The sequence below is a fragment of the Rutilus rutilus genome (genome assembly GCF_951802725.1).
Source record: "Rutilus rutilus genome assembly, chromosome: 6".
In the NCBI taxonomy this organism is placed as follows: domain Eukaryota; kingdom Metazoa; phylum Chordata; class Actinopteri; order Cypriniformes; family Leuciscidae; genus Rutilus; species Rutilus rutilus.
The window spans coordinates 46,202,480-46,346,658 of NC_140214.1; the positions used below are offsets into that span (position 1 = coordinate 46,202,480).

A 144,179-nucleotide genomic window follows, 5' to 3' on the forward strand; every position below is an offset into this window, starting at 1 on the left:
TCGAGCCGCAAGGCGGAGACGAACCACCCGCAACCGAGGGTGTCACCTGTGAGTCAGGCCTCTGCTGCTGGGTTGTAGCACGAAGTTTAGTGTTCCTTCCAGACATTGTAACTCTTTCAAACTAAATGCTAACAAGCACGGAATTCACTTGGGTATCTGTTTTAAAAGATTTGCACCAAAAAAAACGTTGATAAATAACGATTTGGTCGAATATCTGCGGGAGCCTCTAAACACACGTCCTACTCCATTGGTTGCTCAGCAGCGCCCCTCCCTCCTTTGGTTGATCTGGATATCCTAGGTATGACCAAAAGCCTCGAATTTATTGATCTTAAAGAGCGCGATGGATTATAGGGCGATAGAAGATCCGTTAAATAGACTGGAGCTAAGCCGTTTAGGGCTTTATAAGTCAGTAGCAATACCTTGTAAATAATACGGAACTTTATAGGTAACCAATGCAGTGATGATAAAATCTGTGTTATATGATCATATTTTCTTGATCTAGTAAGAACTCTAGCGGCTGCATTTTGGACTAACTGTAGCTTGTTTATTGAGGTTGCAGGACAACCAGCTAATAAAGCATTACAGTAATCTAGTCTCGAGGTCATGAATGCATGAACTAACTTTTCTGCATCAGAAACTGATAGGATATTACTTAGCTTAGCAATGTTTCTAAGGTGGAAAAAGGCTGTTTTTGTAACATATGAAATATGATTTTCAAAAGACAGGTTACAGTCGAGGATAATACCCAGGTCTTTTACTGTAGAGTATAAAGTAACAGGACATTCCAAGATATTAAAGTTGTATTGTAAGAGGTTTTGTGGGCGGTTTTTTGAACCGATAAGTATTACCTCTGTCTTGTCTGGATGTAATAAAAGAAAATTACGCGTCGTCCAATCTTTTATATCTTTAACACACTGGGCCCTATCTTGCACCCAGCGCAATTGACTTTGTACAGCGACGCATGTATCATTCCTACAATTGCGCCACTAACCAGGAAAAAATAGTTTAAAGTCAGTGGCGCGTTGCGCATGTTATTCATATGCTATTTTAAGGGCGCATGCTTGGCCATAATCAATGTAGCGTGTGCACAACGCGCATACACTTTGATTCTCTCATCTACACAGAAGCAGCAGTTTTCATTTTTTGCAAATCATACATTATTACGATAGATAGATAGATAGATAGATAGACAATTTATTATAAAAGCATACATATAGCTTACACATTTACCCAAATTATCATACGCCTTTTTAACCGAAGTTAATTTGGGTGGGTTTCTCCATCCCCAACGTCCCTGACGAGAGCGTTGCTCTCCTTGGCTGTGAACCGCTCCTGGCGCGCGCCTGGCAAATCCGCCGTTACAATAGGAATCCGCTTTAGAAAAAGCGCGTCTGCTCTTAAAGGGAATGTGAGATGACGCTCTGATTGGTTTATTTCACGTTACGCCCAAACCACACCTATGAGTAATGAAGCGACTTCAGACCAACCCATTTTAGATTTGCGCCTGGCGCAAGAGTCATTTATCCCACCGGGAAAATAGCAACAGCGCCAAGACCCGCCCACAAAGTTACTTGCACTTTGCGCTTTGACATTTGCGTTTCAGATCGTTAAAATAGGGCCCACTCTGTCAATTTGGATAATTTAGCGTTTTCATCCGGCCGTGATGAAATATAGATTTGAGTGTCATCAGCATAACAATGGAAACTAATTCCATGTTTCCTTATAATATTTCCAAGTGGCATCATGTATATTGAGAATAATAGAGGGCCCAACACAGATCCCTGCGGCACTCCATAGTTTACTGAAGTTATGATCGATTTTTCTCCATTTAAATAGACAAAATGGTAGCGGTCTGATAAGTATGATCTGAACCAGCTTAATGCTTGTCCTTGAACACCAGTATAATTTTGTAGTCGATCTAAGAGTATTGTATGATCTATAGTATCGAACGCAGCACTAAGATCAAGTAAAACTAGTATTGAGATACAGCCTTTGTCAGAAGCTGAGCCAGCGCAGGAGAGACTTGTGGCTAGCTAGGATTAATATAGTCTAAACTTTCAACTCCAACTCCCCACAAAGTCTGTTCCCATCATTTTACCACATGTTAGGGGGGATTGGGGGGATGTAAAAAAATTATTGCATCACAATAAGTGTATTGTGATTGTCAAAACATTTTAGTAACTAAACTGAATTTTATTAGGTTTAGTGACAACATGTTACAATGTTTACATGGTACCTTTTCTGGTACGCTACGCTTTTTTATTATTTCGATTCAATTCAATTATTGTGATTTGATTTAATATTGACTCATTTGGATAAATATTAGGTAGGCTACACAAGATAGTAGTGATGTTACGTATGACACTGAAGCTTCGATGTGCGTATCGCACATACGACACGATTTCTAGTGAAGCCCCGTATCAGGTGTGTATTGGTTTACTAGAGTCACGTGATCGACAACAAATGAAGCCTCACTTTCTGTCCAATCACGTGCGTGTTTCGCTTTGGGTGTCAGAAGGCTCGAACCCCAGATCTTATTTAACGAGTCATTGTTGACTCAGTCTGGTTGATGGGTTTGTGAGGAGAGAAAATTAATTTATTTAATGAAGAAATCAAACACAAACATGTAAGGCTTTTATTTGTACACATAACATTGAAACTATGGAGTGTGTTGTGGTTGCTTCTGCCAGAGCTTCTAACACAGGCATCTTGCTGCTTTATTTTAAATAAGCACCAGATGGTGCTGTTCTCACACTCTCGAAGCTTTGAATCTTTTCCCGGAACAGACAGGGGAAAGCCTCAGTGATTCATGAGGCTTTATTTCCCCATCCCTACAAGATAGGCATTAATTTTTCTCAAGAAAAAAACTCACCTGCTGTAAACATACAGAGAGAGATATAATGCGTTTTTTATTATAATAACAACTTTATAATAATAATAATTTAATAATTAATTACATTTATATAGCGCTTTTCTAGGTAGGCCTACTCAAAGCGCTTTTACATGAAAGGGGGGAATCTCCTCAACCACCACCAATGTGCAGCATCCACTTGGATGATGCGACGGCAGCCATATTGCGCCAGAACGCCCACCACACACCAGCTTACTGGTGGAGAGGAGACAGTGATGAAGCCAATCAGTGTATGGGGATGATTAGGAGGCCATGATGGACAGAGGCCAATGGGCAAATTTGGCCAGGATGCCGGGGTTACACCCCTACTCTTTTTCGAAGGACATCCTGGGATTTTTAATGACCACAGAGAGTCAGGACCTCGGTTTAACGTCTCATCCGAAGGATCATTATTTATTATTTAATCATTATTTAATGATATAAGTAAAAATATAATAAATATGTAATATAGTACACATATTTAGCTAAATACTCCCTATAGCTCTTTTTTTCTAGACAACTAACGTGCCATAGCCTATATTATGGTCATCAAATGGCTTTCCTAAGGTAAATGTTATGTGACATAATTGTTCTCCAGCTGTTTTATTGACCGTTTTGTTTGTTTGTTTGTTTGTTTGTTTGTTTGTTTGTTTGTTTGATTGATTGATCGATATTATGTATGAGGAATATCCATTTTGGTAAGTTGTACTGTATCTTTCAACATTGTTCATTCGTGTTTATTTACTAGCTAGAGATGATCGGTTCACGTGCCGCCAGGGATCTGTCGCGTCACATTTACAAGCGCCAAAACAGTATTTATTGTTTGAATTTCGTAATAAAAAAGTGACAGAACCTGAGAGCTGAGATTTGTTTTATATCATAAGTAACCTGCTCTGTCTAGTCTGTCGGTGTCCGTGTCCTCTTTGCTTAGCGATTTTTCTGTGCGTGAGAAAATGGATGTGTGGCGTGAGAGCGTGTGATAAGTGTCAATTGCGTGTGTCTCACGGTGAATGCGTGACAGAACGGCTGGCAATAAGGACGGATCTTTACTTAAGGCTATGGTCTATTTGATATGGGTCCACACCAATCAAGCTTATCTTCTCTTGATACCGACGAGATGAAGCCATTAGGCTACTGCTCCCCTCAACTCAAATCTGCGTGTGGCTAGGGGCAGGACAGATGTCAGCCGTTTCTCAATACCAAGTACGCAAAGTTCGGACTTGAGTCCTTGGTAGTTCGGACTGACAAGTTCGACTCAGGAGAACGAACTCCTGAGGACGGGAGGACGCGAGTCCCATAATTCTGCAAATGGAACAGCGGCGTACTTGATAGCGTCACTCAGCTCGCTCTGGCTACTCCGGTTATCTCTTTATAGGCTACAAATAAAACAAAATATGTTATAAACCACCACTTTTCCTCTTTTCATTTTCATTTAAAAAAGATCTTTAACATAATGGCCACACAAATGAGGTTCAGGCAAATTGATTATCTTCACTGCATATTTACAACAACACGAAATATAAAGCACAACCCTGACTCTTTTTGTTTTCATTTAAAAAATATGATGAATAAAAAACATTATAATATTGATCATTAAAACGAACATTTAGCAAAAAGAGACAGGGTTGTGTCATATATGTATATACAGTGAAGAGAATGTAGGCAACATGTAGGCTATTATAATAAAATATTTTATATGTTTTAAATATATAAAATAAAATGACATAACCATTTTTGCTAAATGTCAGTTTTAATGATCAATAATAGCCATTCTAAAAGTATAAGTAGCCTAAAAGGTATAAGAAGCTATACAATAATAAAGCCAACGATTCAGTCAAACATAAGTCAGCTCTCTAGGCTACATAAGTTAGTTAAATAGACTAACGTTAAATAAAGCTATAACTTCACTTTGCCCTCAGCTAAAACGTTTTGCCAGGGAACAAATAATACATTAATGAGACAAATAAAATAAATAAATCGCCTGTTGGATATACACAAGACGATTTAAATCTCATGTTATACCCATAGACTGTAAAAGGTTATACCACTAGACTAGAGACATCCGAGCCAACGGCAAGTCAGCAGCAGAAGCCGAGGAAAGGCTGTTCTCGGCGGGGTACGAGCGCCGAGCGTCCGATTTCCTGGTTCTCACAACTCCGAAAACGTCAGATCAAATTTTCAAATAGGCGCTATCTTTATAAATAAACCAAAGATTTGAGCTTTAAACAACTACATTCTCGCCTGAAATACTCTTAAAACTACATTTCGTGACACATTTATAGCAGTATTTTTAAATTACGCGGGGTTTCTCCTCTGCTATTGACGCTTGCTGGTTGGTGGTGTGAGATGCATTCTGGGATACCTGGCTTGTCAAGTCCGCACAAGTCACCTCTTGATGCATCCTCGGTAAAAGGGGCGGATCAAGAACACATCCGGGGATTCGAACTGGACTTGGCTAGATGTGAACTTTGAATTGGAATAGGACTAGGGCAGTGACTGATGACGTTTCACAAGTCCACAAGTACAGACAAGAACGCATATTGAGAAACGGCTGTCATGTCAACAATATGGCTGCGGTTAGCTACTTCCGGTGTTTGCGAATAAGGCCTATATCATATCATAGTCCGATTCATTTTTAGATTTGTTTTTTAAAATTATGATGGATTTGTAAAGAAATCTGATATTCTCTTCTGACTCGCCATAGTTAGCTGAGTTTGTTTTTTCGTTTGAATATTCTAATTTTAGCATAGTCACGTCATTTACGTCAGATCGACTTTTGAAATATATTTATTTCTCAATATCACAAAACCACATTTCTGCCGTGCAAAGGCAAAAGAGCGTAACTTCGTTTTTGGTCAAAAATGAGTCATTTACATGTTTGGCACATTCAAGACCTCCTTTATCATGTGGATGTGTATCTTGAATCAATTCTGTTGTTTTTTCGATAAAATAATGAGTTGTCTTAACAGTAACTTCTAAAAGCCCATGAGAAACCAAGGCAGAACACCGTAACACCAGTTACCGCTCTTTGGCTTTGTTTGGGAACGCTCAAACTGAGTTACCGTACTCTGCCTTTGTTCAGCCGCACGTCAATATGACATTACTGTGCCAGTGTTATATCAAATAATGCTACCTACCAGATTGTACGGTTATCTGCCTTTGTTTTACTGTCCATTAAAATTAAAATTACGGTGTAGCCTGTGTACTTTGTACCAGGGTCCCCGCGGATCCTTAAAAAGTCTTAAACGGTCTTAAATTAGATTTTTTTAAATTTAAGGCCATAAAAAGTCTTATATATATATATATATATATATATATATATATATATATATATATATATATATATAAATTTTTTTTTTTTTTTTTTTTAAATGTCTTATTTTTACTTATGAAAGGTCTTAAATTTTAGATGACACTTTGACTTAGACTTATCTAAATGCTTTCGAAATTAAAACTATCTAATTATCGTAGGGCTACGTATTATTTTTTTAATTCTATTTTTGTGGATTTGCTTGTTCACGTGACAATACGCGTCACTTACGGCAGTATATTAGCCTACATCTGTCTCCTGCACGCGAGAGGAGAGAAGAAAACTAGTAAATGTCAGTTCAGTTGTAAGTTCATTCTTTATGTGCTTAGGAGTGTAAGATATTGTCTATGAACTATGATGATATTGTAATCATTGTTTTAACAACAATTATTGGCACTGCGAGTGCGAGCTGACATCGCGTTTGTCTCTCATGCTTGCTTTCACTGTGTGATGTGTCAGTGCAGTTATAGATGTCCCCAAATGAGTTTTTGTCTTATATTTATATCATATTATGTTGTTATATTAGAATATCACATGAGCAAGAGTGCCGCTTTCCTTTGCACAATTGCAAATGTGCTATTTATTTTATACAACAGTTAAATTAACAATAAAGTTAACATTGTGAGTTACTTTTTGGACACAATATTGTCAATTTTCACTTTATATCGCCGACGAGAATTTCATAATGAAGCCGTGGTCCAACAGACAGCGATGATTTTTTTTTTTACTGAAATCCGCGTTTTGAACGAATCATTTTAACGATTCAATGAACAATCACTTGTTTTTCTGAATGAATCAGCTGTTTAAACAAATCGGTTGAATAAATTACTCCAACAACTCGCTTATTAAGACAGTGACTTGCCGCCACCTACTGCTGGTTTTAGTTTCATATTTAAAGTATCCTATAATTAAAACGTTAAAATTATAAATCATTTCATATTTAAATATTGAATAGCTTTATTTATGCAATTGTAAATGAAGTGTAAATATAGGAGGCTAATGTCAGTTTTGATGCCGCTTCTGTGTCACCTCTGCACTGCAAGGATGGATTTTAATTTAATGATTTATTTTGACATTGGTACTGTGTTATTCTAATATAATTTAATTTGAATGTTAGAATTTGACATAAAAGGTGATGCATGCCTCTAAATACGTTTAGAAACAATGTCCATATATAGGTGAAAATGCCCCTGGAAATCAATTTAAGGTGGCAAATATTAACAAAAAATGTTAATTTCAGTCTCTACTGTGAACTGACCACTGCATAGAATATAAAAAATATGAATATCTTCGTGGGTCTGCTGTCAACAACAGGCCTAAACCAGCCAGGATACCAGTACAAAAACACAATCAGTAAAATATCATCTAATTATTATCAACAAAACTTTGAAAATATCTTGACATATTTTTGTCAATATTGCGCACCCCTAATGTACGGTATTAATTTAGATTTCTTCAGGTCTTAAAAAGGTCTTTAAAAGCCTTAAATTTGACTTTAAAAATTGTGCAGATACCCTGTTGTACAGCTGCCATCAGTCCCTCTAACTTCTGATGTCCTCAGAGCTTTGTCCTGCACAAATGCGGTCAGAACATTTATTATGGTCTGAACCTGCTCCATCGACAAACGTGCGCTATCAATCGCGAAGGATTATGCAGAGTTGACAGAAAAATGTTACACATGCCGTAACCGATGAATACAACAAATAACTAAAGCCCCGCCTCACCCAGTTCGGGTACTGGACCTGGTTGAAACCCTCATGCATCTAGCTGGCAGAGTGCCAAGACTTCGCCGGCGCGTTTAGCCCCGCCCTGAACACGGTCGAGCCAACGCTGGACTAATATATCTATGGAGGTATTTTGTCATGTCAAATGTATTAATAATGCCATCAGAATGCAACCAAAGCACAGGATAGCAATAAGTAGATGGCTATAAATAAGTGTAAATCATACAAAATAAATGCCATGATCACTAGATTTTAGACAGGTATTACTATAATGATTTTGTTAATGCTGATCAGCCACCAAATATTAATAATGTGGAAGTTACTGCCTTTTGCCTTGGCATGACTTCTCACTTTTTGCTGACAATACAAAGGCAGAGTACAGTAACTTTACAATAGTGGTCAAAAGTCAAGTTTGAGCTCAAGATTGTTTTATGTATATAATTTTCATTACTAAAACATCTATTTGCCAGATTTCCAGTGTCCTACCTATAATTAATTTGGCGGGACAACTAAAAATCTTTAAAGTCATTTTTCTCAGTTCCACACTCTAGCGACTTAAGGTCTTTTGCCTTTGTAGGGCAGATTTGACATCATATAAAAACGAAATTATATTTTGAACAATTTTATGAATAAAGGTGGAAAATTAAAAACCTTTTGAAAAACAAAAACTTTATTTCAAGTCATATCATTTTAAATTCTCGTGCTGTCAGCAGCACCCTCAGCAGCCCTAGTTCCCGCGGCCATGGGTACATATTACATTTAATACACATATGTCAGAAATGTATTTTCTTTATCTCAGCTTTGCCCATTGCAATAGCTTTATTCATAAATATGTTTTGTCCAAGAGCATAAGTTTTGTCCAGAGAAGAAAAGGCCCTGTGCTGTACAGTAAGAAAGCCTTGCTTGCAAATTCTTTTGTATGTATGTAATCTCACATCTGTTTCACATTAAGAAGGACCCTCAGAGTTTGAGGGAGAGAGGGTCTCGTTTTCTTCCATGTATGATATAGAAAAGCCTTCGGACCACAAGGCTCAGAAGGAAAACTTTACCGGATATTTACCATTTATAGGATTGTTATATAAGTATATCTGATATGATATGATGTCATTTATAATCTTATTGGTTAAGATCGTGATACTCCCTATACATTTTCAGTATATATTCTTTGTTCAGAATATTGGGAGCTGAGCTGTTTTCCTGAGCTTCCCAGCGCTGGTTTCTTCTTCTGTTTTATTCATTCACTACCAAATAAAGGACGGAAAGAAAAGGCACTTCGTGTTGGAATAACTTTATTTCTCACAAATGGGAGCTCGTCCGATCTACTCCAGATGGTAAAGCAGATTTCTTTTATTAATAAGAACAGTTTATTACTATCTGCTGAGATAGATGAATTTTAAAAACGTGCCGTGAGTTGTGCCATATTTGGTATTGGATATCCTTGCATTAGCAAGAAGAACGGTAAAGTGACCTGATCAGTCCTTTTATCGTTATGGTCTACCTCGTGTTTAATTAAGGCGTGCTTTTAATTAAGACGGGAAGAACGACAAAAGAAAGTGATCTTTTATCGTTACTTTTTGGGTGTTCCTTGTGTTTTAATTAATACAAGAAGAGCGTGAGAAAAAAATTGATCACTTTTTCTGCGTTTTTGGTTTTACCTTACTTTTGTAAGAAGGAAATATTGTCGCGAGATATTTCAAAGTGCTCCGTTCCTTTTTTGTGGTTGTGAGTGAATGATACAGCACCTTACTTTATTTTTGATTTTTTCCTCTTCTATCCTTTTTATCTCTTTGTTTCTTTGGCCAAATGTACTAACAATTGTAACTGCAGACTTGTTTTCTTTTGTTCTCTATTTGACTGTTTTGAAATTTGTTTGCTTTGAATTTGAGGAGAAATTTTTGTGTGGCTTAAAATGGGCAATAAAATATCTCCTCCGTTAATTGATGAATCTCCAAAAGATTTCATGATCAGAAACGATCAGGCTTTTTATACTGAGCCCTACCTGTCGAACCTGGCAGGGTGGTCGACTGGCAAAACACAATTAGACCCATTTCCTCGAGAGGGTTCATTTAAAGACGCCGACATGCAAAGTGCCAAAAATATGATTTTTAACGGATGGGGGGACCCTTTCTGGCCCGGGGATTATATGGAGAAATCCTTTAAAACTTGGCAAACCATGAAAAAATACTGGGATCAAGGTCCAGTAAGAGTTAAGAGTACTGAAAATAATAGTTTATCATACCCTGAATTGGCTGTGCGGAACAGTGCAGTTTTTGCCGTCTCTGTCTCTCCGTCAGACACAGAGAAGAGTTCCCTGCACACGGAAAAAAAGTCTCTCCTGGAAGAGACACAGACGCCGCAACCCCTCCCTCCCAAATATGAGAGTATTCCAGCTCCCGCGGAACTGCCCGTTAAAAATAGATTATACCCAGATTTAAAGCAAGCGACTGCTTTTCCTTTTGTTGAAACTTCAGATGGATTTAAGGTTCATCCGTTGAACATTTCTGAAGTAATGGCTATCTGTAAAGAATTGCCAGATCCGTCCAAAACCCCGCATCATTATGTTTCTGTTTTGAAGCGTTTGACTGCCTATAGCCAGTTGACTGGGCGTGATTATAGATTTATACTAACTAAAACTCTTCCTGCTGACATTACGGAGGAAGAATTAATTGAAGCGGTTGATCTTTTGGATCCTGTTAATGATGTACCGCCGTCACGTCGTCTTGTGAAAACAGACCCTGAACCGATTGATCTCTCTAAATCCTTTCGTGGTTTGAGATTTAGAGAAGATGATGAGGAAAATGAATCCGAATCTGGTTGGCTATGGGCCAATCCGAGTAAACTTAAACTTTTTTTCAAACAATTAACTGCATTTTTGCTGAAGTTGTCATCTACTAAACAAGATATTTCGCATGCCGCTAATACAAAGCAAAAATCTGGCGAGACGCCAACAGTTTTTTTTTAATAGGTTCAAGCGTGCGTGGATTGAGGAATCAGCACTTCCGATCGATGATGACAATTGTCTGTTGTTTGTGAACACGTTTCTGAACAACATGCACAGCGAGACTGCACAATTAATTCGACTTACGACAAATAATCTTTTTACGATGTCAATTGATGACCTTGGCAAGCGTTTACGTGAACTTTCATGTGCCGGTGCTTTCGACTCTAAAGGAAAAATTCCGTTGATGTTGCAAGTTAATTCTGAGCAGGTTAGGGCTCCGACCCGTCCGTTCAATAACTCTAAAAAGCCTCTCACTTGCTTCTGCTGTGGCCGTCCTGGGCATATTGCCAAGTTTTGCAGAAGGAGAGTTGAGCTGCAGCAGTCTAATGGAAATCAGATGGTTAGGCGCTCTGATGGCTGCGGGCCAAGAGCCCCCTCCTTTCGCTCTGCTGAACAAGGGAGACCGTATTCAACTGAATGGAGAAAACAATGACTGAGCCTACACACGCAAGGATCTAACATTTCAATGATTACGTTGAATTATGGTAATAAGTCAAATGTTTTGCCATTCATTGAATTAAATGTTGATCATAAACCATATGTATTTCTCGTTGATTCAGGTGCCAGTGTATCATCATTGTCATCAAACTTTTATGAGGGCCTGATCACAGGAAAGACAATCAGTTCTATCGGAATTGACAACGTTCCAGTAAAATGTGAAATGTCGCCACCCTTACCGGTTACTTCTAAGGATGTACCATCATTGTTTAAAATGCATGACTTTGCAATCATACCGAATTCACCATTCTGCCTGTTGGGTAGAGATTTAATGCATAAACTTGGTATGAAATTGGATTTTGACGCTGACTCTCTGACACTTATGTTTCCTGCAGCTTTTTCCATCACAACCGACACAGGAAGTGCTCTTGTCGATGATTTGCCTGCAACTGTGCTGCCACAGGAAATTTCGGGCGTCAACCCTCAATTGTGGGCGGAACACAAGGATGACGTAGGGCTAATTGATGTCCGGCCCTACAGGGCAAATTTGATATCTGATAGACCTGTGTTTCAAAAGCAATACCCGCTTTCAAAGGACAAAGAGGAGGGAATTGCCCCCCTCATAGAACAGCTATTGGCTCAAGGCATCCTGGTTCGCACTCATTCACCTTATAATACACCAATTAATCCTATCAAAAAGGCAAATGGTTCTTGGCGTTTAACGCAAGACCTGAGAAAAATTAATGATTTGATAAAACCACTTGCACCAATTGTGCCAGATGTACAGACTATAATCAATTCTATTCCTTCAGAACATGCATTTTTTTCTGTTATTGATTTAAGTTCTGCCTTTTTCAGCATTCCGGTTGATCGTGACACTCAGCCATTGTTTGCGTTTTGTTTTCAGAATTGCCAATTTATGTGGACCCGCCTTCCTCAGGGGTTTAAGGATAGCCCGGCCGTTTTTGCCGCCGTAGTGCAAGCGACACTGAAAGATGCCAAACTCCCTCCAGAGACTTGTCTGCTCCAGTATGCGGATGACATCCTAGTTACTGGCGCCTCTGCGGAGATGTGTGCTGCTGCCTCCACAATTGTCTGCAATATTCTAGCTGAGGCTGGATTTAAGGCATCCAAAGAGAAACTTCAGTGGGTACAGAGAAAAGTCACCTACTTGGGCCATGAACTGTCACAAGGCCAAGTCCGCCTGTCTGTTGACAGGGTTACAGCCATCGCTGCATTCAAGCATCCATCCACACGGAAGCAAATGCAAAGCTTTCTGGGACTGGTCAATTACTGTCGGCTATGGGTCCCTAACTGCTCCATGTATGACAAAATTTTGCGAGAAGCTACGCTGGGTGATAAAGAGGACATTACATGGACTGCTGAAATGGATCAGGCATTCAGACATTTGAAATCCTCTCTCCTAAGGCCTCCTGCCCTCGGCCTACCATGTTACTCTCGCGAATTTCATCTCTATATACACGAAAGTGGAGGAACGGCCGCGGCAATCCTGGCCCAAGATCATGGCGGTACTTATCGTCCAATAGCCTATCTGTCTAAAACCCTTGATTTAGTGGCTAGGGGTCTCCCTGCCTGTTTGCGTGCAGTGGCTGCTACAGCGATCATGGTACAGGATGCTGAAAAGGTTGTTTTATCACATCCATTAACTGTACATACTTCTCATCAGGTTGGAGCTATTATGCATAATATTTCTACACAGCATATGACTGCTCAACGCCGTTCAGGCTATGAGGCTATATTGTTAGCTACTGCTAATTTAACTTTGAGAGTAACCTCTGTTGTTCATGGTCCCACTGTACATTTGCACAGGTTACTGACACAAGGTGAATTTCAGAGTGACGACCACGACTGCCTGACCAGGATCCAGACGTCGACTGCCTGTAGGCCAGATGTATCTACATCTGTCCTAGAGGAGGGACGGAATTGGTATATCGATGGATCCTGCTTTAAGCCAAATGACAGTACATACTTGTGTGGTTATGCTATTGTTGAATTGCCCGACAATGTAGTTGAAGCATATTCGCTGCCATATAAATCAGCACAAGTTGCAGAACTAATTGCTTTAACAAGAGCTTGCCAATTGGCAAAAGGTCAGTGCATTAACATATACACTGACTCCAAATATGCGTATGGTGTAGTTCATGATTTCGCTAAATTGTGGGAGGAAAGAAATTTCAAAACCTCCGATGGAAAACCAATTTCGCACCATAATATTGTGGCCGAGCTGATTAGTGCAGCACAGCAACCATTAAAGCTTGCTGTTATTAAGGTAGCTGGTCATAAGACAGGTGAATCTGATGAAGCCAAAGGAAACAGATTTGCAGACGAAGTAGCGAAATGGGCAGCAAAAGAAGCGATACGTAGCCCACATGTAAATGACCAAAGCACTGAAGTGCCAATGATGAATTCGTCATTGACTAATGATTTGGACATAAAGATACTACAAGCGAATCCTACTCAAGATGATTTGAATCATTGGGCAGCCCATGAAGTAAAACCAGATCAAGCTGGTATTTTGAGAGATAAACAAGGTAGAATCGCACTACCTGCATCCACCATTGTAATGTTGTGCAGGCATTATCATGGTGTATCGCATGTATCAAAAGAGAAAGTGATACAAAGTCTGAATCAATCATATTGCATAGCAAACGTTCGAAGGAATACTTTGTTGATATTGGATGCTTGCTTGGTGTGTGCGCGAACAAATCGGCACAAGGCAATCGCCCATGAGGCTTTACCGCATCCTGAACTTCCCTTTCAATATTTACAAATCGACTTCACACACATGCCTCCATGTGGAAATAATAAATATTTGCTAGTGATTATTGATCGATTTTCTAAGTGGCCAGAAGCTTTTCCGTGTGGCAAAGAAAATGCAAAGACGGTAGTAAAGGTTCTTGCAAAAGAAATTATACCGCGCTTCGGCATTCCAACCGTTATAGCAAGTGACAATGGAACTCCGTTTGCTTCTAAAGTGACACAATTATTAGCCAAAGAGCTTAATATCAATTGGCATTTTCACATTCCTTATCATCCGCAGAGCTCAGCGAACGTGGAACGTTTGAACAAAACGATAAAAGAACGTCTTAATAAAGCGTGTCTAGATACGGGCAGAAATTGGGTTGATTTGTTGCCTGCCGTGTTGACAGAAATGAGAATGTCTCCATCAGCCACCACAAAAATGTCTCCATTCGAAATTCTCATGGGTAGACCTTTCCCGACCCCTTGGGTCAGAGGTCGCGCTGGCAATCTTTCCACAGGTGACACGGAGGTGATCATCGCAGATTATGTGGATTCCCTTGTTAGAACTTTGAATGGCATAAATGGTGATGTTTCTCTGTCTCTCCCTCTTCCCTCAGAAAAGCCAACTCATCCTTTCGTTCCAGGACAACAGGTGCTGATAAAGTGTCTGAAGCCCACGAAACTTGGGGAGCCAAACTATCTGGGGCCTGCCACGGTGATCGCTGTGACGAGGACCGGTGTTCTGACTGACCTCCAGCCGCAGTGGATCCACGCTAGCAGAGTGAAGGCAGCTCCATCCCAGGGGAACGCATAAGCTTATGCGGAAGTGGACCTCCAGCACTGATCGAAAGGAGAACGAGGAAGAGAAGTAGACGAAGAACGAGATTGCTGATTAAAATTAGCAATAATTATCATCGCATCCATTAAGCCATGTCTGCTAAGTTGCTATTACACCTGTTCGTGCTGATAACCATGCTCATTTATACACAAGCCCTTGTTAGCAGTGGTAATGAAACTTGGCTAGCTCACGAAGACGAACCACATGCGTTTGCCTCCAATATGTGGTGGAGGTTAGCCAACTTCACTGCTAAGTCTACAGGAAAAAAGGGTGACTGTTATGTTTGCACGAAAATGCCACAAAGTGCTGCCGGACCTCATGTAAGTGTTAAATCACCAACGACTGAAGAAGACTTGTTTTGTCCTTTATTCATTAGTAATGTTGGAGTGCTAGCACCTCAAAATTCATCGATAAATTGGACTTGTCCTAATGACAGGAAAGTGACAGTTGCAGTACAAGTACATGTTAAAGTGGCAACTGTAGGCCCCATTCCAGACTCATTGTTCTGTATCGAAAGAAAAGTAGGAGCTGCAACATTGGGTACAATTCCTGAGAGTAAATGTAGTCAAATATATCGTCGCTGTGAAGTACGAAACATGCCCTGTTGTCTTAGCTGTTTGTCAGGAGAAGGAAAATTTGACTTAGAACTATGTACCAAAACATCTCCAAGCCCTATATCTACTTTGAGTGTTTATGGATCAGCAACTCCTGAGATTCAAGAATTGTGTGATGAGTATTGTGGACTTTACTCTGGAAAAAATTGTAATAGGTACGTTCCATCTGTAAGAGGAACAAGAGCTTTAAGAGATTGGTTCTGGTTATGCGGGCACATGGTTTACACCTCGTTACCTTTTAATTGGAGTGGACGATGTGCCCTGGTAACTTTAGAGGAATATTCCATGATTATTAGACCACACAAAAATGATGTGATGAACCAAAGAAGCACACGCTCCCTCTCTGACCGCAGTTCAGTTAGTAGTTTGGGAAGAGATAATCCAGTACCAAAAGAACATCGACTATGGACTGGTATGGAAAAATTCTTCGAAAGTATCTTTCCATCAATAGGAATTGGCAATCTTCAACTTGAAGTAGAAGTTACAAGATATGAGTTGATTTCTTTTATTAAAACTACAAGGGACACTCTGGCTGGTGTCCAAGAAGAACTTCGAGCCATACGCTTGACAGCCCTTCAGAACAGATTAGTGCTGGACCAAATTACTGCGGCCAGGGGTGGTGTGTGTGTTATTGTTGGTGTTTCTTGTTGCACTTTTATCCCGGCGAATGACGAAGATGGACACGTTATCGCTGAAGGAATAAATAATATGACAAAAATTGCTGATGAATTGCAGAGAAGAGAAGTGAGTGACAGAAGCGGCTTTGGTGATTGGTTAACGAGCTGGCGGCAAATGCTTGTCTCGGCATTAATTCCAATAGGAATTATACTGTTAATCCTTGCATTTATTGTTTGTTGTATTGTTCCATTCATTAGGATGTTGATTTATCGTGCTATGAATACTTTTGTATCTTCTCAATATGCTATGATGAATAGAACTGTAAAGCCTTAATGTTTGAATGAAGAATGTTTCAATGTATTATCTTACACACAATGGACATGCTGAGAATGTTGTGATATGATAATTCTGTTATATGATAATTATCTTATCAAAGGGGCCATTGTCAGAAATGTATTTTCTTTATCTCAGCTTTGCCCATTGCAATAGCTTTATTCATAAATATGTTTTGTCCAAGAGCATAAGTTTTGTCCAGAGAAGAAAAGGCCCTGTGCTGTACAGTAAGAAAGCCTTGCTTGCAAATTCTTTTGTATGTATGTAATCTCACATCTGTTTCACATTAAGAAGGACCCTCAGAGTTTGAGGGAGAGAGGGTCTCGTTTTCTTCCATGTATGATATAGAAAAGCCTTCGGACCACAAGGCTCAGAAGGAAAACTTTACCGGATATTTACCATTTATAGGATTGTTATATAAGTATATCTGATATGATATGATGTCATTTATAATCTTATTGGTTAAGATCGTGATACTCCCTATACATTTTCAGTATATATTCTTTGTTCAGAATATTGGGAGCTGAGCTGTTTTCCTGAGCTTCCCAGCGCTGGTTTCTTCTTCTGTTTTATTCATTCACTACCAAATAAAGGACGGAAAGAAAAGGCACTTCGTGTTGGAATAACTTTATTTCTCACAACATACAAATACTTCTACATCTATTTGATAATCAATAATAATCCATTCCTATATATATTATATTATATTATATATATTAATAATAAACACATAATCCATTCACACATAGTACACAACATATAATCTTTGCATTTAAATACACACACAAACACCTATAGAGTGCCGAAGTTATGACATCACTTTGTAGGCCAAAACGCAGAAGTGAGTTAGCATTTTAGCACTACCGGTTCCCTCGCCCTAAAGTCTATGGGTTTTTTGAATGGGTTTTTGCTAAATCACCTGAAATAAGGTCTGTGGTTAACAAAGCCTCTAAATATTTTCACGTTTTGATCTATGACATAAAACACACCAGTTATAACCTGCTTGTGATTATTTTTATTTTTTTTACTTTATTGTGTCTTAAAAACGGTGGTTGCTAACAAGTTGCTAAAAGGGACTACATCCTTTGGCGGGGACTTTAGACGTCATCATGACAAACATTAAATCTCTAACTAGCCCGCGTTTCAGCTTCACGTTCTTAGAAGTTTACCTTTCAGTTAATATACATAACGTTATTTTTGTTTTGTCCCGAGATGCAACCACAAGTCATCGAATGAAATCTCGTTTTACCGTTTTCTGTCCGATGTTACCCAGCGGAGACTCTGGGTTCGTGCCAGATGGAGTAAAAAAGGCTAGCAGTAGCAAGAATAAGATTACCAGGCTTGTGGATTACCAGGTAAACATATATAGAAAATGTTAACAAAATGATATGGTTTATTTAGGGAACATATATGGTTTAATTATAATATATTATAATAAGCATTTGCTATTGGACAATTCTCTTTAAATTCAACATATATAATTATATACAACTATTATGTTAAATGTTTGGAATTTAACTGTGTTATGCTTGTTCAGAGATTATTTGTATAGTTATCTTAAATACATAGAACACTATTATAACTCCTCTATCTCTCCCTAGTTTTACTTACCGAGACTCGATTAACCTTGTCCCTCATGCTGGCCCTTACAATACCGGCAAGTAAACCAGCATCTAAGCTGCACTGTTCTACATGTCCAGATTTATAGTGGTTCTCTCCTCGATCTATGGTTTTTCTATCGTCAAAGAAAAAGGACATAAGATTGGAAATTGATACGGCCATAGCTAACGTTAGTGCTTCTGAGATGGTAAAAGCGCGTTTTTTTCCTGGCGAATTAGCAAATGGTATGCAAACATACAATCAAACATAAAAACATATCAAACATACAGTGAAAGATAATCTTTAAAGTTTATTTGGGGCACAATAATCAGGCATAATAATCTTAATCACAAAGAAAATAATATTAAGGTTTATATAAACTAACAAAATAATAAACGAATAAATAAAACATTAACAAAAGATACAAAAAAAATCTCAGAGAGGCACGCATAAACAAAATTAGTTTCTAACATTTTTGGAAAAAACGAATGGGCAATATTTCTCATGAAAAAGTGGATAAGTGTTCATACCATAGACTGTAAAAATAGGTTCATACCATAGACTGTAAAAAATAGGTTCATACACAGCGCAGATCATAATGAGCGAGCGTGTTTTTAAAATAAAGTTTAAGAAGCTTGATGATGACGTTGATCCGCGACCATGGTGTGCTGTAGTCCTTTTATAGCCTACCGTTAGCATTTTATATCTGACGGCTTTATTTAGGCTTCAAAATGTATACATTTTGGATTAACTTGTAAAGATTATCTTGATAGACAAAACGTGTTAGGGTCACAACTCTTTGTTGAACACAGATCTTATTTTTTGCGATTTTCCAAAAGTCTATGGGGAAAATGCATTGCTTTTCGATCGAGGGAACCCATGCGCCGCTAACTTCCGGGTTGTCCTACAAAATGACGTCATAACTTCGGCAGCATCACAGTCCCGCCCACAGCCGGTTCCGGAAGTAAAAATTCAATACAATTTCTCCATTGACAGTTGTGATATAAGCCATAAAAACGTAACCATACATGAAGTGAAAGTGAAAGTGACACGTGACGGCCAAGTATGGTAACCCATACTTGGAATTTGACCTCTGCATTTAACCCATCCAAGTTAATGCACACACATTAGGAGCAGAGTAGTGAGTAGTTAACACACACACACTGCAAACGTGGATACACACACCCAGAGCAGCGGGCAGCCTTTTGTGTGGCGCCCGGGGAGCGATTAGGGGTTAGGTGCCTTGCTCAAGGGCACCTCAGTCATTTCCCACCGGTTCTGGAATCGAACCAGCAACCTTTGGGATACCAGTCCAACTCCCTAACCACTAGTCCTTGACATGGTAGACTTAAAACCAGCTACAGCTGTACTAAGCGATTGTATATGCTCATATAACCGCCAAAAGTTCATGGGGCACTAATCTTGTTTTGAGATAAATGCCTTTTATTCGCGATGTCTTGGAGAAGTACTTCATTACCCACAATCCTAAACAATCCCACAATCCCACAGTGATGCATCTGATTGGTGGAGCTCGTGTAAACCCCGCGAAAGTTCGTGAAGACTCAAGATAAATAGAAAAAAAAAAAAAAAACTGTGTTGCGTTGTTTTGCACGGTATCACTGATGTGACATTTGAACCGAGGAGTCTTCATATATGGTATGAGTCATATCAAGCATTTTATGATGCCACTGTCAAAACAATATTTAGCTTAGGCATACCCAGAGCCAAGGGCGTAACTTTGGGTCTACCATTGGGGGGGTTAAACTCGCGGCATATTTATTAATTAATTTATTAATTTATTTATTGAATCATTTTCTTGTCTAAAAGGTAACATGCTAATTTGCCGTTCCTGATTTAGGCTACTTAACGTAAATGCAGCTGTTCACTTGACTATTTATGCCATAATGACACAGTAGTTAAATTAAGTGTTTAAGCAGTAGCCAGCAGTGGCAGCTTCCACTTAATTGATTTTTTTGTGTGTTCAATATCTTATGAAAAAATAACTGTCACATTTTAATAACTTAACATCAAATAACAGCATTAAAAACTTTCAAATAAAGAAAATGAAAGTGCAATTATATTATCACTTTGCATGAAATAAGACTCAAGTAGATAAAAAAAAAAAAAAAGTGTTTGCATTGAGCCTCTGATAACATCAAATTCAGAAACTGAGAAAATACAAGTGTGGACTAGTTGTGCTTTGATTCATTTTGTCACTTCGCAAACTGCATGCAAAAAGAACAAAAAAAGCCGGAGGTGGTAAATTCCTAATAATGTATACGTATTTTAGGTATTTTAATAAGATACCTAAAATAGGCTACGTTGCGCATAGCCTAACGTTACAGCTCAACTAACGCGATCATTATAAAGGTGTTTGAACAACAAAACACATCCACTTGCACATATTTGACAATCGGAATATCATATATTTCCGGCTATAGCTAATTTGTGAAATTTTGAATAAAAAAGGAAATAAAAGCAGATCATCAGTCATTCAGCGCTATTGTGGCTGCAGTGTGACTAGCAATGAATGACGCGTCTCCATGGGAACCATAAAGTGATACCACGATCTAAATAACGGTTGCCTTTACATGACAGATTATTTAAAATATGATACTATCTTGCTGGCAAATGAAATTAATAAAGAAAACGAATAAAAGTATTCATTCTGAATATTTCATATTATTATTTTAATCTGAATGATGTGATGATATTGGGGGGGTTATATTAGCTGGATCTGATTTTTGAGGGGGTCATGACCCCCGTAACCCCCGTGCAAATTACGCGCATGCCCAGAGCCATAGAGAGCTCTTCATGCATTTACTGAACATTTGTGTAATAATTCATGGCAAGTTAATAAACTGAATATGATGCACTTTCTGGTTTGCTGACCTTCACTTTTTAATTTTCACAAGTGGGAAATGGGCTTTATGCACAGCTGCACTACTTCCTGAACTTCAGGCAGGTCCTTTGTTTCCTGTCTGACATTATTGGACAAACTGATTAATCCAGGTGGTCAGGCACACCTGGATTAATCAGTTTGTCCAATAATGTCAGACAGGAAACAAAGGACCTGCCTGAAGTTCAGGAAGTAGTGCAGCTGTGCATAAAGCCCATTGTTGAGGCATTTGTCAGCAACCTGCCCGTGGGCCGCTGAAACTGATGAGCAGAACGCCGCGCGGACTGTCAGATCTGCACCCGTGAGCCGCGGACCGCCAGCCATGCTTTCCAGTCTATTTATACAATTACTACTGAAAGAACTGCTATAAACGGCACAAGAAAAAGTTCGCGTGGCTGTCGTCAGATTTTAAAGTCGCTCTAAAGGCTCTTTCGCGGTTGTGGCTTCAGTCGACTTCAGTGAGGCGCGGTGGTTTATGGGATGAGTAGTTCCTTCGCTCGGAAATGAAAATATGTACACAGTCTTGTACCTTTGACTTTTTTTGGATTTCCTCGTCGTTTTTTCACTCGAAATGATATGTTGTATGCCTATGAGTTCAGCCGTAGCTGGTTATCCTCAGACATGCTCTAAAACTCTTTAGATACGGATTTTCGAAAACGTCAATGGGAGAAATGAAATTTACTTCCAGCACCAAAGCGTTCTCGGGCTGTGGGCGGGACTGTGATGCTCTATTCACACTAGACAATGGTTTCGTCAGCTTCCGGTTGCGATGCGCGGGTGCGACCCGCCGCTCGATCCGTCTTTCAATTCAATTCAATTCAAATTTATTTGTATAGCGCTTTTCACAATACATATTGTTTCAAAGCAGCTTTACAGAAAGTGCATTTCAGAAATGTACATAGAAAAATAAAGGTAGTTAATCATGTATTAATTTAGGGCATAACATCGCTGGCGTCGAGTCGTCTCTTCACGGGCGTCGAGTCCCACTGGAAGACTGACTACGCCCTCACAGACACACACACGAGGACGAAACGACAAGACAGTGCAGTGTAAGTGTGTGAAATGACCGGGAAATGGATATGTAAGGGAGAGTGGAGAGATGGATGAATGTCCATGTGCGATCAGCATCACGTGTGCACGCGCTCCTATGACAGCGACAATGAGAGGGAGGAACGAGACGTGGATGAATGAGGTGTGTGTGTGTGTGTGTGTGTGTGTGTGTGTGTGTGTGTGAGAGTGTTGCTTCTCCAGCGGTGGCAGCTAATGTGACTTTATCACAGCTGTATAAGTACTTTTGTCAATATGGCAAAGGTAGTTTACTACATCTAAGCTATTTTTAAAAATTTCATTTTTATATTGAAGCAACTTCATTGCAAGTCAGTGCTATCTCAGTGATCAATGAAACTGTCAGTCAAACAGATATCAGGCATAATTTGTCAGTTCAATTGTTTATTCACCAACTCTTCCAAACCAATTTGGCAACAATAAAACTATAAGAAAACCAGGGTTGCGTTCAGCCCGACAAAACGTTGCACAACGTTTTTTAAACTGAAACGGTGATGCGTTGAACACACTGTTCTGATGACGCAAGAGTTGCAACTATGGCAGCTGAGAAGGCCATTCTTTGTGTTCTTTGTAAAGAATTTTCGGAGCCTGATGAAGTCGGTATAAATATGTGTTTAATGCTACAAAATATGCCCGATGTTACAGTTACTGCACTTGCTGGCCAGAACAAAAGAGAACATCCCAATCGAGTGAAGGGATTGCTGAAACTGAAATGGAAGCACACATCTTACCTAATTCAGACTAAAACACATCTATTTAGCCTCACAGATACTTTATTTGAAGTTCATACTGTTTTAATACCCTGTATTTTCTTTCTCATTTTTAGGAAAAGCACTTAATTACCATTGTTTATTTCTATACCAAATGTCATACACTTGCAATGAAGTTAAAAATATAAACAACTACATCATTATGTTGATATCCTATATTTTTACAAAATTTACGACAAACATAATCTTCTAATATCCTCAGTTGTTGCGTATACCGAGCTGCATCGAACACATTTGTAAATTACTTTCCTTGAACCCATTGTGCGAGTTCACTTTAATACCGCGTGCTTTACATGTTGCTGCTGATTGGACTGCAGTTCTGACACACCCACCAAACAAGAGAAAACGTATCTCAAACCCCGTTGCGGTCCGTGTACGTTTTGATAGTTTGTTTTCCAATTTGAAATGAAATAAGCAGAAACGAGACAACGGCCCCTTTATTCGTTTTTTAAAAAAAACGAGATTTCGGCTTGATTTTTTTCGTTTTTTAGTTCCCATGCAAAAAACGAATAAATTACTTCAAAATTTGTTTTCCACATGTGGGCGGCCTGACACGCCCCCTTCCGCCGATTGGTCAAGCAAATCTGAGCATGTGTGTTCAACAAAATAATAGTCCTTTACTATGGCTACAGATTCTTAAACTGTACAGGGCAGGTCCTATTGGGCTTTCTTCTGTGCAACTTTACACGTTTCACAGAAATCTTTACATCAGAAATATTAATTATTAGTCTGCCACCAGCCTGTTTTATTTAGCTGTGCGGAGTTAAATCTGTGTGGTGAAGCTGCGCTTGACAGCGCCGAGCAGGAGAGGCTCACTGGCCAGTGTTTAGTCAGCAGTCAGAACTTTTCTTTTAGACACTCCGTTTTGCCACGGGATGGTGATTGAAAATACTGTAATGAATGTAATTGTGAAAAATGTCGTCCTGTGTTCCGTCTTTTAAACTTCTCCTCAAACGTGCATGCAGTTTAAATAAAGCAGTTACATCAATGAAATGATAGTAAAGTTAGTCCACGGCCACACCCCCATGCTAATGGTACCGCCCACGGCACAAATTACAAGACGAAAAATGGAAAAATAGAAAATCGGTTAGATTTCATTTATTCAAATGTTTGTTTCTGAAGTCACAATTTAGCAAAAGTAAAATTGAAAAAAGGGGAGAAAAGACAAATATCCATTGATAATGTAACTGGGAAAAAATAAAATAATGAATGTCTGGTTTCAATTTTGCATTTTTGCATTTGCGTTGTATGGTCTGAAAACTGAATTGTGAAGCGATACACGGACCGTTTTATATATGTAGCCTATAGCCTATTTAAGAGCACTGATTTTAGAAGTAGGTCCTACCTGTGTTTCATTGTCCCATTGAAAAATGCAATGAAAATATTTTATATAATATGGATAAAGTAAAATGTTTTAATGTAGTTTCAGCGCCGCCCACATGTGCGAACGAAATATCAAAGCCATAAACCGATTTGTAAACCACAAACGAAAAATTAGAAATCGAGCCGAAATCTCATTTTCCGTTTATTAAACTAAATAAAAAAAACATATAAATGAACCGTCTTTTCATTTTTCGTTATTCCAGTCCAAATAGGAAATGAAATGAAAGGAAATGTTCATTCGTTTTTTTATTTAATATTGAAAGTAGAAAACAGTGCCTTTTTTGTTTTTAATTCTTTCAAAAGTGTTCAGCTTGATTTTTCGCTTTTCTAAATTTCTGTCAGGAGTTATGAAATGAAAAAATGAGTCGATACCTTTAATATGAATTATGCACGTCAGCCGCTTTCATTCATAAAAAACTCCCGTGCTGTCGTCATGACAGCGATACACAAAACAACTTCCCTCAGGGCTTTTAGCTCAAAAATGTGCAGATTTGGAGAAATATTGATAGATTCTCATAGGTTTACATCAGATTTCTATTGACAGGAATAATATTTATTGAATTTATACCCAAATGCGTCGATGTAATCTTTATGAGCGTTTGGCACTCTCATTTACTGGGTTTTCAATTCATACCAATAGCCTGAGGGCGCTATAAGCACAATAATAACCCATATATGGGACATGAAGAAGAGCCATAATCATGTGACATTCCAGGACGTCACTGATATACACAAAGCTAACAAGAGATCGCGCTGTATCATGCAGATACAGATATTTTGAAGACAATAAACATGATTGCAATGATATTTGAGTTACCTGTGTTTTTCAAGCCATGCCAGGTATTTTCATAATAATAGATTATATGTATAATGTAATGCTAATCTATAGACCATCATTGTGCAGAATATGATCAAATAGTATATTTTCTGTCTGATTTTTTTTATCTGATGTCAAATTAGATCACAGAAGATTATTTAAAACACTTCACTTGCGTTTTAAAGTAAGTTTGAAGCACAAACATGGTTTTAATCTCATAAATTGTCATGTATTGATGGTGTGCTAAGCTAACATGCTAGCTAGCTCTAGGTGCTTCTATCTTGAAAAAAATGAACTAAATACAGAGTTTTAGACTTATCATCTTCAGATTTTAAACATAAAATGTTTAGACATGTGGCTTTAGCTGTAGTGCATTTCTAGATTGCTACAGGGTCAACTTCAATTTTATTTTCATGAAGATGTTTCATAAAAATAAATTTCTAATAACTTTACAAAACTTTAAAGCTATTTATAAAAAAAAATTTCATTATGACAATAATTAATTCTACATTTACAATAAACTGCCAGGTGTCAGCTTTCAAATGAGATCATACTTGTGCTTTTAGTGCAAAGGGTTCATGAACTGTATCTGTTTCAGTGTGGGTATGTCATTTCTGGGGATTTTTCAAAAGTGGGGTTGCAGCTTAACAGGTTAACTTTGTTCACATAATCTAAATGTTGACTTTCAAAAGTAGGCGCGCCAAGAAGGCTATTCGCTGTACTTTGGTTTATATATATATACTTGTTAACCTGTTAAGCTGCAACCCCACTTTTGAAAAATCCCCAGAAATGACATACTCAAACTGAAACAGATACAGTTCATGAACCCTTTGTACTAAAAGCACAAGTATGATCTCATTTGAAAGCTGACACCTGGCAGTTTATTGTAAATGTAGAATTAATTATTGTCATAATGAAACATTTTTTTATAAATAGCTTAAAAGTTTTGTAAAGTTATTAGAAATTTATTTTTATGAAACATCCTCATGAAAATAAAATTGAAGTTGGCACTGAGGCAATCTAGAAATGCACTACAGCTAAAGCCATTTGTCTGACCATGTTATATGTAAAATCTGGAGATGATAAGTCTAAAACTCTGTATTTAGTTAAATGTTTTTCAAGATCATGTCATGTGACTTTTTTAGAGTCTTATCAAAATATGCAACTGATGTTTAGTCATCTTCTTAGTCATCCATTCAGTCTATCGTCTCTATTTTTTTGTGGTGCAAACGAGCCCCATTCAGTCTCAGTCTCCCCATGCACACATTCACACCTCTCCAGCCTGGTTATGGCTCTAAATATGTATTTCTTTTGTCTGCATTATAGCTACTAACGACTGGCTATTCACATGCTATTCATAGGGTTTCAATCCCTAATTTCTTTTATCAAAGTTCTCATTTCAAATGCCCTTCTTGAATATATAAACATTTCAGTAAGCATTGCTATTTAGAAAAAAATCATAAAAGAATAACTGCTAACTTAGGTGGCAGGTGCACCTGGGCTAGCTAGCATGTTAGCTTAGCACACCATCAATACACAACCATTTATGAGATTAAAACCATGTTTGTGCTCCAAACTTCCTATAACGCAAGTCGAGTGTTTTAAATAATCTTCTGTGATCTAATTTGGCTTCAGATAAAAAAAAAAATCAGACAAAAAATATATTATTTTATAGTATTCTGCACAATGATAAAGTCTATATCGATTAGCATTACATTATAAATATAATCTATTATTATGAAAATACCTGGCATGGCTTGAAGAACACAGGCAAATCAAATATCATTGCAATCATGTTTATTGTCTTCAAAACGACTATATCTGCATGTTACAGCGATCTGTGTTAGCTGTGTGTATATCAGTGACGTCCTGGAATGTCACATGATCATGGCTCTTCTTCATGTTCCATATATGGACTAGTATTGTGCATATAGCGCCCTCAGGCTGCTGGTATGGATTGAAAACACAATAGATCAGAGTATGAAAGCGCTCATAATGATTACATCGACGCATTTTGGTATAAATTCAGTAAATATTATTCCTGTCTATAGAAATATGATGTAAATCTATGAGAATCTATCAATATTTCTCCAAATCTGCACATTTTTTAGCTAAAGCCCTGAGGCACGTTGTTTTGTGAATCGCTGTCATGACGACAGCACGGGAGTTTTTTTATGAATGAAAGCAGCTGACGGTCATAATTCATATTAAAGGTATCGACGCATTTTTCCATTTCATAACTCCTGACACAAATTAAGACATAACTGTCACTATAAGTTTCTCAGAATACAATAGTGGTCAAATACTGAAACTTGAGTCTTATATCTTTTTAATGATGTATAGTTTGTCAAGGTATAACATTAAATCTGATAGTAACTTTGAACTAAATAAATAAAAAAACGCTTCAGTGCGCCGACGCACTGGTGAAGCTTAACAGGTTAACCACAAATGCCTGTCTTGTACCATCTCTGAGATGTGCCACGTATTACATCATCACGTTGGAAAGGTCACGAGTCACGTCATCAAAAAATGTGTTTTGGGGTTTCATGACCCTTTAAAAATTATATGAAATGAATGTGTAAACATAAATACATCAGCGCTTTCAACCTTTGTATTGTTACAATGTTGGTAGTATATTTAAATGAACAATGTGTAGTCTTTCTCCATGTTACCTTTACCTTGATATCCCTGTTTATTTGTCAGCAAAAGTCTGCTGGATGAAGATGAACACGTTAGTTGATCATCATAGATCTGAGTCATTTTCTCTTTCTGTCTTCAGTCTGAGTGATTGCAGTATTACAGAGAAACAGAGTCTCATCCTGACTTCAGCTCTGAAATCAAACCCATCACACCTGAGAGAGCTGGACCTGAGCTGGAATACACTAGGAAACACAGGAGTGAAGCACGTATGTGCCGTACTGAAGGATCCACACTGTAAACTGGAGAGATTGAGGTCAGTCACATTCACATACAAGAATCAAAATGCTGAAGGCGAGACACGGCAGGCAAACACATCTTTTTTTTTTTTTACTGGTCAATTTTGAGATTTGTGTGTATTTTTCTTCAGTAACATGTCTTCTTTCAGACTGTGGTGGAAAAAGTCAGAAATACACATTTAGGTCTTTATTTTACTTGGGCATGTGCCGGTATAAAATTTTCATGCTGCGATTGATTGAGCTTTTATCACGGTATACGGTATTATCACCATATTTTAATTGCTCAAGAGAAACGGATGGATTGGGGGGGGGGGTGTAGAAAAAAAACAACTTGCATTACAATAGGTGTAATTGTGATTGTCAAAACATTTGGTAACTAAACAGAATTTTACACAATTTTCACGATTTCAATTCAATTCTTGGGATTTGATTTCAATCTTGATTCAGTATTGACTCTTTGGATAAATATTAGGTAGGCTACAGTAGATAGACTACATATGAATTTTTCTCAAGAAAAAATATATCTCACATAATGCTGTTAACATACAGAGAGCCCTGTCAGCTCCAAATTAAATATAATTTGGTTTTCATTATAATAACAATTATGACAAGTAAAAATATAGCCTAATACAAATGTAATATAGTGCACATATTTAGCAAAATACTCCTCTATAGCTATTTTTTTCTAGTCAACTAACGTGCTATGGTCATTAAATGGCTTTCCTGAGGTAAATGTAACGTTCTGTGACATAACTGTTCACCTGCAGTTTTATTGACCTCTTTCCGTGGTTGAAAAACACTGATTGATCGATATTATGTATGAGGCATATATACCTTTCGGTAAGTTGTACTGTATCTTTAAATAAAAAGTAACAGATGATCGGTTTACTTGAACTGAGGCGCTACAGCGATCGGTCACGTCACAGTTACAAGCACCAAAACGGTATTTATTGTCTGAATTTCGTAATAAAATGGACAGAACATGAGAGCTGAGAATTGTTTTCATATCATAACTAACCTGCTCTGTCTAGTCTGTTGGTGTCAGTTTCCTCCTTGCTCCGCGATTTTTCTCTGCGTGAGAAAATGGATGTGTGGCGCGAGAGCGTGTGAAAAGTGTAAATTGCGTGAGTCTCACGCTGAATGCGCAGAGTTGACAGGCTTGCTTTTAGAAGGGGGATAAATCGACGGCAGCGTTCCTCCTTCCGCCGTGCTTCTTCTCCATGTGAGGATTGTTTACACTAGACTAGAGTGCCACTGCGCCGCATGCACACAGTGCTAATACATGTGGGGATTGTTTACACTAGACTAGAGTGCCACTGCGCCACATGCACACAGTGCTAATACATGTGGGGATTGTTTACACTAGACTAGAGTGCCACTGCGCCGCATGCACACAGTGCTAATACATGTGAGGATTGTTTACATTAGACTAGAGTGCCACTGCGCCGCATGCACACAGTGCTAATACATGTGAGGATTGTTTACATTAGACTAGAGTGCCACTGCGCCGCATGCACAAAGTGCTAATACATGTGAGGATTGTTTACACTAGACTAGAGTGCCACTGCGCCACATGCACACAGTGCTAATACATGTGGGGATTGTTTACACTAGACTAGAGTGCCACTGCGCCGCATGCACACAGTGCTAATACATGTGAGGATTGTTTACATTAGACTAGAGTGCCACTGCGCCGCATGCACACAGTGCTAATACATGTGAGGATTGTTTACACTAGACTACAGTGCCACTGCGCCGCATGCACACAGTGCTAATACATGTGAGGATTGTTTACACTAGACTACAGTGCCACTGCGCCGCATGCACACAGTGCTAATACATGTGGGGATTGTTTACACTAGACTAGAGTGCCACTGCGCCGCATGCACACAGTGCTAATACATGTGGGGATTGTTTACATTAGACTAGAGTGCCACTGCGCCGCATGCACACAGTGCTAATACATGTGAGGATTGTTTACATTAGACTACAGTGCCACTGCGCCGCATGCACACAGTGCTAATACATGTGGGGATTGTTTACACTAGACTATAGTGCCACTGCGCCGCATGCACACAGTGCTAATACATGTGGGGATTGTTTACACTAGACTATAGTGCCACTGCGCCGCATGCACACAGCGCTAATACATGTGAGGATTGTTTACACTAGACTAGAGTGCCACTGCGCCGCATGCACACAGTGCTAATACATGTGAGGATTGTTTACATTAGACTAGAGTGCCACTGCGCCGCATGCACACAGTGCTAATACATGTGAGGATTGTTTACATTAGACTAGAGTGCCACTGCGCCGCATGCACACAGTGCTAATACATGTGGGGATTGTTTACACTAGACTAGAGTGCCACTGCGCCGCATGCACACAGTGCTAATACATGTGAGGATTGTTTACACTAGAGTGCCGCTGCGCCGCATGCACACAGTGCTAATACATGTGGGGATTGTTTACTCTAGACTAGAGTGCCACTGCGCCGCATGCACACAGTGCTAATACATGTGGGGATTGTTTACACTAGACTAGAGTGCCTCTGCGCCGCATGCACACAGTGCTAATACATGTGGGGATTGTTTACACTAGACTAGAGTGCCTCTGCGCCGCATGCACACAGTGCTAATACATGTGGGGATTGTTTACACTAGACTAGAGTGCCACTGCGCCGCATGCACACAGTGCTAATACATGTGGGGATTGTTTACACTAGACTAGAGTGCCTCTGCGCCGCATGCACACAGTGCTAATACATGTGGGGATTGTTTACACTAGACTAGAGTGCCACTGCGCCGCATGCACACAGTGCTAATACATGTGGGGATTGTTTACACTAGACTAGAGTGCCTCTGCGCCGCATGCACACAGTGCTAATACATGTGGGGATTGTTTACACTAGACTAGAGTGCCACTGCGCCGCATGCACACAGTGCTAATACATGTGGGGATTGTTTACACTAGACTAGAGTGCCTCTGTGCCGCATGCACACAGTGCTAATACATGTGGGGATTGTTTACACTAGACTATAGTGCCACTACACCGCATGCACACAGTGCTAATACATGTGGGGATTGTTTACACTAGACTAGAGTGCCACTGCGCCGCATGCACACAGTGCTAATACATGTGAGGATTGTTTACACTAGACTAGAGTGCCTCTGCGCCGCATGCACACAGTGCTAATACATGTGGGGATTGTTTACACTAGACTAGAGTGCCTCTGCGCCGCATGCACACAGTGCTAATACATGTGGGGATTGTTTACACTAGACTAGAGTGCCTCTGCGCCGCATGCACACAGTGCTAATACATGTGGGGATTGTTTACACTAGACTAGAGTGCCTCTGCGCCGCATGCACACAGTGCTAATACATGTGGGGATTGTTTACACTAGACTAGACTGCCTCTGCGCCGCATGCACAAAGTGCTAATACATGTGAGGATTGTTTACATTAGACTAGAGTGCCACTGCACCGCATGCACACAGTGCTAATACATGTGGGGATTGTTTACACTAGACTAGAGTGCCACTGCGCCGCATGCACACAGTGCTAATACATGTGGGGATTGTTTACACTAGACTAGAGTGCCACTGCACCGCATGCACACAGTGCTAATACATGTGGGGATTGTTTACATCAGAGTGCGCACGTGTTTCGCGCAGCATACGCAGAGTTTGTTTAAGCGGTTGATGGAAAATAAGCTAATGCGCGTTCTATAAATATAAATTCTGATCTATTATTTTTCACGGTATTTTGAAGTGCCCGCGATAACAATATCGTGCATATTCATTACCGCGATTTATCGCATTACCGAATACCGGCACATGTCTAATTTTACTACACTTTGTCTGTTTGCGTCTGTAGATTTCTCATAAATTCAACAAAAGTTGGTGTTCTTCATCATCACGCTGCTCCGCGATCGCTGCCTGCTCCGTCATCACACACACCGTTAGAAAGCTCTCTCTCTCCTGTACAATCCTGTCGGATCCAAATATGGTCATTTCCTTTTTATCAGCAACCAATCGTGAAAGTAAAAGGGCTGAATGCGCAATCTCATTGGCTGATGATAAATCTTTAAAGCCTGTTTTCTCAAAATGACTTTTCTCTCATTCTCCAAGTCCGAAATCTCCACTTCAGTCGCACCGATATACACCAAACTCTCCAGTCTTGTACCTAGTTATATTATGAAGACATTTACAGAGGGATTTGTAAATATATTATTCCTAGCCTGATTTATATAACATTTTATTCCAAAAAACATGGCTAAAATAATTTTTTAAGGCTATTGACAGGATATTCTGATTTACAGGATAAAAAAAGTAGATATCCATAAATCCCTCTGTAATTTTTTCACATCTAATATGTGAACACAATGAAAAAAATATTTTTAACCTGGCTTTATCCAATACTCAGATTTCGTTTTTTAAAAATATATGCAAATGAGTGCATATTTAATTAGATATGGCCTAATTTGCATATTTAAACCTTAAATTACAGAACACTTGTAATACATTTTTTCCTCATCTTAATGTAGGTAATCAACTGGGAAAGTTTCATGGCGATATCTCCTAGCTCCTACATTTACCCTATTCACCTGTAGTGTCTCGCCTTGAAATCACTTCAACAGTTTAAACTAAAACACTTTAACATTGTATTTGTGCAAACTTAGTATTTTGTGATCTGGTGAAATAAAGATGAAGATCTCTCTTCCTCTGTTTTATTTGCTTATGAAGATGATGTGACTTTACAGAATAAAGAGTTTTCTTTTCTTCTGTCTTATTTTCTTCTCTCTCTGCAAATGTAGTTTAATCCGCTGTAATATGACAGATGAAGGTTGTTCTGATGTGACTTCAGCTCTGAGATCAAACCCATCACACCTGAGAGAGCTGGACCTGAGCGGGAATAAACTAGGAGACTCTGGAGTGAAAAACCTCAGTGATCTACTGATGAACCCACAATTCAAGCTGGAGAAACTACAGTTAGTATCATTATACTGTACAGTAGTGTTGTCACGGTACCACAATTTCAGTATTCGGTACCAATACCAGTGAAAATCCACAGTTCTCGGTACCAGTACCAAAGCTTAATTTAGATTAAATGTACATATATTAAAGTGTATATCACGGTTACAAAGATGGAAACTGTAGTATTAAAAACACTTTACAATAAGATTCCATTTGTTAGATAACATTAGATAAAATGACCTAACAATAAACAATAGTGATAGACTGTCGCAATTATTCTCCTTGGGGTTAATATGAAAATACATTTTTAAAATCAAAAGTTAACATTATTTAATGCACAATTAATGAAGTGAACAAACATGACCAATCAAGTGTTTGTATTAAATAACATTCACAAACATTAACATTCACAGCCGCTTCTATTATGAGCGCGCTTGCCGCGCGCCTACGTCTGAAATATCGAATCTGCACGTGCAAGAAACGCGCTATGTGAACGGCCCCTTATGGCAACGTGACATTAGCCTAATCCAAAATATTTCCATGTGGCTCTTTCCTCCTTTCTTATCAACAAGTGGATTTACAGCTGCATCAGCAGCGCCGCCGGTCGCCATGACTCAGCGCTTTTATGAAGAGGACGCGCGACTGCACACGCTTCGGGCATGCACGCGCATCAAGTACCGAGTTTGAGAAAACCTGGTACCGTGACGTTTAAAAAATTTTTTACCGACTTGGTACCGAAGTACTGAGTCTTTGACAACAATACTGTACAGCAATTACAGTGTGACTGAAGTTTATTTATTTGAAGACAGCAGGGCTTATCTTTCATTGTTTATAGCAGTGCACTTCTGGGTTTCCCTATTGCTCACATTTATATGTGTTTTTATCTAGTTAGTAATTGTTTAATTTCCAGCATTTGATACAATGTACTGATTGTGTACATGCAGAAATCTGCCTTTTCAACAGAGAATAAAGAAGAGAGATGTCAAATAAATAGTTAAAATGAAAGAGAAGAAACAGTGTCTTCCAGCACACAGAACTAGTGTGACTGGGTTTCAGAACAGACTATTGGAAACTAAATGCTGCTGTAGCTCTTCAATAAGAGGATCTTCATAGATGTGAACTATTGTTATTTCTCTGTCTTCAGTCTGAGTGAATGCAGTATTACAGAGAAACAGAGTCTCATCCTGACTTCAGCTCTGAGATCAAACCCATCACACCTGAGAGAGCTGAACCTGATGGGGAATAAACTAGGAGACTCTGGAGTGAAAAACCTCAGTGATCTACTGATGAACCCACAACTCAAGCTGGAGAAACTACAGTTAGTATCATTATACTGTACAGCAATTACAGTGTGACTGAAGTTTATTTATTTGAAGACAGCAGGGCTTATGTTTCAGTGTTTATAGCAGTGCACTTTCTGGGTTTTTAAACTAAAACACTTTATTCTCAATATCTCACAGTGAGTCTGAGTTCACATTATATTTGTGTAAAATTCTTCACATTCATGATTTGTTTGTAAGATAATCTCTCTTCCTCTGTTTGTGTCTTTCTAGTCTATATCGCTGTGGCATTACAGATGTTTCTTCTTTAACTCAGTCTTTGACGAACTCAAAAGCACTGCAGTTTTTAAAAGAGCTTGATCTGAATGGCAATAAGATAGGAGACTCAGAGCAGCGACTCAGAGACGTGATACGAGACTCAAACTGTGTCCTGAGGTGAGGAAACATCACTGAGATATTAAAGAGATCTTCATTTACCTCTGATATGTGAACAAACCTTTCAAACATTCGTGAAAGGAAATTATCATTAAGCTTTATTGCAACAAAGGATTTGTGTGAGAACAAAAGGTGAAGTTATTGAAATGTTTAAACTAAAGGTTTGTGTTTGAACTCAAAATAACATTTGTATTTGCTCCCTGTGGTTTATTCCATACGCCGTACACTCATTAGTTTCTCCTTTACAGAGACTCAGTAGGAGTCGCACCGACACACACACATATGAACATGATTCATGCTTGCAAGATCATGTAGAGTCAGTCATTAATCTGATTACAGGAACTCAGTGTAACTTTTTACACAAAAACAGTAATTGAAATAATTAGCATTTTGTTCCCCTGAACACTGATTGTTTTCTCATCGGCCTCATCCAGGATGGACACGGATCCGCTTGTCTGGATGTTCAAGAGCAGCTGGATTTAATTAAAGGTGGAACAGGATGAATCATGGGACTGTATTATATCCTGCAACATCTCCACAGATCTGGGACTCACGCAAGGATCTTATTTGTGGACTTCAGCTCCGCTTTCAACTCCATCATCCTGGATATCCTCCTGAATAAACTGACCCAGCTCTCTGTACCACCTTCATCTGTCAGTGGATCTCCAGCTTCAGACAGACAGCAGCAAGTGAGGCTGGGAAACTCACATCTAGGACCTTCACCATCAGCACTGGTGCTCCTCAGGGTCGTGTGCTCTCCCCACTGCTCTTCTCACTGTACACCAACAACTGCACCTCTAAACACCCTCTGTCCAGCTCCTGAAGTTTACAGACGACACCACAGTCATCGGCCTCATCCCGGACGGAGAAGAGTCTGCTTACAGACTGGAGGTTAAAGAGCAGCTGCTGTCTGGTTCATCACAACAACCAGGAGCTGAACACACTCAAAACAGTGGAGATGATTGTGGACTTCAGCAGAAACACCCCAGCATTATTCCCACTCACCATCATGAACAGTGGAGTCATTCAGGGTCCTGGTCTCTACATCTCTCAGCTCCTGAAGTGGGACAATCATATTTGCTCTATTGCAGAAAAGGCCCAGCAGAGGTTGTGCTTTCTTCATCACCTGGAAGAGTTCAACCTGCCACAGGCACAGATGACACAGTTTACTCAGCTGTTATGGAGTGTGTTCTGTGCTCTTCTATAACTGTCTGGTTTGGGTCAGCCAGTAAATCAGACAGAAGAAGACTGTAAAGGACTGTTAGGACGGCTGAAAGGATCATTGGTGTGCATCTGCCCAACCTTCAGGACTTGTCCATCTCCAGAGTGAAGAAACGGGCAGGAACATCATCACAGACCATCTCACCCCGGACACGACCTGTTTGCTCTTCTGCTGATGTTACAGACCTCTGTGCACTAGAACATCTAGGCACAAAAACAGTTTTCCCCCACGCTTCAACAGCTTACACAGCAATTACCACCTGTTTTATCATTCATTCTCAGAGAGAGAGAGAGAGAGAGAGAGAGAGAGAGAGAGAGAGAGAGAGAGAGAGAGGAAATAATTAGATATTGTGTAAATACAAATGTAGATTTGCAGTTATCATTTTGTCTCAATATGTAGAATTTTTAGGTAAACTCATACCATATATTGTATTGACAACTCATCAATTAAATATTTACTGTCGTAATATTCTGCCTAATTTTATGTTTACAAAAACTATACAAAATTTAGGGCTGGATGATATGATGATGTCACAAAAAAGACTTGTATATATGTATTCAACTTAAATTTTTTTCTAAATAAAAATCAGTACATTTATTCTCTTTTTTTTTTTTGTCTATTTAAATTCCATTTACAAACTCACCACACACAATAAAGGTCAATAACTGTAATTTGTTGAAAGCTAATCTTTCTCTGAAAAAGATGACACCTTGCACATGAAGATAGCACATTAGTTTAAAATTTTACAGTCAAAAAATCTAAATATGTGAAAAACACCTATTTTAGCTTCAGGTTCTAAAGGGTTAAACAATTGGATTATATGTTTTAATTTTTGTTTTATAATAATTTTAAGATAATTGAACTTAATAGTTTTGGACCAAATTAAGAATGTTAAGCTGATTCAACTAAATGGCATTGAATTAACCTTATGTAATAAACTTAAGTCTACTGAAATAAACAATGTTAATTAAATGCAACATAACACAGTTACGTAGAACCTGTTGACATAAAAAGTTAAAATCCACCACATTTTCCAACAAAATTTTGATTAAACATTACAAGGTCAAAACATATGCACGGGTGAATTGTTCGCAATAGATCCATAACATGCATTTAGAAAGGACAGATAGGATGGAATTTCTTTTTGTGCAAACTTTAAGTTAACTTTTACCAAAGATTAAAATGTTAAAGTTCAGTCCCTGAAGCGGTTATTAAAGTGTTTATTAAATGTTGTGTAACACAGATATGGATATAATACCCAGTATTCGAAGGGGTTGTCCTCTGGAATTGGCCTGTCACAATCCACTCATTAGAGTCAGACTCATCTCTGCTTTGAAACTAAAAGTCAGTTTCGGACTCCTCACAGCGTTTGTTCATCAACTTAAGGTGGCGTTGGTCATGAAGTGTCTTGTTCCAGTAGGTTGATATGGATACGTTATCACCAGGCTTTGGCACACGGTCCCGCACGTCTGGTGTCGGGCCACCCCACTTGTAAAAGCACCAATTGTTTCCACCAACCCTATTCAGATCTCTCCAAATTTGATTATAAAATATAACCCAGTCTTTAGCAGAGAAATGTTTCAGGAGTTTTCGGAGCAGCCATTCTAAAGCAAGAGTTGAGGAATGTTTTCTGCATTTTAATTACTGTATCGTAACCCTTAATTAAACACCATATTCAGTAGGTAAGGGGCCTGTAGGTGCGAAACATCCAAGGACGTGACGCCTTCAATAGTCATAAAACACCCACACTTGGTGAGATTATTCAGCTAAAGGAATCATCAGACTACAACTTGAGTTTTTCTTGCGAACAATGCATTGTATTTTGCTGGTGAATCAGCGCAGGATGACACACTGTCTTTTGTTTCATACTGTAGATTGAAAAGATTAGAAAGATGTCTTCCTTCTTTGTTTTGTGGCATTTTAAAAATACTACATATTTTACAAGATAAAATATTTCAGAGATCCTTGTGCTGCAATCTTTATCTACATAAAGAGTTAAAATATAAAATATACATTTAAGCTCTATTTAAAAACTAGGATGGTATGATAATATAATGTAAATGTCTCCAGTGAAGATGATGGTTTAAACCATAATTTTATTGTAACCGCACTGGGTAGTACCTTAACATTAGCTCAAATGATCTATAGGGAATTTTAATACTTAATCATGAATATGATTAATATATTGCATATTACAGTTACATTAAATTATCGAAGTTGAAAATAGATCGATTGTAGGTATGAATAATCAATCACAACGAATTATAATTTGTTATTCATATATCAATAGCCTTATTTCAGATCGATTTCATGAGATAACCCTTTTCAGAGCGCTGAATAAGTAGTTGATGGAAATTAATGTACTTATCAAACAGTTGTTTGTCCAGCAAAACGGCCGTAAGATTAACTTATCAACTTCTCAATAAAGTTATCACTTCTTATAATTTCCGGAAGAATAGTTTCTGGCCGTGAAACTATTATCCTGTCCTTAAAAAATTTAGGTTACTGAAAAGTAACAAATCAGCTTTGTAGCTTAAGATCGAACATTTCATTGACTCGTAATATGGGCATTTAAGACAGATGCAATCAAGGATATATGGAATTTTAATAATTGAACTAATAATACATCGAACTACAATTCACACAGAATATATGTATGCATATACAGAACACGTAAACAAATACAAGACTAAATGAATCACGAAAATGAGAGAGAGAGAGAGAGAGAGATCGGAAAATGAGAGAGATGAGAGAGAGAGAAAGTGAAAGCAAAATGTGCGATCAGAGATCGCAGTATGGCAAAAATCACCGACCAGGTAACCTTTAAGAGAGACAACAAGAAACCACATCAATCACATCAAATCAATACTTGCGTATGGTTCTCTTTGTATTTGCTGAGGAAAGAAGACGCGTGTGTCGTTCTTTTTAGAGCTGGGCGTGTTCCATCGTGTCTTTGGGGCGAGCAGACTCGCGGGAAGATTTAAAGGTTCACCGAACGTTAAGTTACCAAAGAAACAATTCAGAGTTCATCTCCCTCAGGGAGGGAGAGGCGAATATGAAAATAAAACTTAGTAAAGAAAAGAAAAACGGAGATGAGCTCCCGAAGGAGCCATGGAACCGGAAGTTCTCTCAGACGGAGTGCTCGTGCGTGCGTCCTTAAGGAAGAGGAGAATTTCAACAGAGTTCTTTTCTTTGAGTTGAAGTTACCGGCTGCGTTCGCTTCACTGAACGTAGGAGTCCGAAGACGAAAATAAAGAAAATACTTAAAAAAAGAAAAGAGAAAACAGAGGAAAGCTCCCGAAGGAGCCATGGACCCAGAAAACCTCTCACAGGAAAAAGTGCTCACTGAGAAACTTTGGTGTCAGTCTCTTATGGAGAAGATGGGTTCACGCCTACTCTGCGTACGCGAACCAATCATCTTAGAGCATCTCGGGCGGGAAGATTTTTCCTTTGTCTTGTCAGAAGAACTTCTTTGCATAGTTTATGATGGTATAAAATTTCGTCATTTCTACCCAGAAAGATTGTACACATAGAACAATACATTTTACTGTAATCTCCTATGTATGAGTGGTTCAGTCAAGACGGTTAAACAGATACCAAGAATGAATTATAAAACAGCTAAGTATATAAAGTTACAATCACATGCACGAATAGAAGCATTTAAAAGTTCGTTCCTTCAAATAAACGTCATAAACGAAGTGAATATAACCTAGGAAACACACAGGAGTATATGAAAAATGACATGCTTATATTCTAAGTTTAATGTTCAAAGTTCGTGTATGTGTGTGTGTGTGTGTGTGTGTGTGTGTGTGTGTGTGTGTGTGTGTGTGTGTGTGTGTGTGTGTGTTGAATGTTGCGCTCCCCGTTATCTCTCTTGCAGAGGAGTTGGATGAGCTGCTGAAACTTTATGACGTCCTAGTCCGAGGTCGGGTTACAAGACAATATTGGGGAACATTCTTTCAATAAACACTTTGAATTCAAAACTACACATTAGAAAACCACACCTCTATTATAAGGCAAAACTAATCACACATGCATATAGGAATGTACATACATTGAAAAGGATATTTATATTCTAAGTTACACCCAAAGGTGTGTGTGTGTGTGTGTGTGTGTGTGTGTGTGTGTGTGTGTGTGTGTGTGTGTGTGTGTGTGTGTATGTATGTGTGTGGGGGATGACTCCTCAGCCTCCCGGGGGTGTTGTAAAGTGTTATCCTATAGCAGGGGGGTCAGGTTACAAGACCATGTTTCTATTTGAGAATATTAATTAGGAGAAACACTTCCAAGTTACAAATCAGAAAATCATAACTACGGCATGAAAGGGCTAACCAAACATGCAGGCCTTAATACATCATCTTAGTAATGACTTACATGATGAGAGTAAAGAAACGTTTGTGTGTGTGTGTGTAGTGTCACATAGAAAGGCTTGCGGAGCTCGCAAGAGAATGTTGATTTTAGGTTCTGATAATACTCCAGGGTGCCATAAAGTGTCGCGAAAGACCATTTGTTGCAGACTAGCTGGAGCCTAAGCATGATTTGTATTTGGGAGTCAGGAGGTTACAAGCTTTAGTAAGCTTTGCAGAGAATGTGTTTGGAAGAGATGTGCTTAGAAAACACAGAGAGTCCGAATTTGTTAATTCAGACCAAACGAACGAATGATTCAATAGCCCAGTCGTTACATCATTAAAGCAAGCAAATTCATCTGAATACTGTCGTATATGAACAAACAGAAGACGAGAAGACCTAGAGTTCACTAACATTACATAGGAAACAGATATCCAGGGGAAAGTGTAAAGAAAACACCACACAAAACATTACAATCACACCTGGCATTACAATAAGATGCTGATGTTAAGAATGAAGCTGTGGTAAACAGTTTCATAACAGTCTGTTTAAGAAAAATGAGAACAAAATCAAAGAAACATAACTCAATCTCCATACTGCTACAACTAATGGCTGTTTTTGTTTTTGGCCTGGCTTCATAGTCAAACTGTGTGGTTTATATGTGTACTCACAGTCATGTGACGATACCAGAGCCGCTATCACTGGTAATAGCAAACTAATGTGACAGTGACATTCTGTAGATTATCTCTTCACATTTGGTAACAATTGAGCTGTGAGCTGATGCTAATCAATATTTATAATCGTGAGAAATTAAGATATGTTAAACAATTTTGGTATTCTGTTGATGAGGGACAAAAACTGTTTTTCTTAAAGAAACACAAATTGTGAAGACAAGCATGACAGATTGTCTGTCTGTGACACCTTGACTCGTAATGCGTAGATTAATTGATAGGTTAGTTTAAAGTGTAACAGTCGTATATGTAACAGAAAAACATCAAGCCTCACTCTTCATGTTGGGCTGTTATGTGTCTTGTGACCGCTTCGACAGACCAGAAGGATGACCTGAGAGAATATCACAGTTTAAACAGTACTGTAGAAGTGTTGTGTAATTTTCTAATGCTGCATTTGTTCATTAATTCCTACGCCTGTTTGACCGTGCTCAAGGAGTCGTCTTCGTCTAAACACTGTACAGAGAAACACGATGTAAGCGGTGTCATCCGCTAGTGGGGGAAAAATCATTTACAATCAAAGATTACAAACTTTTACAATAGATCGGAAGAGAGTGTTTCTGTATTATGTATTCATTACACTTTTGTAGTAAATTGAGCACTCGTGATTGTTGCATAAAGCTTATGAATGCATTTTATCCATAGCCTTTACAAGGGACAGGTGACTTTAGTCCTCAGTGTGATTGCATTACAATAATGAGGTACAGTCCCTCTAACAAATCTGACACAATCTATTTACATATTGTAAAATGCATATTACAACTTATGGGAGGATCTGGGAGTGTATTGTTTCTGTCAACTTAAACTATTTGTATCGTTGTTGTTTGTTTAATTAATTATTTCTTCTTTTTTTTTTTTTTGCATAAAGAACTACTTCTTCAGCTCCTGGATGTTAAACACCACGAGGGAAATGATTTGAAATGTAGGTTTGTCAAAAGAAAAATCATCTGTTATCATGGTTTAGTTGTATTTTAAAACACATGATTCATGGTCATGGACAAAATACTGCTTGAATATTTTTGTATAAATAAGATCTAAAACAACTAAGTTCAGTTTTTGCTTTAAAATGTTAAAGTTTTGAACAGATGCTGTTAAGTGAAAATAATACCTCAGGTTAAATTTAAGCAAAATCATTTCTACCATACAGAAGTCTTCTAGGAAGATAAACAGAAGATACGATTTTAATAAAACGTTTAAGATTATGCTTTTAAATGAGTTTAGTAATGAATGAAACTCTGGAAGTATATGCTCTGGAGCGCAGACTAACTTTACACATGCTTTGTCACTGTGTCCCGAGGCTCATCTGGTCTGTAACTCCTGCGTCTCTGTGAGCGTCTGAAGCTTCAGTTCACACTCGAGTTTATCCCTGGAGGATCTGGGGCTTTTCTGTTTATGACAACTGAAACTATTTGCTTTTTGGATTGTTTTTTATCGTCGCATAAAAAACTTCTTCTTCAGCGCTCTGAAAATGTATAAGGTGTTTTTATATTTATTCATTTATTTTAGCCAACTTATTTAATAACTTATTTAACAGTTTATTTACTGACTAAAACTGTTTAAATAAATGTTTGTGACATTTGTTATTATTCATTGTGTTATACATTTTATTTATAACCATTTAATTTAAAATATAGATACGTTTATTCTTATTGAACCCTTGTGTGTGTGTGTGTGTGTGTGTGTGTGTGTGTGTGTGTGTGTGTGTGTGTGTGCGTGTGTGTGTGTGTGTGTGTGTGTGTGTGTGTGTGTGTGTGTGGTTCAGATATTTTTGACCTGAGCAAATGTGTCCCATGAGCAAAACACCTTATAAATTATATTTATTTATATTTTTGTAAAAAAAATGTAAAAAACAGACAGTTTTCTGTGAGGGTTGTGTTTATAGTGTACGGGACAGGATATACAGTTACAGTACATGATCATTATGTCTATGGAACCCCCATAAACATGCTGGTCTCTACCCTACGCCACTGCTGCGACTGTCACACCATTTAGGGTAAAAACACACTCCTCTGTCTCTCTAAGAAACACTAAAGAGAATTTAGATTTCTACTTATTGCATTTTTGTAAATCATTTCATACATGGTTTGTTCATTTCTGTTTATGGAGATTTTTTCCTGCTCTCTGAAAAATGTAAGGTGCTTTTTATATTTTAATTTAGCTAAAACTATAATAATTTGTTCAGAAAATGTTTGTATGATATTATATATTTTGTTTATAATCATTTCATTTGAAATATATTTTATATTATATTTTACTCAACCGTTTGAAATATTGTGTTTCATATATCACCTTACGTTGATTTATTTAGAATATGTAGAACATATATTCGTATTGGTTTTAATGCACAACAGCCTGATAATCGTTCTGACTTGGAGAAAAACAAACTTTATCAACTGTAACTTTGACTCGCTAGTAAATAGCCAAAAATGTAAACAGTCAAAATGTAAAGATTTAATGTTTTATCTCTGCTTGTTAATCAAATTGCATATATTACGTGATCTGTCATGTAATTGATTTAATCTATTAGTGAAAATGATGTCTTTACTATATTTCAAAGTAAACCATATGAAAATGAATAAAACAGCATTGATCCATTTACTCATCACTATACTATTTACAAATAAAGTATTAAATGATAGAATAAGATCAATATTGTTCTTCTGCCTGGGAGACTGATCTTCAGAGGTTATCAGAGTTGAGGTGTCTCTTTCACACATTCACCATCCAGACAGGACGGGTGAGTGTTGCTCCACAGGTAGGAAGGACGATTAGCTTATCATAACAATCAAAGGATAAGAGAATATCAAATTGAACTTCCTAGCCATTTTGTTTTAACCCTTACTGTTTCCTGAAGACACAGGTATAAACATCTAATTCTCTTGATCTTGCAGTCCTGGTCAGTGTAGAGGTGTCAAAATGGCTACATTTTGGATGATTGTGTGACAGGTGTCTGTGTTGGTTTACGGTCGTTCGCGTTTATGATCACTCAATAATAAAACTTTAGAAGTGACTATCCTGCCCTTTAATTGTTTGATGTTTCCTGAAACAAATTGTAAAGTGATGCTTTGGTCAAACAGAGAGGAAGGGGAGGGCTGATGCCCCTGCCATGATGGACTCAATCTTCATTTTCAGTTTAGCAGTAGCACAGCACTCATCTCTGCTCAGAAATTCATGGATCTGTGAATTTAATTGTATAGAGACAAAAAAAAAAAGACCGTCTCATATCATCTCAGGTAAGTACTGAGATACTTAATAAAATGTTATCTTATTTAAAATAATATGAACTATTATTCAATATTTTATATGTTTTATTTATCTGTGTAAATCCCTATTCGCACAGGATAAGTATTACCTGGTGACCTCTAGTAATTTGTAATAATTGTGGAGGTTGTCTGTGATCTTAATCCCGTGCGAATCGACCATGTCTGTAATTTGTTATGTAAAAATTCCCCCGCAAATGACCGATCATATTTCGCCGAACACCGAGGTCCTGTGATAATATTAGTCCTGTGCGAATCAGCATCTCTGTGATTTGGCGGGGTCGTACTTTTTCAAGGTTTTTTTTTTCCTGTGTGCTTTTTTATCCATCTTTCATGAAGAATAAAGGCTGCGTTGGAGTGTTTTGATAGTATTTTGGGTGCTGGGTCATATCACTATAGGCTACACCATACAACTATACAATTTGCAGAAAGAGAAAGCTGGAAACCATCAGAAGAGCAAAAACAAAAAGAATGATTAGATGGAGATGGATGACATGTATATCAGCATGCGGTGAGGAACATTCTTCTGTTTATGATATATCATACAGCTAGACCTATAATAACGACAAGACATTTCCAAGCAATAGCCTATTGACATCATATCCGGGAGATAAGTCAGTAAATTAGAGTAAAATCACAGGCTTCGTTTATCCCATGCGAATGCACCACACGAAATTCAGATGTGGAGGGGTAATATCTAAATCACTCGAGGTCCCCAGAATAGGGCTTAAGACAGTACATTGTGGCGTCCACATGATGACCCTATATCGCTGATGTACTCGATTAAAATGCTTTTACTTGATCATTTAACATCTTATTTCAAATAATATGAACTATTATTCACTATTTTATATGTATTATTTATCTGTTTGAGGCAGTATTTCGTTGTGTCCACAAGATGACCCTATATCGCTGATGTATTAGATTAAAATACTGGAGACAACAGCAAAAGAAAACAGGCAAGGCATCAACAAAATACAAAATTAACAATAAAAAAAAAAAAAAAAAAAATTATATTAAATAAATAAGGCTTTGTTCTCAAATAAATAATGTGTTACAGGATCAAAAACATTTCTGCAGCATAACAAATAGCTTCTACAGTTTGTTTGGAATCTTTAACAAGGTTCAAGGAGGAAAATAACATACGAAGTTCATTTTTAAAACAGTTTACATTTGGCAATTGTTTTTTCCATTTATTTTTGTGAATGTGGTATTTACCCATAATGATGATAAGGTTAATCAAAAGTGAAGTGTCTCCCGTCAGTTTAGAATTATAAATAAGAATATCTTCGATTGAAAATTGTTCAAGTTCCCTAATTTTATTATTCAACCAGCTATGGACATCTTGCCAAAAATTCCTACTAACTGAGCAAAGGAAGAATAAATGTTCTGTTCGTTCTGGATTTTCATGACAAAAGTCACAAGGGTCAACTTCAAAGCCAAATCTACCCCTCAGTGTTTCCGCAGATGGATAGTAGTTGTTAAGAATTTTAAATTGCATTTCTTTTACTTTGGGTGCAATTGGCCATTTTATAAATTTCCAATGTTTTCCTACAATTGTTGGATTATCTAATATTTTAAGTTTGATCTTCCTGTCATAATCATGATGTAAATATCCTTTGAAAGCTTTATTTTGTCCGTAATGTTTAATTCTCCTATCGTTAAGTTTGGAAGTTTAATTTGGACCTTAGAAAAAATAATTGTATTTTTTATCAGTTGTATCAAATTCACTGGGATAGATTTACAGATTTTCCTATATTCTTTAAGAGAACATTGAATATTATTAAATTTGTTTTTAAAATCTTGTAACTGTAAGATTTCACCATTTATATCTAAAATGTCATGTACAAAGATAATGCCTTGATCAAACCAAAGTTGGTTGAACAAAGACTTTTTGTTTGAAACAATTACTCTATTATTCCATAAGGTGGCACAATGAGGGGTAAAGTTATGGGTAAATACCATCTTCCAATGATACAAAACTTGTTTATGAAAGTCAGATAATTTAAAAGGTATTTTAGAAATTTCAAAGTCACATTTAAAAAAAAAGTTTAACCCACCGAACCTCTTGAAAATACTTTTTGGAATGTGAAACCATATTGAATCCGGCTTCAATAAAAACTCCTTCAACCACTTTATTTTAAATGTTCCTAACATTGCCTCAAAATCCACTGTTTTGATACCCCCCCCTATTATATTCTTTAACCAACTGAGATTTTTTAACATAGTAGGTCTTATTTCTCCAGATAAATTTATATATAATGGAATACATTTTTTTCACATTTTTTGGAGCAATGTAAAGAGATTGGCATGGATAGATCAGTTTGGATATACCCTCAGCCTTGGACAATAGGTTACGCCCAAAAATGGAAAGATCTCTACTAAGCCTAAGTTTAAGGATCCTTGTATTTGATCAATTTTTTCTTTCATATTAATTTCCTCTCTTTGTTTTTCATCTTTAACCATCTTAACTCCAAGATATTTAACTTATTTTTTAACAGGAATTGACATTATTTCTGTATCTATACAGTCATATAACGCAAGTAATTCACACTTTTTCATATTTAAACGAAGCCCTGAAGCTTTGGAAAAAATAGAAATTATTTGCAATGCATTACTAACCATAGATTTATCCCTAAGGAAGAAGACAGTGTTGTCTGCAAACTGACTGAGGCGAAATTCGTAATCAAAAAAATGTATACCCTGAAAATTTTGATGATTTAATATCAGATATGCTAGTAGCTGTGTACATAAGATGAACAACTTGGGACTAATTGGACATCCTTGTCTTATTCCGCAAGTTATATTTATTCTAGGTGTTAGTCCTGGGTTTAAGGAGACATAACTGTAAATATCAGTATATAACATTTTGATCACTGAACAAATTTTTTTGTCAAATCCAAAGTTTTCTAATGTAGAAAATAAAAAATCGTGTTCTAAAGAATCGAAAACTTTAAAATAATCTATAAATAAAATCAGGCTTTCCGATTCCAAAATAGACCGATAGTCCATCATGTCCAATATTAATCTCACATTATTATGTATACTTCTGCCTTTTATAAATGCAGATTGAGTTTCATCTACTATTTTATCAATTACTGTTTTCAATCTCTCTGCATATATTAACGCTAATAACTTATAATCGTTGTATCTTTTTTTGGTTTGGGAAGTAGGGTTATTATACCAGTTCTCATTGTTGGAGTAAGACATCCTTCTTGTATACACTCGATAAATGCATTTAATAACAATTCTTTAATATCTTCCCAAAAAAACTTAAAAAATTCCGAGGTCAACCCATCAATTCCAGGTGACTTTCCATTTTTCATTTTTTTCAGGGCATTTTCTATTTCCTGCAGATTTATTTTTCCTTCTAACCTTTTTTTGTCATTCTCCCCAATCCTTTTAATATTATTCTTAATCAGAGTAAAAAAGGATTCACAGTCCTCCTCGTGGAAATTTGAGCTATACAGGTCAGAGTAAAAGAGTTGAACTTCCTCCTGTATTTGGCTAGGGTCTTCTATGACTGTGTCATTTCTTGTTAATTTGCAGATTCTTTTTTTAGACTGCCTAGATTTTTCTAAGCCATAGAAATATGTTGTGCTTTTCTCACCTTCTTCGATCCATCTAGCCCTGGATCGTACAAAGGCTCCACTTGCTTTTTCTAGATAAATTTCATCAAGCTGTTTTTGGAGGGAGTTCAACTCAGTTAGTTCTTCCTCTGAAGCATTAGTTTTACCACAAAGTATGTTAATCCTTTTCAGTATTTCTTTCTGTTTTGATTTACTTGTTTTTGACATGCTTTTCCCCGTTTCAATTGCCAACCTCTTTGTTTCAAATTTAAACCATTCCCACTTCCCTTTATTTGACATATCCATTCCTTTTACTTTTAAACAAAGTGATTTTATTTGTTTGCAAAAACCATCATTTGATAATAGTCTATTATTTAGTTTCCATATATTGCCTGAAGAGCGTGATTGTTTTGTTACAATCAAGGATAAACTTATTAAACAATGGTCGGTGAGCGGAGATGTAATAATCTCACATTTCTGAACATTGTTACTTATTGAATGTGAGATTAACCAGTAATCTAGCCTTGACCGTTGGTTCCCGTTTGAAGCACTAATCCATGTATATTCTAAATTTGTAGGGTTATTCAATCGCCAATAATCAAAAGTATTCGTTTCAATACAAAAATTGTGTAGTACTTCGTTGTTTTCGGGTTGTTGGCCTCTAGGAGGTAGCCTATCCAACCAAGAATTTGGAGCAATGTTAAAATCACCTCCTATAACAACATTATCTGTCACATGAACAGCTTTCCACTCTGTCACTAGCCTACCCAGTTTCTCTAACATACTTCTGTTGTTCACTTTGTTATTATATCCGTATATTGAAAGCACAATAATTTTTTGGTCACATATTTCAATAGCTGCAATCAGCCAGTGGCCATCCTTATCTCCTACATGACTTATTACTTTTCCTGTAGATTAAAATACTTATACTTAATAATTTAACATCTTATTTCATTTATTTATATGGTTTATTTATCTACAATGATTTTTATTTCTTAAAAACTAATTAGTAACATTTTTGTTTTCACAAAGATATGGACTGGTGTAATCTGAAATCAAAACCAGTGGCATATTTCATCTGCTCAGAAAGATTCAAGGTTCTGTGACTTTAACCAGATAGATGCATGAAGACCGCCTCATTTCACCGATGGTAAGTTCAACACGTTTAAAGATTAAAACTACCTTTAAAATACTCATGCCTAATAATTGTATTTTTATTTCGTAAATTCACTATTGTTTTTATACGTTTTGTTTATCAGCAATGCTTCTCACTTCTTAAACTGTCACAGTGTTGGGTTTGTGTTCCCGGGTGTCCACTAGATGTCCTCCTTCCCCGGTGTCACTCACATCATGAACTACGTTTCCCATCATCCTGTCTGGCTACCACTGATCATTGCACTCAGGTGTTCCCCATCATCATTGCACTCAGCTGTTTCCCCTCACCTTGTTAGTGTCTGTGTATATATATCCTGTTTGTGTCAGTGTTTGTCACTGAGTCCTTGTAACATATCACACCACTTCTGACGTTTGTTTCTGCCTGATTCTGTTCTTGTTCTTGTTCTTGTTCTTGTTCTTGTTCTTGGATTGCCTTTATGGATTTTGACCTTTTGCCTGGACTGGTTTTGTGAGTACGGATTACCCCAATAAATACTGCAAATTGGATCTCTCTTGTTTCCTGTGTGTGTGTGGATCGTGACATAAACTTATTTGTTTCTGTAATGGGACTGTAAGTCTCGCCTCGTAGGGGAAAATTAAAACATTACCCTGGAAGACTTAAAAGTGAAAGGATCTTAGTCCCTGCTCCAGTGCTTTGAGTCTCAATATGCACATTATGTGTATATGTTTTACCTTACACTATTTTAGAATATACTACAGGAATAGGTAGTGTAGGCTTCAGGTATGTCGATACGGTGGCTTCCTGAAGTGCATGTGGTGAAACATTTATTTAAATTCACATCCCCATCCACCTAATCCTAATACAGTATGTATTGTAAGTGAGACGCCCCGACCCCAAGGTAAGTTCAAAAATAACTGTCAAATGTCTTAATTTCTGAAAGGATCTGTTTCAATAGAATAAAATAACCAAAAATAACAGAAGATAAATAAAAATAAACAGTTTTGAGATTTCTTGTTTTCTTGAAAGACCTTCAGATGGTTAACACTTTCAAAACAAACCTCTTTTAACACCTTAAAAGTGTTTCCCCAAAATTAATGTCAGTATTAGGGCACAAACTTATTTACAAACAACACTGGATGTTGATGACTCTTATAGTTCAATCCAAATGATTCACTTCAAACAACTCATTCCATCCAAATGACTCATTTCAAATACGTAGATGACCTTAAAATCACTTAAACGATTCTTATGAATCAATTTTATGATTCGGTTTCCAATCGACTCAGTTATCACAAACACAGTTCAAATTGACAGTTGAAACCCTCAGTTCATTCAAACACTCAGTTCGGTTCACTCTATATCAGTGAAGTGTTCGTGTGTGTGGCCCTGTCCAAGAAACGGGCAGGAACATCATCACAGACCATCTCACCCCGGACACGACCTGTTTGCTCTTCTGCTGACGTTACAGATCTCTGTGCACTAGAACATCTAGGCACACTTTGTGGACTTACAATGGTTGCCGCGTGCGCGTGTCTGTTAAGTCTGTGAGACCGTAGGGTGTCCCATTTGTCATTTTAGGCCTCAGAAGGGTGCTCGCGAGCGCCCCCTTTGCGGTCGATATGCGCCCTCGATGCGCACTTTTGCCGAGGCCGCACTGATGCGAGCTCTACAGCAGACTTCTACCCGACAGTCACAGCGGCGTTACGTCACGAAAGTGCAGACTCGTAAGAAGACCACGAGTGCTTAGGGTGCCATTTGGGACAGGGCCTGTGTGTGTGTGTGTGTATCGAACTGTTGTACCAGTCTGTGGCAACAAGAACTTTGATGTGATGACTTGCGATGACTTGTGATGACTTGCGATGACTTAATGAACAGCTGAGACAGGACAGTGAGATGTCGTGAGGATGGCAGGGTAATAAACAAGAAAAAAAAAACACAAGAGAAGTTTCAGCACAGCCCAGGAAAAAACTCAGGAACTTTCTGGAACAAATTGGCGCAGCTCAGCTCAGCTTGCACGCGGCACGCATAGATCGAATGATCTGAATCACAAAAAAATGTCTCTCAAAAACAAATCTTGATCATGGACGATCGCCAGTCTCTTAAAAAAACACTTGCTCCGACACAGTTTGTGGATGACTCAGAAAAACAGTAGGACGCTCAAAAATGATTAGAGTGACAGTCAGAATAACCAGGCCCGGATTAACACCGTGTAGTGCCCCTGGGTGACAACATTTGAAGTGTCCTGAATGAAACTCACGGCTCCAGCAACTCTCTCTCGTGCTCTCAGCCAGTCTCCAACACCGTTCTCTGTCCGATGATGCAATCAACCGAACTTCTGCTTTAACTGCGTCTCCAGTCTCATACAACGATATTAATGTACACTAAACTCACGAAACGCAATCTGACCGTGCACCACTGTCTTACATTACAGCTTCAGCGAAAAAATGTTGACTTCTCGTACCGCGATCATGGCGGGTCTGCCTCGTAATGCTGCGTTCACACCAAACGCGAATAGAGCGTCACATTCGTGTCTACCGCGTCTAGTTGGATGCTTGAACATTTTGAATCCATTCGCGCGTCAATTTCGCTTCAAACTTTTTTCAATTTCGCTCTGGACGCACGAATGGATTCAAAATGTTCAAGCGTCCAACTAGACGCGGTAGACACGAATGTGACGCTCTATTCGCGTTTGGTGTGAACGCAGCATTACGAGGCAGACCCGCCATGATCGTCTGAGGCGAAATCCGCTTCTTGTGGGAGGGGCAAGTGCTAGGCGGTTGTCTGTTTGCAAGATGGCTGATGTTGATCGAGCATTCATCGAGAGAGTCACTGTTTGTATTCGCTCTGGAGAGCAGAACAGCGGCGTAGGGGTTATCGTTGCCGTACTTGGGTCCGCCAGACCCTCCAGAGGGAACAAAAATGGTCATATAACAATTATATACTACTAATCTGATTTCAGAATCCTTTTTTTCTTTTGAACAACCCATTTAAAAAAAAAAATTTGTTGCATGATTTAGGAATAAATGTAATTGTATTCATCAGTTTGGAAGACCCATCCGGATCAACAATGGCTGTACAGAAAGGAAATTCTCCGACCGCATGAGACAAGGAAACCTCTTTTAATGTGTATGGATTTGAGATCATGTGCTGAAGAATCTACTTCTACGGGATGCATATATATATATATATATATATATATATATATATACAGTATATATATAGGCCTTGTTAGAGACCAAGCAGTCAAGGGCAAAGAACGCAGGACGCTTTCAAACAAAAAAATTATTTATTAAATGCCAAACAAAGTTACAAATTAAATTACTTGAAAACTGAATTAAATAAAGTCAGATCTGGGCCCATAAAAAGGGTAAACTAAACAGAACCAAACTTTACAGTAATCAATGAACTAAGCAAACTAAACTAAACAAAAAAACATGACCTCTTCCAAAGCCCGTCTACGGAAAGCCTGTTCACTCCAATGCCCTATTAAGTCCTATTGGTTGTAGTTCCAATCAGAGTTCCACTGGGGGCGCTCGCCATGAGTGCAAAATGAATGGGAGTCTATGGGGCTAGACGCTAAATTTGTCTCCCTCACCTGATTGCCGTTGAGAAATCTCAGATTTGATTGTAGGTTTTGCAAGTTCAACATGGGTTATAGATCAAAAGTTGAATGAACGAGTACTTATTTCTTTTCGATTTCTTACAGGTTGAGTTGATGTTGCCCATAACACAGCATTCTGACGTCATTGACATTTTGAAAGACTTTTTAAAGCAAATAAGTGACTCTAAAAAATCTAACACCAAGCAATGTGTAATTTCTTTGCATCCCCTTTCGAAAACAACATTCAAATTACTAGACAAAAAAAAATTTATATCCTAAGAAAAGTGGATTTTGAGCGGTATTCACCTTATTCCGCCCCGCCCACTTTTACTTCTGTCCAGTACTTCCGTTGTAAACCAACTTCCGGTTTAGCGGACCCTCATTCAATTTCGAGGAGAACTGCAGAGAAGTCTCACTGATAAAATGTCACATAAGATAAGTTAATTTGTGCCAAATGTGCTATGTACGTGTGTACCAACAGCACAGCAATGCACTGTTTCTCGGGGTAATTTTGAAACGACTTTTAGGTGTTTATATGACCCGTCTGCCTGTCTGATCGCAGCCCGGCCGATGTGTAGTGTTTAGCCTACATTAGCCACACACATCTAATGTTGTAATGGTCTCACTACAGGACACATACACATGCTATACCTTGTTTGAAAGCTATGGTCCTCTAGAATTCAGTCGCTGGATTTATTTTACAGCCATTACTTGTGTTAGAGATCAAACCATAAGAAATTGCAGCTAGCAGTTAGCTAAGCTAACGTTACCCTCTTGTTCATCTAGTTGAGGCTCTACTTTCTTTCTACACCAGTTCGTGGCTATTTTTTTCTCATCTGTTGGCTATACACTGCAAATGTATCTGGTGATTAAGCAAACAAACTGTGGTGTAATAATGTTTCAAACTTTACATGTAGTAGTGTTTGTGCACATCTTCATAACTAAGTAATAGCTATTAGAAAGACACATCTTACAACAGCATACAAAACGCTTTTCTCACTTTTATTAAATACGCAACGTCCACAATGAATAGGCCTAATTACATGATGAATTTTGAATTTAAACTGCATATTTCAAAAAGGCTGCATATATAGCTGGTTTAAATAATTTGATTGTGGCATTGTTTCAAAAGCTTCAAGTGAAATGTACTTTAGTACGTTGCAGCAGTTGGCTATAATATTATAGTCTATCTACTTATATCAAGACAGATAACAGATTGGACCAGGGCAAACAAAGCGCTAAGTAGCTAAACCAGGAAGTGAGATTACGCAGATGGCGCCACCCAGTGCTACTTCCGGAATAAGGTGAATAGCTCCATAGACCTCCATTCATTCTGCACTCGTCATGTGAGCGCCCTCATATGGAACAAGAGTGGAACTGCAACCGGAAGTTTATTGAGTGGCACTTCTCCCCTCATTAGACGTGGTAACCAGTGTGTTCGGTGCATTACCGCCACCTTCTGCTCCAGAGAGTGGAACAGAGTTTTATATTCTATGTATTAGCACTGTCTCCCTAATACAATCAAAGAATGCTTTACTATTTATTTCACTTGACCATTTTATTAAAACCTTAAAATTTCATTCTTGAATTCTATTTTTCTTCATTTCTCCAATCATGTTGTTCCTTTCTTGTTCATAGAATCGCATGAGGTATTGTTTATTCAACATCACTTGCTCACAAAACCCATTTGGATGTTTTCCTATTATATGACACACACAGGTCATATTATATTACATTACATATACACAAAGGACTAGTCCATTACACATACACAGGGAATAACACAGACATCACTCAACACAATTAAAATAAATTCATTAATTTCAGAAAAATGAAGAAATGGGTCATAAACAAATGAATATACACAAATAATTATAGTCAACAAAATATAGACAAAGAATTATAGAAAACAAACAATCACTCCTACACCCCCAGCTGATTGTCAGCATGGATGGATTAACCCAACGGAACAAACTGAGGGAAACTTTTATTATGGGAAAAGTACAATAGAATGGGATAGTATAATAATGGAGACTATGAGCTTGGTGAACATTTTGTTTTCTTTAATGAACCAATTATAACTTACCAATTAGTGCAGTGGAGTGGAGGGGTTCAAGGGAAGATCGAACGCCAACACTTGCCCCACTGGCTGCACTGTACCTGCATCTGCCCACTACTTCAGTGGATGTGGAGAGACGTGTCCCCCACTATTCTACACTTCTAACACAGCACAGACGCAGCCTAACCCAGGACAATGTTAAATGCTGATGCTGATTGACAAATTCAACAGCAGAGACTCAAAATAAGCTCCAAACTCCAAACACATTCAGTAGCTTTTCTGATGTCAAATGACTTTTTCTGATGCTAAATTACTACTGATAGTAAATTACTATTTTATTTAAATATATTTGTAGGTATTTATTGAACTCTTCTGTAATTGATTGTCAGACTGGTATTTATTTATTTAAAAGTAATTTATAGCTATTAAAAGTAGTTAATTACTTTATTTACTTAGGTATGTATTTATTAAGCTCTATTGTTGAATGATATGCAATTGTTTATTTAATGATTTGTGTACAATACAATTGATAAAGTAATATTTTCTCCGTCATTTAGTGGATGGATGATAAGAGAAATATAGTTTTGTTTTAAAAAGTTGTTCTATTTGTATTTATATTGTAAGCCTAAAATAAAAATTAAGAAGTGAATATTTTATATTCAGTTCCAATACTCTAATATCTGTTTAACACATTTAAAGCCATTCCGCATAATTCCGCAGATTTTTCCAAACATTCAGCACAGAAATCACAAAAAAGTCAGCAGATTCCGTGTGGCCCTGATTATGGGATAATTATGGGATAATAATGGGATTATGGAATAATTTGTGTGGATAGAGGACAGGCTGCCAAGGGCATAGAGGCAATGCAATTCCCTTTAAAAAACAGGAAAATATTCTTCATAATACAGGTTTATGTGATGAGTGTCGGGGAGCAGAAACTAGAACATTAATAGCATGTCCAAATACAAAATAAAAGGATTGAATGTATAATACAAACCTCAGGATATCAGTCATTTACATTATCCAGCATCTTAGATAATAGTCCAGAAACAGGGAATATAACAGATGCACTGTTGAAATGTCTATTTAAGAGGTTTTAAACAGGATTTAGAGATATATGTGGTATAATATCCCGCTCCAGTGCAGTAGGTGTCGGTGTGCAACTGTTCAGCTGTTCCAAACCCTCCTGTAAAACACACGAAGAAGAGGAAAACGAAAGTAACAACACGTGGTGATAGGCCTAAACCTGTTGCTCACTAACAAGAGATTCTGAGAACGACGTGCGCGGACTGACAACACTGAGTTTAAAGTACTTATAAATTCTCTTCTTAGTGGACAAGACTGCAAGTAAGTTTAATACATTCTCCATTACAGTCATTTGTAATTATTAGGAACTTCATATTGTATATTAAGCGAGATTTAAATTTGAAGTTACAGAAGGCTGTTCTTCTGCTACTCCGAACAGACGAAGAATCTGCCAGAAATTACAATCTTTTGAAGTTAAAACACAAAATGTTTTATTGATAAAGGGTTATTTATATTATATAATATTATTTGATTATTTAAAACAAACATGTTTTTCAAAGTTTTCTCCCATTTCCTCTTCCGTTTTAGGCTGTTGTTTTTGTGATGTGAAATCGAAAGTATTTTTGAAGCAGACATTTACAGTAGACAGACAGATGAAGCCTGACGTCAGCGAACAACAGTCTGCTGTTATTAAACTGAATATTTCAGTCATAATATATAGCAGTTATGATTAGTAGTTATACAGTATGTCCATTATAATTCAGGTTACTTTTACTCAATCAGTTATGTTAGGATCATTTGAAAGTAATGAAATCAACCATCATTGTGAACTTGAAGTAATGATTAAATGACAAACGATTCAACAATTAATAAAGAGTGGGTAAATATGATTGTAAAATGATATTAAACTGTAATAGAGAATATAACAAATCAGGTTCAGTTTTCCCACTCAAAGTTTTAAACAAAAGTTCTGTTCCTCGATTAATTAATATTTAGAGTCAGTTAAACTCATTAAACAATCAGAAATTATTAAGACCATTCGGTTATTTTACATGGCAATATATTTGTCTGTAACTCACTTTATTTTATAGATTGTTTTTGCTGTTGCTGTTGTTGATGATAACTCAGCATTCTTCATTATTGTCTTAAATAAGATGTTCTTCATCTGTGTAAAATGGTGTCATTTCCAGGTGATGCTGAAGGATTGAGTGTTTTCAGAAAGCAGTGCTGATCAGTTTTCAGTGTCAGTTTAGCTGCAGTATGCCAGAGGAAAGAGGAAAGGACTCTCTCTCTCAGATGAGTCTCTCAGAGAAACACAGGTAAGACTGCGTCTGTTTTCATCAGTTTAAACTCCACTGGACTTTGTGTTCAGTCGATAACAAAACTTTAAGCATGGTTTTATATTTGCAAATGCTTTACACATCTTTAATTTGTAACTTCTTAAATTAACTCTGACATTGTCTATAAAGCCCCGTTTGCTCTATAGAAAATATCACAGTTAATAATTTGTTAATAACCTTCTAGATGCTGAATTAATCCAAATAGATGACTTTGGTTTTTAGATCATACAATTATTGACAGACATTAGTATACAACTATACACTTAATTTAATTCAAGTATGCTAACAAAACTGTGTCACACAGACATTTCTGCTCTCTATTTCTGTCAATAAACAAAAACTTGACATGTTCTCTTAATTTAGAGTGAAGTATTTTTTAACATATTAAATCTCTCTCATGTATATTAAATAAATTGTTATACTAATGTGAGCCAGTAAAATAAAATTATTGTTAACTATTAAACAGTAAATTGTGTGAGTGTGTGTATTTCTGTGGAGGATTAGATAAAGTCACAGATGTGTTTCACACACAGTTGATCCTCCTTTACTAAAGTGTTTTCTCTCTCTCTCTGTTCTTTGTGTCATCAGTGTAAGATCAAGCTCACATGTGTCCAGCTCTGTGTCTCTGAAGAGTGATCGGTCTAAAGGTGGAGGAGTACCAAACTTCAGTGAGAAAACACCATCATCTTATAAAAGGTATTTTGTGTGTTTACATTACATTATATTGTTGTATTATTTGTCTACAGTGGTGTATATGATTGATCTTGACTGAATAAAACAATAAGTCACAATAAAACTCAATTCCTGGGAACCTTATAAAAGTCATTCCAGTAACACAATTACACAGGCAGCCACAAGGAGACACAAATTCACTATGGAAAATAGATCATGAAACTAAATGTATATATATTTATCCATCCTACTGTAGTCATAAATGAACAAATGCACTGCTATACTGCATTTAATTACTATTTGAAACTGATACTATTTGATACTAAAGTATCTCCTGTAGTAAAGTGTTTTCTCTCTGTTCTTTGTGTCATCAGTGTAAGATCAGGCACACATGTGTCCAGCTCTGTGTCTCTGAAGAGTGATCGATCTAAAGATGGAGATCCACCATACTTCAGTGAGAAAACACCATCATCTAATAAAAGGTATTTCATGAGTTTCTAATTTTCTGTCACACATTGACTGTGTTTAAAATTTGTATCAGTGAATACCAATCATGAAACATTTTTAGATCAAATATTTATCATTATTTATTATTGATTCATTTATCATGATATTTTTCATTGAATCCTCTGATAAATATTTGATCTGATAAATATTTATTAGAGCATTCACAGCTAATGCTTTTTCTCTTTCTGTGAAATTTTGCCTGGAAAATCAGTATTTATTTGTTTTATTTGATTACAGGCTTCAATATGAGATATTAGACTCAGACGTTCAGACTCACAGGAACCACGAAAATTCCAAAGACAATCTTCTAGGAATCTTCCAGGTAGGAAAACACATTTTTATAAATGTTTAATATTTACAACAACAAATATGTTATTGAACAAAGACATTTTATTTAATTCCTCCAGATCACTATTTTTTCTTTGAAGCACTTATATATTTTTCCATTTGTTAAAAATTACAGCTGGTTAACATGATAATCTTTTAGCTGGATTTTTATATATATATATATATATATTATAGTTGTGTATAGATATTATGTCAAATGTAGATGTAAATTGGGTTTAAATTGTGTCTTTTTTCTTACTTTTGTTTGTAGGATCTTGAGAGCAAAATAATCACATTTCTGAAGAATGAACTGGAGAAGTTTAAGAAAATATTACAAAAAGAGAACACACAACACTTTGTGAAGGACTTTATTGAGAACAGATCCAGTATCAAAGAATCAGCTCTTGATCTCACACTACATTACCTGAGAGAGATGAAGCAAGATGAAGCTGCTGATGCTCTAGAAGGTTAGAGACTCATGATCATCTGTCTGATTGTCTCTTATAAATGTAGGAGAGAAAATGAAGACTAAAACTGTCTATTTTCTGTTCCTGTGTTTAGATGAGCTGTTCTTCATTCATCAGCTGAAATATGGCTTAAAGAAGAAGTATCAATGTGTGTTTGAAGGAATTGCGAAGCAAGGTGACTCCACACTTCTGAATAACATCTACACAGATCTCTATATCACTCAGGGTGGCAGTGAACAGGTCAATACTGAACATGAGGTGAGACAGATTGAAGTTGCTTCCAGGCGTCATGAAGCACAAGAGATACAGGTTGAATGCACAAATTTGTTTGAAGCTCCTGAACAAGACAAGGAGATCCGAACTGTACTGACAAAAGGAGTCGCTGGCATCGGGAAATCAGTCTCTGTGCAAAAGTTTGTTCTGGACTGGGCTGAAGGAAAAGAAAATCAAGATATCAGCTTCATATTTCCTCTTCCATTCAGAGAGATGAACTTAAAGGAGAAAGAAAAACTAAGTTTGATGGACCTTATAACTAAATTTTTCCTAGAGACAAAAGGACTGAATCTTACAAGAAGGAATCAATTCAAAGTGCTGTTCATCCTTGATGGACTGGACGAATGTCGCCTTCCTCTGAAGTTTGATTGTAATGAGACGTGGTGTGATGTATCGTCACCAGCCTCTCTGGATGTTCTCCTAACGAACCTCATGAAGGGAAATCTGCTTCCTTCTGCTCTCATCTGGATCACCACCAGACCAGCAGCTGCCAGTAAGATTCCTCCTGACTGTATCGACCGGCTGACAGAGATACGAGGATTCAGTGACACACAAAAGCAAGAGTACTTCAAAAAAAGATTCACTGATCAGAATCAGGCCAACACAATCCTAGATCACATTAAACAATCAAAAAGTCTCTTTATCATGTGCCACATCCCAGTCTTCTGCTGGATTTCAGCCACGGTTCTCCAGAACATTCTGGAGGAGAAAATAAATAATGATGTGAAAAACACTCAGGCTGATGAGATCTCTAAAACACTGCAGGAATCAAACACAGAAGACACTCCCAAGACTCTGACACAAATGTACACACAGTTTCTCCGCTTTCAGATCCAGCAGAGCCGCCGAAAGTATGATGGAGAATACACACCAGATGTTTCCTGGGATAAAGATGCCATCCTTTCACTGGGGAAACTGGCATTTCATCAGCTGGAAAGAAACAACCTGATCTTCTATGACACAGACCTGGAAGCCTGTGGTATTGACGTCTATAAGGCATCAGTGTACTCAGGCATGTGTACCCAGATCTTTAAGGAGGAAACAGGGATCGTTCTTGATACCATGTACTGCTTTGTTCACTTGAGCATTCAAGAGTTTATTGCAGCCCTTTATGCACATCTGTTTCTAGACATCAACAAGACAAGTGTGTTTGATCATGAGTCTACAGAACAGGAAAACAGAAATGAAACCATGATTGATTTACTCAAGACTGCAGTGGATAAGGCGCTCGAGAGTGACAATGGACACCTGGATCTTTTCCTTCGCTTCCTCCTCGGTCTGTCACTCCAGTCCAATCGACGACTCTTACGAGGTCTGTTGACACAGAAAGACGGCAGTGACCAGAGCAACAAGGAAATAGTTCAGTACATCAAGCAGAAATTAGAAGATGATCTTCCTGCAGAGAGATCCATCAATCTGTTCTACTGTCTGAATGAACTGAACGACCAAACTCTGGTGAAAGAGATTCAGACCCACCTTAGCAAAGGAAGTCTCTCATCTGGTGACCTTTCACCTGCCCAGTGGTCTGCTTTAGCCTTTGTGTTGTTGACATCAGAGGAAGAGCTGGAGGAGTTTGAGCTTCAGAAATTCAAGAAATCAGACGAGTGTCTCATTAGATTATCGGCAGTCATCAAAACCTCCAAAAGAGCTCTGTAAGTCTTTTAATATATTTTGTCGTGTTTTGCTCTCATCTGAAAAATGTCTTTATCTAAATTACTCTATAGTGATTCCTCATCATGAACATGAACTTATCCCTGTAAAACCTGAGATATATGAAATAATAGTCTGAAAATTAAAAATTTTGTGGAGACAGTTTATCAAACCTTTAGAAAAATATAAAAGACCTTGTAAAAATGTTTGCATGTTTTGTATCAATATGATACACCAGACTGTTATGACTTATATAGAAGTATATATTAGCTCATACTCATACTTGAGGGTAAAAAAGTACATATTTTATTCATATACCCAAACTGGGGGAAAGAATGTATTTTGGTACAGATGTTATTTATATTGCCAAAATGAAAGATGAAATCTTTCTGAAATTCTGAAAGGTTATAATATAAAACATTGATATTTTTATAAAACAGGCTGCTTAAATACAGTACATACATTATCGGTTGTTACTGTATCTCCCAATAATTTGATATTTTAAATGCTTAGTTTATGTAAAAAATGTTTATGTAAAAAAACTATAATGGAAAAAATATATATATATATATTTATATATATATATATATATATATTTTTTATGTATTGAATGTGCTCCATCTAATTCTGTGATGTGATTTATTTCCCTTGTAGGTTAAATGATTGTAACTTAACAGACAAAAGTTGTTCAGCTCTGGCTGCAGTTCTTGGATCAGATGCCAATCTGAAAGAGCTGAACATGAACAATAATAATCTGCAGGATTCAGGAGTGAAGCTGCTCTGCACTGGACTGAAGAAGTGTAAATTGAAGATACTGAGGTAAGTTGAGCCACAGGAGTCACATGACGAGAGTGAGGCTCAATGACTAACAGGGTGATGCCGGAGACAAAAGCACAAGAGAAAGTCTTGGTTACAAATGTACCCCTCATTCCCTAATAGAGGACACAGAGACGTCATGTTAAAGACTGACAAATGGGGTCAGTTCAAATCACCTCTGAGTTCTAGAAAAATGGCCAGTGGAATTTGCATGCCCAGCAACTCCCCCGTACATACGGCTGTATAAGATGGCGGCACACATCCACTCATTCAGGTTTATGCAGAGGAGCCGAGACAGGGTCCCGGCCATTCAGTGGGATGGTTCAGGGTTGTGGCAGGAGGTACATAACGTCTCTATTCCCTCCATCAGGGAATGAGGGTTACATCAGTAACGTCAGTCACATTCAACGTTATGTCGAAAACTAACAAATGGGGTCCCTAAGTCGTAAGTTCCCTATGACCCCACGAATGCCCAAAATGCTAGTCCTTCATGCGGGATGGTAGGGGCAGGGCTTACCATGGAGATGGTCATAGCTGCTGTTCTTGATATGTTATTTCACAGGAAGAGTGCTTTGGCTCTCTTCCTAATTTTCCTTACAGCCATAAAAAATATCGGAAACTAGCGAACATAGCATAGGGAAAGTGCTCTTTATGCTGAAGCGCCAAGTGGGGAATCGCTGCACTTATCCATGCAATACGCCAGTGAAACACCACTGAATGTGCCGTAGACCACCAGAAAGAGAGGCTTCGTAGAGGCGACTGGAAGAGCGATCGTTCAGATTTATATTGTTCAGGTTTAACTGATTAATCATCTGAATGTTTTCCTCTCTGTTCTAGACTCTCTAACTGCAGTGTGACAGAAGAAGGTTATAAAGCTCTGGCTTCAGCTCTGAGATCAAACCCTTCACACCTGATAGAGCTGGATCTCACAGGAAATGATCCTGGACAATCAGGAGTGAAGGAGCTCAGCGATTTACTACAGGATCCAGACTGTCAACTGAAGACAATGAGGTGAGACGGGATCAAATAATTAACAAAATTAGATGTATGCAGGCTAAATATTCATAACAAATATATTATTTTAATTATACAATAAGCTGGACAATTTGTTGCATCAAGATCAGATCAAATGCTATGGGCTCTGTCATAATGATGATAACCGTCAAAACAGTTTAGTTGTGATACGAGCTAAAGGTCAAATAGACATTATGGGTCAGTATATGTGCTGATATTCTGGAGTATGTTATACCTTGAAAATTAACATGGACAATTTTGTTTTTGTGCACATTTGTCATAAAAAAAAAATCTAGATAACCTTTTCACTAGTTTGCCTGCCCATTCAGCCTTAAAGATTAATAGTAAACGAACCTGGCTTGCCGTCCTTGGAGGAGGCTCGAACCCGAGGCTCGGCTTGAGCTTTGAGTTAACCCTATGGGGTCTGAGGTGTTTTCTGGTCCTGGAGGTGTTCTGACATGCTCTGACATTTGTGCTTATTTCTGTTACTTGTGACATTTTCATGGCTAAAGTCTGATTACACTGTATTTAGCACAAACTCTGCTACAATAATATATCAGCAGCATGTATGTAAAAGTTTGTAGTTTTGAGATAATGACATTTATGCGTGGTTTGTGAAAATACAAAAAACAAAATTGACACTGAAATAAGGCCATGAAACCCATACTGATTATTTCTTCACAAGACTTTTGAAAATAGTATCATGTAGCCTAGAATATTTGCTCCAAAACTATGTGAAAATCATCCTGACTGCTCATTCAGATAAGACAATATATTGATTTAAAAGTTGTAAGACATGTTTTGTGAAATAAAGCTTTATGCGGTAGGCATTAACACATCATTAATATTAGTGGTGGGAGAAAAAATCGATCCATCGATGCATCGCGATTCTCTCTCCAACGATTCTGGATCGATTCTGAGAATTTCAGAATCGATTCTGAGCTTAGTTTATAACCAGATGTGCGATGACGCAGAGTTTGCTTTAGAAACACCCGTCTTCTGCTTGCCAACAATTCCCCACACACGTACCTTCAGTAAAATAATATTTAATAAAGTTCGGAAAGGTTGAAACGAATTAAAAGGACATTCACAGGCTTCATTGTACAGGATCAGGATGCGCTGTGAGAGACGCGCGCGCGCTCTGTTTGATGTTACACTTGAAGTGTGCTGTCTCGCGCGTCGATATTCTCCTTAAAAATGCTCTACGAAGTCATCGTTTATGTGGTTTGGAGTGCAGTGGACTTATATATTTAAAATATGAACCTCGCTAACAGAAGGCTGCTTTCAGTTTCAAATGCTGATGCGCGCTTTGTTTGTGTTGACTGCTCGCGCATGCGGCTGTGCGACTCCGTGTAAGTGGTTTAATATACTTGTGCAAAATGAACGTAAACACAGCAAGTTAAGGGATTAAACGGTGAGGACAAACCACATTACTACTTGTATTTAAAAAGAGATCCGAGCGTGAATGCAGCTAAATAGATATCTAAGATATCTCAGTCTAATAAGATGTCAAAGTAAAAAACAAAAGTATGATGAAAATAAATCACTCACAGTTCTTGAATGGAAAATGTTCAGATAATCTTAAATACTGAAAGCACTCTTCTGTTTCTTTGTCCTTTGTTTCTATGTTTCTCTTTATTATTTGCTATTTATATGGTTTGAAGTTATATTAGTTTAAAATTCTTAAACTGTTTTAATGTTTTATTTATTTTATTTGTAATTATAAAAAAATAGACTACTTAATTACTTATGTAAACTAATGAATTAATGGGGGGGGGGGGGGGGGGGGGGGGGCTGGGGGGGTAGATAAAGAATCGTTCTGGAATCGGATCGTGACTCCCAGAATCGGAATCGGATCGGATCGTGAGATGACTGAAGATTCCCACCTCTAATTAATATGTATAGATTTCACACCTGAGAAAGACAAAGACCCTCCCATAATGCCCTATTAGGAGCTATCAGGCCCTATCATTCTGAGCAACCTTGCACAAAGAATGAGGAGATTTAAAAAAGAATGGCTTTTTGATTGTTTGGATTTATTTACAACACAACTTAATCCAAAGATACACAACAAATGACAAAAAAAGCACATTATTGAAATCAATGACCCAAAGACAGAGACCTTTGTGCCATTCCTAAAAAACATTGTAAATACCTTTCATTTCCAAGGTGGTTGATTTTCACTTTACCATGTTCATGTACAGAGACTCATGTGAATGTTGAAGTCAGCAGGACTCAGTTGCATCTGGTCCCTGTAAAAAAAAAAAAAAAAAAAAGCCTGTGAACATACTGATATCAAGAGAAACTAGAGGGCTGCACGATTTTGGGAATAGATTTTTGATTTTTCTGGTTAAAATTGCTTTTTAAAATTTACAGAATACACACACACACACACACGTTTCCAACAATGTATAATTAACACCAGGTTTGTTGTGCCTTGTAGGCATAGGCTATGCGCAGTGCTGCATAAAATAATAATAACAATAGCCTATAGCAGCATATAAATCTTCTAAAAGATTTCAGTAACAACTACACTAGAGAAAAATATATTGATTATCATATGTAACTTCAAATGTTTCCATACGTTATGATGATATGAAATGAGATTAGAGTAAAAACATGAAGCCTTTGTTTGGTGCGTTTTGCTTTTCAAACGCACAGCGTGCTCCAAAATATGATACATTCAAATGCAGAGCGCGCTACAAAATATGATACATTCAAACGCAGAGCGCGCTCCAAAATATGAAACATTCAAACGCAGAGCGCGCTCAAAAATATGATACATTCAATCGCAGAGCGCACTCCAAAATATGATATGAAACGCACACCGCGCTCCAAAATATGAAACATTATGGTTACCATATTATACATATCTACGTTTGAGCAGATATCCACAAACACAGTATAGTAAACATGGGTCTAAATATTATAATATTAACCATATATCTAGCAACAGTTCAAATGCAATGTGAAGTTTATGCAACAATAACAAACTAATAAGTAAGAATTTCTTACCTTACATCTTTCTTGTCTTCAAATCGCGTTCTTCTTCTTCTGAGGTAAATCCAATGTAAGCTCACGGCGTGTCTTCCAAACTCGACGAAAAGCAGAGACTTGTGAAGTTTTTTGGTGCTTTGTTTTTGAGGTAACGAGCGCGTTCGCGTTCCATGTGGAGATTTGCATGTGAATCTCTTTTGCGCGCGTGGGCATGGTCGAATTAAAAATAATGAGCAAGGGTTTGAGATACTGGACATCTTGTTGGTTTTATACAAATGACTTAAACAGAGAATATTTGTTTTCAGTTTGAATCCGATCATTTAAAAGTACACACTTAAATGTTTATAAAGATATATGGCTCATAAATGTGTGACAAGTATTCGCTGAGTTTTGTTTCAGTTTATAGACGTGCTCAAGAAAAAAAAGTTCACCGTGACGGAGAGGCAGAAAGCACACCCTGTTTATTTTCTTTATTTTACAAAAGCACAATGTTTTGATTTGATTGTAAGTGGACACATACAAAAGTAGAAATATCACAGATTCTTTTTTCATATTTCTTTTTTCTGTACGACCATAAATGATGGAGTAATTTAAGTTTATTGTGCTACAATGTGAAAAAAATCAAGTTAAACGCGTGTTTGTCGACCTCAGAGGGTTAAAACCCACAAAAAGTATTGCAAAGACAGCAAGCTGGGCAATAAACCGTGAATGGTTTGGCGATATAGGTATAGGTAGAAAAGACTTAAGACATTAAGCCCTCTCCCCCCCAAAGATGAGTAGAATATTTCGCTGAAGTCACTATGGAGAAATATACGATGGCTCATGTGGTGAATCTCTTGTGGAAGCTAAGAAAAAACGAAGGGGCTCCTGCGGGAAGCAGGGGTAGAAATCACTGATGCGGCAGTGAAAAGAATGGAGGTTATTGCGAGCGGAGTGAAAAATCATTGCTGCACCAGTTAGATATGTAATTTTTTTTTAAAGTTGGTGCGAAATTGCTGTTGCAGCAGCAAGGTAAATTTTTATTCTGAAAGCTGGCATGAGAGCTATGGCTGAAATCACTGCTGCGGCAGTGAGAAACAAAGTTTACTCTGAAAGCTGGCGTGAGGGCAGTTGCTGAAATCACTACTGTGGTAGTGAGAGAAAAGTACTCTGAAAGATGGGATGAGAGCTTTGTCTGAAATCACTGTTGCGGCAGTGATAAACGAAGTTTACTCTGAAAGCTGGTGTGAGAGCGGTGACCGAGCGGTAGCCTAATAAAACACAAATAGACCAAGTTCTATATTAAAACAACGCCAGAACACAAAGTAAAATGTAAAATTGTTTAATTTAAAAAATACATTTTCTAATCATAGGCGAAGGGTGAACCAACACCATGAGGATATGCGATTCCCCTTTTAAAACGTTTACCATTTACAGGATTTGGCATGGCAGAAAACTTGCAAAGAGCGCTGATTTTATAATAATTAAAAAGCGGTTATACAATTTCATTGCGATTACACAAAGTTCCATTATAATCAGTGAAGCTGATGCACAACGAATGTCTTACTGCTTATTATAACGAGAGGATTGCCAATATTCTTTTTTACGGAGAAAACTGATCCTAGACCAGCATTTATGGATGCTTAAAAAAATTCTCTCAATTGTGAGTTTATCTCACAATTCTGTTATACATGCATTTGCTACTGTATATCACACAACTCTGACTTTATTAGGGATGGGCATTTCAAGCAAAAATAATATTCGATGATCGCTTGGAATTATTTGATTATTACTCAAAAAACGCACCCCTGCCCCACATGCTCACTGGTAAAACGCGTTCGCTCAAATACCGCTCCGACATTAAATTTCTCTGTACTTTAATAGGCTATACGTGTTGTAGCCAGTAAAGGAAACGTAGGCTATCTAGTTGCAAATTTATGTTTAAATATATAATGTAATTTTTTTTATTTCATCTATGTTGATTATATGAAAAGTGAACAGTTGAGTAAGATAGGATCATAAGATGCGCAATAAATTGAGTGGGTCAGACATGATTTTGACCACTTCATTAAGTTTTGTTTTGTAGAAAACCTTTCTTTAGAGTAAATTTCATTTTGTATAAATTGTATCTTAATTTGAATCAGTGTTTCATCAACAAATTGCCTGGATTCAAAAAATAAGAAGCAAATATAGCCGACATCAGGACATGGAGGTGCCAGAGCGATCACTAGTGTTGACCGTGAACTGGAGCTCGCCTTATAAATTAATCGAAACTCAGCGTAGTATAGGCTACATGCCTCACAGACATGATGAGAAATATATATATAGAAAGCTTGAAATGTCTATATCAAACAAAACAATTCAAAATGAAAAGAAACAGTTGGCTATACTCTCTGCTTATGTAATCCGTATCGTATGAAATGTTCATTTCTCTCTATAGGCGCGTTCACTACTGCGAACATGGCAAGTCAGCATCGTCAACTGACACGGACACAGAAAACACTAGTTTATCCTGTGAGCTAAATAGCCTACTGCTATACAGCGTACAGCGTACAGTTGTTGTTGGTATAACACTGTCCACACATAAGTTTATATATCCAGTGACACTCATGTGTAAGTGAGCTCATTAAAGGGATAGTTCACCCAAAAATGAAAATTCTGTCATTGTTTACTCACCCTCAAGTTGTTCCAAACCTGTATGAGTTTCTTTGTTCTGCTGAACACAAAGGAAGATATTTGGAAGAATGTTTGTAACCAAACAGATCTCGGTCCCCATTGACTACCATAGTATTTTTTTTTTCTACTATGGAAGTCAATGGGGACTGAGATCTGTTGATTACAAACATTCTTCCAAATATCTTCCTTTGTGTTCAGCAGAACAAAGAAACTCATACAGGTTTGGAACAACTTGAGGGTGAGTAAATGACGACAGAATTTTCATTTTTGGGTGAACTATCCCTTTAATATCATGACCGTTCATATCAAATAGAACATTCCAGTCTGTAGTTTCAAAACAGTCTCTTAAAATTTCACTCCTCTCTATCATCCATTTCCTTATTGTTCTCGTCACAACTGCCTGTTGCTGGACAAGTGGTTTATACCTACATGACAAATGCACCAAGTTGTGATCAGATTTACCCAATGGAGGAAGAGGGGTGGCGCTATAAGCTTCACTTTGATTTGCATAAAGTATATCCAAGGTTTTATTGTCTCTGGTCGGGCAAGTCACAAACTGGCTAAAAGTTGGTAAAACAGTCCCAAGAGAAACATGGTTAAAATCTCCAGTTATTAAAATAAATGCCTGTGGATGCAGAGTCTGTAAGTCAGCAACGTGGTTGTGAATAACTCCATACACTACAGCTGTGTTGGCTGAAGGCAGGACATATACAGTAGACGCAATTACATGTGAAAATAAATTCCCTGGCTATATAGCATGGTCGCAGGCTTATCGTTAGCAGTTCAATGTCCATTGTGCAAAGCTGTTTTTTAACAGTGATATGTCCTGGATTGCACCATTTGTTATTCACATACACTGCCAACCCCCCTCCTCTCCTCTTACCGCTTTCTTTAGGTTTCCGATCTGCATGCACCATCTGAAAGCCCTCGATATCCACATTAGGGTTCGGGATATGATTATGAAGCCAAGTCTCATTCCCGCTGACTCTTCATCAGCATCGTCAGCTCCTCCATTTTGTTCGTGATAGATCTTACATTGCCGGTGATAACTGAAGGCAAGATGGGTTTAAACTTTTTCCGCTGCTTCCGCCTCTTCTTTCCCACTTTGCAGCCTCTTACACGTTTCTTTAGCTCACCAGGAATTTCCACTCTTCGTCCAAACGCCGCAGAATATTTCCGCAATGCAAGCAACTGATCTCTAGTATAAAGTTGGCGGATCCAAGGCGATTGACTCAATCCGCATGATATTCCGTATAATATTCACTTTCCTTCTCTCAAAACATATATAACACATAAAACAAAACAAACAAATATAAAAACTAGGCATGGAATTATATTAGGATATTATGATAATCAAGAAAAATGAAAAATGAAAAATGAACATTTTACTTGAAAATGTGATCTGTGAAAGCATTATACTCAACAGATAATTTTGTGTTATTTATATAGTTGGGAAGATCTTAACTAGCTGAATAGAACAAGCATATTTGTTTGAATTAGAGATCAAACTATACTGAGTTTTTTGTAAGAAGAATTTTTTTTTACATAGGCAAATGTAAACAGTATTAAACTTTGAGCGTGCAAAATTTCTTATGACGCCACTTTCAATTCAAAATATAACGAACAGTAATACACTCAAAATGCAGAAAATATACAATCTACTCGACTTTACTGCAAACCTAGAGGTCACACCATGACGTATTGATCTTCTACTTGTTAAACTTCACGTGATGCGAATTCGCTGTTCAAATGTGAAACTTTTCGCATGAGCTTGTGTGCATTTGAATGGAATTCCATATAACAAAAAGTGCAGTTTGACTGCCCATAACAAATACCAGTTGACCAGGAGATTTAAAAACGAAAAGTTAATTCATGAAAAGTAGATCTTTTATGAATTAAAAGATCTAATTAACCCCCTGGGGTCCACCCACGGAGAGCGCGCACTATTCAAACGCAAATGATCTGAGGCATCCATTCAAACATGTCGACGCCCAGGCGCGCTGGAAGCTGTTTCATGGAGGGGGGGCTGGGGGCTGGGTTGGAAAATATGTGACGTCATTATGTTGTGGCCAATGACAAGACATGAAATTTCTCTGTACTGTATGTGTTGTAGCCATTAAAGAAAACATTTAGTTTCATATTTATGTTTAAATATTATAGGCTAATGTTATTTTTTTATTTAATCGATGTTGATTATGAAAGTGAGCATATGCAGCATGAGAAAGATAAAGATACATCATGAGATGCAATATGACTGGAGACATGGAGTGGGTAAGACATGATTTTTACCACTTCATTGAGTTTTGTTTTGTAGAAAGACAATTTTTAGAAGATTTTCGTTTTGTATAAATTGTATCTTAATTTTGATCAATGTTTTATTAACCAATTGCCTGTAGCCTATTTAATAAATAAGACGCAAATATATAGCAGACAATGTATTAAGGCACCGGCATGATCACTTGCATTGCACGTGAACTGGAGGGTGCCGAAACTCAGCTTGTGCATCACAGATTTGAGAAATATGCTATAGGCTATCTATTATAGAAAGCTTGAAAAGTCTACTTTTAAACGAAACTATTCAAAACGAAAAGAAATGGGCTACTCTCTGATTATATCATATGAAATGTGTATTTCACATGCATTTCTCTCTGGCGTTCATGGCGAGTCCACATCGCCAACTCCATCTTTGCAGCGACACAGAAAACACCAGTTTATTAATAAACAATTAAATGTCTCCTTGCTATTTTGGACACATTCATACTTTTGCTGGTTCTTTGTGGCAAGCTTAATGCGTGCGGCCGTGCGCCTGAGTGCCGCTATAATATGTACACGCTCATTATCCTGTATATAGCCTATTTAAGTAATAAAATTAATATAAAGGGGCGATTTGTCCACTGATGGCTTAAATGAACAACTACTAAAAAAACTTTAGTCAGAGGCAGCCCTTATTCCACATATTTTGGTACAGGCTATTCTGGGTTGAGCGAGCGACCCTGAGCGGAATGAGCGAGCGGAGCGGAATATTCAGAAATGCGCTCTCCACTCACGTGCTCTGATCGGAACAAAGCATGACAAATTCGAACTTTATTTCATTTTCTCCGTAGCTTGAACACTCACTTAATTAGGCATAAGAGAGTTAGTTAACGCTGTCCATTTATTTATTTTTATTTCACGTTTTTAAAGTACAATATTATATTAGTCCACTGTCCACAGCCCCCCACTTGGGGGTGCTGATGCTATGACGAGGGGGCTGCAGCCCCCGCAGCACCCCCCTTCCCGCGCTACTGTCGACGCCCACACATCAGCTGGATAAAACACGCCGAGTTAAGTACATTAGTCAGACAGACTCATATACTTTACGACGCTGTGAGGAATAATTCTATCTTAATAATAATCCTGGAAAATTTACCTCAGAAGTGCTGGAAGTTTCATTTTGAGGAGCAACGGATCCAGCTGAGGAACAGTTCTAGATTTGCTTTGTTCTAATCGCAATAGTGTCTGTACGCAATAAGACTGTTTAAATATGAATCGCGTTTCTGTGTTTGAATGAATGAACGCACAGATGTGCGCTGTTGTGTAGCTACTACAGCTGGCACAAATACTGTTTAAATATGAATCGCATTTTTGTGTGTGAATGAATGAACAGCTTTTACCAAACTCTACTGCTATACTGAGATGAGTTAAGGCCATTGCACACTGAGTCCGAAATTTTCGTATGCGTTTTTTCGTGTTCGTCAGCAGTAAAATTCGTCACGCACAGAAACCTTGCACACTGAGTCCGATGCGTATTTATTAAACCTTTGCGGAAAAAACGCAAAAAATACTAAATGGATTCGTCAAGCAGTGAGGATGAATTTGTTGCCTTCTTTCTTCTTAAAAAGAGAAAAAGAAAGAGGAAATATTGGGTCCATCCAATCCTGAGATTGCGCCGAGAGGAAGGAGAGTTTCACCTCCTTATCAAGGAGTTGAGAATTATCCCAAACGATTCTAAATTTACCTCAGAATGTCAGTGGAACAGTTTGATGCTTTGCTAGCGATACTGGAGCCACATATTAAAAAGAAGACCACCAATTTCCGTGAACCAATCGATCCTGAACTGAAACTGGCAGTATGTCTATGGACGGACACACACACAAACACACACACACACACGAGGCCGGCAGAAGCGCTGGGCAGACAGAACAGCTGTATACAGGTTATATTTTATTCAGTGTCTTTGTAATCTGCATTTTGTTTTTCATACAGTACTTGTGCTGCGAGACGAAGTGTAGCCTATCAACTTGTCAGACGTCATTCTGGATTTTGTCGTTCGCTTGTACGGTGGCTCTGAATTTTCAAAAAACCTCACAAAACACTGGTTGTGGATGAGAAAAACGCAGAAAATCGAACCCAATCCGAATTTTTTTTTTACGGACGAAAGTTTCGTAGACAGTGTGCAAGCATGATTGACATAACGTGAGGTCGATTTTTTTTTTTTTTACGTGCGGAAATTTCGGATGCGAATTTCGGACTCAGTGTGCAATGGCCTTAAATATCGACTAGAAAAATCGGATAGATTAGGCTATAAAGTTTTTACTGTAAAATACTGCCACATCAAATAAGCTTATAATGTTGCCAATTTCTGCTCATATGGTAAATATATATATATATATATATATATATATATATACACACTCACCTAAAGGATTATTAGGAACACCATACTAATACTGTGTTTGACCCCCTTTCGCCTTCAGAACTGCCTTAATTCTACGTGGCATTGATTCAACAAGGTGCTGAAAGCATTCTTTAGAAATGTTGGCCCATATTGATAGGATAGCATCTTGCAGTTGATGGAGATTTGTGGGATGCACATCCAGGGCATGAAGCTCCCGTTCCACCACATCCCAATGATGCTCTATTGGGTTGAGATCTGGTGACTGTGGGGGCCATTTTAGTACAGTGAACTCATTGTCATGTTCAAGAAACCAATTTGAAATGATTCGAGCTTTGTGACATGGTGCATTATCCTGCTGGAAGTAGCCATCAGAGGATGGGTACATGGTGGTCATAAAGGGATGGACATGGTCAGAAACAATGCTCAGGTAGGCCGTGGCATTTAACCCTCTGGGGACCAAGCTGTTTTTGGGGTCCTTGAGATGTTCTGACATGCTCTGACATTTGTGCTTTTTTCAGTTATTTATAAACATGTTAATGGCAAAGGTGTAAATTCACTCTATATAGCACAAACAGGGCTACCATAATATGCGAGCAACGTGTATGTAGATGTTTGTATTTTTAAACATATTTAATTATGTTTATGCGTGGTTATTGGAAAAAATTTAAATGAAAGTTGCTGAATTAAGACCACAAAACACATATTAAATATGTGTCCACAAGACTTTTGACTAATGGATGTTGTCTCTTTGATTTCTAGCTTCAAAATTATGTGAAAATAGTCTTGCTTTATCGTTCACAAAAAAAATACATTGATTTAAATGGTGTAAAACAGGTTTTGCTTGGAAAGCCAATATGCGAGGGGGAGGAGTAGTTTACACCTTAGATTACAATGTCCCACCCACTCTGCATAATGACTCTGCATAATTAGCCATTCATTCAGGTGTGACACTGACTGAGCCACAATGCAAGGACAAAAAATGTATTTAGAAGAAGACTTATATTGACCATTTAAGATTTCGCTTACATCTATCTTGTAAATATGTTTTGCTATTTTATTAAAAAAATTACAATTACAACAATAATTACAATTTCAACAATATTTCAAGTGTACTCTTTCTTTGTAAAAAAGAAAAAGAAAAAAGATTATAGGCCTACATTTTATCATATGTATTCATTAGTTTGAATATAGCAAATATATATATATAATATATATAAATAATATAGTTATATATATATATAGTTATATATATATATATATATATATATATATATATATATATATATATATAATGTTAGATATGAGCAGAAATTGCTAAACAAAAGCTTATTTGATGTGGCAGTATATTCTACAGTAGCCTAAAAACTGTACCCAAATCTAGTCAACAAGTGACTGACTGTAACGTTGTTTTTATGAAATATTAGGGCATATAAATGCTAATTTGCAGTTTAATACGTTGCTTATACAAATACATTTTATTTCAACATATTCCAGTCGATTTTTACTCATCTCAGTAGGCTATAGCAAAGCAGTTTATTCTTTCACACAGACGCGCGATTCATATTTAGGCTAAACAGTCTTTACAAATATGTACCCTTCATTCATCTCACAGAAAGGCGAGTCATATTATAGAAATGTGATTCATCTTTTTGCGGTTTGCATAGGCCTACACTAACGTTATTCCATAACGTTATTCCACATCAACACTTGAGAAAAGAAAACAGCCTACCTCACTCCTCAGCGGGATCTGCTCCTCATATCAGGAGATATTGCTCCTCATATCAGCACTGTTCTGAGGAATCTTTTCTCCATAAGGTAGGCTATATTATGCCTCACTCACGGCGCTTTGTTTACAGCTGATGTGGGGGCGTTTCACAGACTGAAATGGTTCTCAGAATTTGCATTTGAATAGCACGCGCTCTCCGGGGAGTGGTCAAATTACTTTTGAATGGCTCGTAATGAGCTCGACTGGAGTCGCTCTCTTTTTATACAGATTACAGAAGCTGAGAATATTTGTTTTTTATATAAATTACTTCATTTAAAAGATCCGATCTCAAGCTTTATGCCCGTGGGTCTGTTTGCCTGTTTGACTGAATTTTCGCGGAGTTATAGATCATTTTCGAACGCGTTTCAAATGGGAGTTTACTGACAGAGAGAAGGCAGAAATCGCATCATGTTCATTTTTCTTTATTTGTCAAAAAGCAAAACACTTTATTTTTATTGTGAGTATACAGAAAAAAAAAAGAAACTGAACAGGATCGATTGATGTATTACACGAAAATGAAAGATCAAAATTAACAGAGCATTTAGTGTTTATTTTCATTGCTAAAAAAAAAAAAAACGAGCAAAACGCGCGGGCGCGTTTTTGGTCCCCAGAGGGTTAAACGATGCCCAATTGGCACTAAGGGGCCTAAAGTGTGCCAAGAAAACATCCCCCACACCATTACACCACCACCACCAGCCTGCACAGTGGTAACAAGGCATGATGGATCCATGTTCTCATTCTGTTTACGCCAAATTCTGACTCTACCATCTGAATGTCTCAACAGAAATCGAGACTCATCAGACCAGGCAACATTTTTCCAGTCTTCAACTGTCCAATTTTGGTGAGCTCGTGCAAATTGTAGCCTCTTTTTCCTATTTGTAGTGGAGATGAGTGGTACCTGGTGGGGTCTTCTGCTGTTGTAGCCCATCCGCCTCAAGGTTGTGCGTGTTGTGGCTTCACAAATGCTTTGCTGCATACCTCGGTTGTAAAGAGTGGTTATTTCAGTCAAAGTTGCTCTTCTATCAGCTTGAATCAGTCTGCCCATTCTCCTCTGACCTCTAGCATCAACAAGGCATTTTCGCCCACAGGACTGCCGCATACTGGATGTTTTTCCCTTTTCACACCATTCTTTGTAAACCCTAGAAACGGTTGTGCGTGAAAATCCCAGTAACTGAGCAGATTGTGAAATACTCAGACCAGCCCGTCTGGCACCAACAACCATGCCACGCTCAAAATTGCTTAAATCACCTTTCTTTCCCATTCTGACAATCAGTTTGGAGTTCAGGAGATTGTCTTGACCAGGACCACACCCCTAAATGCATTGAAGCAACTGCCATGTGATTGGTTGATTAGATAATTGCATTAATGAGAAATTGAACAGGTGTTCCTAATAATCCTTTAGGTGAGTGTATATATATAATATATTTTTAGGCCTATTTATTATGTCAAAAATAAAGTCATCAACTAAAATATTATTATAGTGTTTGTTCCAATGTAGGCTATATTCAAACTAATGAATCCTTAACTTTGAAATACGTATGATAAAATGTATACTTTAGTTTTTACAAAGAAAGATTACACTGGAAATATTAGTAACATTTTAATTGTTGTAATTGTAACCTTTTTAATAAAATAGCAAAAATATATATATACAAGGATAGATGTAAACAAAATCTTAATAATAATAATAATAATAATAATACATTTTATTTGTTTGGCACCTTTCTGGACACTCAAGGTCGCCTTACAAGAAGATACATTAGAACGAAGAGGGCGGGACAATGAGATGGAGAGAGGAGGAGGAGCAGAGAGAGCGGGCTGGTGTGGCAATATGAATGAGGTCAGTCAGGTATGAAGGGGCGAGGTTATGGATGGCTTTGAAAGTGAGGAGCAGGATTTTGTAGTGGATACGGTGTGAGATGGGGAGCCAGTGGAGCTGTTGGAGGACTGGGGTGATGTGCTTTATGGAGGGTGTGTGAGTGATGATGCGTGCGGCAGAATTCTGAACAAGTTGGAGTTTATGGAGGGAGACCAAACAGAAGAGAGTTACAGTAATCGATTTGGGAAGTGACGAGGTTATGGACAAGAACGGCAGTGGAGAAAGGAGTGAGAGCAGGGCGAAGACGGTGGATGTTTCTGAGGTAGAAGTAGGCTGAGCGAGTGATGTTATTGATGTGTGCAGTGAAGCTGAGGGTGCTTTCTAGGATGACACCCAGACTCTTTACCTGAGGGGAGGGGGAAATGGAGGAGCCGTCAATGAAAATTGAGAAATTGTTTATTTTACTTAACCCTTTATAGGGCACTCATTGAAATATTTGGAAATTCTAATTTTTCACCTCAGAAACCTAATGAGGGCTGTTAAAGGACATTTAAACAAAAAAAAATGTTCTCAATTTTTTTCCTCTTTGCATTGCAAATCAAGGTCAATGAAGTTACCATATATGAGCACTTGCCTGTCTAGGGTAAAATAAATTACAGAGAGTGAATTAAAAAAATATATGACACAAACACACACAAACTGCAAGGAACATTTATTTATTATAGGCACAAACTGCAAGGAACATTTATTTAGAGACATCTCTGTCTTTAGGTACTGATACGGGCATCTTGTGGAGGGTGCTCCGGGAGTATGGGGTCCGGGGCCCTTTCCTAAGGGCTATCCGGTCCCTGTAGGAGCAGGAGCTTGGTTCGCATTGCCGGCAGTAAGTCAGACTTGTTCCCAGTGCATGTTGGACTCCAACAGGGCTGCCCTTTGTCGCCGGTTCTGTTAATAATTTTTATGGACAGAATTTCTAGGCGCAGCCAGGGGCCGGAGGGTTTCAGGTTTGGGGACCATACAATTTCATCTCTGCTCTTTGCGGATGATGTTGTCGTGCTGGCCTCATCAGGTTTTTCGCCCGATCGGAACCAAACCAGTGCAGAAATGTTCTCTAGAGTCTGAATATCAATAATTATCGAAAAAAAGTTGAAATTTTGATTCACGGACGATAAGGGACGCCAAAACGTACGTTGTGGGAGGGGCCTATTTTACTAAAACGGCTATAACTCCAGAAGTAAATGAGGTATCTTCACCAAACTTGGTACACATGTGTAATAGGTCAATCTGAGGTCACAATAAAAAATCCGCGGCGATTGGACACATGGTGGCGCTATAACATGAAAAAAACATAAAACAGGCTATAACCACCTGACCGTTAGTCCGATTGACTTGAAAATTGGTATGCAGTGTCTTGGTCCAAGGTGCCATGTATGTCTATGAGGACATTGGAGTATCTCAAAAAACATGGCCGCCATCGGCCAATGAAGTTTGAGCACCTATTAGACAAGGTTAACGGAGGCCGATCGGAACGAAACTCGATGGGCATGTTCGACTCATGGCCCTAGAGGTCTGTAAGAATTTTGAAAGAAATCTGCCACTAGTTGGCGCTAACAAGTTTTTTTCAGGCCAGGACCTTCAGCATGCACTGGGATGGTTTGAAGCCGAGTGTGAAGCGGCTGGGATGAGAATCAGCACCTCCAAATCCGAGGCCATGGTCCTCAGTCGGAAAAGGGTGGCTTGCTCACTTCAGGTTGGTGGAGAGCTCCTGCCTCAAGTGGAGGAATTCAAGTATCTTGGGGTCTTGTTCACGAGTGAGGGAAGGCCTGAACGGGAGATTGAAGACGGATTGGTGCAGCTTCTGCAGTAATGCAGTTTATGTACCGGTCTGTCGTGGTGAAGAAGGAGCTGCCAAGCGAAGCTCTCGATTTTCCGGTCGATTTTCCGTTCCTACTCTCACCTATGGTCATGAGCTTATATTTGCTCATAATTGCGTTTTATCACAAACCAATATTCAGTAATTAAAATCAATTCACACAGTACTAGGCCTCACACGAACAATAAGCACCCGTGTATGCCATTTAACTATAATTAAAAAAAAAACATACATTCATAGGGCATATGTCTAAAAATGGACACTTCCACCACCATTTTATGCAAAAAAAAGTGCATGTAATATTTCTGAAATGTATACATATAAGCCACGTGAATGGCAGGTTACCGATACAGGACTCAGACATTGTAATATAACTTAGTTGTTTGTCAGGACTCGGGTCTCTCTCTCCTGCAATGTTTTTGTTTTCCTTTTTCACGTGATCGCACTGAGCAATAGCGCTTAAAGCTTAAAATGAGTGATTAAAGGTGAAGTATGTGGTTTCTGCTACTACACTAGTGGCACCCAGTGGAATTACACAAATAAAGCAACATTGCAAACCCTTTAGCCTGGTTAACAGATCCCCCTTAAGCCTCAACCATGTTGGTGGCTCGGGACTCGGCTGCCTGACTGTTTAAAAGTTGATTTTCAATAAATGCATTGTTGATTTGAATTCTTCTCTTCTGGGTCCTCTCTGTTGCAGAACCTGGCAGTGCTTATACTGGAAACCACCTTGCCATACACAAGTGCTAAAAAATTAATTATAAATAAAATGCATCAAGATATAAATTATTAAATTAGTTGTAAATTAAATATCTTTAAATACTAATACAAAAAGAAAAAAATATTACATTGACTTGGGTATATAGGCCTATTATTTGTTCTAACGTTCATGCAAAAACTGTCATTCTGACTGTCTGACGACCTGAGCACAACAGAGATATTATAGTTTGGATTATTTTTTATAATATCCCATGAGTGCTAATAAATGCAATTTCCACAATTTCTGAAGTGCTTCTTTTATAAAGAACAGCACTTTCTCACATAACGCAGTGAAGCAGCCCCTGCACGAGAGAATAACTGATTCTCGAGCCGTCGATATCAGCAGATTCAGCAGCATCGCCACGGACAGCACCGGGTAACGTTGCACGTAAGAAGGTATATCTTAAGCTACTTCCTAAGGTATGGTTCGGGGAACACGCCTAGAAATGGTACACCTTTAGTTAAGTTATAACTTCAGAGTCTTCGTTGCGCTAAGAGACAACGTTATATGGAAACCCAGCCCAGGTCTATGAGTCTCCAGATGTTCACAAACATGCAGTTTCACAAGCCAGTTTGCTCTGTGCTGACGTTTCTCACTCCTCCTGCTTTAAAGCCAGAAAGATCTTATTTTCACACTCTGTATTCATACTGAAAATCATGATCTAGTGAACTTTTGCCCTTCTGCTCTGTGAGACGTTTCTGTTCTTATGAGTTTGCTTTAGGACTGAGTGTTGCTCTAGTTTCTTTTAAATATATATGTATTTGTGTATTTAAATGTTCAAAGAAAAGTGTTACGTCTAGATAACTAACTAGAGCTTGTCTTTAGAACAATAATGTTTTTTAAAGGTTTTTTTTTTATCATATCAATTTTTGCAATGCAAAAGACATTTATTTGAGAACTGAATTGCCTCTTCTGCAGGTTTTTGAGTCCTGCTGCAGAGGAAGCCTGTCAGTATGTGAATAGAGTTGTGGGTAAAAACCCGTTACTCCAGAGAGAGCTGAATCTGAGTGGACATAAACTAGGAGACACTCGAGTGAAACAGATCGCTGCTCTACTGCAGGATAAACACTGTCAACTCAACACACTGACGTGAGTATTGCTCATTTATAATGTTGTAATGTTAGCTAATGTTAATATTTCCAGACAGACAGTTTGATCATGGGTCAATAATTATTTCAGTTACTGTACAGGCAGAACAATGTTTTTTTTTCTGACATCAGAATCAGAACTGTTCATAACTGCTTTCAATTGATTCTTTGTATTTCACAAATGTCTAACTTTGGTGCAGCATATACTGTAACTTGTAAAAATTGAACAAGTGCATTTTAAAAATCTGTGATCAGTATCTGCCTGTAATAAGATCCACTGAAGGTAAGTTGACTGAACGCTAGTGATGGGCACTTTCGAAACACACTTTATGAAGCTATGAAACCTTGATTTCAGTAAACGAGGCTATGTTACTGTCATAACTGTTTCCAAACATTTGGAAATGTCAATGGTTCACCACTGGGGGGCGATGATCTCTGTGAATCCATGAATCATGCAGATTCACTGAGATTGAACAAGAGTCTGTGGGTTTTACCTGATCTCTGATCAGTTTTATACATTTGTAGACTTTTAATTAGATATTAGTATAATTAAAAGGAATAATAGTAGTTAATAGTCTCTTATTGGCCTGTTTAGCTGAGCCATCCATAAAATACACTGACACTGCCTCACGGTGCAGCACTAAAGCAGATGAACTACCTTTTACAAAACTTGTTTGATTGTCTTCTGCTTAAGGAAATACTTTTATTCCTTAATCTGATCATGTTAGTTTATACAATTATTCTTTCTTCATGTTAGTTCACAGGGGATTTACTAATGTTAACAGACAACTTTTGTATTTAAAAATGTATTAGTAAATGTTTAAACTTGAGGTTATTAAATGCTGTAAAGTATTGTCCATCATTGGTTCATGTTAACTAATGTAGTTAATGTTAAGAAATGATACCTTACTGTAAAGTTTTAGCAAGTAGACAATGTGTCTGAAAACAACCGACATAAAAACATTTGACCCAGTGAGCAAACCAAGGGTAACATTGACATGAAAGAACCTTAAAGATTAAATGAAATGAATGTGTATACTAAAATAAATTGATCAAAGTTTTCAATCATTTTATTGTTACAATGTTGGTAGTATATTTAAATGAACAATGTGTAGTCTTTCTCCATGTTACCTTTACCTTGATATCCCTGTTTATTTGTCAACAAAAGTCTGCTGGATGAAGATGAACACGTTAGTTGATCATCATAGATCTGAGTAGGGGTGGGGAAAAAAAACGATTCTAAGATGCATCGCGATGCGGACGTGGACGATTCTGAATCAATTCACAAATGTCAAAAATCTATTTTTTTTTCTTTTTTTCTCTAATAACGTAATATTGACGGAACGCAAAAGGCGGAACTCTAAAGCGGACGTGCAGTGCGCGGACAGTCTCCGGCGTGTGCATAACAGAGACGCGCACATAACAGAGACGCATGATGGCTGAGCGCCAAATTCGAACGGCACCCTCTTCGTTAAAAGCTAACGTATGGAAAATTGGCAATGTCATTGTGACCTATTTAGTATTTTTTGTATGAGAGCTGCTTTCTGTATTGTTTAGTTTTCACATCAATATGCTGATAACCGATCTGTTATACGTACGTTATACTGCCCTCCACAGGCACAGTGTGTATCAGTGCAATGTCAGTCACAAAAAGTTACATTTTGACTGTGCTCTCTGCAGATGTTCATTCACTTTTTTTGTATAAGCTGTTTTTGATTGTGGTATACAGCAAACATTTGAAGTCATAACTCTTTATTATTTAGTTGTGTATAAGAGTGGCTTTGTATGTTACTAATTATTCAGAATATGCATTAGTCCACAATAGGGATGGCTCGATACCACAATTTTGGTTTCGGTACGGTACCAGAACCTAATACCTCGGTATCGATACTAAATCGATACCACAGGTGACAAATAACCAGCCTCAAAATTTAAGTGAATTGAAACAGTTTTATTAAAAAACACTGCTTGAAACTCTGCTGCACCGAATGTGCAAACAAAAAGTTATCAAAATGTAAAAAAAAAAAAAATTTAATAAATAAAAAACAGTCAGGGAACTTACAGTAGGTTAAATTTTGATTTAAAAAAAAAAAGAAAAAAAAGAAAAGGACACCTGAAATGATACAATTAAAATAGGTTAATATCTATTATCTATAATAATTGATTAATATAGAATAATAATAGAATAATGAAATGAAATGTAAACCATTAGCTGTCATGCATCAACAGAATTATCAACATTTATAGCATTTATTCATCTTGGTTTGATTACTGTTTGGTTTGGGTTCATATTAGTTTAATGCATAAAGTAATGTTAACATGCTAAACATGTATTAGTATATTTAAATAATAATTACGGATTGATCTATTCTAGATTAATAAATGCTATAATACTGTCAGGTCAGGTTACCTAATGAATGTTGACAAATGTAGCTTAAATGTAAAGTGTTACTCTAACATTCATATTAGTAATATCCATATTACTACTATTACTCTCTCTCAGCTGATTCCTCAGTCGGTCGCCACAGCAGCAGTGATAGATATGCCTTTCATTTTACTATCACCAATACTAAAATTAATATCACTTATCTCTTTATTCATTCAAATTCAATTAATATATGATTGTTTGAAAGGGCAAAAAAATTATGAGAACTAAACTTCATTGGTTCTAGCGTGTCATGAAAGCACATTTGAGCTTTCGTGTTTACCGTGTCATATTTAATTGATAAGCTCTATGTGCGCTGTGAATAAAAGTCTAAATTAAATCAGTTGAATGATGGACTCACGTGTCGATCTCTGAACTCTTTGAACAAGTCAGGATGATCAAGTGACAAGTGGTCAACGTTAGCCAGATTTGATGTGTTGCCTCCCGTGGCAAATTTAAAGCAGCGTTTGTACAGTGGTGCATTGAGGTCTGTTGCTTCACCTTTCTCATTACTTTTGTAGGCAAAGTAATGCCATATTTCACTCCTATTGCTCTCTTTATTTATTAATTTCGGGCGTGTAGAATGAGCTTCATCTGTTTGATCCATCGTGTTCCTCCGTTGTCATCGTTTGCCGGTTTTGCGTGACCCGCGTCAGTTTGGGTAGCGCACTGCCGCCTAGCGGTGAACTTCGAAACAGCAGCGCATCAAATACCGAAGTGAGCAAAATTATGATATTGTACCGTTTGAAATATAATATATACCGGTATTTTTGCAGTACCGGTATACCGCGCATCCCTAGTCCACAAGCATTATGTTTGTATGAGAGCTGCTGGTACATCATTCTATATTTTTGAACGAAAACTGTTTGTGATTTTGCTACAAGTACGCTGCTAGTACAGGCAAACGTTTATTTCCCTGTTGGTTCTTTGCAATGTTGGGACATATGCTGGCAAATATAACCTTACAGTTGACTTGCCAAATCACTTCCATTTGTTTTATTAATAAAATTAATATAGGAAGTATTTAATAAAATTAATATAGGAAGTATTTGAAGTAAATTCTTTATCGGTCATCATAAATACTTTGCTTTAAAAGTACCAAGTTTTCACAAAAAAATTAAATAATAATAATAATTGTTACCCTCTGAATCGTAATCTAATCGAATCGTGAGGTGCCTAGAGATTCCCACCCTTAGATCTGAGTCATTTTCTCTTTCTGTCTTCAGTCTGTATAGATGCAGTATTACAGAGAAACAGAGTCTCATCCTGACTTCAGCTCTGAAATCAAACCCGTCACACCTGAGAGAGCTGAACCTGAGAGACAATAAACTAGGAAATACAGGAGTGAAGCACTTATGTGCCATACTGAAGGATTCACACTGTAAACTGGAGAGATTGAGGTCAGTCACATTCACATACAAGAATCAAAATGCTTAAAATCACTTCAACAGTTTAAACTAAAACACTAACATTTTATTTGCTTATGAAGATGATTTGACTTTACAGAATAAAGAGTTTTCTTTTATTCTGTCTTATTTTCTTCTCTCTCTCTAAATGTAGTTTAAGATACTGTGATATGACAGATGAAGGTTGTTCTGATGTGACTTCAGCTCTGAAATCAAACCCGTCACACCTGAGAGAGCTGGACCTGAGCGGGAATAAACTAGGAGACTCTGGAGTGAAAAACCTCAGTGATCTACTGATGAATCCACAATTCCAGCTGGAGAAACTACAGTTAGTATCATTATACTGTACAGCAATTACAGTGTGACTGAAGTTTATTTATTTGAAGACAGCAGGGCTTATGTTTCATTGTTTATAGCAGTGCACTTTCTGAGTTTTCCCTATTGCTCACATTTTTATGTGTTTTTATCTAGTTAGAAATTGTTTAATTTTCAGCATTTGATACAATGTACTGATTGTGAACATGCAGAAATCTGCCTTTTCAACAGAGAATAAAGAAGAGAGACTCAAATAAGTAGTTACAAATGAAAGAGAAGAAACAGTGTCTTCCAGCACACAGAACTAGTGTGACTTGGTTTCAAAACAGACTATTGGAAACTAAATGCTGCTGTAGCTCTTCAGTAAGATGATCATCATAGATGTGAACTATTGTTATTTATCTGTCTTCAGTCTGAGTGAATGCAGTATTACAGAGAAACAGAGTCTCATCCTGACTTCAGCTCTGAAATCAAACCCGTCACACCTGAGAGAGCTGAACCTGAGCTGGAATAAACTAGGAGACTCAGGAGTGAAGCACTTATGTGATGTACTGAAGGATTCACACTGTAAACTGGAGAGATTGAGGTCAGTCACATTCACATACAAGAATCAAAATGCTTAAAATCACTTCAACAGTTTAAACTAAAACACTTTAACATTGGATTAGTGCAAACTTAGTATTTTGTGATCTGGTGAAATAAAGATGAAGATCTCTCTTCCTCTGTCTGTTTTTTTGCTTATGAAGATGATGTGACTTTACAGAATAAAGAGTTTTCTTTTCTTCTTTCTTATTTTCTTCTCTCTCTCTGCTAATGTAGTTTAATCTACTGTGATATGACAGATGAAGGTTGTTCTGATGTGACTTCAGCTCTGAAATCAAACCCGTCACACCTGAGAGAGCTGGACCTGAGCGGGAATAAACTAGGAGACTCTGGAGTGAAAAACCTCAGTGATCTACTGATGAACCCACAATTCAAGCTGGATAAACTACAGTTAGTATCATTATATTGTACAGCAATTACAGTGTGACTGAAGTTTATTTATTTGAAGACAGCAGGGCTTATGTTTCTGTGTTTATAGCAGCGCACTTTCTGGGTTTTCCCTATTGCTCACATTTTTATGTGTTTTTATCTAGTTAGTAATTGTTTAACCTGTTAAGCTTCACCAGTGCGCAGACGCACTGAAGCTTTTTTTTTTTTTTTTTATAGTTCAAAGTTACTATCAGATTTAATGTTATTGCCTTGACAAACTATACATCATTAAAAAAATATAAGACTCAAGTTTCAGTATTTGACCACTATTGTATTCTGAGAAACTTCTAGTGACAGTTATGTCTTAATTTGTGTCAGGAGTTATGAAATAAAAAAATGCGTCAATACCTTTAATATGAATTATGAGCGTCAGCCGCTCCCATTCAGAAAAAAACTCCTGTGCTGTCGTCATGACAGCGCTTGACAAAACAACGTCCCTCAGGGCTTTAGCTCAAAAATGTGCAGATTTGGAGAAATATTGATAGATTCTCATAGATTTACATCATATTTCTATAGACAGGAATAATATTTATTGAATTTATACCCAAATGCGTCGATGTAATCTTTATGAGCGTTTGGTACTCTGATACTGTGTTTTCAATTCATACCAATAGCCTGAGGGCGCTATAAGCACAATAATAGTCCATATATAGAACATGAAGAAGAGCCATGATCATGTGACATTCCAGGACGTCACTGATACACACAAAGCTACAGAGATCGCGCTGTAACATGCAGATAAAGATGTTTTGAAGACAATAAACATGATTGCAATGATATTTGAGTTACCTGTGTTTTTCAAGCCATGCCAGGTATTTTCATAATAATAGATTATATTTATAATGTAATGCTAATCTATATAGACTATCATTGTGCAGAACACTATCCAATAGTATATTTTCTGTCTGATTTTTTTTTATCTGAAGCCAAATTAGATCACAAAAGATTATTTAAAATACTCGACGTGCGTTAAAAAGTACGTTTGGAGCACAAACATGGTTTTAATCTCATAAATTGTCGTGTATTGATGGTGTGCTAAGCTAACATGCTAGCTAGCCCTAGGTGCACCTGCTACCTAGAAGTTATACTTTTATTATTTTTTGAATGCTTACTGAAATGTTTCTTTATTCAAGAAATGCATTTGATACAGTTTAAAATGTGAGGTGAACTTTGAGAAAAGAAATTAGGGACTGAAACCCTATGAATAGCCTGTGAATAGCCAGTCGTTAGTAACTATAATGCAGACAAAAGAAATGCATATTTAGAGCCATAACCAGGCTGGAGAGGTGTGAATGTGTGCAGGGGGAGACTGAGACTGAATGGGGATCGTTTGCACCACAAAACAATAGAGACAATATACTGGATAGATGGTTAGAAGATGACAATAAACATCAGTAGCATTTTAGCGTCAAATCAAAATAAAGTCATTTGACATGGTCTTGAAAAACATTTAACTAAATACAGAGTTTTGGACTTATTATCTTCAGATTTTAAACATAGAATGTTTAGACATGTGTCTTTAGCTGTAGTGCATTTCTAGATTGCTACAGTACCAACTTCAATTTTATTTTCATGAGGATGTTTCATAAAAATTAATTTCTAATAACTTTACAAAACTTTGAAGCTATTTATAACAATTTTTGTCATTATGACAATAATTCATTCTACATTTACAATAAACTGCCAGGTAGACTTGTAGTCAAGACCGCCTAAACCGAGACCAAGACACTACCAAGACCAGAGGGTATCGAGACCAAGACAAGACCAAGACCAAGACCAAGACAGACCAAGTCAAGACCAAGACCAAGTCGAGACCGAGACCGAGTCGAGACCGGAGGGAAAAAAATAGACTAGTGTTGAAGCTAAGCAATATGAATTCAAGAACAGCAGCATACTAGGGTTCAGCCGCAGTTTACATTCAACACATATTATATGGTATTACTTCAACTACACAGGCAGAACAATACAAAGACAGACCATGTCATGTGTGTGACTGTGAGCTCACTGTAAATGTTTTTGCAGGGTGAGATCAACTATGTGTAGCAATTGCATGACGGCTGTTACTGCACTATTGGAGGATTGAGACTCCCTTAACTTTTGTGTACTGTTGAGGACTGACATGACTGGTACTGACTGGTTCATCTGAAAAAAACATCAAACACCTCCAACACCATCTTGCTCCTCCAACAACTGTCTAAAGAATGAGAAATATGTAACCAATTGAAATTATACTTAATGTGTAGATGAAATCGTAACATCAAATTAAAGATACGCAATTATAAACTTGGATTAGGCCTAATGTTTAGTCAACACAACGGAGATATGCAGATGATATTTAAAAGACCATTTATTTAGTCTAACACCATCTTAAATACAATACTGTAATCAAACAACACACACACACACATGCACACACACACACACACACACACACACACACACACACACACACACACACACAGAGATATCAAAGACACAAATTCATCTAAGCAAATGCCTGCCATCTCTGCCGATTTCGGAGTCTCCAAATTAATCCATTCTACAACTTTTAAATACATAATAAAATGTTTAAAAACGAAATTATAGGCTTAAGTGCAGGATCCGAAAGTTGGTCGTTTGTCGCTATGGTTACACACACACACACACCGTTGGCGGTGCGCTGACTGCGCTCAAAGTCATCTGTCAGTTGTGCAGTTACCCAAAATCTCCTGAATGAAGTTAATACCCATCATGTCACTGATATGTGTTTTTTAAATCAAGTGATCAAAGTGCTCGTTGCCGCTGCGATCAGTGGCGCGGATAAAGTGTTTTCTCGTATATTGGGCGCACACGCCGCACTGTCTTCACTCGGACGCGCGCTTCAATCCGTTCCGTTGCGGATAATAATGTTGCATTATCGAACGTTGTGTCGTCGTGGATATTGTAGTAGCCTATTGTATTGCTAAATCCCCGACCACTATGTCGGTCTGAGACCTAGACAAGACCGAGAGGTCCGAGACCAAGACAAGACCAAAGACCGTCAAGGCCGTGACAAGACCGAGACCACGTAAAAGTCTTCTCGAGACCGGTTTCGAGACCAAGACCGGTCTCGAGACATACATCACTACTGCCAGGTGTCAGCTTTCAAACGAGATCATACTTGTGCTTTTAGTGCAAAGGGTTCATGAACTGTATCTGTTTCAGTTTGGGTATGTCATTTCTGGGGATTTTTCAAAAGTGGGGTTGCAGCTTAACAGGTTAACCCTCTGGGGTCTGAGGTGTTTTCTGGCCCTGGAGGTGTTCTGACATGCTCTGACATTTGTGCTTATTTCTGTTACTTGTGACATTTTCATGGCTAAAGTCTGATTACACTGTATTCAGCACAAACTCTGCTACAATAATATATCAGCAGCATGTATGTAAAAGTTTGTAGTTTTGAGATAATGACATTTATGCGTGGTTTGTGAAAATACAAAAAAAATTGTCACTGAAATAAGGTCATGAAACCCATACTGATTATTTCTTCACAAGACTTTTGAAAAGTGTATCACATAGCCTAGAATATTTGCTACAAAACTATGTGAAAATCATCCTGACTGCTCATTCAGAGAAAACAATATATTGATTTAAAATTTCTAAGACGTGTTTTGTGTAAGAAAGCTTTATGCAGGAGGGGCGTGATCACCTTATTAATATGTAGGCTTTTCACACCTGAGAAAGACAAAGACACTCCCTAATGGCCCTATTAGGAGCTATCAGGCCCTGTCATTCTAAGCAACCTTGCACAAAGAATGAGGAGATTTAAAAAAGAATGGCTTTTTGCCAATCCAAATATACACAACAAATGACAAAAAAGCACACTATTCAAAACAATGATCCAAAGACAGAGACCTTTGTGCCATTCCTAAAAACATTGTACATACCTTTCATTTCCAAGGTGTTTGATTTTCACTTTACCATGTTCATGTACAGAGACTCATGTGAATGTTGAAGTCAGCAGGACTCAGTGGCATCTGGTCCCTGAAAGAAAAAAAAGAAGTGAACATACTGATATCAAGAGAAACTATAGGGAATATAGTTCTAAAATTTATTGGGAATAAATTTGAGATTTTTCTGGTTAAAATTGCTTTTTAAAATTCACAGAATACACACACACACAAATGTTTCCAACAATATATAATATAATGAACACCAGGTTTGTTGTGCCTTGTAAGCATAGGCTATGCACAGTGCTGCATAAAATAATAATAACAATAACCTATAGCAGCCTATAAATCTTCCAAAAGATTTCAGTAACAACTACGCTAGAGAAAAATATATTGATTATCATATGTTACTTCAAATGTTTCCATTCGTTATGATGATATGAAATGAGATAATACTAAAAACATGAAGCCTTTGTTTGGTGCGTTTGGCTTTTCAAACGCGATCACGCTCCAAATATGATACATTCAAAACCAGAGCATGCTCCAAAATATGAAACATAATGGTTACCATATTATACATATCTACGTTTGAGCAGATATCCACAAACACAGTAACAGTAAACACGGGTCTAAATATTATAATATTCACCATATATCTAGCAACAGTTCAACTGCAATGTGAAGTTTATGCAACAATAACATGAACTAATAATTAAGAATTTCTTACCTAACATCTTTCTTGTCTTCAAATCGCATTCTTCTTCCTCTGAGGTAAATCCAATGTAAGCTCACGGCACGTCTTTCAAACTCGACGAAAAGCAGAGACTTGTAAAGTTTTTTGGTGCTTTGTTTTTGAGGTAATGAGCGCGTTCGCGTTCCATGTGGAGATTTGCATGTGAATCTCTTTTGCGGGCGTGGGCGTGGTCAAATTAAATCTAATGAGCAAGCTCGTGAGAAGCTTGACATCTTGTTGGTTTTATACAAATTACTTAAACAGAGAATATTTGTTTTCAGTTTGAATCCGATCATTTAAAAGTACACACTTAAATGTTTATAAAGGTATATGGCTCATAAATGTGTGACAAGTATTCGCTGAGTTTTGTTTCAGTTTATAGACGTGCTCAAGAAAAAAAAGTTCATCGCGACGGAGAGGCAGAAAGCACACCCTGTTTATTTTCTTTATTTTACAAAAGCACAATGTTTTGATTCGATTGTAAGTGGTCACATACACAAGTAGAAATATCACAGATTCTTTTTTCATATTTCTTTTTTCTGTATGACCATAAATGACGGAGAAATTTAAGTTTATTGTACTACTATGTGAAGAAAATCCAGCAAAACGCGCCGGCGCGTTTGTCGACCTCAGAGGGTTCAATTTTATTTTCATGAAGATGTTTCATAAAAATACATTTCTAAGAACTTTACAAAACTTTGAAGCTATTTATAACTATTTTTTTCATTATGACAATAATTAATTCTACATTTTCAATACATTTTCAAAGATGTGAACTATTGTTATTTCTCTGTCTTCAGTCTGAATAGATGCAGTATTACAGAGAAACAGAGTCTCATCCTGACTTCAGCTCTGAAATCAAACCCATCATACCTGAGGGAGCTGAACCTGAGTTTGAATAAACTAGGAAACTCAGGAGTGAAGCACGTATGTGCCGTACTGAAGGACTGTAAACTGGAGAGATTGAGGTCAGTCACATTCACATACAAGAATCAAAATGCTTAAAATCACTTCAACAATTTAAACTAAAACACTTTAACATTGTATTTGTGCAAACTTAGTATTTTGTGATCTGGTTAAATAAAGATGAAGATCTTTCTTCCTCTGTTTGTTTTATTTGCTTATGAAGATGATGTGACTTTAGAGTTTACTGAAGTAAAGAGTTAAAGAGTTTTATTTTCTTCTCTCTCTCTCTGCTAATGTAGTTTAAGATACTGTGATATGACAGATGAAGGTTGTTCTGATGTGACTTCAGCTCTGAAATCAAACCCGTCACACCTGAGAGAGCTGAACCTGAGTGGGAATAAACTAGGAGACTCTGGAGTGAAAAACCTCAGTGATCTACTGATGAACCCACAATTCAAGCTCGAGAAACTACAGTTGGTATCATTATACTGTACAGCAATTACAGTGTGATTGAAGTTTATTTATTTGAAGACAGCAGGGCTTATGTTTCATTGTTTATAGCAGTGCACTTTCTGGGTTTTTAAACTAAAACACTTTATACTCCAGATCTCACAATGAGTCTGAGTTCACATTATATTTGTGTAAAATTCTTCATATTCATGATTTGTTTGTAAGATAATCTCTCTTCCTCTGTTTGTGTCTTTCTAGACTACAGGACTGTGGCATTACAGATGTTTCTTCTTTAACTCAGTCTTTGACTAACTCAAAAGCACTGCAGTTTTTAAAAGAGCTTGATTTGAGACTCAATAAGATAGGAGACTCACAGCAGCGGCTCAGAGACGAGCTACGAGACTCAAACTGTGTCCTGAGGTGAGGAAACATCACTGAGATATTAAAGAGATCTTCATTTACCTCTGATATGTGAACAAACCTTTCAAACATTCGTGAAAGGAAATTATCATTAAGCTTTATTGCAACAAAGGGTTTGTGTGAGAACAAAATGTGAAGTTATTGAAATGTTTAACACAAAGGAGGAAAGAGAAGAAAAGCTCACTGTCACAGCTTTATACATCAACACCTGCTTTATTAACTGTGTCAGTAGAAGTGAATCATTTCAGTGTGAAAACAGACTTGGTCAGATTGTAGGAAAACACTGCACTCCTGCTAAAATCAGTCCAGTTCCAGCTTCAGCTCACAGCGTCCAGCTCACATGAGAAAATGTGTTTTTACTGTTTTACTGTTTAAGCAACACGTCACACTACTTTACACTTACTTTACTCTCAGTTATTTACTAAGGGCCTACAAACATGTTTAAACTAGAGGACAAACGGCTTTAACTAAAGGTTTGTGTTTGAACTCAAAATAACATTTGTATTTGCTCCCTGTGGTTTATTCCATACGCCGTACACTCATTAGTTTCTCCTTTACAGAGACTCAATAGGAGTCGCACCGACACACACTGACAAACATATGAACATGATTCATGCTTTACATCTATTACATTTAAAAACACAAATATCTATGCAAGATCATAAAGTCACTAATTAATCTGATTACAGGAATTCAATTTAACTTATTTTTACAAAAAAAAAAAAACAGTAATTGAAATATACTAATTTGCACTTTGTTCCACTGAACACTGATTGTTTTCTCTTCTGTTCCACTTTACAGAGTAGATGAAGATGGATCACCAAACATCCCAGATAAAGATCGATCACCAGACTCTGATAGTTGTGTTATATCGTAGTGTGAAGTGATCATGAGAGGTGCAGAAACCATCAGGTGATCCATAGAAGAGTCTCACTACTGTCTATGAGGAGAAATAAATGAAATGTGTTTCATAAAGGTGGAAGAGACTCAGACTTCACAATTAAATAAAGCAGCATGTGTGTTAGCATGCGTTTTAGAAACGTGATATTGAATGATCAATGTTGGTTTAGGATGTATAATAATTATCTATAATATACATAATATAATAATTAATTATTATAAAGATATATTTTGTTTTGTGTGAAATCCAAGTTTTGGAATTGGGAATATATTGTTGATTCTGATTTGTATATTTCATTGATATTTTATGTGAAGTTGTACATGTGTTATAAAAAATATATATATATTATTTACATTATACATTTTTGACTCTGATCTGTTACACTTTAGTGCATTGTTATAATATATATATATATATATATATATATATATATATTAGGGTGCATCAAATTTGAATGGGAAATTTTTATTTCAAAATATCAATTTGGCTGGCATTGCATTTTGTTCCAATTAACATAAAAATGACTTTTGCAAAGTTTTGAGGAATTCCATTGAGATTTAGGGGTGCCACCTAACACATGAACTTTGGCGAAATTTAGAAAAATTTGCAATTTTTAGTCTAATTGCCAAAAGGTTGACCTGGAAATGTTGAGTACAGTGAACTTTTATACAGTAACATGTTCTATAGGGTTATCAAAGTAAAAGTTGTTTGTTTGCCCTTTGGGCAACTTGGGCATTTCTAAGAATTCAACTTTCAAGATTCTCCATTCATTTGTCCTATAGACAAAATGAATGGAGGTCAATGGGACATTTTCACATGGCCTTACCCTGTTAATTTACTGTAACTACAATGCTACTCTCAATACACATGAGACATCTACAGTGGGGAGAACAAGTATTTGATACACTGCAGATTTTTCAGGTTTTCCCACTTACAAAGCATGTAGAAGTCTGTAATTTTGATCATAGGTACTCTTCAACTGTGAGTGACAGAATCTAAAACAAAAATTCAGAAAATCACATTGTATGATTTTTAAGTAATTAATTTGCATTTTATTGCATGACATAATTATTTGATACATCAGAAAAGCAGAACTTATTTTTTGGTACAGAAACCTTTGTTTGCAATTTCAGAGATCATGCGTTTCCTGTAGTTCTTGACCAGGTTTGCACACACTGCAGGGATTCTGACACACTCCTCCATACAGACCTTCTCCAGATCCTTCAGGTTTCGGGGCTGTCGCTGGGCAATACGGACTTTCAGCTCATCCAGAGATTCTCTATTGGGTTCAGGTCTGGAGACTGACTAGGCCACTCCAGGACCTTGAGATGCTTCTTACGGAGCCACTCATTAGTTGCCCTGGCTGTGTGTTTCGGGTCGTTGTCATGCTGGAAGACCCAGCCACGACCCATCTTCAATGCTCTTACTGAGGGAAGGAGGTTGTTGGCCAAGATCTCGCGATACATGGCCCCATCCATCATCCCCTCAGTACGGTGCAGTCGTCCTGTCCCCTTTGCAGAAAAGCATCCCCAAAGAATGATGTTTCCATCTCATGCTACACGGTTGGGATGGTGTTCTTGGGGTTGTACTCATCCTTCTTCTTCCTCCAAACACGGCGAGTGGAGTTTAGACCAAAAAGCTCTATTTTCAGATGGTCATTGGCAAACTTCACATGGCCCTGGACATGCGCTGGCTTGAGCAGGGGGACCTTGTGTGCGCTGCAGGATTTTAATCCATGATGGCGTAGTGTGTTACTAATGGTTTTCTTTGAGACTGTGGTCCCAGCTCTCTTCAGGTCATTGACCAGGTCCTGCCGTGTAGTTCTGGACTGATCCCTCACCTTCCTCATGATCATTGATGCCCCACGAGGTGAGATCTTGCATGGTACCCCAGACCGAGGGAGATTGACCGTCATCTTGAACTTCTTCCATTTTCTAATAATTGCGCCAACAGTTGTTGCCTTCTCACCAAGCTGCTTGCCTATTGTCCTGTAGCCCATCCCAGCCTTGTGCGGGTCTACAGTTTTATCCCTGATGTCCTTACACAGCTCTCTGGTCTTGGCCATTGTGGAGAGGTTGGAGTCTGTTTGATTGAGTGTGTGGACAGGTGTCTTTTATACAGGTAACGAGTTCAAACAGGTGCAGTTAATACAGGTAATGAGTGGAGAACAGGAGGGCTTCTTAAAGAGAAACTAACAGGTCTGTGAGAGCCGGAATTCTTACTGGTTGGTAGGTGATCAAATACTTATGTCATGCAATAAAATGCAAATTAATTATTTAAAAATCATACAATGTGATTTTCTGGATTTTTGTTTTAGATTCCGTCTCTCTCACAGTTAAAATGTACCTATGATAAAAATTACAGATCTCTACATGCTTTGTAAGTAGGAAACCCTGCAAAATCGGCAGTGTATCAAATACTTGTTCTCCCCACTGTATACTCTGAATATGAAATTGTCCACTCTAGAATACTGTTGATGTTAAGCTTAATAGCTTGATAGCTAACTGTGGTTAGCAAACTGTTGCTAGCTAACAAAAGCTAGATGTAATGAGCACCAAATACCTATAAATATGACTTATGATAAATAAGTATACAAAGACACAACTACAGATATGATAGTAATGTGTAATAATACATACCCAACACAGAAAGATCACCTCAAACAGAAAGATCACCTCAGTTTTCTTGAGCTGTAGTATTGTTAACCTCAGATCTCCATTGTGACCATTGAGCACTGTTGACCACTTTATCCAACAAAAACAGATGTGCGGTGGCACCCCTAAATCATCATGTACTGGAAACATATTTTGCATGTGTTGTTTCTACATATATTGGAACACTTTTAGCACCCAGCCATATCAAAATTCAAGAATTGTGTTTTTTGATGCACCCTAATATATATATATATATATATATATATATATTAGGGGTGTAACGGTTCACAAAATTCACGGTTCGGCTCGATACGATACACTTGTGTCACGGTTCGGTTCGGTACGTTTTTGATACAGCAAAAAGAAAGAAATGCCAGAGAAATTTCCTTGATTTATTTATTTTTATTCTTTTTTATATTAAAACTAACATCATAAAGTATGATTTTTTTTTTTTACTTTGAGCAATTCTAGAGTTATAATTCTCTCTTCTTATGAGCATATAAAACAAAACAGCTCCTTGGAAAAAATTTAATGTAATATTGTAGTAGTTATAAACAAAGGTTTATTTTAGTTCAGATTAACATTTGAGGCAGCAATTGTATTCATAATGTCAAAATAAAACCAACTTAATGTTACTTGAAGGCATTATAGCCTACTATTCCTGCCAAACTTCCATGGTTGCAGACAGTTAGTGTTACTACGTGTTATGAGCCCATCAAATGAATTAAAATGGAACCTCATAACATATAAAGACCACAGAGATTCAGTGACGGTGCATAAATTATTTATTTATACAATGATTTAAATGATAAATAATTTGTCATAAGCAGAGCATGGTGGTAAAAGAAAGTAACAAAACAAACAAAAAGAAAACCCTGCGCACACATCTACCGGAGAAATAACACTTGCCTACCTCCCGTTCGGAAACAAAAGACAACATTCTCCGTGAGTCTTCCGGGTCCTCTGACTGCTATAACTAATCCTAAACTAAATAACATGTGAAAACCCATCACCAAGTACCACCAGCTCTAAATAAAGTTATAAACTGAATCTAACAGATGTGCATTTCCCTCCGGGAACGTGCTTATGAAACACGATCATGAAGTCGACACGAGAAACTCCCTAAAGAGACATAACGGGCCGAGCACACGAGACCCCTCGGAGAGAAAGATCAGAAAGGAGAGTGAGAGAGAGCGGATGTCAAACAAGGCGTCTTTAAAGCAGTTGCCCCACCCACAATCAGCAGTCGGCGGGACGTCACGTGACCTATAGAGGAAACAGAAACACAACCGCACAAAGCAGCACAAACACTGATCCCATTAGGCTTGACAACGTAACACTACGTTACAGTAAATCCATGGTGAATGTTGCTGATCTGTGGACACTGGATAGTTCATTCATGGCACAATGTTTCTTCCAGGTTTCCACGTCAGCGCTGTTTGATCCGTTAATAACGGAGAAATGTGAATGTTTCTCATTAGATCTCGCAGCGATGTTATTACTTAAGTGGCGAATTCAAATGCTTTCTTTACTGGATCTCTTATTAGCGCTGTGTAGTAACAGTGTCGCATGATCACGATCGGCTCGTGCTGCACTGATCCAAACTAATAAACGGTCCTTCAACCACAAAATAACGAGCAGTTTCGTTCCGCTTGCATTATGTTTGCCATTTGATGTTGGGCAATGTTCAATTCAATTCAATTCAATCAACTTTATTGATCCCACAAAGGGCAATTAGTTAAGAGCAGCATGTATACAACAGTACATAACACAAACCACACACATTATTCGCAACATACAACCGTCGGCAAATATGTACACTTTTTTTCTTCCTTTTCCCCTTCCCTTCTCTAAAAAAAACAAAAAAAACAAGGAGCCCTACACAGAGTTTAAGAGTTTGATCGCAGAAGGAATGAAAGATTTGGAATGACGGTTCGTCTTACACACAGGAAGCGCATAACGACGCCCAGAAGGCAACAGAGAAAATTCACCTGCCAAAGCATGTCCCGGAGAGGCGAGGATACTCACTGCCTTTCGAACTATTTGTTGGTTACAAAAGACATTGAGGTCTCTCTGTTTCACTCCAATAATTTTTGAACAGATTTTTACAATGTTGTTCAGGCTATTCCCATCTTTAACAGTCAAGTTGTGGAACCAGCAGATAGAAGAAAAACTTAAGAGACTCTCAATAAAAGACTGATAAAACCTACACAGGATGACCGGCGTGACAGAGAAAGAGTTTAATTTACGGAGGAGGTAAATTCTCTGTTGCCCCTGCTTCACAATGGCAGCGCTGTTTACATCAAACTTAAGATGGTCATCAAAAACAGTGCCCAAGTATTTATATGATGAAACAATTTCCACCTTTACATTGTGTATGATGCTCTCAGAAGCAGTATCTCTATTTCGCCCAAAGTCAATAATTAATTCTTTGGTTTTAGATACATTTAAATCAAGGCAATGGTTATCACACCATGAGATAAAGTCTGTCAGAGCATTCCCATGGTCAGATACTGGACCTTGAAGCAGTGACAACAATGTAGTATCATCGGAAAATTTCACCAAATAGCTATTCTCCTGGGCGCTTCTGCAGCCATTTGTGTACATGATAAAAAAGAGGGGTGAAAGGACACACCCTTGAGGTAATCCTATAGATAGCAGTAAGGGGTCTGATAATTGGCCATTTACAAATACCCTCTGCTCTCTAACAGTTAAAAAGTCTAAAATCCATAAGACAAGTTGGTGAGGCAAGTTAAAATCACACAGCAGCTTGTCTATTAAAATATGTGGCTGCACTGTATTAAAAGCTGAAGAAAAGTCTGCAAACAGAAGCCTGGCATGGGATTTTGGTTTGTCTAAATGCTTATATAGACTATTCAAAATAAAAAGCTTTGCATCCTCTACTCCCCTCCCCGCTCGATACGCAAATTGCAGGGGGTCCAGTCTACCCTCTACAGACGATAGCACCAAGTTTTTAACGATTTTTTCAAATACCTTCATAGTTAGTGACGTTAAAGCAACAGGCCTAAAATCATTTAGTTGCCCTGGTTTGCTAATCTTTTTAGGAACTGGGATCACTTTGGAAGATTTCCAAAGAGTGGGAACCACACTGCTCTCCAGTGACATCTGAAAGATGTGCTGGAGGACACTGCTCAGCTGATCGGCACAATAGCGCAGTGTCCGCCCTCAGACAAGATCAGGTCCAGGGGCCTTCCTTATATTGACCTTACTCATGCGTACAGAAAAACGACCCGAAAGCCCTGTACCGAACGCTTCAATACGAATACGCATATCGTTACACCCCTAATATATATATATTTACATTTACATTTAGTCATTTAGCAGACGCTTTTGTCCAAAGCGACTTACAAATTAGGACTAAATTAAGCGAGTCATAGTGAAGAGGCAAAAAACAACGCAAAAAGTGCTCAAAATACGAAGTTCAGTCATTGTTCAGAGTAGCATAAGCGAGGACATAAAGGAAAAGGAAAGGTAGGATATAAAGGAAAAGGAACTTTTTATTTTATTTTATTTTTTTATGAGGATAAGTGCTCACGGAAGAGAAGGGTTTTCAGTTGTCTTTTGAATGTTGCCAGGAATTCTGCATTCCGGATGAGGGTGGGGAGAGCATTCCACCAGCATGGAACTGTGAATGAGAATGTTCTGGAAAGTGATTTTGTGGCTCTCTGTGATGGAACCACGAGACGTCGCTTGTTGACCGATCGTAGGTTTCTGGTGTGGATGTAGACTTGTAAGAGTGAGTGAAAGTAGGAGGGAGCTGTGATGATGAGTCACGAGGCTCCATCTGAAAGTGGCATTTCATTCACTTCACCCAACCCCCAAATTAGACGGCAACGCAGAAAGGGTCACAATAAAAAGCCTGTAACTAATAATGCTGCAGATGCGCTTTCTGGGTTACTAAAACACATGACTGTTTAATAATACTGTACTGAATTAAGAGTTTTTGCCCATTGCTGCTACTCTCAAATCACACGAGAAAGCGATGAGAAGGTTTCTTTGTCCATACATACAGAGAAGCTATTGTATCTTCTGGGGAAGTACCGCTGACTGGACAGTCATGCGGACATCGGGAAAATTGGTAGAGACAAGCTGAAAACAGCAGTTGTTCATGTAATGTGTGCCTTACAGTAAATATGATGAAGACACCTGAAATCGGACTATAAAAGAAGGAAACCGAACAGGACTCGACGCTCTTCCTTGCATCTCCAACTCGAGACTCCAGCTTTTCCGAGCGCAAGAAGCCATATGCTTTAGCTAAATATTCCTCTGTTAGACTAGTACTTATATTATAATCTGTAACAAGTATTCTTTTCACTTTGATTCTTTTAATAAATATTGTTAAACATTTATTATAATCATTGGACTGGAACTTGGATTTTTGAGTACGTGTCCCTTTCTTCACACGGGATCAGGAAGACCCACAACTGAAGAAAGACTACATCACAGGAAAGGTGAGCATCTCTTTTCTAAAAAGAAAATATATGCACTGTGATATTTGATTGATTTAATAAGCCTAGCCAAAGAGGCAGTTCCGACAGGGTTATTGTTGTATAACAAACACGGTTCAAGGGTACCTAAAAAGATAGACTTATATTACAACGGGGACATCTATTGTCATTATAATGAACTATTTTTATAGTCAATTATTATGATTGTGGTTTATTGTTTTTATAATAGAATACGAAGTTGTAAAGACTGATCATCTAACTCTTAATGGCACAACTATAGGATAGGCGCTGTAGTTACCGCGGGGCTATTTTACGTCCTGGATAGGATATAAGATAACTTGGAACGGTATTAATTGTGAAATAATCCATTACAGAGCTGAGCCTGTGATAGATCTGTAAGCAAGCGTCAATGCCTTGAACTTGATGCGAGCAGCGAGGGGTAGCCAGTGCAAAGTGATGAAGAGAGGGTGACGTGGGCCCTTTTGGGCTCGTTGAAGACAAGACGAGCTGCAGCATTCTGAATCATTTGTAGAGGTTTAGTTGCACATGATGTAAGTCCAGCCAGAAGAGCATTGCAGTAGTCAAGCCTAGAGATGACCAGGGCCTGGACGAGAAGTTGTGTTGCATGCTCAGTTAGGAAAGGTCTGATCTTCCTGATGTTGTGCAGTGCAAACCTGCATGATCGAGCTGTCTTTGAAATGTGATCTGTAAAGGTCAGCTGGTCATCCAATATCACTCCAAGATTTCTGACCGACCTTGATGGGGTGATTGATGATGAATCTAGCTGGATAGTGAAGTTGTGCTGTAGAGATGGATTGGCAGCGAGGATGAGAAGCTCAGTCTTTTCCAGGTTGAGCTGCAGGTGATGTTCCTTCATCCACGTCGAGATGTCCGCCAGACAGCTTGAGATCCGTGCAGCTACTGTGGGATCATCTGGAAGAGCTGTGTGTCATCAGCATAGCAGTGGTAGGATAAACCATGTGCCTGTATGATGTGTCCCAGTGATGTGGTGTAGATGGACAAGAGCAAGGGTCCAAGAACTGAACCCTGAGAAACCCCTGTGGTCAGCTGATGTGCTTTGGATACCTCGCCTCTCCATGCAACCCTGAAGGACCTACCTGTGAGATCTGACTCAAACCAGTGGAGAGGAGTTCCTGCGATGCCCAGTGATGAGAGGGTGGACACAAGGATCTGATGATTTACAGTATCGAAGGCAGCAGACAGATCCAGGAGAATGAGAACTGAGGACTTGGAAGCAGCTTTTGCGATCCGTAGGGCTTCTGTGACCGACAGTAGAGCAGTCTCAGTTGAGTGGCCTTTCTTGAAGCCAGATTGGTTGACATCCAGCTGGTTGTTCAGAGACAAGAAGGATGTTACTTGGTTGAAAACAACTCTTTCAAGTGTTTTCGCAATGAATGGTAGGAGAGAGATAGGTCTGTAATTCTCTACAAATGATGTGTTTAGTGTTGGTTTTTTAAGCAGTGGAGTTACCCGAGCCTGTTTGAATGCAGTAGGGAAAATGTCAGTCTGGAGGGATGAGTTGATGATGTGTGTGAGTGCTGGTAGAAGTGTGGGAGAGATGGCTTGAAGAAGGTGTGAGGGGATGGGGTCTAGAGGGCAGGTGGTAGGATGACTGGAGAGGAGGAGTTTAGATACTTCTTCCTCGGTTAGCGGAGAGAAGGAGGGGAGAGGGTTATTGGCTGTGGAAGGGGTCGGTCTGGGTTCCTGTGTGTGTGGTGCTGAGAACTGACTGCTGATAGATGTTGTTTTGTTGGCGAAGAAGTTAGCAAAATCGTCAGCAGTTAAAGAGGAGGCGGGTGGAGGTGGACAGAGGAGAGAGTTGAATGTCTTGAAGAGTGATCGTGTGTTGGAGGAGCTGTTGATCTTGTTGTGGAAGTAGGAAGATTTTGCAGCATGAACATCAACAGAAAAGGAAGAGAGGAGAGATTTATACATACTCAGGTCAGATGTGTCTTTTGATTTGTGCCATTTCCTCTCCGCTGCCCTGAGTTTGGTCCGGTGTTCACGAAGAACCTCAGATAACCAGGGGTTAAGGGGAGTAGCGCGTGCTGGCCTGGAGGAGAGAGGGCAGATATTGTCTAGAGAAGAAGTTAGAGTGGAGCATAAGGTATCTGTTGCGGCATTCACATCCAGAGGTGAGAATTGCGAGGGTGAGGGAAGAGAAGATGACACAGCAGAGGAAAGATGGGAGGGAGAAAGTGAGCGCAGGTTTCGTCTGAAAGTGACTGGTGGGGTAGTTGGTGGTGCACGGGTAGGAAGTTGTAGACTGAAAGTAGTGAGGAAATGATCTGAAACATGGAGAGGTCTCACCAGAGTGTTGTCTGTGATGCAGTAGCATGTGTAAACCAGGTCCAGTTGGTTGCCTGATTTGTGAGTACCTGTAGTGATGAGTCGTTTGAGATCAAAGGAGGCTAGGAGAGTGTTGCATATGGCTTATCGAGATGAATGTTGAAGTCACCAAAGACTACAAGTGGGGTGCCGTCCTCAGGGAAGGAGGACAGCAGCACATCCAGCTTGTCTACAAAGTTTCCCAGCAGACCTGGGGGTCGATAAATGACTACAATATGGATCTTATTGGGAGTTGTAAGTGTAATAGCATGATATTCAAACGAGTTGTTGTTGCATAGAGAAGAGAGTGCTGAGTATTTCCAATTGTTAGAAATGAGAAGCCCTGTGCCCCCACCCCTCCCAGACTGGCGAGGGGAGTGAGAGAAGGAGAAATTGTTAGAGAGAGCAGCGGGGGTTGCTGAGTCTTCTGGACAAATCCAGGTCTCAGTCAAGCCCAAGATACTAAGAGTAGAATGAGATGCAAAGGCTGGAATAAAGTCAGCTTTATTGACTGCTGACTGACAATTCCATACACCCACGGAAAGAGAGAGAGGTGTGTGTGAGGATGAGAGAATGGACTGCAGTTTAGCAGTATTGCGCTGCCTTTTGCGCGTGATGAAAGGCCGTTGCCTAGAGATAACAGGAATGTATTGAAAGCACATGTTGAGTAAGGTGAAAATAAGTGGGAAAGGAAAGGGAGAAGGAGATACTTAAGTGCCTTCCTGGTGTCCTTCCTCGGTGGAGTCGCGCAGGTAGAGTCGATGGTCTTTACCCGAGTCGGTCTTCACACGAGGAGGCTGAACACAAGAGCTGAACGCTTCCGCGACAGCGCGCAGACTACAGAGATATAGTGCTGTCACCGCTTGAGTGAGGACAGCTGTTTCGGCCAAGTAATTAAACCAAATAACGCGAGAATGGGCCAAATCGAAACTAGCTGCTGGTAGGCAGTACTTAAGTGCAATAAAATTGCAATAATTTCCACCCGCTGTTGTTAAATTCGAAACGTGTCTAAATAAAATAAAACTAGAAAGGTAAAAATGATAGGTAAAAATGAAAAGTAAGCAGAGATTCTAAGATAGGCTTACCCCGAGTCAAATAGAACACTGAATAACGGCAGAAAGGGGTATTTCAGAAGAAACTACTAGCGCGCTCTTGCCGTCTCTTGCCGTCTCGTCTATATATATATATATATATATTTTTTTTTTTTACATATGTTGTATTGTGTATTTTTTTTGATGAGCTATGTCCTCTATCTCACTGCCATCTCACTGAATCTGTGAGACTCAACAACACACACTCCTGTGAGAGAAGCATAGTAGAGCGAGTCTTTAACATGCTGAACACACACTGATGCTTTATATTGCCAGCAGCCATATCACCCTGTAGCCCAAGACTGGTTGCCCACTGAAGCTAAGCAGGGCTGAGCCTGGTCAGTACCTGGATGGGAGACCTCCTGGGAAAACCAGGTTGCTGCTGGAATAGCTGTTAGTGAGGCCAGCAGGGGGCGCTTACCCTGTGGTCTGTGTGGGTCCTAATGCCCCAGTATAGTGATGGGGACACTATACTGCCAAAAGAGCGCCGTCCTTCGGATGAGACGTAAAAAAACCGAGGTCCTGACTCTCTGTGGTCATTAAAAATCCCAGGATGTCCTTCGAAAAAGAGTAGGGGTGTAACCCCGGCATCCTGGCCAAATTTGCCCCTTGGCCTCTGTCCATCATGGCCTCCTAATCATCCCCATATACTGATTGGCTTCATCACGCTGTCTCCTCTCCACCAGTAGGCTGGTGTGTGGTGGGCGTTCTGGCCCAATATGGCTGCCGTCGCATCATCCAGGTGGATGCTGCACATTGGTGGTGGTTGAGGAGATTCCCCCTTCTATGTAAAGTGCTTTGAGGTCTCAGAAAAAGCGCTATATAAATGTAACAAATTAAATTTATAGAGTCTGAACTGAACCTGTGAGACTCAACAACACACACTCCTGTGAGAGAAGCATAGTAGAGCGAGTCTTTAACATACTGAACACACACTGATGCTTTATAGAGTCTGTACTGAACCTGTGAGACTCAACAACACACACTCCTGTGAGAGAAGCATAGTTGAGTGAGTCTTTAATCCTCTGGGGACCAAAAATGCGCCTGCGCATTTTGCTCGTTTTTTTTTTAGCAATGAAAAATAAACACTTAATGCTCTGTTAATTTTGATCTTTCATTTTTGTGTAATACATCAATCGATCCTGTTCAGCTTCTATTTTTTTTCTGTATACTCACAATAAAAATAAAGTGTTTTGCTTTTTGACAAATAAAGAAAAATTAACATGATGCGATTTCTGCCTTCTCTCTGTCAGTACTCCCATTTGAAACGCGTTCGAAAATGATCTATAACTCCGCGAAAATTCAGTCAAACAGGCAAACAGACCCACGGGCATAAAGCTTGAGATCGCATCTTTTAAATGAAGTAATTTATATAAAAAACAAATATTCTCAGCTTCTGTAATCTGTATAAAAAGAGAGCGACTCCAGTCGAGCTCATTAGGAGCCATTCAAAAGTAATGTGACCACTCCCCGGAGAGCGCGTGCTATTCAAATGCAAATTCTGAGAACCATTTCAGTCTGTGAAACGCCCACATCAGCTGTAAACAAAGCGCGTCGCGAGTGAGGCATAATATAGCCTACCTTCTGGAGAAAAGATTCCTCAGAACAGTGCTGATATGAGGAGCAGATCCCGCTGAGGAGTGAGGTAGGCTGTTTTCTTTTCTCAAGTGTTGATGTGGAATAACGTTATGGAATAACGTTAGTGTAGGCCTATGCAAACCGCAAAAAGATGAATCGCATTTCTATAATATGACTCGCCTTTCTGTGAGATGAATGAAGGGTACATATTTGTAAAGGCTGTTTAGCCTAAATATGAATCGCGCGTCTGTGTGTGAAAGAATAAACTGCTTTGCTATAGCCTACTGAGATGAGTAAAAATCGACTGAAATATGTTGAAATAAAATATATTTGTATAAGCAACGTATTAAACAGTTTTTAGGCTACTGTAGAATATACTGCCACATCAAATAAGCTTTTGTTTAGCAATTTCTGCTCATATCTGACGTTATATATATATATACACTCACCTAAAGGATTATTAGGAACACCATACTAATACTGTGTTTGACCCCCTTTCGCCTTCAGAACTGCCTTAATTCTACGTTGCATTGATTCAACAAGGTGCTGAAAGCATTCTTTAGAAATGTTGGCCCATATTGATAGGATAGCATCTTGCAGTTGATGGAGATTTGTGGGATGCACATCCAGGGCACGAAGCTCCCGTTCCACCACATCCCAAAGATGCTCTATTGGGTTGAGATCTGGGGACTGTGGGGGCCATTTTAGTACAGTGAACTCATTGTCATGTTCAAGAAACCAATTTGAAATGAGAAAATCAATGTTAATACTTGGTACAGTAGCCTTTGTTTGCAATTACAGAGGTCAAACGTTTCCTGTAGTTTTTCACCAGGTTTGCACACACTGCAGGAGGGATTTTGGCCCACTCCTCCACACAGATCTTCTCTAGATCAGTCAGGTTTCTGGGCTGTCGCTGAGAAACACGGAGTTTGAGCTCCCTCCAAAGATTCTCTATTGGGTTTAGGTCTGGAGACTGGCTAGGCCACGCCAGAACCTTGATATGCTTCTTACAGAGCCACTCCTTGGTTATCCTGGCTGTGTGCTTCGGGTCATTGTCATGTTGGAAGACCCAGCATCAACCTATCTTTAATGCTCTAACTGAGGGAAGGAGGTTGTTCCCCAAAATCTTGCAATACATGGCCCCGGTCATCCTCTCCTTAATACAGTGCAGTCGCCCTGTCCCATGTGCAGAAAAACACCCCCAAAGCATGATGCTACCACCCCCATGCTTCACAGTAGGGATGGTGTTCTTGGGATGGTACTCATCATTCTTCTTCCTCTAAACACGTTTAGTGGAATTATGACCAAAAAGTTATATTTTGGTCTCATCTGACCACATGACTTTCTCCCATAACTCCTCTGGATCATCCAAATGGTCATTGGCAAACTTAAGACGGGCTTTGACATGTGCTGGTTTAAGCAGGGGAACCTTCCGTGCCATGCATGATTTCAAACCATGACGTCTTAGTGTATTACCAACAGTAACCTTGGAAATGGTGGTCCCAGCTCTTTTCAGGTCATTGACCAGCTCCTCCCGTTTAGTTCTGGGCTGATTTCTCACCTTTCTTGGGATCATTGAGACCCCACGAGGTGAGATCTTGCATGGAGCCCCAGTCCGAGGGAGATTGACAGTCATGTTTAGCTTCATCCATTTTCTAATGATTGCTCCAACAGTGGACCTTTTTTCACCAAGCTGCTTGACAATTTCCCCGTAGCCCTTTCCAGCCTTGTGGAGGTGTACAATTTTGTCTCTAGTGTCTTTGGACAGCTCTTTGGTCTTGGCCATGTTAGTAGTTGGATTCTTACTGATTGTATGGGGTGGACAGGTGTCTTTATGCAGCTAACGACCTCAAACAGGTGCATCTAATTTAGGATAATAAATGGAGTGGAGGTGGACATTTTAAAGGCAGACTAACAGGTCTTTGAGGGTCAGAATTCTAGCTGATAGACAGGTGTTCAAATACTTATTGCAGCTGTATCATACAAATAAATAGTTTAATAATCATATATTGTGATTTCTGGATTTTTTTTTTTTTAGATTATGTCTCTCACAGTGAACATGCACCTACGATGACAATTTCAGACCCCTCCATGATTTCTAAGTGGGAGAACTTGCAAAATAGCAGGGTGTTCAAATACTTTTTCAAATATTCAAATATTTTCCTCACTGTATATATATATATATATAATACTATTTTTGTCAAAAATAAAGTCATAGACTAAGATGTTAGATGTTCCAATGTTGGCTATATTCAAACTAATGAATACATATGATAAAATGTAGGCCTATAATCTTTTTTTTTTTTTTTTACAAAGAAAGAGTACACTTGAAATATTGTTGAAATTGTAATTATTGTTGTAATTGTAACATTTTTAATAAAATAGCAAAACATATTTACAAGAGAGATGTAAGCGAAATCTTAAATGGTCAATGTAAGTCTAAATACATCTTTTGTCCTTGCATTGTGGCTCAGTCAGTGTCACACCTGAATGAATGGCTCATTAGGCAGAGTCATTATGCAGAGTGGGTGGGACATTGTAATCTAAGGTGTTAAAGGGGCCACACCTTATTTCCACTCGTTACAGCTTCTATCCGACTGAACAGGGACCGGTATACAGGGGGGAGGAATCAGGCCGTGAGTGAAGAGACTGCTCTGCGTGAGTGGTATTTACGACAGAACGTTAAATACAAGTAGTCCACAGCGACTCTAGGGGTCGTTGTTTGACCAAAACGGAAATCCTACATAGTGGGGCTTTAATACTCAAGTTTGTCTTGTGCCTCCATTCAATAAATCTCTTTCATTTGTTAAAGTGACATATCATGAAAATCTGACTTTTCACGTGTTTAAGTTCTATAATCGGGTGCATCTACCAACCCAGAAAACGTGAAAAGTGAAACCCAGTAACTTTGTTTTGCTGAGCCTTTCTCTGCAAGCATGTAAAAAAATAAGCCGATCAGATTTCGATCCCCTTCTGACGTAGGAAGAGGATCTTATTAAAATATTATTATATATTACTGGTCCTTAATCTGCACGTTTACACCCACTAGCCGACATTTGGTTTCGCAAGCGACAACAGAGACCAGTTCTTAAGCTAGGTTTATACTCGACGCGTCCGCACGAGCACAAAAATCACATCATTGCGGTGTGGGCGGTCGTGCGCGTTGGATGCGCAAGACCCCATTTCGCTTGGCGGTGTGCGCGGCTTTTTTATAACAGCGTGCGCGGCTCCGCATCCGAAGATGCACGACTTCGAGCCGAATCTGGCCGAGCTCAAACTTCTCACCACACCGGCACCCAGTTTGCACGTCTAAATTAGTTGCTTACATTTAAAAAATGAGCATACAATAGCATAAAAGTATTTTTAATGAACCGTATTTTCTGTCCATGTTTAATAAAAATGTTACCGAAACTTAATTAAATGTTTTGTGAAATTAGAAAATATTTAAGAGATTGTTAATTTAGTTGTATAGCCTACACACATGTTTTTATATCCACATATTTTGTTCTAATGTCACAAGTAATAATCTCAGGGTTTACTGGATTTTACGATTCTTTTTGTAGTGTGGTATTGGTGGTGATGTACTAAAATAAACATTGTCACGTGTGTAGCTTTCTTCTTCTCACCAATGAATCCTGATGGTTAAGAGGACAATTACTTGAGTCGACCCCTATCGTTTCACAGAATAGTACAACGGCGAGCGCGTCGAGTATAAACGCCTCGTCCGTTTGGGGAGGTGCGCGCGCAGTCTTCAGAGACTCACCAGGCGAAAGTGCCAGGTGCCAGGTGCCAGGCGAAAGTATAAACCAGGCTTTACGCAATGGCAAAAGTTTGAGCAAAGCAGCAAACTGTTCTGTCGTTGAGCACAGACGAGCACTGAACACTATTGACAGTTCCAGCCTCAGATGAGACAAGCGGTATCAGCGGGTCATTAAAGAGAGGTTCCTTCTCTGTCCAAAGTCCAATATTGGAGAGAACCCTCTTAATCTTAAAAACTTGTTTTTTACATGGTTTGGTTTTAAAAACCATGCTCTCAAAACTGCTATCCCTCAAGTCCATGTTAGCCAGTTTGATCAAAAACAGTTACAGCACATTATACTTGAAGACATTTATCTTTCTCAACACAGTGCGCACTGTATCAGCGGTTCCGCAGTCAGCAATCTCTGTGCTGCTTGAAGTCTGAAAGTCTTTATTCTGTTTTTAATGCCCATCAGGCCTTGTCCTCCCTCTTGAATAGGTAGGAAGAGTACAGCAGCTTTTTTTTACAATGCTGCTCATCACAGAAAAAGTCAATTAACTTTCTTTGCAGTTCTTCAACAACACTTTCTGGGGGATCCAGAACATTTTATGCCATAATGCAGCCAGATTATTCATGACCAATACCCTGCCCCTAAACGCTAGCTGAGGTAGCACCCACAACCATCAGGACAACCGGTCACATTTTCTCCACCATACCCTCCCAGTTCTTCTGCCTATATTGCTCTGTTCCTAAAAACACTCCCAGCTTCTTCAAACCCCCTCTTCCCCATTTAACTCCCCCTGGAAGCACAGGAGGGCCCTTCCCTGCCAATCTCCTAATAGATATCCTTCACTCTTTTCCAAATTTACTTTAGCTGCCTTTTCATAAATGTTTAAAGCTGTTGTAATGAGAGACAGAGGACCAAACAGCGAGTTTGACAATAATACAGTCTTTAATGGAAATGAGAAGCGAATCACTGAAGCAATAAAGAAGGAAAATCTTCTCAGGATTCACAGGAAACAGTCAACTGAAAACCTCGCTTTGTAGAAATCAACATAAACTGCTGGAGGCAGAAATCACTGGAACTCAGGATGCGCAGCGAGGCGTCAGGCGAAGTAGAGCTCCGAGTGAGAGGCGAAGTCCGCCGAGAGAGAAGGTACCGTAGGCTGGATACTAGGGCTGAAACGATTAGTCGACATTGTCGACAATAAAAAATTGTCGACAAATATCTTTGTTGTCGAGTAGTCGTTTGATCCCACGTGACCTAATGTAAGGGCCTGCAATATCGCGATTTGACCGCTACGGCGCTGTAGCGCTAGAGTGTAATGCAGCCGTTACAAATGCTATTGCGGTAGAAGAAAACACAGCGCGAATTATGACGGAGTGCAAACGAATCCGAACTAGCAGTAGGTGTGTAAAGTTTCACAAATCTGCAAACCAAGAATATTGTCGAATGCAATACATGCAAGGCGGAACTTGCTTTTCACGGGAGCACAACATGCATGTTAAAACACTTAAAGAGGAAAAACCCGGCACGAGAGCCGGTGAGAGGTGAATATTCTCCAGCTGAAGCTAAATAACTAGCAGTAAATCTCTTTTTAGAGAATGCAATACTACTAATAATAGCAATATTAACAATAATAATATAATTACAGTAATGTGATGATTTATTTTTGCATAGAATAAAGCTTGACCGAGCTTAGGAGTCGGGGCTGTTTTTATTATTGTAGCTCTATTAGGTAACGTTATTACAGTCTTATCCCTTGCCTGTATTTTGTTACATATTCATGAAGACTTACAAAAGGAGATGTTATGAAGAATATCATGTCAGTTAATTTTTTATACTGTAAATTAAAAGGTGAATGAGAATGTCTCTGTCAGCTCAGCTCAATTGTCAGATCAATTTAAAAAAAAAAAAAGATTCTTATAATAATTGTTTGCAGTTTAAGTGTGTCTGACTGTAATGCAGCTGATCATTTTTTTTGTTTATTTTTTTCTATTGAAAGAGAACAGAATATTTAAACAATGCTTAGAGAGCATTTGTGTGTGATTTGAGTTGGACAGAAATCTGAAAACTTAAAGAGAATGACCTGTTTAGTTGCTCAAAGTTCATTAAAACAACCATTTCAAAAGCTGAAGTGATTTTCTTTTTTTATATTATAGTTAGAATATGTATAACTCCGTGTTTTAACTAATTGAAAAGGCTGAATAATCGTTCCAAACGTACTGATTAGTCAGCGAAATAATCGATGAATAGTCGATTAATCGTTCTAATAATCGTTAGATTAATCGATTATCAAAATAATCGTTTGTTGCAGCCCTACTGGATACCGCGTCTTGATCAGGAACTCAGCGTCTGAATTGGCAGGGCAGAGTACAGTGAGCCAGCAAGAGAGAGGATGAGAATACTGACTCGAGGAGAGGTTTCCTCACGAACCACACAGGACAGGACAGGACAGGACTCGATTCGTTGACAAGAGAGGTAAGAGAAGCGTCTTTGGCATTAGAGAGATTGGAATAAACTGACAAAGAGGCAGAGAGAAAGAGTGTTAGAAATAGCAGGAAACATCAGGGGGAAAGGGAAACCAGGTGAGATGAATGAGCGGAGATTAAGGATAAATGGGAACAGCTGGTACTGATGAGACCAGGGTGATGGTGTAGCGAAAAGGTGTGAGATGTGGCCACAAGAGGGAGACAGAGAAAGAAGGAACCCGGATCATGACAAAAGCATTTCTTAAATTCATAACATCTGTATCACTTCTTATAAAAACAGTTATTTATCAGCATAGGCCGAAAGACTGATTGGCCTATTTTCACAACTCTTCACTAGAAAGTTTGTAAAGTAAAGGTTCAATTGCCAAAGAGTACAACTGTCCTGATAAAGGACAGCCTTGCCTCATACCTCTATGAACTAACACTGGATAACTTAGCCCATCTCCAACCTTTAACAATGCAGAAGCTCCAGTGTATAACAGTTTGATCCAAGAGATAAGGTTCTCATCAAACCAAACATTTTAAGAGTTTCAAATAAATAAATATGATCAACTTTATCAAAAGCTTTCTCTTAATCAATTGAAAGAAAACCTACATCCTCATTAGTAGCATTTGCTATATTCATTATATCACGCAGAGAGAAGATTGTTCTTCTTTTTGGCACACAATAAGTTTGAAAATCCCCCCCCCCCCCCAAAAAAAACATACTCTAAAAATGTAATCTATTTTAAAGACACTTAGCAAGAATTTTGTAATCAGTGCACAGTAAAGCTACTGGTCTCCAGTTCTTAAACAGTCCAAGTTTACCTTTTTTTGGAAATAAAGATAGAACTGCTCTTCTACAACTGGTCAGTACTTCATTTTTCCTTTCAGAAATTCTTAAAACGTTGAGTATATTCTCTTTTAAAAGAGTCCAGAATTGCTTATAGAATTCAGAAGGAAGTCCGTCAATGCCAGGAGACAGACCATTAGAGAGTTTCCTTTACCGCCTTATATTTCATCTAATTGAATATCGGCATCAAGCCATTGTCTCTGATCATCAGTGAGCTTTGGCAAATCTCTTAGTAGGTCGTCCATGCAATTAATGTCAGTCTCTTGCTTTGAATAAATCAGTATAGAAGTCCTTTGCATGGTTTCTCATTTCTTTTGGATTAGTTGTTAAAGTCCCATTTGGTAGTTTCAAATGTAACATAAGTTTTCTTTCTCCTTTTTTTCGCTCCAAGTTAAAAAACAAACAAACAAAAAAAACGAGCATCTATTTCTCGTATTGAATAAAAACAGACTCTTATCAAAGCCCCTTTTGCTATAATACTGCTTAATGAATTAGCAGACTGGGAGATAAGGTTCTTCACCATTTCGGTCTAGTGTAAAATCTAAGGTACAATTCCAGTCACCCCCAAGAACCATACATGCATTATCACATTTTTTTGTAAAAAATTCTACCCTTTCTGCTCCATTATTTGGCGAGTTAAAATGAATGAAAAGAAAACCCCTTTAACTCTACATGTACAATCAAAATTCTGCCCTTATCTATCTCATAAGAAGATATATTAGTCATATTAAACTTCACTGAAAACAGAATTGCAACACCTCCACTTAGATTAGAGCCATGACTTAGAAAGATCTTACCCTCCCACCACATTTTCCATTCTACTTCATTACTTACATTGTTGTGTTTCTTGCAAACAAAATTACATCCATATGTTTGGTTTGAATCAATGCATACAAAGTGGCTCTTTTTCTATAATTCCTTGCTCCATTAATGTTAATTGTAATATTTTCATGCTCTCCATAAAAAAAAATAAAAAACAATAGAAAGACAAACAAGCAGAAGAGAACAGAAAGAAAAAAACACCCATTATGACTTAACCTAGGGTGACCAAACGTCCTTTTTTCCCAGGACATGTCCTGTTTTCACGTCCTGTCCTGGCCGTCCTGGCTGTTTTTTATAAAGTGATGAAAGTGTCCTGGGGCCTGTTCTTCGTACGTCGCTAACTCACTTAGCTGGATTTGATTGTTGGCGATTTGGCATGATCTTGGATTGTTTGGTTCCTCGACGGTCATCCTGGACTTGCTGTAATAGCAACAGGTGCGTAAGCTTAAACCTGCTCGGGAACAGCTTATTTCATGTTAACAGGATTAGACTGTGGCTTCACCCATACACAAAAGAAATATATTTTCTGGATATGTTTTGGAATATATGCAAATATTTGAAATTGGCCCAATAAATATATTTCATACTTATATTTCATATATTTTTGTTATATTTCAGAATATATTTCAATGTATTTGGAATATATGCCACATATATTTTTGACACTTTTGGGGACCCGTACAGAAAAAAATACATTGAAATATATTCTGAAATATAACAAAAATATATGAAATATAAGTATGAAATATATTTATTGGGCCAATTTCAAATATTTGCATATATTCCAAAACATATCCAGAAAATATATTTCAAATATAATTCTTTTGTGTATGGGCATAAGCGGAGCTGATACGGGAAGTCCAGCGCAGCGCGATAGTGCACTTTCTGAGATATATATTTTTTCTCGTGACTCGTGAGATTGTCGTTTACATTATTAATTTGTTGGAAACGCACATTTATTTTCGACTTGTCGGAGTCGGGCTTTAACTACAGCACAAACTGTTTGCATTGCCCTAAGATTATTTGCGAGTGGCTCTTTCCTTTACACTATTGGAGATGCGGAGAACATGATGGAAAGTGCTGTCTGTCGTGTCATTCGGAGTTTACCTGGCGCTTTTAGGTTTAAAAAACAGTTTTAGTTTTTTTTTTTTTGTGGCATTTCCAAGCCACTGAAGACCCAATGTTGTAAAGCAGTTTTTTTAAAGCAGGTTTTTTTTTTATTTGCCTATCATAATTTTTTATGAAGATCATGCAATCATGACCATGCCGATTACAGTATATGTCACTCAGGCTTAACTAATGTGATTGGTACCATAGACTATAGGCTAGACCATAGACTGCCATCAAGGCCTCAATGAAGGGGATTATGTGAACAGAAAGGGGGTTCACAATGTAAATGTGCAGCCCAGTTACTATTGTGATTCTTAATATTCCAGATTAGTAATATTATATCAAATAAAAAAAAAGGCAGTTGACTAAAATCTTCCATATCACAAATGTGAAAGCAAAATGGCCAGGATCTGTGCCTGACTGAAGCATTTTCAGAGATTCACATTTATGCACATTATTTGAAAGTGGTAAGGAAAGTTCCACAATTAAATATCAAGCTCACTGTATTACACTTATGCTGATCCTAACAGAACTGCATTTTTTCATAGGTGATTATGACATGTTCCTGCAGACAGGTGTTTTATGACCCCATTCCCTGACCCAAACCAGTTACAATGCAGCTCCAGGACAAGGGCACACAATGACATGAACTTTGGCTAACTAAAGGGAAGATTTCAGTGTCTGATAAGTCTGAGGGTTGCACACCTGACAGGGCCTATGACATTGTTGCTTGTGCCATATTACACAACATTGCCAAAAAAAACAAACACTTTTCATTAAATGTTTAATAAAAGACAGATATGCTTAGTTCCTTGAGTTTTATTTCAATTGTTCTTTGTAAAGAAAAGCCAGTGGTCAAGTGCCTGCAACAAGAGATATTAGACACTAAAGCTAAAGCCTTATACACAAAAACAGCCATTTTAAAATCAATTCTGAATTTTACAGGAAGTCAATGTAAAGTCACTAAAATGGGTGACCTGTGGGATATGAGAAAAATGTAATCTCTCTTTTTTTTGTGCCAGTCTCACTGCAGCATTTTGGAGAATTTGCAGCCGAGAGATTGCAGTTTGAGGCAGGCCACAGTACAGGGAATTGCAGTAGAGATGGGAATTAGACTATAGATGGGAATAGCGAATCTGCCAGCTCGTTCTATTTTCGAGCTGTAAAGCACGCTGATGCGTCCCCTCAGTATGGCACAGTGGGTAATTGTTCCCCCATTGACGCAGTGCGAGTTCTCATTTGAAAGAGAACGTTCCTAATGTAATGGTTCCCTGAGAAGGAGAACGAGACACAGTGTCTTATTGCCATGCTTCTGTTATGCCTGTGATACGTCCCTTACAGACAAATAAGTGAATGACATCACTACACGGCATAGGCTATTATTAATATTTCCCCGTTGAGCTAATTTGTCACACATGTCCTATTGGACATGCTACATGCAACATGCTACAACAACTCCCTAGGCTCGCCAGGGTATCCCAGGTGAAAAAAAAGTTCACTAAAATACATTTTATTTAAGTGCACTTAGAGCACTTTAAGTACATTATGGAAGTGTACTATTTTCGTGCACTTATTTTGTACTTAATATACTAAAAGCTTATCTTTAGTACTTCTTAAGATAAACTTAAGATCATCTTATTGTACTCAACTGTGCTATTTTGAGACACACTGAAGATGAACTAAAGTGTATTTTTAATATACTATTTCAGCTTTTTAAAAAATGTATTTTCCCAGGTGAAAAAGACGTAGTATTAAATGTATTAAAAATATACTTGAAATACAAATAGTATGTTTATAATACATTTGTATTACCAACATGCTTATTTGAAGTGCATTAAAAATACATTGAATTGCATTTTAATATATTTCTAAAAAGTATACTAGAAGTACATTGGTAATAAATATATGCTTAATTATACTTTAAATAAATATTATCCAGGACAATAGAGAGCCTAAGTCCCTCCCCTTCCGGTCGACCACCATGGGACCTTAGTTCGGAAAAATATTGCATGATAGTCAATGGCGAGAGACAACAAATATTTTGATCTCGTTTGAATTGTGCCCTGATTTACACATATGATGTTTGTCAATTTAAAAGATATATAATAATCAAATCAATCATGACTGAAGTGAATGAAACTCCAGACACATTTCTGTCTCTTGAAAGTGCTGTTTGGAGTAAGCCTTCAGATGGGTTATGATCAGGCAAGAGCTTCAGTGATGAGTTACGCTGTTAAGCCTTCAGACGGGTTATGATCAGGCAAGAGCTTCAGTGATGAGTTACGCTGTTAAGCCTTCAGACGGGTTATGATCAGGCAAGAGCTTCAGTGATGAGTTACGCTGTTAAGCCTTCAGACGGGTTATGATCAGGAAGAGCTTCAGTGATGAGTTACGCTGTTAAGCCTTCAGATGGGTTATGATCAGGCAAGAGCTTCAGTGATGAGTTACGCTGTTAAGCCTTCAGATGGGTTATGATCAGGCAAGAGCTTCAGTGATGAGTTACGCTGTTAAGCCTTCAGATGGGTTATGATCAGGAAGAGCTTCAGTGATGAGTTACGCTATTAAGCCTTCAGATGGGTTATGATCAGGCAAGAGCTTCAGTGATGAGTTACGCTGTTAAGCCTTCAGATGGGTTATGATCAGGCAAGAGCTTCAGTGATGAGTTACGCTGTTAAGCCTTCAGATGGGTTATGATCAGGAAGAGCTTCAGTGATGAGTTACGCTGTTAAGCCTTCAGAAAGGTTATGATCAGGCAAGAGCTTCAGTGATGAGTTACGCTGTTAAGCCTTCAGACGGGTTATGATCAGGCAAGAGCTTCAGTGATGAGTTACGCTGTTAAGCCTTCAGACGGGTTATGATCAGGAAGAGCTTCAGTGATGAGTTACGCTGTTAAGCCTTCAGATGGGTTATGATCAGGAAGAGCTTCAGTGATGAGTTACGCTGTTAAGCCTTCAGAAAGGTTATGATCAGGCAAGAGCTTCAGTGATGAGTTACGCTGTTAAGCCTTCAGACGGGTTATGATCAGGCAAGAGCTTCAGTGATGAGTTACGCTGTTAAGCCTTCAGACGGGTTATGATCAGGAAGAGCTTCAGTGATGAGTTACGCTGTTAAGCCTTCAGATGGGTTATGATCAGGAAGAGCTTCAGTGATGAGTTACGCTGTTAAGCCTTCAGACGGGTTATGATCAGGCAAGAGCTTCAGTGATGAGTTACGCTGTTAAGCCTTCAGACGGGTTATGATCAGGCAAGAGCTTCAGTGATGAGTTACGCTGTTAAGCCTTCAGACGGGTTATGATCAGGCAAGAGCTTCAGTGATGAGTTACGCTGTTAAGCCTTCAGATGGGTTATGATCAGGAAGAGCTTCAGTGATGAGTTACGCTGTTAAGCCTTCAGACGGGTTATGATCAGGCAAGAGCTTCAGTGATGAGTTACGCTGTTAAGCCTTCAGACGGGTTATGATCAGGAAGAGCTTCAGTGATGAGTTACGCTGTTAAGCCTTCAGACGGGTTATGATCAGGCAAGAGCTTCAGTGATGAGTTACGCTGTTAAGCCTTCAGACGGGTTATGATCAGGCAAGAGCTTCAGTGATGAGTTACGCTGTTAAGCCTTCAGACGGGTTATGATCAGGAAGAGCTTCAGTGATGAGTTACGCTGTTAAGCCTTCAGACGGGTTATGATCAGGCAAGAGCTTCAGTGATGAGTTACGCTGTTAAGCCTTCAGACGGGTTATGATCAGGAAGAGCTTCAGTGATGAGTTACGCTGTTAAGCCTTCAGACGGGTTATGATCAGGAAGAGCTTCAGTGATGAGTTACGCTGTTAAGCCTTCAGACGGGTTATGATCAGGAAGAGCTTCAGTGATGAGTTACGCTGTTAAGCCTTCAGACGGGTTATGATCAGGAAGAGCTTCAGTGATGAGTTACGCTGTTAAGCCTTCAGACGGGTTATGATCAGGAAGAGCTTCAGTGATGAGTTACGCTGTTAAGCCTTCAGACGGGTTATGATCAGGCAAGAGCTTCAGTGATGAGTTACGCTGTTAAGCCTTCAGACGGGTTATGATCAGGCAAGAGCTTCAGTGATGAGTTACGCTGTTAAGCCTTCAGACGGGTTATGATCAGGAAGAGCTTCAGTGATGAGTTACGCTGTTAAGCCTTCAGACGGGTTATGATCAGGAAGAGCTTCAGTGATGAGTTACGCTGTTAAGCCTTCAGACGGGTTATGATCAGGAAGAGCTTCAGTGATGAGTTACGCTGTTAAGCCTTCAGATGGGTTATGATCAGGAAGAGCTTCAGTGATGAGTTACGCTGTTAAGCCTTCAGACGGGTTATGATCAGGAAGAGCTTCAGTGATGAGTTACGCTGTTAAGCCTTCAGATGGGTTATGATCAGGAAGAGCTTCAGTGATGAGTTACGCTGTTAAGCCTTCAGAAAGGTTATGATCAGGAAGAGCTTCAGTGATGAGTTACGCTGTTAAGCCTTCAGACGGGTTATGATCAGGAAGAGCTTCAGTGATGAGTTACGCTGTTAAGCCTTCAGACGGGTTATGATCAGGCAAGAGCTTCAGTGATGAGTTACGCTGTTAAGCCTTCAGATGGGTTATGATCAGGCAAGAGCTTCAGTGATGAGTTACGCTGTTAAGCCTTCAGACGGGTTATGATCAGGCAAGAGCTTCAGTGATGAGTTACGCTGTTAAGCTAAGCCTTCAGACGGGTTATGATCAGGAAGAGCTTCAGTGATGAGTTACGCTGTTAAGCCTTCAGATGGGTTATGATCAGGAAGAGCTTCAGTGATGAGTTACGCTGTTTCACAGAACCGAGATCTGCTGTGGTTGTAATGTTGGCTCCAGTAACAGGACACTTCACTTCACTGCAAATATCAACAGTGTTTCTCAGAAATCACTTACTGCTTTTGTTTTTATTTAAATAAATCAAGTTTTATTTTAGCTTTATCAAATTTAATATTTGAATTATTTTTAAATCAAATGTTAAATGTAGTTATTTTTATTTTTGAAATGGGTTCATTTATTATTTGTTTCAACCAAAATGTATTTATACCAATTTAAATCATTTTAATGTTGCATTTAAACAATGTTAAATTAATTTATTTTTATTATAATAAAATGTACAGTATTTAATCTCATTTTTATTTATTTTTTACAATTTCACACTTTTTCTCTCAACCTTCCCCCAGACTCCAGTTTGAAAGTCGTATCAGTCGTCTTTTAAATTACTGAAAGAGGCTGTAAGAGATTCTCTTCAATTTCTTTCTATCTTGAGTTAAATATTCATTCAATTCATTCAATTGATTCAGACTCTTAAGCTGTGCTGCACCAGTTTACAAGGAAGGTTTATTCAGAGATATAAAACACTGAGATGTCCTGTACTTACATACAAAAACTAGACTTGAGAACAAATATTTACAAAATCATATTTACTGCCTTTCAACATATTAATGCCCAGAAATATTGAAAATCCAGCGTCTCGTGTCAGTCTGTGCTCGTGTGAAGGACAGACTCAACTCTCTCTCTCTTCCGATCACTGCTGTACATGGTGTCGTGACTCACTCACTCACTCACTCACTCACTCACTCACACACACACTCACTCGTGTCTCAGCTGAGCATGGTGAGGTGCTGGCGGTGGATATGGTCCTGCTCCAGCTCCTCGTGACTGGGATGCCAGAGTCGGGTCAGGATCCGCTCCATGTTGAGCGCGTACATGCTGTGAGATGGCATCACCCTGCGCTGGACCTGCACACACACACACACAATATCACTCTAACTACACACACCCAATCTGAAAGCTCGAATCACCACAGAAACCAGGCGTCTGTGAGAAGAACAGTGGAAAACCTGAGCAAAGTCCCAGTAACTGAAGGTCTGCTGAACAGATGCACAAATACATTGTCGCCTTCATTTATACAGTGATAATAGGAGATTACAGTAACAGAGATTGTTCTGGCTTTAATAAAGTTATTGTCCAGATAAAGTTAGTTTTGATCGATTCACTTCCGTTGTAAAGATCATTAGTTATTAACTTAGGGGCCGCTAACACAACACCGTTCTCACAGGAAACAGAAACTTTTAATGTGTTCTGGCCGTTCATTCGCACAACACCAGTGTTTGGAGATCGAGAACACAATTTTATTAATTTATTCAGCAAATGTGTTTCCATCTTAGTTTATGTGTGTTATCGGATAAAACAATGATCTGCTTTAATTGCAGACGTTTGTATGTGCATTTTCAGAACTGATGCACATCTTGGCGGGTTTTTTTAATGCGATGTCCCAAAATGCACATACAAGCAGTTGTCTGGAAACACAGCTAGAGACATGTTCAGTCCCTGGTTTACAGTAGCGCAGTTGAACTGTGACAGAGGCACAGTATGAATAAAGCACACTGACCACATTATGAATTAGAGTTATGGATTATTGTTGTGTGTTCAGTCGCACCTGCAGGGCTTCCAGCAGGTCGTATCCGCTGATGGGCGGCAGTGGAGGCGGGACACGGTCTCCTGAACACGCCAGCAGGAGAGCGGCCTGTTGCTCCGCATCATCCGGAGACACCTGAGGAGGAGGGCCGGCAGGAAGTGATGCGCTCGGGGGAGGCCTGCCACACACACACACACACACATTTATAATTAACTATATTAAATTACACAAATATACTTAAAATATTTAATCTCACTTTATTAACCAGTGTCTTCGCTGCTGACCTTCAATGATCTAATTCATACTAATAAGCAAAAATGACTTTAGATTTAGAAATAAGAGTGTTGAACTTCCTTCTCCTGTATCCTATTGTTCTTTAATCCAGAACAGAAGCTGAAAGGTTTGTTTGAGTGGCGCCCTCTACTGTACTATACTGTACCCTACCTCCACTGTCCTCCACCTCCACTGTCCTCTACTGTACACTACTGTATACTCCTGAACTCTACTTCTACTGTACACAACCTCTACTGTACACTACTGTACTATACTGTACCCTACCTCCACTGTACCCTCCCTCTACTGTCCTCTACTGTACACTACTGTACACTCCTGAACTCTACTTCTACTGTACACAACCTCTACTGTACGCTACTGTACTGGAGTAAATATGCATTTGCTTCAGCCTGAGGATTATTCATTTCACTTCTGGTGTGAAAGGGCCTTAACATTCGCCAAAAATACAACTTTTTTTTGGGAGTAAGGCACTACTGTAAGGAAGTAAGGCACTACTGTAATGAAGTAAGGCACTACTGTAATGAAGTATGGCACTACTGTAATGAAGTATGGCACTACTGTAATGAAGTAAGGCACTACTGTAATGGAGTAAGGCACTACTGTAATGGAGTAAGGCACTACTGTAATGAAGTATGGCACTACTGTAATGGAGTAAGGCACTACTGTAATGAAGTAAGGCACTACTGTAATGGAGTAAGGCACTACTGTAATGGAGTAAGGCACTACTGTAATGGAGTAAGGCACTACTGTAATGGAGTAAGGCACTACTGTAATGGAGTAAGGCACTACTGTAATGAAGTATGGCACTACTGTAATGAAGTAAGGCACTACTGTAATGAAGTAAGGCACTACTGTAATGGAGTAAGGCACTACTGTAATGGAGTAAGGCACTACTGTAATGAAGTATGGCACTACTGTAATGAAGTAAGGCACTACTGTAATGGAGTAAGGCACTACTGTAATGGAGTAAGGCACTACTGTAATGCATGACTGTTAAAGTAACTGTCCTGAACACTGGTGCTGAGTGAGGGCTAAGAGGAGGAAGAGGACGTGCCGCTCTGTGACGCTGAGGTAGGCCGGCAGACTGTTCTTCAGGTACGGCCGCGGCGTGACGTCACTGCCGAACGCGTACTGGAAGTGTCCGTCGCGCAGACGATAGGCTTTCCTCCGCGAGACCAGCGCTGTCAGGATATCCTTCAGATGGACCTGCACAAGACAACCAGAACTCATGAGCACATTCATCACGCTTCACTCTCACTTACAGGATAAAGATATTACAGGTCTCGTAGTGGCACCCGTCTTGTCTTGTGTTTGATCAGCGTAGTCTCTCTTACAGCTGTGTGTGTTCAGCTCTTCCACAAATGCCTGATTTTCATTCATATTATCGCCAAGATCTAATATTAAGATATTATTAACATTAACATCATAGTTTGTGTTATACAAGCAAATTTGACAAAGGCTTGTTTATATAAAGTTCAATTAATGCATGATGTTTCTAAAGTTAATGGGTAATTGTGTTAAACTAGATAAAGTTTGATGATGAATGTGCTTGAAAATGCTCGGGTTGTTTTACTATTTTCATAACAAGTCGGCACAAATCCTCCCTAAACAAAACATGCAAATCACAATGGGCCTAAAAGAGGCTTTATTTTCTGTATGCAATATATATATATATATATATATATATATTTATACTTAACGTCCATGAGACGTTTTAGCAAGATCGACCCATGAAGAGCATGAGTTATGAATGCATGAGCTGTTATGAATGTATGAGTTGTTATGAATCTACAAGTTATGAATGCACGAGCCGTTATGAATGTACAAATTGTTATGAATGCATGAGCTGTTATGAATGTAGTTGTTATGAATGCATGAGCTGTTATGAATGTACAAGTTATGAATGTTCAAGTTGTTATGAATGCATGAGCTGTTATGAATGTACAAGTTGTTATGAATGCATGAGCTGTTATGAATGCATGAGCTGTTATGAATGTACAAGTTGTTATGAATACATGAGCTGTTGGGAATACATGAGCTGTTATGAATGTACAAGTTGTTGTGAATGTACAAGTTATGAATGTAGTTATGAATGCACAAGCTGTTATGAATGTAGTAATTAATGTAGCTGTTATGAATGCACGAGCTGTTATGAAGGTAGTTATGAATGTAGTTGTTATGAATGCATGAGCTGTTATGAATGTAGTTGTTATGAATGCATGAGCTGTTATGAATGTAGTTGTTATGAATGCATGAGCTGTTATGAATGTAGTTGTTATGAATGCATGAGCTGTTATGAATGTAGATGTTATTGAATGCATGAGCTGTTATGAATGTAGTTATGAATGCATGAGCTGTTATGAATGCATGAGCTGTTATGAATGTAGTTATGAATGCATGAGCTGTTATGAATGTAGCTGTTATGAATGCACGAGCTGTTATGAAGGTAGTTATGAATGTAGCTATTATGAATGCATGAGCTGTTATGAATGTAGTTGTTATGAATGCATGAGCTGTTATGAATGTAGATGTTATTGAATGCATGAGCTGTTATGAATGTAGTTATGAATGCATGAGCTGTTATGAATGCATTAGCTGTTATGAATGCATGAGCTGTTATGAATGTAGTTATGAATGCATGAACTGTTATGAATGCATGAGCTGTTATGAATGTAGTTATGAATGCATGAACTGTTATGAATGTAGCTGTTATGAATGCACGAGCTGTTATGAATGTAGCTATTATGAATGCACAAGCTGTTATGAATGTAGTTATGAATGCATGAGCTGTTATGAATGTAGTTATGAATGCATGAGCTGCTATGAATGCATGAGCTGTTATGAATGTAGTTATGAATGCATGAGCTGCTATGAATGCATGAGTTGTTATGAATGTTTGAGCAGTTATGAATGTTTGAGCTGCTATGAATCTACGAGTTATGAATGTAGTTGTTATGAATGCATGAGTTATGAATGTATGAGTTATGTATCTACGAGTTATGAATGTACGAGCTGTTATGAATGCATGAGCTGTTATTATTGTAGTTATGAATGCATGAGCTGTTATGAATGTACGAGTTATGAATGCACAAGCATGCTGTTATGAATGTGTTTGTTATGAATGCATGAGCTGTTATAAATGTATGAGTTATGAATGCTTGAGTTGTTATGAATGCATGAGCTGTAATGAATGTATAAGTTATGAATGCATGAGCTGTTATTATTGTAGTTGTTATGAATGCATGAGCTGTTATGAATGTACGAGTTATGAATGCACAAGCATGCTGTTATGAATGTGTTTGTTATGAATGCATGAGCTGTTATAAATGTATGAGTTATGAATGCTTGAGTTGTTATGAATGCATGAGCTGTAATGAATGTATAAGTTATGAATGCATGAGCTGTTATGAATATACGAGTTATGAATGCACAAGCTGTTATGAATGTAGTTGTGATGAATTTAGTTGCGATGAATGTAGTTATGAATGCACGAGCTGTTATGAATGCATGAGTTAAGAATGTTTGAGCTGAGTTGTTATGAATGTAGTTGTTATTAATGAATGAGTTATGAATCTACGATTTATGAATGCATGAGTTATGAATGTACAAGCTGTTATGAATCTACGAGCTGTTATGAATCTACAAACTGTTATAAATATGCGAGTTATGAATGATGAGCTGTTATGAATGCATGAGTTATGAATGCGTTATGAATGCACGAGTTATGAATGCATGAGCTGTTATGAATGTACAAGTTGTTATGAATGCACAAGCTGTTATGAATGTAGTTATGAATGCATGAGCTGTTATGAATGTAGTTGTGATAAATGCATGAGCTGACTGCACAGGCTGTTATGAATGCATGAGTTATGAATGCATGAGTTATGAATGCAGGAGCTGTTATGACTGCTGACCTCCAGAGCACACAGCAGGCTGCTGACGGCGTCCTCGCTCACGTTGTCCAGGCCCATCTCGAAGGCGCTGACCATCATGCGCGCCTCCATCTGTCCTCTAGTGGGCAGCAGCAGCGTCTGTGCGCTGAGCCGTAGCTCATCGTCCTCTGCCTCCCGAGGGCTGAACGCCTGCGCCGCCTGCAGGGGGTTCTGGGGCTGGAAGCGGTGCTGCGACACACACACAGACCATGCTTACAGCGACAAACACACAGACCACGTTTACTGCGACAAGACTACTCTAGACCAGCAACAATTCTCGTCCTCATGACTATAACGCCAAAGCACATCATGATACGTATATACAGTACAGTAATACACCACTGTAATAACATCTGCTGCTTTAAGACACACTTCAGTAATATCAGTTTGACTGCACTGACACTCTTGAAGCTTGTTTCTGACACAGAACAAAAAAATAAAGGCAATTGCAACTCATAATTTTTTTTTCTCATGATTCCGAGTTTTTATCTCGTTATTCCGACTTTTTTCCTCATGATTCCAAGTTTCTCTCACAATTCCAACTTTTTTCTCACGATTGTGAATTTAAATCTCGAAATTACAACTTTCTCACAAATGCCAATTTATACATCATAATTCCGACTTTTCTATCGATTGCGAGTTTATATCTCGCAATTCTGCTTTTACACCTCGCAAATATGGCAGAAACAAGTTTCCATTGCTCTCAGATGAGAACAAAACTTGATCTGAATAACAACACAATCATCTTCTGTAGAGCTGCTTTACAGCTGAAATAGAATTTGTCTCAAAAGCCGGGTCTCCACTGCAGGATCTTTCCCCAGGATCTAGGGACTTTGGGCTGGGACTCGGTGTGTTTCCACTGCAGGATCTTTCCCCAGGATCTAGGGACTTTGGGCTGGGACTCGGTGTGTTTCCACCGCAGGATCTTTCCCCAGGAACTAGGGACTTTGGGCTGGGACTCGGTGTGTTTCCACCGCAGGAACTTTCCCCAGGATCTAGGGACTTTGGGCTGAGACTCTGTGTGTTTCCACCGCAGGAACTTTCCCCAGGAACTAGGGACTTTGGGCTGGGACTCGGTGTGTTTCCACCGCAGGAACTTTCCCCAGGAACTAGGGACTTTGGGCTGGGACTCGGTGTGTTTCCACCGCAGGAACTTTCCCCAGGATCTAGGGACTTTGGGCTGGGACTCGGTGTGTTTCCACCGCAGGAACTTTCCCCAGGATCTAGGGACTTTGGGCTGGGACTCGGTGTGTTTCCACCGCAGGAACTTTCCCCAGGAACTAGGGACTTTGGGCTGGGACTCGGTGTGTTTCCACCGCAGGAACTTTCCCCAGGAACTAGGGACTTTGGGCTGAGACTCTGTGTGTTTCCACCGCAGGAACTTTCCCCAGGATCTAGGGACTTTGGGCTGAGACTCGGTGTGTTTCCACCGCAGGATCTTTCCCCAGGAACTAGGGACTTTGGGCTGAGACTCTGTGTGTTTCCACCGCAGGATCTTTCCCCAGGAACTAGGGACTTTGGGCTGAGACTCTGTGTGTTTCCACCGCAGGAACTTTCCCCAGGATCTAGGGACTTTGGGCTGAGACTCTGTGTGTTTCCACCGCAGGAACTTTCCCCAGGATCTAGGGACTTTGGGCTGGTACTCGGTGTGTTTCCACCGCAGGATCTTTCCCCAGGAACTAGGGACTTTGGGCTGGGACTCGGTGTGTTTCCACCGCAGGAACTTTCCCCAGGATCTAGGGACTTTGGGCTGAGACTCTGTGTGTTTCCACCGCAGGAACTTTCCCCAGGATCTAGGGACTTTGGGCTGGGACTCTGTGTGTTTCCACTGCAGGAACTAGGGACTTTGGGCTGGTACTCGGTGTGTTTCCACTGCAGGAACTAGGGACTTTGGGCTGGTACTCGGTGTGTTTCCACTGCAGGAACTAGGGACTTTGGGCTGGGACTCGGTGTGTTTCCACTGCAGGAACTTTCCCCAGGAACTAGGGACTTTGGGCTTGTGCTCGGTGTGTTTCCACTGCAGGACCTTTCCCCAGGAACTAGGGACTTTGGGCTGGGACTCGGTGTGTTTCCACTGCAGGAACTTTCCCCAGGAACTAGGGACTTTGGGCTGGGACTCTGTGTGTTTCCACCGCAGGATCTTTCCCCAGGAACTAGGGACTTTGGGCTGAGACTCGGTGTGTTTCCACCGCAGGATCTTTCCCCAGGAACTAGGGACTTTGGGCTGGGACTCTGTGTGTTTCCACCGCAGGATCTTTCCCCAGGAACTAGGGACTTTGGGCTGAGACTCGGTGTGTTTCCACCGCAGGATCTTTCCCCAGGAACTAGGGACTTTGGGCTGAGACTCTGTGTGTTTCCACCGCAGGATCTTTCCCCAGGAACTAGGGACTTTGGGCTGAGACTCGGTGTGTTTCCACCGCAGGATCTTTCCCCAGGAACTAGGGACTTTGGGCTGGGACTCTGTGTGTTTCCACTGCAGGAACTAGGGACTTTGGGCTGGTACTCGGTGTGTTTCCACTGCAGGAACTAGGGACTTTGGGCTGGTACTCGGTGTGTTTCCACTGCAGGAACTAGGGACTTTGGGCTGGGACTCGGTGTGTTTCCACTGCAGGAACTTTCCCCAGGAACTAGGGACTTTGGGCTGGGACTCGGTGTGTTTCCACTGCAGGAACTAGGGAATTCGGGCTGGGACTCGGTGTGTTTCCACTGCAGGAACTTTCCCCAGGAACTAGGGACTTTGGGCTTGTGCTCGGTGTGTTTCCACTGCAGGACCTTTCCCCAGGAACTAGGGACTTTGGGCTGGGACTCGGTGTGTTTCCACTGCAGGAACTTTCCCCAGGAACTAGGGACTTTGGGCTGGGACTCGGTGTGTTTCCACTGCAGGACCTTTCCCCAGGAACTAGGGACTTTGGGCTGGGACTCGGTGTGTTTCCACTGCAGGACCTTTCCCCAGGAACTAGGGACTTTGGGCTGGGACTCGGTGTGTTTCCACCACAGGAACTTTCCCCAGGAACTAGGGAATTCGGGCTGGGACTCGGTGTGTTTCCACCACAGGAACCAGGGTCTAAATGAAGTTCCAGGTAAATATTTCCCCCTCTCAAAGTCCCTGCTTGTGAGGTATTACTTTTTCAAAGTTCAGGAACTTTCAGGGGTGGGACTTGGGCGCTGAACATGCTAACTGGTTGCGTTCATGCTGTATTTTGATTGGTTAACTCCACGCAGCATTTCATCTGTTGCGGTGCGTGCAGTAACAGGTGTTTGCTATCCGAATCAACAATGGAGTTTAAAAAATACAACCAATGGACCGGCGATGAGGTTCAGGCTTTATTAAGCTTAAATTCAGAGGATGAAATCCAGCAGGAACTGGAAACTGCGGAGGAAACACAGACAGCAACAGGTCTGGGGAAAAAAGATCCTGGGACAGATTGTTCTGGGTAATTTCGGTGAAAACACGGCTATATTTAATGAAGTTTGCATCATTAACACTGTTATTTTCATATTTATCACTGTGAAGCTGCTTTGAAACAATCTGTATTGTATAAAGCACTAAAGAATTAAAGCTGACGTTACTATTTTCTAACTTAATTAAAATTATCCGTAAGAGTAGTTTTTATAAAATTACAGTAACTTTAGTACTACAGGCAATAAAAGACAGAATCATCGATAATAAGAGGAAATAAAAAGCCACATTACGTTCAGGCAGATATTGGAGTAAATATGAGCTTAACTGTCATGAGAATAAACTCACATTGCACTAAATCATGAGGGTTCAACTCCTTTATGCACAATATAATTTCTTTTTAACTAAGTGAGACCTATATTTGAGAATATGGTAATGATGTGAGTGAGACAACAGAACTAACATCGAATTTCTGCCGAACGGAGGGGAACTTCTTCTTGCCTCGGTTGGGTTTGCCTGGTTTAGATGCGGATCCGCCAGTCCACTGCAGCGCCCCCGCGCCTTCTGCACACACACACACACACACACACACACGTCAGCCACACACACAGTAAACCCCTGATGAGGCAGCAGACTTGCGAGTGCTGGAGTACCTGAGGTGGAGACGATGATCTGGCAGCGGGTGAGAATGGCCAGGAGGAAGTCATTGTGCACATGGACTGTGGAGGGAAACACACGAGTGTGAGCTGCAGTCGATGAGGTCAGCACGAGCCCTGCAGGCGTGTGACACGCGTGACCTTACCGTGGTCCTGCGTGACCTTACCGTGGTCCTGGGCCAGCAGACGCCGGGCCTCCGTGTCAAACTCCTCCTTGCTGATCTTCTGCTTGAACCACAGCTTCAGATTGGCCCAGTAACTGTGAACGAGAGCAGCTCATGAACACACACGCAGATAAACATCGGTGTGAACGGACAAACACACACACACACACACAGATAAACATCGGTGTGAACGGACAAACACACACACACACACACACACACACACACACACACACACACACACACACACACACACACACAGAGAAACATCAGTGTGAACGAACGAACACACACACACACACACACAGAGAAACATCAGTGTGAACGGACCATCACACACACACACACACACACACACGGAGAAACATCAGTGTGAACGGACCATCACACACACACACACACACACACACACACACACACACAGTGTGAACGCACATGATCACCGCATGAGAAAATAATCAGGCTTCTATAAATCATAACTGTGATACGCGTCAAAAATTTGACATTGTGGACATTCATTTCAATATTTCAATCTCATAACTTACTATGTCAATTTGGAATTTATCATATTTCGACACTTTATCTCATAATTATGACTTTTTGTCAATTATGATTTAGTGTGTCAATTTCAACTCTTTATCTCATAATTATTAGTAAGAAATTTTTATTTTGTTTTTTTATTTCATAATTATGACCTATAAGTATATCATAAATTCAGCTTTTTGTCAATTATGACAGTATAGCCTATCACACGCAACTTTGTCAATTATGACATCATAAATTCAACTTTCAATTATGACTGTCAAAACTTATTTTAGCTTATAATTATGACTTAGAATATCATGATTTTCTCTTTTTATCTCATAATTTTGACTAGTATATTAGAAATTCAACTTGTCATAATTGAGTTAAGTCGCAATTTCAATGTGTTATATCTTAATTTCTAATTGATTACGATTTGCCAAAGCATGACTTAATTCTCTTTATTTATTTATTTGAACACATTAATAAAAGAATATACGTGAAATATTGATGTTTTGATTGTATTATTCTGTGAGCTGTGACTCAAAGCCAGCACTGCGATCACAGTCAGTGTGAAGGACTCAGAACTGATGATAATGAACATGTTTTAAAAAAAACTAAATTACCATTCAGTGTGTAGGCAGTGAAATTACATTTCCATTTAAGTTGTATTAAAACCCAAACAATATACAGTCAAAGTGAGATTTGAAATGTCATAAAAGTGCTAAAAATATCTTCAAAACAAAGTTTGCAGCTCAATATACTGGCAGAAAAGCTCATATTCACCGAATATTCAAATGCTGTCATTAAAATAACTGTGAAGCATCTGAAGACACAAAAGAAAAGTGTTGTTAATAAACCTTAACAGTTACTCGGTCAGTGTTTACAGTCATCGCTCATTCTGAACAGCACACATGTCGGTATTGCTGAGCCAGTGACCGAGGGTTTTGCCGCTCATAAACACTCACTGTTTAACATTATTTACCGCTCATAAACACTCACTGTTTGACATTATTTAGCGCTCATAAACACTCACTGTTTGACATTATTTACCGCTCATAAACACTCACTGTTTGACATTATTTAGCGCTCATAAACACTCACTGTTTGACATTATTTACCGCTCATAAACACTCACTGTTTGACATTATCTCCGATAGCATCGGTTAAATTCTTCTTGGCGATCTCTAGTTCACTCGCATGAGCGGCCATTGTTACCGATGACGCGTTCTTCTTCTTCTGCTGGTCGTGTCTTGGCGCGTTACAGACCATCGCATGGTTCACACCGCCACCTACTGTATTCATGTGTGTAAAAGTATGGCTTTATTAATCCTCCAGTTTCATGTAAACATTCAACAATGCCCTAGTATGTCTTTAAAATCCCATTTCCTTTCAGTTCTGATAAACCACTCTTTAAGTTATTTTCTTTCTTCTCTAAATGTCCCCCGATTTATTTAAATAAATAGCATGTGTTTCTCCCCCTTCTCTTTTTGATCGCCATGGTGCTGGTACTGCTTGTGTATGTACTGGTCAGTTTGACAGTCATTTAACAAGCCTAATGTATGAAAGCAGCTCATAAAAATGATAGATTAGAATGGAAAACAAATAGCAAAAGAGTTGGATGTCGTTAAACATAAACATGTTTTTTTTTAACTACACCTGCGTGACACAATATAACCTGAAGATTTGCTGTCACAAAACTACAGATTTGTAGGTTTAAACTGAAGGTGTCAGAATAACCAGAGAGAAATAGCAAATGAAAGCTGATCTTGAGGTGGGATGGCGTCGCTCATCTGTGCCAGCGGAGGGCGCACTGCACCTGAGTGACTGGGCCGTGATGAGGGCTGTCTGAACACTGAGTGACTGGGCCGTGATGAGGGCTGTCTGAACACAAATATCAACATGCTTGTTACAGTTTTTTCCAACTGCTTACACACAAAATCTTTTCATGTCACACGAATGAAACCTCTCACTCAAAGTGCAAAATACCAAATCTCCAAAACCATAAGCTATTTCTCAGCCTTTGACTAAGTTTTCAATTGCATTAAACACTTTTTTCAAAACACTACACACAATTCTCTACCTAAAACACAAAAATCTAACAGGAAGTGACTTGCTTTCCTTTTCCAAACACAACCAATCAAAATGCTACACTTATTCACCAGGTCACACAGACACACTCCTCACATGTGCAAACACAAATTGCTTACAGTTTTTCTCGATTGTTTACACACAAATACTGGTACTTGAGACACAATGACCACAACATGTAACTCATTCACCAACCCCCTGAACCAATTCTGCTAAACTACAAGCACAATTCCTGCTTTACACTCAAACTGCAGTTCTAAAACACACCTTTTTCAAAACACTACACACAATTCTCTGCTTTTGGCACAATTTTCATGCAGAAAATCTCTTGTTTTCACAAGGAACACACTGCCATTCAAATATGCACACTGACTCATCACATTGGCAAACACCCGTCACACAGTTTTACAATTAGCAATCAGAGCTTTAGCATGAAAGGGCAACAGGTGAGCTCTTCAATGGGGCAATGGATGCCAACATTGGATTTGTTTTTTTTTTTACTGTAACTGTATACAGTAAATTCTTCTGTTGTTTTGTATGTAGACCACTGTATGTACAACTTTGTGTTGGTTGCCATGTACACTGGAATATATATAAAATATATTCGTTACCGTGTATTTGCGTGTTGAGAATTGAGGGGTTTTGCCCATTGTGTGTGTGTTTTTTGATTTGTGTGTAGAGTTCTGAGAATATGAGGCATGCTTTCAGAAAATGTGTGTAAACAATCGAGAAAAACTGTAACTGATCACTAACCAATCACTGCTTTACTGTAGTATAGGCCTAAATAGGTCAAAGGTCAGATGATCTGTTTTGAGATCGTTTCTGAGGGATCCAGTCTCCCCCCCCCCCCCCCTTCTTTTTCTCATTTTGAGAAAACAGGCTTTAAAGATTTATCATCAGCCAATGAGATTGCGCATTCAGTCCTTTTACTTTCACGATTGGTTGCTGATAAAAAGGAAATGACCATATTTGGATCCGACAGCATTGTACAGGAGAGAGAGAGCTTTCTAACGGTGTGTGTGATGACAGGGTGCAGACAGAGATCGCGGAGCAGCATGTTGATTAAGAACACCAACTTCTGTATCAAAGAAGCTTCTGTGAGGTGAGCTAATCCTGAAGCATCTGAGTGGTGGCGTATGATGGGACGAGTGAGTCCTGTCACTGTCAAGAAAAATTATGAAAACATTATTAGTATTACTTTTTTCTTTTTTAGCTAGATTTGCTGACTCTCAGGATGATTAAAAGCTTTTAGAAAGCAGTGTTCGGAAAATACTGTAATTCCTCAGTGTACAAAATTGATTAAAAATTTATCTCACAATTTGAGTGACTGAGGTGGAGCCAGTCGGAGTGAGGACTGAGGAGAAGCCGGAGGGACGAGAGAGCCTGGTGAAGCCAGAAGGACGACGGTCCCAGGTGGAGCCAGTCGGAGTGAGGACTGAGGAGAAGCCGGAGGGACGAGAGAGCCTGGTGAAGCCAGAAGGACGACGGTCCCAGGTGGAGCCGAAGGAGCGAGGAGCCAAAGTGGAGCCGACTGGTGGGGTAATGCGCTCTGAGGCGACGAAGGAGACTTGGAAACTGGGTGGAACCAGCGGAGACGAAGAGACTTGGAAGCTTGACAGGACTGGAGACGAAGAAGGAGACTTGGAGCTTGTTTAAATCCACCAGAGACGAAGAGTCTTGGAAGCTGGGAGGGAATGGGGGAGACAAGGAGACTTGGAGGCCAGATGGAAGCAGTGGAGGAGGAAGGGTTTGGGAACAGGAGGAAATCAGAGAGTCCATTAATCTAGCTGGGGGAGTACAGACCTCAGAGGTCAGAGGATGGTCCCACTGGGATGGACATTGGTACTGGCTCACACAGCTGGTCAGACGTAGCAGTGGGCATTGACTCCGGGACGGACATGGCTTCAGGCTTTGGCTCTGTGTCTGCAGTCGGCTCAAGCTCATGATCATGGTGGGTTCAGGGAAGGGCTGGATTGCTTCAGAGGAGTGCACTGGGTAGACTGCAGACATTGGTGGATTTAGATCCTCCTCGCGCTCACCAATGGCGTCTACACTAATATTAGTCTCTCTGTTTATCCAGTGGTTTACCGCAGTCCGCCGGATCCAGATCTGATGAAGGACCTGCGCCACTCACACACACACACACACACACACACACTCCAGATCTGATGAAGGACCTGCGCCTGGATGTTGTGCGGATGGGTGGATGAGTTCGCTCAGCCCTGTCCTCGGTTCGTCAGGGTGTAGTCAGGCTCTGACCAGGGGTTGAGTTACCCTTTAAGTGAAGAACTGATAACAATGTAAAAAGTCACAATTACCTTTTTTATGTTTTTATTCCATGGCAAAAACAAGCTTTCAAAGATTAGGCATAATATATCAGTTTCTTTCCCACTTCTGTGGGCAGGTTCTTGTCAGTGGTCTGATTTCACAGAGGTGAGCCTCACACTCACACACACACACACACACACACACACACACACACGCACACACACACACACACACACACACGCACACACACATACACACACACACACAATCACACACACACACACACACACACACACACACACACACACACACACGCACACACACACCACAGGTTTGTGGATTTTTATCTTGTAAGTGACTCAGATCAAGCACAATTTTTATGAATTCGAATGGATTCCTCATGATAAAATCCCGTCCCGCTCTCCATATTGTGTGATGGAATAGTCCACTGACTGCAGTAACAGGGGTGTCAGATGCAGTGCTAATGCAGATGCAGTCAGATGCTAATCCTGTGATGATCACGCTGAGGAGGAACTGGGCTGATCTCTATACTGTTTCCATCAGTTATAAACTGCTGTGTGATCAGTTCAAGGGATAGTTCGCCCAAAAATGAAAATTCTGTCATCATTTACTCACCCTCAAGCTGTTTCAAACCTGTATGAATTTCTTTTTTCTGCTGAACACAAAAGAAGATATTTTGAAAAATGTCGGTAACCAAACAGTTGATGGACCCCATTGACTTCCATAGTATTTTTTTTTCCTCAATTTTTTTGTAAGTAAATGGGGTCCATCAACTGTTTGGTTACCGACATTTTTCAAAATATCTTCTTTTGTGTTCAGCAGAAAAAAGAAATTCATACAGGTTTGAAACAACTTGAGGGAGAGTAAATGATGACAGAATTTTTGGGCGAACTATCCCTTTCAGGAGTGAGTGACTTCATCATCATCTCCTCATCTGTGTGCTGAATTAACACACGTCTTCCAGACCACGAGTGTTTCCACAGCATCTCTCAGCTCTTACACACACAAAGGCTCTCTTCAGCCCGTTCAGAAGCGTGTGTGTGTGTGTGGTCTCAGCATACGGGCCAAAGATGTCACCTTGCTCGCAGCATCAGCTCCCGAGAGTCCAGCGTCTGCCACCGGCTCTCCTGAAAGAGGCTTTTCCTCTCGGACACACTGGATCTCACTGTGTGCTGAGGCTCAACACGCCTATGCTAATCTGAGGTTAGCACTTCTGCACGCGGACGCTCTCAGGTGTGTGTATACATGACTGCGAGCGTCACTCGTGTGCTGCGGACAGACAGGAGAAGCATTGAGACGGACAGTAGAGAAGACACAGTGTGTGATGTTGTCCTCAGGTCAGGTGTGTTGATCAGACGAACACTTTCACCGGCTCGAACTGAGGAAACGCAGAGAAACGCCACAGACAGAAGATCAGGAGCAACTCTTTCACTCCGGACACACAGGAATAACACACACACACACACACACACACACACGTGGCACTGCTTATTACAGTTTTTCAACGTTGACTCTTCACACACAAATCCAAGAATTGCACACACAAAATGCAAAATGCCTCACAACTCTTGCAAAATGAAGCACTGCATTCAAAATATCGCAAACACATCACACAACTTGTGTTATAATATTATATTTTTGGATATATCATATACACACAGTTATTCAGAACATAAAGCTCTTCTTTCATGAGCTCCTCTGTACATTTCTGTACAAGACTGACAGTAATTGGCAGAGAGATGTTGAAAAATTCCTGGTAAAAACGAACGCAAGATTGAAACCAGAGTATTTATTTTGTTACTGTAGCATCTGTGGTTGTGAATACAGTAATACACAGTCCGGAGGAAAATAAATACATCAACCATGTTTAGTTGGACAGAAACCAAACATAATGTATAGGCCTATTCTAAAGTCACGATTGGTCGGTGTTCAGTAAAGCAATGAGTGTTTGCACATGTGAGGAGTGTGTGTGTGTGTGTATGAGAGGCACTGATTAGTGTGGTATTTTGATAGGTTGTGTTTGAAAAAGGAAATCAAGAGACTTCCCGTTAGATTGTTGTGTGTTACGCAGAGAAGTGTGTGTTGTGGTTTGCAAAACGTGTTTTATGAAATTGAAAACGGAGTCGAAGGCCGAGAATTGGTGTGTGGCATTGCAGATCTGGTGTGTGGTTCTGGTGTTTGAGTGTCAGGTTTCAGAAATTGTGTGACAAGTGAGGATTTTGTGTGTAAGCAGTTAAAAAAAAGACAACTGTAAGCACCCAGAGCTCCAGTTTAATAAAATATAACCTATAAACCCTATTGTGGGATTTCTCTCCACCATTTATATTGCAATAAACACTCTGTAAAGGCATGTTGGAGTTTCCGTGGTGTGTGTTATTGGTCTCTTGGCTGTTTTCTTTGTCCATTTGATTGTCAGTGTGAGAAGAAGCTGTTAAAATGCTCAAGTTTCCTTTAGTTTAAAGTGTCTGTACTCTTCCCACATGGTCTGTGATTGTAAATCAGCTGTGATGGACTGGCCGAGTGTTCCCCGTCGAGGCGCTGGGATGATGGTGGAGTGTTTCTCACGCCGAGAACAACACTGCTCTGGATCCCTCAGTGCTTTTCATTGCGTCAGCTTTCCTGCCAAGCTATCAAGAGTGTCTTTGCATTTCTGAGAGCCAGCGGATGAAAAAAGAATGTCAAAAGCCTCTTGTAACGTGTGATTATGGCAGCGGTGAAACCAAGCCAACTCTCGCCATGTGAATGTGTGCGGTTGGGAAGCACAGACACTAATACGGTAGCGAGGGTCACGTGACAGGAACAGGACGGGGTTTTAGACGATACACTAACATTATTAGCACTGTCTGCATTTACAAAGTATGGAAGCTTGAAAAATATGGTCAAAAATATGATAAATGTGACTTTATATCTCATATTATATGTTTTTTTTTTCTCACAATTCTGAGAAAAAAGTCTGAATTGTGAGATAAAAAGTCGCAGTTACCTCTTCTGTGTTTTATTGGGTGGTTGCGGTCGATGGATCCGGCACTGAGTTAGAGAGCTGCCGGTACGGCACAGGGAACGTGTGCTTTAGCCAGTCGCTGGACTGATGGAGCAGAAGGAAAACACACACAACAACCACAGACATTTGGCCCGTTTCCCTGCCAGCGGTTCCTCTTACACACACTCCCCTGCGCCGACGGGGTCTCAGCAATATGTTTCTCATTGTGCTTGATCTGTTCTTCTGCTCACCTGAAGAGCCTCTGACTCCTCCAGAGGGGAGACGGGACAAACCGACACTTTATTTCACCTGTATGTGTATTAAAGCAGGGGTTTTCAAACTTTTTGTGTGTGTGTGGACCACTATTTGTAATCAAGAATTTTCGCGGACCACCTCATAATACACATAATAAAATGTCTACACAGAGTCCTACCTGAATTAATCTGCACCTCTAAATAGGCTTACTAGCTCTAAAACTATCATTGGTCATCACATCAGTACAACAGGCTTGTTAAAAGAAAGTTTACTGCACAAAACGGCTGCCACATATTTTATTTATTTATTTACTCAAGCGCCCGAGGGTAGCCTGGGTGCCAGCCCGAACCCCGCCCACAATATTTTTTGGTCGGGAAGTTCGGTCTGGACTCGCTCCGTTGAGGAGCTATTATGCCCGAACAAAAATTGTTCGGACCAATCAAATTGTCAGGGCGGGCTTTATACGATGATGGACAGATAAGCAACGGTAACGTCATCATCCACGTCATCAACGAGCGCTTGGGTTGAATTCAAATGACTGCCGCTGAAGAATTGAGATTTCACGAGTTCACGCTTACAAATAAGTCAGATAGAATAAATGCATATTTGGCGTGCTGTCTGAGGAGAGGCTTCGGGCTCGGTATTCGGCCCAAACCCAAAGTACTCCCCCCGTATTCCTGGCTGTGGAAGAACAAGCCAAGAGTGAGTGCAGGGATGCTGAAAACTGTCATGTTAGGTGAGTTGACCCAGTGAATAAATATATGCTTTCCTCTCATGCTGATAGACGGTTGATTGGATTGCTTATTTGAATGTGCTCCTCCTGAAATTTGTTTATAAAACATCATGTGTAGATTCCGCCATCGCGTCTGTTATAGAAGATATCGACAGCGCATTAATTTTAAAAGAGGAACAGAGAACCGCGATCGGAAACATGAATGAAAAACATACGTCACTTACTCCGTTGCTCTGATTGGTTGTAGGTCTATCCAATTGAGTGCAGAGGATTTTTTTTTCCTGGTTCGGTTGAAACACGCCTCATAATCAAAGCTCAATGGAGAAGTATCAAGGCTTGTTCGACTTCATGCAGCTCTGCGCAGACCGATCGGCGGCTGACTTAAAGCAGTGCATGCCGGTTAGAAATTTTGTCCGACTTGATACAGCGCCAACGCCACGTGACTGTGACGTATGCCATCAAAGTACCACGAGAGCAATACGAGAGTAGCCGGAGAACTCAGCCAGCGCAGCTTCTCAAGAGCGGCTGCACTGGGCTGCACGTGGGCTGATGACGACACAGCTGTTCCACGATTGGCCGGATTCACCGCATGACAACGATCACGTGTGTTTCGTGTTTATTCGAACACCTTTAGTTCCTCTAAAGCTCTCATATCAGTTTATTATAACAGTAAACACTCTTTTTATGTCGTTGTCATGTTTATCAAATTAAAACTGCTTAAAAAACGTAGACTCCACTTCATTGATAGTTGAACTTTATTCTTGTTCAAACAGACGCTGTATGAAGCAGTACATTTAAAGTATTGAATGAAAATGTCTCTGAGACATCTGTGTATTATTTGGCAAATATTGCATTTATTTCACTTCAGCTGTGGCAAAGTATGCAAACACCACGTGAGCGGTCACCACGGGAACCAGAAAGTGTCCGACTTCACGTCTCCGTTTGCAGCTCCTCCCCGCCTGCACACGGCTACTCTCGCCGATCGGTTGCATCCAGCCGCAGCCGATGTCGAACACACCTTCAGACTCACATTCTGACTAGAATTGAGTATGACGACGTCAGGCTAGCCCGAGGGCATAATCAGGTTCATTTGAACAACAGGCTTATTTCCATAGCAATGGAGTATGAAATATATACAGTAATAAGAACACTGGAATATAGTCAACATTTCAAAACCTTTGGCGATTTTAGGGAATTATTAATCTTCAGTTTTACAAGTCCTCAAAAAGTGAGTTTGTCGACTTAACAGCACATGCACATCCGCAAAACATTTAAGAAACACGAGATCAAGAAACTGGAAATTAAAATACAGGCCTTATTCATTCCATTTAGGCCTATAAACATTTCGTTTTATATAAACTGCCTATGCCTAACTGTGTGTTCACACCGGACGCGAGCGCGTCAAATTCAAAAAGGGATCATATGTCGAATTCGCGCCTGCCGCGTCTAGTGATATACGCTTGACCACTTATCAATTCGCGCATCAAAACAAAAGTTTGAAGCGAAATTTCGTCCGGTGTGAACGCACCTTTAAAGGCTATGCGTGTGATGTGATAATGAGAACATATTTGCCTCTGCCCTTTTCTCTTCAGAGAGCCTGTTATCCACCGAACCAATGTTGTGGTTCTACGGCACTGAACTTGAATGTCACGGCCGAACACCACTAGGCTTTTTTAGTAATCACACAATAACTTGACAATTTATTTAAAATGTTATATCAATATAGGCCTACATATTCTTTTTTATTTTGGAATTTCCTGGTAAAATGAAGGTAAAAAAAATATTACTTTAGATTTTATTTTGCCTTTCCACGGACCACCTGCAGTACCCTCACGGACCACAGTTTGGGAATGGCTGCATTAAAGCACACGTCTGGACGTTCCCTGAATCAGAATGAACAGCATGACACATGAGTTATGATGTGTTTAGAAATCAAGGGTAACTAAGCCTACAAAACTATAATTTAAGAACATTTTGCTGACGTTCCCATTGAAGTATTATTTCTGTACGTTCTCTGAACATTCAAAACATCCAGTTTATTAATGTTTTAAAAATGTTTTCTCTTGCTCACATGATCGATAAGAGAACATTCCATTGTATCATTCATCAGTCTGGATGAATGTCCCGAAACAAGTTACATTTAAAAAAAACATTAGATGAACATCCAACTAAAAATTTTCAGAAAAAAGTTCCAAGAACAATGTTTTTATCCTAACGTTTTGAGAACATTATTAAAAACCGGATAACTTTGAATGAACGTTTAATTAATGTTGCTGGAAGAGTGTTTGATCATAACTCTCAGAAGACGTTCCCTGTTTTCCGGGAATACTTCATAAGCAGCGGGATATATTTAGGTGTCCTGTCGCAACAAGAACATTTACATGAAAGGTTCCCATGTGAAGTCCAAGTCTTCCTACTTGTTCTTCTGGATGGAAAAGCTCATAATAGTCATAACAGATGTTAGAAATCTCTTTTATTTTATTTCAGTTTCATTACAAAAACTCTTCTTTCATCAATCTTTCATCTCAAGTTAACCTCAGACATTACTTATACAGACTGGTTGAGACCGGAGGCATGAGGACAGATGAATTCATCACTGATGTTTCCCGCTGGACCCTGATGAAGATGAAGTATGACCCACTCACGCCTCAGTCAACGGGCCTGATCATCATACGCACAGACTTCATGGAGTAAAACCCCCCTCCATAATCGGCCCAGAAGATGCCGTCCTGAAACCTGCTGCGATACACTCCTCCTGAATACCACACGCCGTTCAGGTTGGTCTGACCGCAGGCGCTGAACCACCAGCCGGCCTTGTGGAAATGAGCACAGTTCCCTGGAAGAGAAGACGACAGGGTTTCAAATCAACACCTGCCAAATGCGGATAAAAATCACCTGTGGCGGGAAACGCTGTCGAATCACAGGCCAGTTTGGCACGCTATTATATTTACTCACTTTGCTGGGGAAGTTCGTGTAAGCCAAATCTGTGCAGATTTAGTCATGAGTCATCATGATATATTAAATACAGCGTATTGTGCAGAATCTGCTCATATCTGGCTTACTTGAACACACACAACACATAACGGCAAGCTTGTTAATTTGCATTGAAGCAATAGCGGAGATTAAAAAGAGTTTGGTTCACAGAAAAGACTCATTTCTTTTTCTTTTTTTTGGCTAGCAGAAATTCTAAATGGTCAGTAACTTAAACATTTTGTACCCAAATTGGCCGGTGAGTGAAAAAGTAAACTTCAGACCCTGAATAAGACCCGTAATCAGCGCTGTCTGAACGACTGGTGGATAAACATGGACCGATGACGTCAGTGTGGGCATTTCACTCATAAATGTGCTTTACGGTCCTTGAACACAGAGTCCGAAATTCTCGCACGTTAAAAAATAAATATGATCTCACGTTGTGTCAATCACGTTTACACACTGCCTCCGAAACTTTCATTCGTCATAAAAATAAAATAAAAATCTGATTGGGTTAAATTTTCTGTGTTTTTCGCATCCGTAACAAGCATTTTGAGAGGTGTTTTGACAATTCAGAGCCACCGTACAAGCGGACGATTGGTGGTCTTGTTTTTAATATGCGTCTCCAGTATCGCTAGCAAAGCATCAAACTAAGCCACTGACATCCTGAAGTAAGCTTTGAATCTCTCGGGATAATCCCGCAGCAAACTCTCCTTCCTCTCGACGCAATCTCAGGATTTGATGATGATTTCCTCTTTCTTTTCCTCTCTTTAAGAAGAGAGAGGACAACAAAATCATCCTCACTGCTTGAAGAATCCATTTTGTATTGTTTTGCGATTTCCCCCCCGCAACTGATGAATGAATAGGCATCAGACTCAGTGTGCAAGGAGCTTTAGTCTTGCTTTGAGTCATAAATGACCTCATGGGCTTCACGAACACGTACAAGCGAAGGCCACACCCTGCTAACAGGGAACGCATCTTAATTTAAGAGCGTTTAGGTATTTGTACTGGAACACAAGACTTCACAATCCTCAGCCCAGGGTGTTCAGGTGTAGTGAGTGTAACTGTGTGAATAGCATGGATCTGCTTTGACACACCGCTAGCCGTGTGGCGTGTGAAAGCACCTGAGAAGGCGTCGTGGTCGTGGTCCAGCGCGGTGAAGGGTTTGCCGTTGTTGCTGGTCAGTGAGTCTCCAGCATTGCCCTGGTACGAGCCCAGACGCAGACGGTACGCCTGGCTCTCCGGCTCCAGGTGGAAGCTGCTGTACGCCGCGTAAACCTTTTTCCCCATCCAGTCCTCCAGCTCCACCAGCAGCTTGTAGTCGTCCTGCTTGCCCAGGTTATAGATGTTCTCCAGACCCAGCCAGTGTTCGCCGTCCACGCTGCCAAAGCCTTTCTGGAGGAAAAGGAAAAGAGAGACGTTGAAAACGCTGTTTTCTTTACCGTCGCACTGGCCTTTGAAACACTGGAAAGGCTTCTTTGATCAGCTGGGCTTAGCTGATGATGGATGTTTCAGATATCACCAGACTTCACCCTGCTGATTTCAGCACACACTGCGGCGTATTATTATTTCATGAGTGAACGAGTAGCGAGTTTAGTTACAACTCAAACACCCCCGAAGCGGCTCGTCGACACTGGGATGTGTTATGATGAGGTTTAAGAGACTTCACTGTGTGTGTGTGTGTGTGGCGCCCGAGGCGAAAGGACCGCTGACACATGAGCGCAATCACAACAAACGGACATGAACCAGATCCAGCTGTTAATCTCTAATGTTAGCGTACGCCTCTCTGAGACACGCTCAGCAACAGCGTCTGTGATTCTCTGAAAGCCTCTAATAATATCGCAGCTCAGAAAGACGTGATCCAGATCAAGCAATTATTATATTCTGTATAGCTTTACCAAAATACCCAAAAGACTGTTATTGAGGACCCCCTACTTCTGAAAAGCACACTGTGCTCTGATTGGTCGGTTGGATCAGTGTGTTGTGATTGGTCGAGTGCTTCGAGTGTGTTTGGGAAATGTCCCGCCCCTTTCCATAACCGCCAGTTTAAAACACTACTAACTAACTCAACCAGGCCCCCCCCTTTATTCTGCGTATGAATTATTATAATGAGGAATATTGTGACGTGTTTGTTCCCGGAAGAAACTCAAGACTACAATGGAGGCGTTTCAGGGAGTTCAGAAACACTGACACTGATATAGAGAAGAGCTGGAGCTTCTTCATGATCAAACAGCAACATTACACACTAAAGAGAGATGAAGATGGGGGGAAAAAAGTAGAATATGACCTCTTTAATATTATTTACCAGTGTTGTTAGCACAGAGGGGCCTCCACCTCTAGTTTTATTCCTGGATAATTCATCCGTTACAGAATCATTTAACTCAGCGTTTCATTGATGCATTGGCCATGGCTATACCTTATAGCTGTCCCAGTTCCTGAAGAAGTTGACGGACCCGTCCTTCCTCCTCTGGATGAGGGTCCAGCCGCCTCGGTCCACGTCATGCTCACACCAGGCCTGTATAGGCGTCTCCGAGCCGTCCGGCGTCAGCAGGTACGCCCCGCTGGCGCTGTGTCCCGCCTGCAACACCTGCACACAGTCCCGGAACGGACCTCGGGACACCAGAACACACTAATGAGTGCTGATGAGGAGGGGACACCAGAACACACTAATGAGTGCTGATGAGGAGGGAAGGAGCAGTACAGCCTTGTTTATACTTTAGCCTGGCTCCGCAGCGCAAGCCTCCGCGCGCACCCCCCCAAACGCACGCAGCGTTTAAACCTGACGCGCTCGCCGCTGTACTATTCTTTGAAACCACAGGGGGCGACTCGGAGTAATTGTCCTCTAAACCATCAGGAATCATCGGTGAGAAGAAGTAAGGTACACACCTGAATGTTTATTTTATAAGGGTGTCACGATTTGATCGAAATTAATGCTCAATGGAATCGTCGATGCTGCCACGCCCCCAAGTCACGTCAGCTCGGCTTGTCAAGCGAAAAAAACAAAAACACACGTGTTGAAGTGCTGCGAGTCAACCTAACATCTGAAACAACCAGCCAAAAGATAGCATGGCAACTGCAGATGCAGGAGACCTGTCGACAGACCTTGAACCCCCTCCTCTTTCACTGAAGAGTGTGGTGGTATTTTGTATTTTGTATTTCCAGTGAGTTATGTTGACAAAAAAAACACAGTTTGCAAGTTTTGCTATGTACCTATACCACATTATTCCACTGGCAGCACGACTAACATGGCAGGGCATCTCCGAAGGCACCACAAAAACATAGATTTATCTGTTAAACCGACAACTGTAACCCAAACTACTCTCCCGTCTTCATTTGGAATAAAACTTCCAAGTAACTCAACACGTGCAAAGGCAATTACAAGCGCGCTAGGAGTATTTATAGCCGCGGACATGCAACCTTATTCAGTGGTGGAAAACTCCTGTTTTAGGCATTTAAAAATGGCATAGCTTGTGCTTTCAATGTTTATTTTTTTTATCGAGAATCGTATCGAACCGTGACTTTAGAATCGAAAATGTAATCG

The 144,179-nt window shown here is 39.1% G+C and overlaps 4 protein-coding genes across 5 annotated transcripts in view; 2 read left to right on the forward strand and 2 right to left on the reverse strand.

The window, feature by feature from the left end:
• LOC311292556 (ribonuclease inhibitor-like) overlaps positions 1–17,132 on the forward strand; it is a 63,348-nt gene extending 46,216 nt beyond the window's left edge. Inside the window, exon 5 of the mRNA XM_084412281.1 lies at positions 14,744–17,132. Within this exon, the coding sequence (XP_084268407.1) occupies positions 14,744–14,876 (133 nt within the window). The 3' untranslated portion in view covers positions 14,877–17,132. The remainder of the gene's footprint in view (positions 1–14,743) is intronic.
• Positions 17,133–55,809: 38,677 nt separating this feature from the next.
• LOC311292523 (NACHT, LRR and PYD domains-containing protein 12-like) lies at positions 55,810–93,148 on the forward strand. Its single transcript, XM_084412235.1, has 18 exons — positions 55,810–55,939; positions 56,809–56,937; positions 57,547–57,654; positions 58,005–58,112; positions 58,375–58,459; positions 58,736–58,931; positions 59,026–60,856; positions 61,509–61,673; positions 62,508–62,681; positions 80,129–80,299; positions 83,950–84,123; positions 84,284–84,457; positions 84,857–85,030; positions 85,264–85,437; positions 90,915–91,082; positions 91,320–91,493; positions 91,729–91,890; positions 92,692–93,148. The coding sequence occupies exons 2-18, from the start codon at positions 56,879–56,881 to the stop codon at positions 92,765–92,767; spliced, it is 4,173 nt and encodes a 1,390-aa protein (XP_084268361.1). The 5' UTR covers positions 55,810–55,939; positions 56,809–56,878; the 3' UTR covers positions 92,768–93,148.
• Positions 93,149–119,249: 26,101 nt separating this feature from the next.
• tada1 (transcriptional adaptor 1) lies at positions 119,250–130,613 on the reverse strand. The gene is made up of 8 exons (XM_084412273.1): positions 130,459–130,613; positions 128,802–128,893; positions 128,632–128,697; positions 128,442–128,542; positions 124,561–124,767; positions 121,701–121,852; positions 120,374–120,530; positions 119,250–119,672 (listed from the first exon to the last, which is right to left on the reverse strand). The coding sequence occupies exons 1-8, from the start codon at positions 130,590–130,592 to the stop codon at positions 119,535–119,537; spliced, it is 1,047 nt and encodes a 348-aa protein (XP_084268399.1). The 5' UTR covers positions 130,593–130,613; the 3' UTR covers positions 119,250–119,534.
• Positions 130,614–139,745: 9,132 nt separating this feature from the next.
• The window catches only part of angptl1b (angiopoietin-like 1b), an 11,429-nt gene continuing 6,995 nt past the window's right edge, over positions 139,746–144,179 (reverse strand). The window contains exons 3-5 of one of the 2 annotated variants that reach the window (XM_084412620.1): positions 143,055–143,248; positions 141,763–142,033; positions 139,746–140,504 (exon numbers count right to left, since the gene is read on the reverse strand). In XM_084412620.1, the coding sequence (XP_084268746.1) occupies positions 140,317–140,504; positions 141,763–142,033; positions 143,055–143,248 (653 nt within the window). In that variant the 3' untranslated portion in view covers positions 139,746–140,316. The remainder of the gene's footprint in view (positions 140,505–141,762; positions 142,034–143,054; positions 143,249–144,179) is intronic. The other variant, XM_084412621.1, reaches the window with a different exon arrangement.

What these genes read in the sequence shown, in the direction of transcription:
- LOC311292523 (XM_084412235.1), top strand. Translation starts at nt 56,879, where the DNA reads ATGCCAGAGGAAAGAGGAAAGGACTCTCTCTCTCAGATGAGTCTCTCA. An exon ending in TGTAAATTGAAGATACTGAG is followed by an intron (nt 61,674 to 62,507) that starts GTAAGTTGAGCC and finishes TCTCTGTTCTAG; the next exon opens with ACTCTCTAACTGCAGTGTGA. An exon ending in TTCAAGCTGGATAAACTACA is followed by an intron (nt 85,438 to 90,914) that starts GTTAGTATCATT and finishes CTCTGTCTTCAG; the next exon opens with TCTGAATAGATGCAGTATTA.
- tada1 (XM_084412273.1), bottom strand. Translation starts at nt 130,592, where the DNA reads ATGGTCTGTAACGCGCCAAGACACGACCAGCAGAAGAAGAAGAACGCG. An exon ending in GATCATCGTCTCCACCTCAG is followed by an intron (nt 128,543 to 128,631) that starts GTACTCCAGCAC and finishes GTGTGTGTGCAG; the next exon opens with AAGGCGCGGGGGCGCTGCAG. An exon ending in TACCTCAGCGTCACAGAGCG is followed by an intron (nt 120,531 to 121,700) that starts GCACGTCCTCTT and finishes TGTGTGTGGCAG; the next exon opens with GCCTCCCCCGAGCGCATCAC.